Below are 136200 nucleotides of genomic sequence, written 5' to 3'. Positions count from 1 at the left end.
GCATCACCTTCACGGGCAAGTGGAGCCAGGCGTCCTTCCCCAAGCAGTACCCGCTGTTCCGCCCGCCCGCACAGTGGTCGTCCCTGCTGGGTGAGTGCAGCCCCGGCCCTGTGTCCGGGGCGCCCCGTGGGGACCGAAGGGCTGGGTGCTCAGCAGAGGTCCACACTGCACAGTTTGGGCGGCACCCTCACCGCTCACTTCAGTGCAAGAGACGTTTGCTAAGGTCTTCCATGCGCCAGCAGCTGCGCCCAGCCTTCAGGGACGTGGGGGGGCAGGATCACATAGCAAGGCGCCAGGGTGGAGGGCTGGATGGCGTCCCTGGGCTGGTGCTCACTCACTCGGGCAGGTGGTGCCCCCCGGGGTGCAGGGTTTAGGGTCCAGATAGCGTCCCTGGGGTGCTGCTCACTGGTGTGGGCGAGAGGCGCCCCCAGGAGCCAGGGTGGGGGGAGACGGTGTCCATGAGATGCTCCTCACTCGGGCAGGTGGTGCTCCCCCCAACCTCCCACACCCGCCCGGGTGCTGGGTTGAGGGTCCAGGAGGCATCCCTGGGGTGGCGCTCACTTAGGCTGGCGGGTGGCACCCCCCGGGATGCTGGGGTGAGGGGCTGGACGGCGCCCCTGGGGTGGTGCTCACTCACTTGGGCAGGTGGTGCCCCCCGGGGTGCAGGGTTGAGGGTCCAGGCAGCGTCCCCGGCGTGGCGCTCACCCAGGCTGGCGGTAACCCCCCCAGGGGCCGCGCACAGCTCGGACTACAGCCTGTGGCGGAAGGACCAGTACGTGAGCAACGGGCTGCGGGAGTTTGCGGAGAGGGGTGAGGCCTGGGCGCTGATGCGGGAGATGGAGGCAGCGGGGGAGCGGCTGCAGAGTGTGCACGGCGTGTTCTCCGCCCCGGCTGTGCCCAGCGGCACCGGGCAGACGTCCTCGGAGCTCGAGGCCCACTCCAGGCACTCGCTGGTGAGGGGGCGGTGTGGCGGGCGGGGGCCTTGGGGACCCCTGCTGAGCACTTGCTGGTGAGGGGCCCCTGCTGAGCGCTCGGCCCCCAGGTGTCCTTCGTGGTCCGCATCGTGCCCAGCCCCGACTGGTTCGTGGGCGTCGACAGCCTGGACCTGTGTGACAGCGGCAGGTGGCGGGAGCAGGTGGCCGTGGACCTGTACCCCTACGATGCCGGGACCGATAGTGGCTTCACTTTCTCATCCCCCAATTTCGCCACCGTCCCGCAGGACACGGTGACAGAGGTGAGGGCCGGCAGCTCTCTGGGACCGAGGAGGCTCCCCGAGAGGCCTGCGGAAGCCCGCAGCGGGGGGCCGGCCCCTCGGCATGCCCCAGGTTCCGACTCGCCCCCTCCCCTGCAGATCACGGCCTCCTCTCCCAGCCACCCTGCCAACTCTTTCTACTACCCGAGGCTGAAGGCCCTGCCCCCCATCGCCAAAGTGACTCTGGTGCGGCTCCGGCAGAGCTCCAGGGCCTTCGTCCCACCAGCCCTGGGCCTGGGGGTGGGGGGCAACGAGATCGTGGACAGCCTTCCAGGTGAGTGTGGTTCCCACCCCACCCTTCACACGCGTGATCCCGCTGCCAGGCACTGGCGCTCCGAGCAGACAGGAGCAGCTCTCGGGTGTGGGCATCATTCGAGCGGATGCTGGGACACCACCTGGTCCTGGGCCTCCAACTCTCACCTCTCACCCTTAGAGACCCTTGAAAGTAAGAGTCTGCCCCGCAGACTGACCCCAGGGGGAATGCCTGTGACGTGACAGCTGCCACGGTCACCGAGGTGCCCCGGCCTGCACGTGGGCACCCCAGGGGCACCCCCCCCTCCCCAGGGCCCGCCTGGCTCAGCCCCACTGCCAGACTTGAGTACCGATCACCAGGCCACAAGCCTGGAGAGGCGATCCGTCCATTCTGAGTCAGGCTCCTTGGGGGCCACGTGGGGCGGGAGGACAGGTCACACCAGGAGAGGTTGCTCGACGCTCAGATGCCCAGGGCCTAGGGGTACCTGACTTCAGAGGGGGTTTGGAGGGGAGCGCTAGGAGCGGGACAGGGTTCTGAAAGGTTTGGGAGCTGGTGCCCTCAGCTCCAAGCTGGGGAGCAGACCTGCGCAACGTTTCCTGCGGAAAGCCCTTCAGGCTTCCACTGCCCAGAAGTGAGTGGTGAGAGGTCGCAGTGCCCGCCCTGTGACCCTGCTGACCGGGAGGACGCGCCCAGGAGGCCCTTCTAGGTCTTCTGGGCCGGATGCTGGGGGCGGCACCGCCCGCGGAGAAGGGGCGACTGTGGGGCCGCCACGCACCCGGCGGGTCAGCTTCCCCAAGGGTGGGCGCCGGAACAGCAGAGCCGGCGGTGGAGAGCCCGCGGGTCTGTGATCGTCAGCGCGCGGCTCCCCGCCCCTCTTCCTGCCCCCAGCGCGGATGGGGGGTCTCAGGACAGAAACCCCCGGGGCCGCATGCAGGCAGCGCCCTGGGGCTCGCTTCCCAGTGCGCTGAGGAAAGCACCTGTGTCCTCAGCCCGTCTGGAGGCGGGTCTGGGGTGGGGACCCCTCCCGCTGGCGGCCCCACCCCGCTCACCGCCCCCCTGTCCCCCCAGACCCAGAGACGCCGCTGGACTGCGAGGTCTCGCTGTGGTCGTCCTGGGGGCTGTGCGCAGGCCCCTGCGGGCGGCCGGGGGCAAAGAGCAGGACGCGCTACGTCCGCGTGCGGCCGGCCAACCACGGGGCGCCCTGCCCGCCCCTCGAGGAGGAGGCCCCGTGCGAGCCCGACAACTGCGTCTGACACCGGCGCCCGCGCCACCGCGCAGGGACTGGCCCCCGGCCCGGCTGCGAAATACCTCAGACCCGGGGACCCGGGCCACCGGCCTCGTCAGGGTCCCGTCCCAGCTGCAGAATAAAGACCAGTGTCTCCCACGTCACAGTCGTGCTCTCGTGTGTCCCCGGCAGAGCGGGGCGGGCGGGCAGGGCGCATGGACTTTCCCCAGGAGCAGGAGTCACACTGCAGGGATGAGCCGGGGACCACCGTGCACAGGCGCACACACACAGCACACACGCTGCACACACACCACACACAGGGCACACACATCGCACATACACGCAGGGTACACACACATACATGGCACACATGACATGCACACAGGACACACGCTGCACACACACCACACACAGGGCACACACACAGCACAAATACGGCACACACATATAGGACACACACGGCACATACAGGTTACATACACATACACGCAACACATGGCACACACACAGACGACACACACAGGACACTTGAAGGACCAGCAGCATGAGACCTGCTGCACCCCCAGCCCTCCAACCACTGAGGCCCCTGAATTCGCAGTGGGGGCGGCGTGGGCTGTGGCCCTGAGGCCTTACCATTGACCTTTCCCAGCTCTTGTCTGAGGTCAGGGCCCGCCCTGACACCCTCTGACCTGTGACCCCAGGCCCCACCCTCACACCCTCTGACCTGTGACCCCCAGGCCCCGCCCTCACACCCTCTGACCCGTCTCCTCTGGTGGCAGCGCCTCTCCTCTCCGACACCTCTTCCCATGAGCTTGACCTCGGGCCCCCTCGCCATCCTCTCTGCAACAGATTTCTGTCCCCAACAGTCACCCCTGATCTCAGGGACGGAGTTAAAGCAGCCGTCTGTGACCCGTTCCTCCCGGCCCACCCCGGTTGGGGACAGAAGCCCTTGCGAGCTAGCGCCTGGACGGCCTGCCGACAGGCCGCGGGTTCCAGGAGGAGACTCGCGCGCCCAGGGCAGAGGTGCTCCCTGGAGGGGGTGCGCCCACACCCCCAGGGGCTCAGGAAGAACCCCGCCAGGCGCCGGCCGCCCCACGGGCCTGCCTCCCTGCACACTGCACCGTGCCCGCCGGGCCAGGCTCCTCGGGAGGCAGGAGCACAGACGTTCCTCCCACGGGCAGCAGGCTCCCGGCCAGCGGCTCTGAGGCACAGGGCAGGCGCAGGGTCACCTTGGAGTGGACAGGGAGCTTGACTTGCCTCCTCTGTTTTGTCCTGACACGGAGCTGCTGGCTGGGCCCAGTGGGTGGCAGGACCCAGGGCCAGCCTGCTGAGGAAGAGGCAGGAGCGGCCAGAATGTCCGCTGCTGCGGAAGGTGGGGGTCCTGAGACAGCAAGCAGGTGGTGCGGGTGGAGTGGGCAGTTGGGGGACTGGGGGTGGACACTGAGAAGTGACGGGAGGGGCCTTCCTTCTGAGCCGATGGGCTGAGCACATCCAACTCTACTCCCAGCGAAACTCCACTGAAACCACAGAAAGGGATGTTTAGACGGCAAAACCCAGACGCCGGCCTTGGGCCCCAGGTCTGCCCCTCAGCCTGAGGATTTTTTCGTCCATTCCCACTGTACACCCAGACCCCTAACTGGAGGGACACCCCACCGAGGCACTCCTTTTTCATAAAGGCGGGCGTACTCTCACCTCCTTCCCTACTTCCAAAAATAAGCACACAAGAAAGGGACCTGGGCCTGGAGCAGAGAGGGCTGTGGTTAGGCCGGATGGAGTCCCACGGGGCTCGTGAGTCCCCATGAGTCCCATGGGCTGCGGCTGAGCTCCAGTCAGCAACAGGGTGGGGAAGACCCTCCTGCACTGAGCTGAACGCTCAAGGTCAGCAGTGGCCCTTGAGTAAGGGAAGAGGAGAAACTAATCTCTCTGTAGAAAGCTTTCCTAATCAAAACCACGCTGTGAGTGCAACACAAAAACTACCAATTAAACAAGAAAACAAGTCATTAAAATGGAAAGTCAGCAGGAAAAAAAAAAAAAACCAAGATCACAGATAATGAAATTGTCAGAAATAAAACACAGAACAACAATAAAAAAATGACCAGTCAACAAGGGATAATTAGAAACAAACAGATAAATCTGGAAAAGAAAAATCGTGTGGAATGACAGTCCTCAGCAGGTTGAACAGCTGAGCTGGGCACAGCTGGAGAAAGAATTAGTGAACTGAAGATAGACCACCCAGAACGCAGCACAAAAACACAAAGAGATGGAAATACTCAAAAAGATAGGGGATGTAAATGACAAGTGATAAAATGTTTTAAATCAAACTCTGAAAGATATAATGGGGATAATGGGGAAGAAGTGATACGTAGAGAAAAAAGTGTGAAGTTATAGAACTGGCTGAAATGAAAAGGCGTCTTCAGAGACAGAAAGCACAATGTGTCTCAAAGAGGACGAATGCATGAAAGCAACCCATGTCCAATTGGGGTAAAAAGCAAAAAATGAAGGGATGGGGAGGCTGCTGCCCTTTTAAATCCCTGGGAGTCACTTCAGCTGGAGTGGGAGGCTGTCCCAACAATGAGGGAGGCGCAGCAACCATGGCCACCCACCTGTTCGTCTGCTCCTGTTATTAGAAGCAGTGGTGATGAGAGCACAGTCCCCAGTATCTGCTCAGTTCAGTTCAGTTGCTCAGTCGTGTCTGACTCTTTGCGACCCCATGGACTGCAGCATGCCAGGCCTCCCTGTCCAACACCAACTCCTGGAGTTTACTCAAACTCACGTCTATCGAGTCGGTGATACCATCCAACCATCTCATCCTCTGTCGTCCCCCTTTCCTCCCGCCTTCAAACTTTCCCAACGTTAGGGTCTTTTCAAATGAGTCAGTTCTTCACATCAGGTGGCCAAAGTATTAGAGCTTCAGCTTCAGCATCAGTTCTTCCAGTGAGTATTCAGGATTGATTTCTTTTAGGATGGACTGGTTTGATCTCCTTGCAGTCCAAGGGACTCTCAAGAGTCTTCTCCAGCACCACAGTTAGAAGCAGCGATTCTTCGGCGCTCAGCCTTCTTAATGCTGCAGCTCTCCATCCATATCTGACCACTGGAAAAACCACAGCTTTGACTAGACAGACCTTTGTCGGCAAAGTAACATCTCTGCTTTTTAATATGCTGACTAGGTGGGTCATAGCTTTTCTTCCAAGGAGCAAGCATATTTTAATTTCATGGCTGCAGTCATCATCTGAAGTGATTTTGGAGCCCAAGAAATGAAAGTCTGTCACTGTTTCCACTGTTTCCCCATCTATTTGCCATGAAGTGATGGGACCAGGTGCCATGATCCTGGTTTTTTGAATGTTGAGCTTTAAACCAGCTTTTAAACTCTCCTGTTTCACTTTCATCAAGAGGCTCTTTAGTTGTTCTTCGCTTTCTGCTATAAGGGTGATGTCATCTGCATATCTAAGGTTATTGAGATTTCTCCCGGCAATCTTGATTCCAGTTTGTGCTTCATCCAGCCCAGTATTTTGCTTGATGTACCCTGCATATAAGTTATTAAGCAGGGTGACAGTATACAGCCTTGACATACTCCTTTCCCAATTTGAAACCAGTCTATCATTCCATGTCCAGTTTTAACTGTTGCTTCTTGACCTGCATACAGATTTCACAGGAAGCAGGTCAGGTGGTCTGGTATTCCCATCTCTTGAATTTTCCACAGTTGGTTGTGATCCACACAGTCAAAGGCTTTGGCATAGTCAATGAAAAAGTAGATGTTCTCTGGAACTCTCTTGCGTTTTCAATGATCCAGCAGATATTGGCAATTTGATTTCTGGTTCCTCTGCCTTTTCTAAATCCAGCTTGAACATCTGGAAGTTCTCAGTTCAGATACTGTTGAAGCCTGGCTTGGAGAATTTTGAGCATTACTTTGCTAGTGTGTGAGATGAGTGCAATTGTGCGGTAGCTTGAACATTCTTTGGCATTGCCTTTCTTTGGGATTGGAATGAAAACTGACCTTTTCCAGTCCTGCGGCCACTGCAGGGTTTTCCAAATTTGCTGGCATATTGAGTGCAGCACTTTCATAGCATCGTCTTTTAGCATTTGAAATAGCTCAGCTGGAATTCCATCACCTCCAGTAGTTTTGCTCATAGTGATGCTTCCTAAGGCCCACTTGACTTCACGCTCCAGGATGTCTGGCTCCAATATCTGTACAGGGTCTTTTGTACCCACCCCGGTTCCTGTAAGCTGTGTGTAGGGTGCTCAAGTAGTAGGTGTGTGGCACCCCATCTAGTGACTCAGGGTTGAGGGGTGGGTAGCCGCTACCCACTGAGAGTACAGATTGACCAAAATTAGCTACACTTTGCCATGCAAGGCTTCCCCTGGAAGCTGCAAGCCTCCAGAAGACTCCAGAGTTTCCAGAGTGTCACATCGGGGGATTCTGCCCCTGCAGTTGTCCGGGTGGGAGACAAGTTCTCACCTGCCAAGTGTTTCGTGCTGCGCCATCTTCCCCTGTCTTTCAACTCCCGTGTCTGTTGGGCAGAATAGTGTTAGTTCCTTCACAGGAAAGCTGGTGTAAAAAGTGTTTTCTGCTGGGCTGCCATTGCCTTTCAGCGTTTGCAGCGGACAGGCTAGGAGGCACTTGTGCTGAAGCACATCTTTTAAAGTCCCTTGGTGTTACAGTCTCTCAGTTGTTGTTGGTCTGAAAATGTATCTAAGCCTCATTCTTGAAAGACGGTATTGAGGTCATGACTCTGGGTTGCCAGCTCGTTGCTCTCAGTATGTTAGAAGCTCTGTTGGGTTGCCTTCTGACTCCCTTGCTTACTGTTGAGAAATTGCTGTCTTTCCCACAAACACTCCTGTATAGGCGATCTCTCCTCCTCTGGGTCCTTGGAAAGTCTTTGCTCATCAAAATGACAGAAGTCCCTTCCTATCAGCCATTACTTTATGTGGAAATGGATTAAATGTTCTAATCCAAAGACAGACACTGGCATAATGGATAAAAACATATGACCCAACTATATTTTGTCTGAAAGAGACTCACTTTAAATCCAAAGACTCAGAGAAATTGAAACTGAAAGGGCAGAAAAAGACACTCCTGCAAATGGGAACCAAGAGAGCAAGGCTGGCTACACAAGTGTGAGCAAAATAGGCCTTAAATCAAAATAGTTACAAGAGCCTTAAGGACACTAAATATTAATAAAGCTTTCAATACAGCAACAAAATATAAGTTATAAATATTTACACGCCTAATGATAAAACATCAAAAATATATGAAGCAAGAACAGACAAAATTGAAGGAAGAAATAGCTTGATAATAATAGATGGAGACTTCAGTACCCCACTCACAGTAATGGACAGAACAACCAGTCAGAAAGTAAGTAAGGAAACAGAGGACTTAACCAACACAGCAAGCTAAGTAGATCTAACAGAGGTGTACAGAACACTCGACCAACGACACACACACACTCTTCTCAGGTACACAGAAGACACTTTACAGACTCGACTGTACATCAGGCCACGCGTGTGTGTATTAGTCACTCAGTCATGTGCAACTCGTTGCGATCTTATGGACTGCAGCCTGCCAGGCTCCTCTGTCCATGGGATTCTCCAGGCAAGAATACTGTAGTGGGGTGCCATTCCCTTCTCCAGGGGACCTTCCTGACCCAGGGATTGAACCCAGATCTCCTGCATTGCAGGCAGATTCTTTACAGAGCCACCAGGGAAGCCCAGGCCACATATCAAGTCTTAATCGATTTTAAATGATTCAGTTCAGTTCAGTTGCTCAGTCGTGTCCCACTCTTTGCGACCCCATGGACTGCAGCACGCCAGGCCTCCCTGTCCATCACCAACTCCCTGAGTTTACTCAAACTTATGTCCATCAAGTCGGTGATGCCATCCAGCCATCTCATCCTCTGTCATCCCCTTCTCCTTCTGCCCCCAATCCCTCACAGCATCAGAGTCTTTTCCATGGAAATGAGTCAACTCTTCACATGAGGTGGCCAAAGTATTGGAGTTTCAGCTTCAGCATCATTCCTTCCAAAGAAATCCCAGGGCTGCTCTCCTTCAGAATGGACAGGTTGGATCTCCTTGCAGTCCAAGGGACTCTCAAGAGTCTTCTCCAACACCACAGTTCAAAAGCATCAATTCTTCGGCACTCAGCCTTCTTCACAGTGATATCATCCAAAGTATCTTCTGCAACCACCACAGGATGAAGTTAGAAATCAACAACAACAGAGGTGAAACTAGAACACTCACAACTTTGTGGAAATTAAACAACACACTCTTAAACCAGTGGATTAAAGAAGGAAGCACAAGGAAATTAGAAAATGTAGAAGTGCTACAGGGGGTGTGCGCAGCCTGAACACAGGCCTGTGAACAGCGCTACAGGGGGTGTTCACAGCCTGAACACGGGCCCGTGAACAGTGATACAGGGGGTGTCCACAGCCTGAACACGGGCCCGTGAACAGTGATACAGGGGGTGTCCACAGCCTGAACACGGGCCCGTGAACAGTGATACAGGGGGTGTTCACAGCCTGAACACGGGCCCGTGAACAGTGATACAGGGGGTGTCCACAGCCTGAACACGGGCCCGTGAACAGTGATACAGGGGGTGTCCACAGCCTGAACACGGGCCCGTGAACAGTGATACAACAGGAGCAAATGAAAATTCATGCATGCATGCCGCCAGGCTCCTCTGTCCATGGGATTCTCTAGGCAAGAATATTGGAGGGGATTGTTATGCCCTCCTCCAGGGGATCTTCCTGACCCAGGGATCGAACCCACATCTCCTGCGTGGCAGGCGGATTCTTTACCATGGAGCCACCAGGGAAGTTGAAAATGACGATACAGCACACCAAAACACAGGGAATGCAGCGAAACTAGTGCTAACGGGGGAAATTGCAGCTGTGAACAGGCTTCCCGAGTGGTGCAAGGGGTAAAGACTCTGCCTGCCAATGCCAGAGATGCAAGAGGTGTGGGTTCAGTCCCTGCATTGGGAAGATCCCCTGGAGAAGGAAATGGAAACGCACTCCAGTATTTCTTATCTGGAGAATTCCATGAACAGAGGAGCCTGGTGGGCTACAGCCACGGGGTCACAAAAGAGTCAGACATGACTGAGTGCACACACACGCACAGATATAAACACATGAAAAATAGGAAAGATGTCAAGTCAGCAACATATCTTTAAAATCTAAGGAACCAGAAGAAGAAGAAGAAAGAACTACACGCAAAGCTAGCAGAAGGAAGGAAATAATAAAGATTAGAGCAGAGATAAACAAAACTGAGAAGAGAAAAACAGTAAAGAAAGCCAATGAAACCAAAAGCTTGCTTTTTGAAAACATCAGCAAAACTGACAAACCTTCACCCAAATGGACTAAGGAAGAAAGAGAGAAGACTGAACTTACCAGAGTCGGGAATGGAAGCAGGAACATTAAAATCCATAGAATAAAAGGGATCTCAAGAGTACTGTGAGCAACTGTACACAAATTAGATAATTTAGTTGAAATGGACAAATTCCTGGAAATACAAAACCCACCAGGTACTGGATCATGCAGGAATAGAAATATAACTAGTAAGGAAATTGAATCAGTAATAACAGCAATAACAAATCTCTCAACAAAGAAACTGGACCTAATAGCCTCACCAGTGAATTCCATGAAACATTGAATGAGGAACTAATATCAACCCTTCTCAAACTTTTCATAAAAACTTAAGAGGCAGGGACACTTCCTAACTCATTATTTGAGGCATTACCCTGAACCAAAACCAAACAAAGACACTACAGGAAAACTACAGACAAATATCTTTTATGAGCACGGATGCAAAAATCATCAACAAAACATTTGCCAACTGAATTCAACAGCATATGAAAAGGCTGTACACCATGACCACAGCAGGACCACTGGTATCTTGGCCTGTGTTGCTAGGCAACAGGATGCCCATGCCTGTTCCTCCCAATGCGGTTCTCAGCTCAAATCAGGTGGAGCATCTAGAGGGAGTCAATCCTTGCCCTCAGAGCTGGTCCACGGGGCAGCAGCATCCCATTGGTCCAAGATGCACATTGAAAACTGATGAGGGAAAACAACCTCTGATCTAGAATTTGCTTTAAAATACTCCAGGAAAAGTGTGAGTGCGCATGTGTTGGTTAAATGAAATAAGATTGGGGTTCATTGCACAATCCCCTGGTTTTATGTGCTTGAAATTCCATAATGAAAGTTCAGTGGAAGTGCGTGGAGTTGGAGTAGAGATGCCTCGCCAGGACCAGTCTTCCAGGGGTCAGGCTGTGACACAGTAACGGTAGACTTTCTGGAGGTTCCCCGTGAGCCAGGGCTCCTACTCTAAGCACGTCACACGTGCATCACATGGGCTTTACAAAGCCCCATGAGGCAAAATCTATTCTCACCCCAGTCCTGCGGGTGAGGAGACTGAGCCGCCTCAGTCTCAGAGGAGGCACGTGTGGACAGAGCAGCCCAGACCGGCCCATGTTCAGGCTAACACCCCCTGTATCACTGTTCACGGGCCCGTGTTCAGGCTGTGGACACCCCCTGTAGCGCTCTTCACGGGCCCGTGTTTCAGCCTGTGGACACCCCCTGTAGCGCTCTTCACGGGCCCGTGTTTCAGCCTGTGGACACCCCCTGTATCACTGTTCACGGGCCCGTGTTCAGGCTGTGGACACCCCGTAGTGCTGTTCACAGGCCCGTGTTTCAGCCTGTGGACACCCCCTGTATCACTGTTCACGGCCCGTGTTCAGGCTGTGGACACCCCGTAGTGCTGTTCACAGGCCCGTGTTCAGGCTGTGGACACCCCCTGTATCACTGTTCACAGGCCCATGTTCAGGCTGTGGACACCCCCTGTATCACTGTTCACGGGCCCGTGCTCAGCCTGTGGACACCCCCGTATCACTGTTCACGGGCCCGTGTTCAGGCTGTGGACACCCCGTAGTGCTGTTCACAGGCCCGTGTTCAGCCTGTGGACACCCCCTGTATCACTGTTCACGGGCCCGTGTTCAGGCTGTGGACACCCCCTGTATCACTGTTCACGGGCCCGTGTTCAGGCTGTGGACACCCCCTGTATCACTGTTCACGGGCCCGTGTTCAGCCTGTGGACACCCCCTGTATCACTGTTCACAGGCCCATGTTCAGGCTGTGGACACCCCCTGTATCACTGTTCACAGGCCCGTGTTCAGGCTGTGGACACACCGTAGTGCTGTTCACAGGCCCGTGTTCAGGCTGTGGACACCCCCTGTATCACTGTTCACAGGCCCATGTTCAGGCTGTGGACACCCCCTGTATCACTGTTCACAGGCCCATGTTCAGGCTGTGGACACCCCCTGTATCACTGTTCACAGGCCCATGTTCAGGCTGTGGACACCCCCTGTATCACTGTTCACAGGCCCATGTTCAGGCTGTGGACGCCCCCTGTATCACTGTTCACAGGCCCGTGTTCAGGCTGTGGACACCCCCTGTATCACTGTTCACAGGCCCATGTTCAGGCTGTGGACGCCCCCTGTATCACTGTTCACAGGCCCGTGTTCAGGCTGTGGACGCCCCCTGTATCACTGTTCACAGGCCCGTGTTCAGCCTGTGGACACCCCCTGTATCACTGTTCACAGGCCCATGTTCAGGCTGTGGACACCCCCTGTATCACTGTTCACAGGCCCATGTTCAGGCTGTGGACACCCCCTGTATCACTGTTCACAGGCCCATGTTCAGGCTGTGGACGCCCCCTGTATCACTGTTCACAGGCCCGTGTTCAGGCTGTGGACGCCCCCTGTATCACTGTTCACAGGCCCGTGTTCAGCCTGTGGACAACCCCTGTATCACTGTTCACAGGCCCATGTTCAGGCTGTGGACACCCCCTGTATCACTGTTCACAGGCCCGTGTTCAGCCTGTGGACACCCCCTGTATCACTGTTCACAGGCCCGTGTTCAGCCTGTGGACACCCCTGTATCACTGTTCACAGGCCCGTGTTCAGGCTGTGGACACCCCCTCTGGCGCTGTTCACGGGCCTGTGTTCAGGCTGTGGACACCCCCTGTTGCGCTGTTCACGGGCCCGTGTTCAGCCTGTGGACACCCCCTGTATCACTGTTCACGGGCCGGTGTTCAGGCTGTGGACACCCCCTGTTGCGCTGTTCACGGGCCCGTGTTCAGCCTGTGGACACCCCCTGTATCACTGTTCACGGGCCCGTGTTCAGGCTGTGGACACCCCCTGTATCACTGTTCACACGCCGGTGTTCAGGCTGTGAACACCCCCTGTATCACTGTTCACACGCCGGTGTTCAGGCTGTGGACACCCCCTGTATCACTGTTCACACGCCGGTGTTCAGGCTGTGAACACCCCCTGTATCACTGTTCACGGGCCCGTGTTCAGGCTGTGGACACCCCCTGTATCACTGTTCACGGGCCCGTGTTCAGGCTGTGGACACCCCCTGTATCACTGTTCACGGGCCCCTGTTCAGCCTGTGGACACCCCCTGTATCACTGTTCACGGGCCCCTGTTCAGGCTGTGGACGCCCCCTGTATCACTGTTCACAGGCCCGTGTTCAGGCTGTGGACACCCCCTGTATCACTGTTCACGGGCCCGTGTTCAGGCTGTGGACACCCCCTGTATCACTGTTCACGGGCCCCTGTTCAGCCTGTGGACACCCCCTGTATCACTGTTCACGGGCCCCTGTTCAGGCTGTGGACGCCCCCTGTATCACTGTTCACAGGCCCGTGTTCAGGCTGTGGACACCCCCTGTATCACTGTTCACGGGCCCGTGTTCAGGCTGTGGACACCCCCTGTATCACTGTTCACGGGCCCCTGTTCAGCCTGTGGACACCCCCTGTATCACTGTTCACAGGCCCGTGTTCAGGCTGTGGACACCCCTGTAGCACTGTTCACGGGCCCGTGTTCAGGCTGTGGACACCCCTGTAGCACTGTTCACAGGCCCGTGTTCAGGCTGTGGACACCCCTGTATCACTGTTCACAGGCCCGTGTTCAGCCTGTGGACACCCCCTGTATCACTGTTCACGGGCCCCTGTTCAGGCTGTGGACACCCCCTGTATCACTGTTCACGGGCCCCTGTTCAGGCTGTGGACACCCCCTGTATCACTGTTCACGGGCCCGTGTTCAGGCAGTGGACACCCCTGTATCACTCTCAGAGGGACAGCCTGGAGGCTGCTACGGTCTGAATCTGTATGCTGGAATCCCAACGCCCCGCCGTGTCAAGACGGGGCCCTGGGAGGTGACAGCTGGGACCACTGCCTTCACAGGACGCCCCTCAGAGCTCCCTCACCCCTCGTCCTGTGTGAGGACCCAGTGCGAGGGCGGCCATCCGTGGACGGAAGCAGGCCCTCACCAGACACCGCCGGCCTCCAAGACCGTGAGAAAGCAACGTCTGTGGTGTTCGGCTGTAACGGCCCAAACAGACAGAGACAAAGGCCCGGGAGGGGCTGGGGTGCCGCGGGGGCCAGCAGGGAGGACCCAGCACAGTTCCTGAGCACAGGCGTGGACGGGCCCCAGGGCCGGGAGGCCCGGGGCGGGTCATGGTGGAGACGCCGCCGAGGACCTATGCTCAGTGGCCGCGGCCCACACCAGGCCCCATGCATCCCCGCCCAGCCGCACGCACCTCGTCCTGGAGGCCCCTGCATGCCTGGCGCGGAGCCAGGGCCTCACCTGCGCCCCGCACTGCGTGCTGCGGAGACAGCCGCGCCCCCAGCCCGACAGAAGGGGGCCTGCGGCCAGCCAGCATTCTCATGGCTCAAAGGCTGGTCGGTGAAGCAACCCCGTCACAGGACCCGTCTCTTAATCCAAAAGCAATGCTGCATTTCCTCCCCTTTTTGTGCTTGTTTCAAGTGCTCATAAGTACTTGATGTATTCTTTTGATGATATACTTGCATTTTTAAAAAAAACAATGCATATATGCAGAAGCGGGTGAGATCCACGGTAAGTCCATGGTCATAGTTCAGCGCACTCCGCCAAGGCCAGAGTCCCATCCCCTCGGGGGCGGTGCCATCCCCTGGTTGTGGAAGAGGTCACTGCTGGGGGCTCGGGGGATGGGACTGTTTCTGCAACTTCTCGTGTCTATAAACCTTCAAAACCAAAGACATAAAGAGAGAACACTGGGCGGGGTCTGGGGAAGGGCAGCAGGCGCACTAGTCAGCCGCGAAGGTGGCCAGAAGCAGCCCCTGAAGCAGCCCAAGAAGCAAGCCAGGGAGACGGACAGAAGGCGAGGAAGAAGAAGGAAGCGCCGGAGAGGCTCAGGAGCCGACAGCGCGGGTGGCGTGAAAGGCCCCCGGCCCCAGCTGGAATTCAGAAATCTGGCAAAGAGTGAGCTGCCCTTTGTGCCTCATGACCCTTGGTTCCATGCCCCTTTAAACATCTGGATTCCCTGCCGTAACATCTGTTGCCACCTATAGCTACAATGAAGTGTCGTCTTGGAACTTAGTGTACTTTTAAGAATGTGTTGTGCTAAGTTGCTGAGTTATGTCCAACTCTTTGCAATCCCATCGACTGTGGCCTGCGAGGCGCCTCTGTCCATGGGATTCTCCAGGCAAGAATACTGGAGTGGGTTCCCATTTCCTCCTCCAGGGGCTCTCTGCAGCTCAGGGATGGACCCACAGCGCCCGCACCTCTTCTCTGGCGTTGGCAGGTGGGTTCCCATTTCCTCGTCCAGGGGCTCTCTGCAGCTCAGGGATGGACCCACACCGCCCGCACTTCTTCTCTGGCGTTGGCAGGTGGGTTCCCATTTCCTCCTCCAGGGGCTCTCTGCAGCTCAGGGATGGAGCCACACCGCCCGCACCTCTTCTCTGGCAGGTGGGTTCTTTAGCACTAGAGCCAGCGGGGAACAAACATTTGTAAAAAAACAGAAAAGGAAAAACATTGGCTGCCAGAGCTGAAGTGTAGTAAATCACCCCGGGTGACTGTAACTGTTTTTAACGAGGAAACGGATCCTTGGAAGTGAGGAGTGGGGTCACAGTCAGGCTCTCGTCTGGCCCCGTCCCAGGCCGGAAGCTCTCCCTTCAGCACCTGCATCTTCCTCCACCCTGCGTCCTCGCCACCCTCCCTCCCCGACCTCCTGCCAAGCGGCCATCGCTGGGTGTGGCGCTCTGGGGAGTCCTCCTCGGCTTGTCCCTGTCTTTCATTCCCTCGGAGCACTTCAAAGTCCTTAAAAGTAACAGGTCCCAAGGAATGCTGTGTCGCACTGAGCGCAGCCCTGGGGCTCCCTGGGACTTGCAATCACCTGCCCAGGTGCAGCCACCACGTGTCACTTCTCACAAAAATCAATTTACAAACAACGAACCAGTGAAATACAAATACTCCGCAGGCAGTATTGCCTGCAGTTGATCCGTTTCCAAAGAGGCAGTACAGGGGTGGCTAAAGCAACAGAAATGCACAAGTTAACGTTTCTTTTGAGTTTTTGTTTTTCGCTTTCAACTGCTTTTTACTTCCACGCTGGAGAACGAGAGGAGAAATGCATAATAGAAGACATTCCGAGCGACACCCTGATAACAGGTGAGTTAAATGAGTTGCTGAACATTGAACTCAGGGTGCTGTCTTATGGCTATTAAGGTTATTACGCTAACTTCTTGATGTATAAGTTATTTGTCAGAGAGAATCACCCTGTACAGTTTTCTCTTGAGACGTTTTTTGCATATCAAATTATGCAAAACTGACTTGAAAATAGGCTTAAGAGTGAATTGCGTAATTCATAAAACAGGAAAGCCAGACACAAGAGCACAGAACCCAGGCTTGATTTGTTTTTCCGGTTGTCAGGTCTCCTTCAGTTAAACAATCTCTGATGCCATGAATCACGCTGATTGTGGTTGAATTCTTGCAAGATGACCAAGGTCTCTAGACTGGTTCAGTAACGCAAGACAAAGCAGCAGAGGTCAGGGTTGTCTTCTGAACTTCAGCCTCGTAACAGGAGGCTGATTTTATGACATAAAAAGAGAAGCAGGAGCTCAATCTAGCAGCATTTTCCACAAGTTCTGATCACGTATTTTTACACACAACTCAGCCTTACATTGAACGTTGTTGAATTCTCTTCTCAATTTATCTTGGCCATCACATCTGAGTGTTCTGTTGCAAAGTATCATAACTCATCCTGCAAAAACCCCAGGAGATGCAGCAAGCGTGGATGCAAAGAGAGAGAGACTGTAGAGTGGGAGCCTGGGGTGAGGGATGGGGAGACGGCAGGTGAAGACCTCTCCTGCGTCTGCGGCCGCAGTGGGCAGAAGCTGTGTCTGTGGCCGCGGGGAGTTAATAAAACCGCCCGGATCTAACCCCAGAGCTGCCGGGAATCGCCATCTGCCCTGGGCAAGCTCCTAGCCTCTCTGCTGCCTTTGCAAAGTGGGATAAAAAATAACAACACCGATTCCTTTCTGTTGTGATGAGGACGGGACTGATACTTGCAAGGCTCCTGGAAGCCAGCAGGCACACAGAAGGCACTGTGTTCGCTGCTTTTCCCCGGCCCGGACCCTCTCACCCCCAGGACGCGCCGAGCCCCTGGCTCTCCGGCAGGTGGCTGTTCTCCTGGTAACCTGGGGGGTTTCCAACCTGCACTCACAGGGGCAGAGGAGGAGGAGAGGGACAGGAGCGGCCTGCCCACCAGCCTGCTGGCGGTCCGCCGGCTGTGCAGACTTGGCCTGGACGTGCCCACGACACAAGCCCAAGAAACAGCCGGCCCAGGTGACGGTTCTGAGGCAGGAAGGCAGGTGCGGCAGGATGGCGTCTGGCAGCTGTGCGGGAACAGGCCCCGAGTCAGGGACTCCCGAGAGCCTGGGACACGGCTCCACACAGCCCTCCTTGTCCTGCCCTGCTCCCCCCAACCCGCCCGCCTCCGTCTCTGTCCCCTGCCCCGAGGTCCCCTCAGCCACCACCCCCAGCAGCCACACAGAGTTAGAGTCAGCTACTTGGCGTCTACTGCAACTACAGGGAAAATGTGAAACATGTCAGGACATATGTTTCAATTTTTCTCTAGAAGAGAATATGGTCCTGGAGCCCTAATATGCTAAAGGAGAAAAATGGAAAAAATGCTCAGTTGTTTTTAAAAGGCAAAAAAGAAGGGGAAGAGGAACAAGGAACAAATAGGACAAATGAAAAGCAAACAGCGACTCGGTGGCTTAAACCCAACTACGTTTCACAGTAAAGACGGCTCAGCTGGCGAAGAACCTGCCTGCAGTGCAGGAAACCCCGGGTGGATCCCTGGGTTGGGACGACCCCCTGGAGAAGGGAAAGGCAGGCCACCCACTGCAATATTCTGGCCTGGAGAATTCCATGACTGTATAGTCCACGGGGTCACAGAGCGTCAGACACGACTGAGCGACGGGCACGTTCACTTTCAAGTGTAACTGGGCAAAATTCTCCAATGAAAAGACAAAGATTGTCACGCTAAACTTAAAAAAAAAACACGTGGGACTTCCCTCGTGGCGCAGGGAGTACAAATCCGCCTGCCAATGCAGGGGACATGGGTTTGATCCCTGGTCTGGGAAGATCCCACATGCCACGGAGCAACTGAAGCTCTAGGGCTGCAGCCATTGAGCCTCAGCCTGAGAGCTGTGCTCTGCAACCAGAGAAAGCCCCTGGGCAGTAACAAAGGCCCGGCACGACCAAAAATAAACAAGGCAACCAATTTTCCTTTAAAAAAAGCACAACTATATGCTGTTTCTAAACAAACCACTTTAAATATATGGAAAGGTTGAAAGTAAGCGAATAGGAAAAGACATACCTTGTAAATATAAACCAAACCAAAGTTGGTGTAATCAAAGGAGATTTTAAGAAAATAAATATTACCAGAGTTAAAGAGACAAAAATCACTGAGGCCAGGTTTAGTAATAGATGCTTCGGAGGTGTTTCCTAGTTTTATGAACTTCTTTTAAAAGAATTTTGAACATGATGGACCATCACTTAAGTCTCTATTCTTGTCATTATTTTTCCTTTAATTATGATCAGCTCTTTAATCATCAGCCCACTTTGATGTGCTAAATAGTATAACAGCATACCCCCAAATACAATTCTTGAAGCATTTCCCTTAAACATCCTTTTATAACGGACTTTGCTGTGCTTTTACTGTGCTTCTGTTCACCGGGTGTTGCAAGCCCCTTCGTCTACACCTCAACCATCTGCGGGCAGCGTGCATTCATTCCCAACCACAACGGGTTCTGCGTGGTGAGGCTGCCTGCTCCACAGGCAACTGTGTCCACTCCCTGCCTCACTGAACTAGCGCTAAACCTTTGCTGCCTGTCACATCCCGACTTCCGCTCAGCGACACTGGGTCATAAGAGCACGGGTCAGGTCCTACTTGGTTAAGAAGTGCCAATCAAGAACACGCTATAATAAATGCTTAGATCACCAAAGTGGGAAAACAGATGTTAAAACTTTCTGGGGATCTGTGGGGACCTGAGAACACGTCAAGACACCCCGTGTCCAGGAAGAGCCTGCGGCAGCTCTGCCTTCTCTCCTGCCCACTTGGAGTTCCAACGGGGTCCAGGGAAACACACCTTCCAGATGCTGAAGGGAGGTGACCTCAGGGCCATTTGGTCAAATCTAGACCTGAAAGTGTGTTTTTGCTCCTGGGGGCTAAAAATAGGCCACAGGGCATCTGAGCAGTCAGCAGCCAGGTGCCCAGGGGAGGCCGCTAAGGGCACCGCAGGCGGCAGGTGCCCAGGGGAGGCCGCTAAGGGCACCGCAGGCGGCAGGTGCCCAGGGGAGGCCGCTAAGGGCACCGCAGGCGGCAGGTGCCCAGGGGAGGCCGCTAAGGGCACCGCAGGCGGCAGGTGCCCAGGGGAGGCCGCTAAGGGCACCGCAGGCGGCAGGTGCCCAGGGGAGGCCGCTAAGGGCACCGCAGGCGGCAGGTGCCCAGGGGAGGCCGCTGAGGGCACCGCAGGCGGGCAGCATGTGCAGGCGGTGCCTCCGTAGCCAACGTTTGTTGACTCTGAGCCCCGTCTCCTCACCTGTGAGCTGGAGCAGCTGGTGGGCCCCTGACAGCCACAGGTGTGCGTGCGGACTTCCTCCCACCCTCCTGGACTCCGTCTCCAACCTGGCCAGCTTGGCCTCCCAGGGTCTGTCTGAAGTTTCCTGGGAAGCAGGGCAGCCTCGACTCTGGCTCCAACCCTTCCCTGAAAGGGAGGAAATTTCTGAGAAGAGCCTGGAATTCCTGTGTTGAAGGTTAAAAGGGGAAGGGCTCAGACCACCCCGGTGTGGGGGTGCAGGGTCTGAGAGCCCCTGTGTCCTCTCCGTGGTGGGGGCTCTGGCTCAGGTTCTGAGCTCCGAGCCAGGCCTCACCTGTAGGCTCCCCTCACCTGGCCTCTCTCCCTCCCTCTCCTGGGCGGGCGCCCCTGTAATGAACCACTTGTGCTTGAATCCTTGGCTGGGGCGAGGGCGAAGCTTCGAAGGCTCCCAGGCCTCACGCTTCCCTGCGGTGAGGCCTCACGCTCCTCCTCCTCCTTGACTTCCTCCTCCTCCACACCTCCTGGTCTCCGGGAAGCTTTGCACTTGAAGGAAAGAAAGGACAGAGCCCCAGGAGCTGGCCCAGCGCCACCGTCACGCCCAAGGACATTTCAGAAGGGAGCGGCCGGAGCGAAACTTCACTGCCTCTGAATTCTAATTCTTTTCTTTTCTTGGCCGGGCCACGGGGCATGCAGGGTCTTTGTTCCTCGACCACGGGCTGCCCCCGGCAGTGGAAGTGCAGGCCCAAAGGCTGGACCTCCAGGGAGTTCCCTCCTTGCTTTCCTTTTAATGAACAGTCTGCGCTGCATGGCACCTCTCCCCTCGCTTGGCGCCTGCCTTTGTAGAAACTCACAGCCCGGTTTAATGTGTCCGCAGGGACTAGCAAGCAGGTGGCTGCAGGGCCCGTCAGGCGGTCACTGAGCTGATGCTCCCTGGAGTCCCTCGTCCCTCTCCTCTCTCTCCCCCGAGAGACCTTGCTGCCCGAGTTCATCAAAAAACCCGGAGCTTGTTTCTAAAGAGCGTCACTAAGAAGAACTAAGAGAAGCAGAATAAAGGGACACGACAGATTTGACTGAAGTTTCCAAACAAGTCTCTGGGGCACAGGTTTCGTGCCGTGTTGGCTGTAGTGCCCACCTGCCTCAGGCCCCTCCAGATGCCAGGGATCCGAGGACCCAGGTCCCAGAGAAGCGTCTGCTCTCCCGGCGTCTCCTGGCAACACCATGGTTCTGACAGCAGAGCGAGTGTGCGAGGAAGATCACGCGTCTGCACACCGCGGGACGGAGGACTGCCCCGTGGTCAGGGGAGGAGGCCCGGCCGGGCAGCAGCTGCCGCCCACAGGAGAGGAGACGCGGGAATGGCCAGGGGTGGGCAGAAAGGCTCTGACTCCACGGCCGGCGGCGACTCAAGGCCCAGCCCTAGACGCGGCTGCACACCCACGGGTCAGAAAACAGGAAGCAGCTGGGGTGCCGGCAGGTGTAGGCCCCCGGCTCCGGGCCTAGCCCTCACCCCGACACACGTGGCGCCCCCAGAAGATGAACACGCGCCCAGCCTGGATCCGGGTACACGCAGGACTTGCCGAACAGAAACGCACACAAGCTCAGGAGACCCTTAAGAGCAGCGCGACCTGAAAGGGCCCACACCGGGACCCTGGAGTGCCCAGGCCGGCGAGGAGGAGAGTTGGTCATCCGTTCACGGGACGGGACACTGCACGGCAGCGATGGGGGGCGATGGGCACCTGGTCCGCACGGGAGGCCCCTGCACGCAGGCTGAGCGCATTCACAGGAGGACACACACTGGACGGAGTATAGGCACAACGCGCTGCGTCTTCACAGGTTGGAGGGCCGGAGGGCTGGGCGTGGCACTGAGGGGCACCGGGCATCTGGAGGCTGGCTGTGATCTGGCCGCAGACTTGGTGGTGACTGCTGGTTGGCAGGGCCCGACAGGGCGCGGGCGCCTCCACTCAGTGTCAGCAGCCCGGGGCTCCCTCCCTCCCTCTGCACAGAAAGAACCTCAGCCAGCTTCACAGGCTGGAAGGAAGGCAAGGTGCCCAGGAGCCTGGGGCACCTGGAAGGGGCCGCTCTGTGTCCACGGTGACCTCGAAAGCACCTGCCTTCGTGCCAGGCTGCTCCTGGGTCGCCTGCACAGCTGGTCTGAGCGACCCCCCAGTGGCTGTCCTGGCTCCTGCCCTGGATCCCCTGACACGGCGGGGCCAGTTCGTGTCTGCAGAGCTCCGGGCTCAGTGCTGGACATGACGTGGTTCTCTCTTCAGCTCTCTGAACAGACCTCAGTCAAGTTACAGAAGAGCATTTAAGGACATACAAGGATAGCTGCAAAAAGCTGGTGGAAAAATCAAATCAGAGCTGTGCAGTATGACCTCATTTTTTTAATAAAATATACTGTGTGTCCCCGTGGGGAAAGCTAGAAGGGTAACACCAAGCACCAGAAGCCTGTGGTGGGGGCTTTTACTTTCTGAAATTCCCACCACGGCTGAGTCTCACTTGTCCAGTTTCAGCTCAAATGGCCCTGGGCACCAGCCTTCAGGACTTAAGTCTGGAGCAGAAGACACAGCTGCCTCGGGGCAGGGAGGGGGAGCTGAGAGCTGAGAGTCTGAATGGCCGCACTGTGGGGGTGGGGTGGGGGGTGGGGGGAGAGCTGAGAGCCTCAACAGGCGTACCCTGGACGGGGGTGTTCGGTGGGGGAGGCAGGCAGCCTGGCTCCCCGCCAGGGCCGCTGAGTAGAGCCCCAGGAGGAGGGGCGTCTGGAGGGCAAGGTCAGCGCAGAAGGTCTGCAGGCGGGGTTAGCCTGAGAGAATCAGCCTGTGCGGGTTTCCCTCATTTTCACCCCATGTCAATCTTGCTTTAGGGCTTCCCTGGGGGCCCAGTGGTAAAGAACCTGTGTGCCAATACAGGAGAGTCAAGTTTGATCCTTGGGTCAGGAATATCCCCTGGAGAAGGGCATTGCAACCCATTCCAGAATTCTTGCCTGGGAAATCCCATGGATGGAGCAGCCTGGTGGGCTACACTCCGCGGAGTCACAGAGTCGGGCACGACGCAGTACTAGAGCGCACACGCTCCTGTTGCGGTCTGGAGGGCGTTGATAAGTCAGTAAGCTCTCCAGCTCACGCTCTCCTCAGCTGTAAACGTGGGTATTACTATACCGACTTTGCAGGGTTGTAGGACCTAATGGGAGTTGACAGGAAACACCGCATGTGAAAAGCCCAATAACAACTAAGGAATAGTTCATCGAGTGCTTGCATCGGGCTCACCATGGGTTACGCTCTGCATTAAGCCGTGTACCAATGGTCACTGGGTCGTCACACCGCAGGGGATATGCGTCAGCATCGAGGCAGGCAGCGCCGGCTCTGCGCGCCCCCCGCGCGGGGACCGTCCTGTCCACGCCCACTCGCCCGCTGGCAGTGCCGCTCTCCTGCCACCTGGTGGCGGCCGTGGGGCATGACGCCCCCCGGGGCCAGGAACCCCGGGCCGCGGGCGCACGGCCGTTGAAAGTCCTTCACTGAACACGTACCAGCTGCTACTGCTGCTAAGTCGCTTCAGTCGTGTCCGACTCTGTGTGACCCCATAGACGGCAGCCCACCAGGCTCCCCCATCCCTGGGATTTTCCAGGCAAGAGTACTGGAGTGGGGTGCCATTGCCTTCTCTGAACACGTACCAGGGACATGTCCAGTTCAGTTCCATTCAGTCGCTCAGTCGTGTCTGACTTTTTGCGACCTCAAGGACTGCAGCACGCCAGGCCTCCCTGTCCATCACCAACTCCCAGAGCTTGTTCAAACTCATGTCCACTGAGTCGGTGATGCCATCCAACCATCTCATCCTCTGTCATCCCCTTCTCCTCCTGCCTTCAATCTTTCCCAACATCAGGGTCTTTTCAAATGAGTCAGCTTTTCACATTAGGTGGCCAAAGTACTGGAGTTTCAGCTTCAGCATCAGTCCTTTCAATGAACATTCAGGACTGATTTCCAGTCACCCCACAGATCTCATCAAGCTTCAACCTCCCTCTGAGCCAGGCAGGGGGCCCGCGGAAGAGGACACGGCGTGTCTCCAGGCCCGGGGTGGGGGCAGCTTGAGGACAGGACGAGCGTGGGTGGCGGGTGTGGGGATGGTGACCACAGCAGGGCCCTGGGGCGGGAGGGTGGCTGCTGACGGGCCCGGGGCAGGCGGGGGCGGCCAGGGGCCAGGGTGCTCGTGGTGAAAGCGGGGGACACTGAGCAGGTTTGCGTGGGCAAGGTGGGAGGCACGGAAGGAGGCCCCAGGAGACCCGGGTGCCCTGGTCCTCTCAGAGGACAGGAACCACAAGCCGGATGTTTCCAGGTGCCCACAGGCCAAGAAAGCCACCTGCCTGGCCGTGTGCTCCTGCAGGAACACTCAGCAGCTTCAGCAAAGGCGCCGGGGCAGGCCTGGGGCTTTGTTGCCCAACTTGGTGAGATGTCCATGCACACCTGAAGAGCAATGTGTACCCTGCTGTCCGGGGAGACATGTGGGAATGCCAAGCAGGCATGGGGACAGTGCGAGTCAGCTCCTCCACGGCCAGCAGCCCCACCACGCGAGGAGTGTGGGGAGCCCTCAGGGTGCGGTGGACTTGTCCACGTCTCTTCACCAGGTCTACTTCACGTTGTTTTGATGTATTTAGGATGGTTGTCTTCGTACTGAACTGACCCCTTTGTCATCACGTAAGGCCCTTCTGTGTCCCTGGCCACTCCCTTTGCTGTGGAGTCTTATCTGGTATTTATGGAGCCACACGAGCTTTCTTTAGATTGTTGCAATGATACATCTTTTTTATACTTTTACTTTTAACCTACCTCCCTTCAACTGTCAAACAACTTTTTTTTTTTTAATGGAAGAGAAAATTCTACTGTGGTTTCCCTTCCCTGGGGCTGACCTTCCCATTTTTCCTCCTTCATTGCTGCTATTCCAAATTCTCTTACCATTTTCTCTGTTTTAAGAAGTTACTTTGGCAATCTTTTTACAGCAGGTGTCCTAGTGAAAAGTCTTCCTAGTTTTGCTTGACCTTAGGAATACTCTGCCTTCATTCTGAAGGGTACCTTTGGTGGGAATAGAATCGTTTGACAATTTCTTCTCCTTTCAGCACTTGGAAACGTGCCCCTTCTTCTGGCTTCCATGTTCTGATGGGAGGCCCGCTGTTACTCAGGTCATTTTCCCTCCTCAGCAATGAAGTCTCTCTCTGGATATTTTCCATAGGTCTCTTTTTTTTCCCCTTTGGTCTTAAGTTTAATCATGCTATGTCTGGTGGTGAATCTGGGAAGTCTGGCCTTGTGGGGTCTGCTCAGCCTCTTGAGTCTGTGGGCGTCTCTCTCTCACCCAGTTTGGGGAGTCGCTCGTCCTGACTTCTCATGTGTTCACTCAGCCCCTCGCTCTCTCCTCTCCTCCAGACTCACAAATCCTGGACCTTCGGTTAGTGCCCCATGGGTTCATGGGGTTGTTAGAGGTTCTTCTCTGTCCCCATCTCTTTTCTACCCATTGACCAGACTCGATTATTTCATTGATCTAGTTTCAAGTTCGCCAAGTCTTTCCTCTCATCTCACTTTTTTATTGGGTCCATTCAATTTCAGATGCTGTATTTTTTCTGTTCTAATGTGTCCTTTTTTCCCTTTATGTCTCTACTCTTTTTCTGAGACTTCCTACTTTTCCATTTAAGGATGTTCAAAGTCACTGATGTATTTTTATGGTGACTTTAAAATTCTTGTCAGATAATTTCAACTCTATGTCATTTTGATGCTGGGGTCTATTAGCTGTATTTTCTCATGCAAGTTGAAGTTCTCTGTTCTTTGTATGGTATGTAGTTTTGTAATGTATCCTAGACATTTCGAGTATTATGTTATGACATTGGTCCCTATTTAAACACTCTGTTTTAGCAAGTATTCAAGCCGGTTACGGCCCCAGGGGGCACTAGCGGTACAGAACCTGGCTCCCAGTGAAGGAGCTGAAGGGACAGGGGTTCAGTCCCTGGGTGGGAAGATCCCCTGGAGAAGGAAATGGCAGCCCACTCCACTATTCTTGCCTGGAGAAGCCCACGGACAGAGGAGCCTGGAGGGCTACAGTCCATGGAGTCACAGAGAGTCGGACGCGACCGAGTGACTAAACACGCACAATCCATCTAGATCCAGACGACACACCCTAACGTCGTTCTCCTGAGGCTCTGTGCCACTCTCCTGGCCTACCCTGCTCGTGTGCTACCCAGAGGCCAATCTGAAACCTGGCTGTTTTCCACACCATGGTTGGGTTTGCAAAGGTTTTGCTGTGTTTGTTCTGGCTTGTGGCAAGCACAGGCTGCTCAGAGGAGGTGCCCAGAACACCCCGTGCACAGATTTAAAGATTGCTTCCTCCTGCTCCTGACTGTCTGTAACCCTCCCCTTAAAAGAGGACACAGCGCGTCCCCGGACTCCAGCCCTTTACAGAACAGGTGGGGCGCTGGCCCTCCAAGCAGTTAGAAAGCGACATGTAACTTGCGGGGCCCTCCACGTCTGCAGGTCCACAGCCCCGGGTTCAGGCAGCCGAGAGTCGTGTGGTTTACTACCCTGCAGAAATCCCACAGAGAACACAAGCCGACCTGCACGGCTCAACCTGCGCTGCTGGGGGGCCAGCTGTCCTTCAGAGCCAGCGGGCCATCCGACAGGCGCGTGACGAGCAGCTCCCTGCAAGAGGGTGACAGCAGCCGGATGAGCTGAGGGTGGGCGAGCAACACGGACAGTGTCCTCCTCCTCACAGAGAACAGACGACAGGAAACAAGGTGTCAAAGACGCTAAATACGCTGTAAGAGGAAGCCGGTGACAGGGCAGGGGTGTGGGCGACGCGCACGATTCTGTGGGGAAGTCAGGCAAGTCTCCTCCCACACTGCGCCAGCACCAGGTAGGCGGAGCTACAGGAGGAGGGCAGAGGCAGCAGGCCCGTGGGCAAGGCACGGCCCCGCCACAGGACATGTACCCTTCAGGGGCAAAGCTTCTGTGGGCTCATTATTCTCAGCAGACCTCGGACAGATGCAATGGAGTGGCAAAGTGACTGGTGAACAACGAGAACCGCACCCAAAACTCTACATGCCAGAATCTTCTGACGCCACTACAGGAGCTGATCCCTAAGATAAATCGCTGTTCAGTCGCTCAGTTGTGTCCGACTCTTTGTGACCCCATGGACTTCAGCATGCCAGGCTTCCCTGTCCTTCACTATCTTCTGGAGCTTGCTCAAACGCATGTACTGAGTCAGTGATGCCATCCAACCATCAACCTCTGCCATCCCCTTCTATCCCCACCTTCAATCTTTCCCAGCATCAGGGTCTTTTCCAATGAGTCAGCTCTTTGCATCAGGTGGCAAAAGTACTGGAGCTTCAGCTTCAGCCTCAGTCCTTCCAATGAATATTCAGAACTGATCTCCTTTAGAATGGACTGGTTTGATCTCCTTGCACCCCAAGGGACTCTCAAGAGTCTTCTGCAGCACCACAGTTCAAAAGCATCAATTCTTTGGCACTCAGCCTTCTTTATGGTCCAACTCTCACACCTATACATGACTAAGCCGTTCAAAATAGCAGCTTTTTTCTGATTTGGATAATTTGAAAACTTCATTTCTCAGTAATCATGTTCAGTTCAGTTCAGTCACTCAGTCGTGTCCGACTCTTTGTGACCCCATGAATTGCAGCACGCCAGGCCTCCCTGTCCATCACCATCTCCCAGAGTTCACTCAGACTCACGTCCATCCAGTCAGTGATGCCAACTAGCCATCTCATCCTCTGTCATCCCCTTCTCCTCCTGCCCCCAATCCCTCCCAGCATCAGAGTCTTTTCCAATGAGTCAACTCTTCACATGAGGTGGCCAAAGTATTGGAGTTTCAGCTTTAGCATCATTCCTTCCAAAGAATACCCAGGGCTGATCTCCTTCAGGATGGACTGGTTGGATCTCCTTGTAGTCCAAGGGACTCTCAAGAGTCTTCTCCAACACCACAGTTCAAAAGCATCAATTCTTCGGCGCTCAGCTTTCTTCACAGTCCAACTCTCACATCCGTACATGACCACTGGAAAAACCATAGCCTTGACTAGACGGACCTTTGTTGGCAAAGTAATGTTTCTGCTTTTGAACATGCTGTCTAGGTTGGTCATAACTTTCCTTCCAAGGAGTAAGCGTCTTTTAATTTCATGGCTGCAGTCACCATCTCCAGTGATTTTGGAGCCCCCCAAAAATAAAGTCTGACACCTGTTTCCACTGTTTCCCCATCTATTTCCCATGAAGTGATGGGACCAGATGCCATGGTCTTCGTTTTCTGAATGTTGAGCTTTAAGCCAACTTTTTCACTTTCCACTTTCACTTTCATCAAGAGGCTTTTGAGTTCCTCTTCGCTTTCTGCATAAGGGTGGTGTCATCTGCATATCTGAGGTTATTGATATTTCTCCTAGCAATCTTGATTCCAGCTTGTGCTTCATCCAGCCCAACGTTTCTCATGATGTACTCTGCATAGAAGTTAAATAAGTAGGGTGACAATATACAGCCTTGATGTACTCCTTTTCCTATGTGGAACCAGTCTGTTGTTCCATGTCCAGTTCTAACTGTTGCTTCCTGACCTGCATATAGGTTTCTCAAGAGGCAGGTCAGGTGGTCTGGTATTCCCATCTCTTTCAGAATTTTCCAGGTTATTGTGATCCACACAGTCAAAGGCTTTGGCATCATCAATAAAGCAGAAATAGATGTTTTTCTGGAACTCTCTTGCTTTTTCCATGATCCAGCAGATGTTGGCAATTTGATCTCTGGCTCCTCTGCCTTTTCTAAAGCCAGCTTGAACATTTGGAAGGTCACAGTTCACGTACTGCTGAAGCCTGGCTTGGAGAATTTTGAGCATCACTTTACTAGCGTGTGAGATGAGTGCAATTGTGCGGTAGTTTGAGTATTCTTTGGCATTGCCTTTCTTTGGGATTGGAATGAAAAATGACCTTTTACAGTCCTGTGGCCACTGCTGAGTTTTCCAAATTTGCTGGCATATTGAGTGCAGCACTTTCACAGCATCATCTTTCAGGATATGAAATAGCTCAACTGGAACTCTGTGTATAACTATTAATTTATTTTATAATAAATGTCATGTCTTTGAAACAGGGAGTTTCAAGATACAACAATGGGACTTAGGCAGACACGACTTCCTTGAATCTGCTCCTGGTCTGGGAATGTTTGTGACCATTACAACTTACAGCGATGAGGTAAAACACACTTTTTGTCTTGTTACTGAAATTATTTTCTAAAAAGTCATGTGTCATGTATGCCCACAGACTTTTTAAATCTCTACACAAGTGCTCACCACCCAGCATTTCATTTTTAATGAGTGTGATCCTGACAAAGGACCACACCAAAATGTGCGAAGTGCCTACAGTCCAGCTGAGCAGCAGGGACTACTCAAACTGAAAGCTCAAAGCAGTACAGAGGGCAGGCCCCACACTCATTGCCCCGAGGTCCTGCTACTCTTGCCAGGCAGAAGGAACCCACAGGCCAACGTGCGCCTCTGGTCTTGCAGGAGCTGCGCCTTACCCAGACACAAGGGCCACTCAGGCCACCCTTCCCTCCTCCCATCCGGTGGGGTCTCTGTAGGGACGTGGCAGCCTCTGCGTCTGTCTGGCCTCCTAAGGCCCTTCCTTGCTGGGAGCTGGCAGGGGAGAAAAGGCACCAAGGTCAAAAGGGAGGAATGTGGACCTTGGAGTCAGGGCCAAGTGTCACTGTAGACGGCCATCGACAGGCTGACTCTTGAGTAGCTGCCTGACTGCTTTAAGCCTGTTTTCTCCTGGTCTGACGTCGTAGCCGATGTTGTTCCTCACCAGGCTGGCTCAAGGTGCAGTACTGTGGCCTGCCCTTCCAATAATTCCAACAGGGTTGTGGGAGCCGCTTCCCCTTGGACTTGTCCTGGGAATGCGCTCACGGGGTGGCAGGTTAGTGGTGGAGCAGAGCCCTGCAGCACAGACGGGCAAGGAGAGGAGGGTGCTTGACACGGATGGGCCTGCCTTCCACTCCTCAGGAGAGCTGTGCTCAAGCCAGACCTGTGATGCCCCCACGCACGTGGAGACCAGGAGATTCAGTCCAGCTGGACCGCTTGACCCCTGACTCCTGCTGGCTATAGCAGCCTTCTCCTGGTGCCCTGGGCACCCTGTGACAAGAGTTCCCCTGGGTCCATTCTCCCAGTTCTAGCACGGCTGCCTTTTCCACCTGATACCCTCCTCCTTCACTTCCTGCCCAGTTAAACCAAAACACAAATCTCTGCTGTCCTATTCTGTCATTTTTCATGCTGCTCAGATGCTCAGTCATATCCAACTCTTTGCAACCACACAGACTGTAGCTCGCCAGGTTCCTCTGCCCATGGGGTTTTCCTGGCAAGAATACTGGAGTGGGTTGCCATTCCCTTCACCAGAGGATTTTCCCAACCCAGGGATCGAACCCGAGTCCCCTGCCTGTCCTGCAATGGCAGGCGGGTTCTTTACCACTAGCGCCACCAATGTCTCCACATTTGGCATGGCCTAGGAGAGAAAACCCTCACTGCAAAGCCTTGGTGGTCAGGAAGGCTCTCTCCATTGGGCAGTATGAGGACAAGACACAGCTCTGGCTTTAGTATTTCTCACATGCTAGCACTCCTTGGAAGGGAAGTTATGACCAACCTAGATAGCCTATTCAAAAGCAGAGACATTACTGTGCCAACAAAGGTCTGTTTAGTCAAGGCTATGGTTTTTCCAGTGGTCATGTATGGATGTGAGAATTGGACTGTGAAGAAAGCTGAGCGCCAAAGAATTGATGCTTTTGAACTGTGGTGTTGGGGAAGACTCTCGAGAGTCCCTTGGACTGCAAGGAGATCCAATCAGTCCATTCTAAAGGAGATCAGATCAGTCCTGGGTGTTCTTTGGAAGGAATGATGCTAAAGCTGAAACTCCAATACTTTGGCCACCTCATGTGAAGAGTTGACTCATTGGAAAAGACTCTGATGCTGGGAGGGATTGGGGGCAGGAGGAGAAGGGGACGACAGAGGATGAGATGGCTGGATGGCATCACCAACTTGATGGACGTGAGTTTGAGTGAACTCCAGGAGTTGGTGATGGACAGGGAGGCCTGGTGTGCTGCGATTCATGGGGTCGCAAAGAGCCGGACACAACTGAGCGACTGAACTGAACTGAGCACCCCCTAAAAGATGATGCTGTGAAAGTGCTACACTCAATATGCCAGCAAATATGGACAACTCAGCAGTGGCCACAGGACTAGAAAAGGTCAGTTTTCATTCCAATTCCAAAAAAAGGCAATGCCAAAGAATGCTCAAACTACTGCACAATTGCACTCATCTCACATGCTAGCAAAGTAATGCTCAAAATTCTCCAAGGCAGGCTTCAGCAATAAGTGAACTGTGAACTTCCAGGTGTTCAAGCTGGATTTAGAAAAGGCAGAGGAACCAGAGATCAAATTGCCAACATCTGTTGGATCATAGAAAGAGAAAGAGTTTCAGAAAAACATCTATTTCTGCTTTATTGACTATGCCAAAGCCTTTGACTGTGTGGGTTGCAACAAACTGGAAAATTCTTCAAGAGATGGGAATACTAGACCACCTTATCTGCCTCCTGAGAAATCTGTATGCAGGTCAAGAAACAACAGTTAGAACAGGACATGGAACAACACACCGGTTCCAAATCGGGAAAGGAATACGTCAAGGCTATATATTGTCACCCTGCTTATTTAACTTCTATGCAGAGTACATCATGTGAAATACTGGGCTGAATGAAGCAAAAGCTGGAATCAAGATTGCTGGGAGAAATACCAATAACCTCAGATACACAGATGACACCACCCTTACGGCAGAAAGCGAAGAACAACTAAAGAGCCTCTTGATGAAAGTGAAAGAGGAGAGCAAAAATGTTGGCTTAAAATTCAACATTCAGAAAACTAAGATTATGGCATCCGGTCCCATCACTTCCTGGCAAATAGATGGGGAAACAATGGAAACAGTGACGGACTTTCTTTTCTTGGGCTCCAAAATCACTGCAGGTGGTGACTGCAGCCATGAAATTAAGACGCTTGCTCCTTGGAAGAAAAGCTATGACCAACCTAGACAGCATATTAAAAAGCAGAGACATTACTTGGATGACAAAGGTCCATTTAGTCAAAGCTTTGGTTTTTCCAGTAGTCATGTATGGATCTAAGAGTTGGACCATAAAAAAAGCTGAGTGCCGAAGAACTGATGCTTTTGAACTGTGTTGGAGAAAACTCTTGAGAGTCCCTTGGACAGCAAGGAAATCAAACCAGTCAATCCTAAAGAAAATCAGTCCTGAATATTCATTGGAAGGACTGATGCTGAAGCTGAAACTCCAATACTTTGGCCACCTGATGCGACGAACTAACTCATTGGAAAAGCCCAATGAGTTAGTTGATGCTGGGAAAGACTGAAGGCAGGAGGAGAAGAGGGTGACAGAGGATGACATGGTTGGATGGCATCACTGTCTCAATGGACATGAGTTTGAGCAACCTCCGTGAGATGGTGATGGACAGGGAAGCCTGGCGTGCTGAAGTCCATGGGGTTGCAAAGAGTCGGACATGTCTGAGTGACTGAACTGAACTGAGCACCCCCTTAGAAGACCTCGATTGGCACCCCACAAGGATTCTGGTTGTTCCTACTTGGGAGGGTGTGCCGGGCACATGGTGCTCTCGGGTGCTCACGTGAACGTGTGTCCATGCCTATGGCACCGTGATTTTTGGGCTGGTGAGGTTGTTGGGGCAGACGATGACAAGATACATGCCTCACTCACACTGTGCATTTTATATTCCGTTTCCCATTATTCTGTGTCCAGTATTTCTATTTCATTCTGTAGACGGGAAACCTGAGGTCCTGAGAGGTGAAACGACCTATACCAGATCACGTCATCAGCAAGTGGAAAAACTGAGGTTTAAACTCAAGCGCGTCTTTTCTCAACATGCCAAACTAACAGGGACTCAAAATATGTTTGCTGACTTGAATGTTCACTGGAAGCAGAACCCTGACGTGACACAGGCTCAGAAATTGAAGTTAACAGGTGATGAATCATCCATGAATATTTTTTCAGGAAAGAGTGCTGTTTTTCATAAAAAATTAGAAATCAATTGGAAAATCTGACTTTTGAGTGCAGTTTTATGTAACAAAATTTCCTATCAACAATCTGTTAAGTGAAATTAAGCACATGGCAAGACGCTTTAATTTTCTTCAAATCAAAATGGAAAGACTTAAAAAAGGAGAATCTTGGCTGCATTTTTCTATGTGCAACATATACCTGTTCTTGAAGTGATTTAACAGTCTTCTCAAGCAGCTTTAGGTTCACAGCAGAATTCTGCAGAAAGCACAGCATTCCCACGTTCCCTCCTCTCCCAGCAGGAGCACCGCATGCTGCAGTGGTGTAACTGACGAGCTGCACGGAGGCATCCTCTTCACCAAAGCCCAGAGTTCATGTTAGGTTTCATCCTTGGGGTCGTACATCTACGGGTGTGACGAACGTGTCCATCATCGCCGTATCAACAAGGAGCAGTTTCACTCCCACGGAAAGCCTCTGGAACTGTTTCTTCATTCCCCCCCCTCCCTGCCCCCAACCTTTGGCGACCACTAATCTTTTCATTGTCTCCATAGTTTTGCCTTTCCCAGAGTGTCATATAGCTGGAGCCATACAGTAGGCAGACTTCCCAAGTTGGCGTCCTTCACTTGGGATACGCACTTAAGCCGCCTCCATGTCTTTTCATGACTTGAGAGCTTGTTTCTTTTTGGCGCTGAATAATATTCCATTGTCAAGATGCAAACCATGGCTGCCTGGTGCATTCACATGCAGCAGGACATCTTGATAGCTCCCTAATTTTGGCTTTTATAAATAAAGCTGCCACAAACATTTTTGTGTGCAGGTTTTCATGTGGACATAAGTTTCCATCTTATTTTGGTAAATAAAGAGCACAATGGCAGGTTTGTATGGTAAATGTGTGTCTACTTTTCTAAGAAACCACCAGACTACGCCATTTTGCATTCCCACTAGAAATGATGAGAGTTGCTGTTGCTCTACATTCTTGCCAGCATTTAGTGTTGTGGGTTGTTTTGTTTTTTTTTTGCCATTCCCATAGGTGTGAAGCATCTCATTGTTGTTTTTAATCGGCAAGTCCCTAATGACATATGATGCTTGTTTGATGGCAAATATGGCTTATTTGCCATCTGTATGTCTTCTTTGGTGTGTTGTCTATTCAGATCTTTTGCCCATTTTTCAGCTGATTTGTTCATTTTCTTGCTGTTTTCAGAATTCTTTGTAGATTCTAGATAGCAGTACATTATCAGATATGTCTTTTACAAATAGTTTCTCCCAGTCTGTGGCTCATCTCTTCACTCTCTTGACAAACGGCGCTTTCTTTTGCAAAGCAGAACTCTTCAATTTTAATGAAATTCAGTGTTTAAACATTAATGCTAAATGTTTAATGAAGTTTAATTTAATTAAGTCCAGCTTCTCAATTCTTTCATGTATCGTGCCTTTGGTGTTGTACCTAAAAAGTCATAACCAAACCCAAGGTCATCTAGACTTGCTCCTATGTTACCTTCTAAATAGTTTGGTTTTGCATTTTGCGTTTAGATATGTGCTCCCTTTTGAGTTACTTTTTGTAAAAGGTGTAAGGTCCGCATCTGCATTCGTTTCTTTGCCTGTGGACGTCCAATTGTTTCAGCACCATCTGTTGGAAAGACTGTCTTTCCCACTGAAGTGCCTTTGCTCCTTGTCAAAGGTCAGCCACCGCTTTTGTGTTGCTATGTTTCTGGGCTCCCTGTTCTGGTACACTGGTCTTTCTGTTTTTCACCAACAACATCCCACTTGGTTATTGTAGCTTTACAGTAAGTCTTGAAATCAAGAATGTCAAGACCCTGACTTTATTCTTCTCCTTCAATACCGTGATGGCTATTTTGGATCTTTGGCCTTTCCATAGAAACTTTAGAATCAGCTTGTAGATATTCACAAAATTACTTGCTGACATTTAAACTGGGATTGTTGAATCTATGGATTAAGTTGGGAACAACTGAGATTTCCACAGCGTTACATTTTCTTGGCATGAACACATATCTCTCCATGTATTTTGCCTTCTTTGATATCTTTCATCAGTTTTTAAAATTTTCCTCATATATCTTTCACATATTTTGTTTATATCCAAGTACTTCATTTGGGTGGATGCTAAAGTAAATGGTCCAACCAATCCATTCTGAAGGAGATCAGCCCTGGGATTTCTTTGGAGGGAATGATGCTGAAGCTGAAACTCCAGTACTTCCACCTCATGCGAAGAGCTGACTCATTGGAAAAGACTCTGATGATGGGAGGGATTGGGGGCAGGAGGAGAAGGGGACGACAGAGGATGAGATGGCTGGATGGCATCACTGACTCGATGGACATGAGTCTGAGTGAACTCCAGGAGTTGGTGATGGACAGGGAGGCCTCGTGTGCTGCGGTTCATGGGGTGTTAAAGAGTCAGACACGACTGAGTGACTGAACTGAACTGAACTGAAAGTAAATGGTATTGTTTTTCATTTCACATTCTATTTGTTCATTTCAGACACATAGAAACTGATTCACTTAACATATTAATGTTGTATCCTATAACCTTGCTATAATCATTTATTAGTTCTGATAAGTTTTTTATTATTTTGAATTTTCTACATAGACAATCCTGTCGTCTGTGAAAAAACACATCTTCATTTCTTCCTTCCCAACTTATATACCATTTTTTCTTTTCTTCTCTTACTGAATTAGCTAGGAATTGAACTGTGATGTTGAAAAGGAATAGCGAGTGGGGAAATGCTAGTCTTCTTTCTGATCTTAGTGGGAAAACCTCTAGTTGTTCACTATTAAGTATGTTAGTTGTAAGGTTTTTGTAGATTTTTAAATCAAATTGACAAAGTTCCCCTATTCTTAGTTTGCTGAGTTTTTACCATGATGGATGTTGGATTTTGTCAAATGCCATTTCTGCACCTATTGATATGATCACATCATGTTCTTTAAGCTGCTGATGTGATGAATTACATTAATTGATTTAAAAATATCAAACTAGCCTTGCATATCTGGAATAAATCTGACTTGGCCATGGTGTATAATTCTTTTTATACATTTCTGGGTTCAGTTGGCTGATATTTTGTTGAGTATATTTGTATCTATGTCCATGAGAGATAATGGTCCATAATTTTCTTGTGTCTTTCTCAGGCTTTGGTATTAGGGTAGTGTTGGCATCAGAAAATGGTGTAAAAAGTATTCTGTCTACCTCTGTCTTCTGGAACATTGCAGAGAATATGTCGGATTTCTTACTTAAATCTTTGGTTTAATTCACCAGTGAACCCATCCTGGCTTGGGGCTTCCTGCTTGGAAGTTATTATCTATTCAATTTCGGTACTAGGTATAGGTTGTCTATTTCTGTGTGACTGGTGACAAATTGCACCTTTCAAGGAACTGGTCTATTTCATCTAGATTACCAAGTCTGTGGGCACAGCATGGTTCATAGTATTCCTCTATGACCTCATTCCCTAGTATTCCTCAACGACCTTATTGATACCCATGAGACCTGTAGTAACACTCTTCTTTCATTTCTGATATTATTAATTTGGGTCTCTTTTTTTCTTCATTAGCTGAGCTAGAGGTTTATTGATTGTACTGATACTTTCAAAGAACTAGCTTTGTTTTATTGGTTTTCTCTACTTTATTTCCTGTTTTCATTGATTTCTGCATTAGCTTCTATTAGCATGGATCTTATTTCTCCTCTTATGCTTATTTTGGATTTAGTTTGCTCTTCTTTTTTCTGGTTTCCTAGGCTTAGATGATAATACATTTTAGAACTTTCTTGTTAATACATGCATTCAATATTATAAATTCCCCTTTGAATACTTCTATCACTGTGACTCCCAAATTTTGATTATGTTGTATTTTCATTTTAGTTCAAATATTTTTTGAGATTTTAAAAATACATAAAATTCACCTTAATAATTACTTAGTACATGGTTCAGTGATATTAAATATATTCATGTTGTATAATCATCACCCTCATAACTCTTCAGTCTTTGAAGTGAAACTCTACACCCCTTAAACAACAACTCCATTATTTTAACCACTCTAAGTATCTCATAAAGTTGACCCACATAGTGTTTGTCTTCTTATGATTGGTTTATTTCATTTATCATAATGCACTCAAGATTCATCCATGTTGTAGCACATGTAGGAATTTCCTTCCTTTTTAAGGCTGAATAATATTTCATTGTATGCATATACCACATATACCATATACTTTGCTTATTCATTCATCTGTCAATGGACATTTGAGTTGCTTCCACATTTTAGCTCTTGTGAATAATGCTGCTGTGAACATGAGTGTACAGATATCTCTTTGAGACCCTGCTTTGAATTCTTTTGGGTATATATCCAGAAGCGGAGTTACTGGATCAAACAGAAATTCTGCTTTCATATTTTTGAAGAGCCACCATACTATTTTCCACAGTGGCTGCACCATTTTGCATTCCCACCAACGATGCACTTTCTCCACATTCTTGCCGGTACTTATTGTCTTTTATAGCAGCCATTCTAATGTATGCGAGGTAAGCTCACTGCAGTTTTGATTTGCATTCCCTTAAGGACCAGTGAAGTTGAGCTTTTTTTCTCATGTTCTTATTGGCTTTTTCTGTTTTTTTTTTTTTTTTTAAAGCACTTTGAATGTATCTGCCCACTGCCTCTGTTCTCCAAAGTTCTGATGAGAAATCTGCTGGTAATTTTATTGAGAATCCTTTCTACATAATAACCTCAAAAGTCCCTGATGTTTGGAGGACAGGGTCTGTTATGCCTACCCTGGCTTCTAAAGGCTGTGTGCAGGCTGCCCCAGGAAAACCTGCACAGCTGCCGGCCATGAGGCTGGGGCAGGGGTGGGGGGAGGGGGAGTGGCTGCTACTGTCTGAGAACTGAAATCGACCAAAATCAACCACAGTTTACCGTCCAAGTCTTCCCCCTGGAAGTGGCAAGACTTCAACAGACTCCAGAGTTCCAACATAGTTCCATCAGACAGATCCTCCCAGGATAACTGTTGTCTCAACAGATTCCTGTTGCCTCCTTGACCACCACCTTCCCAGAATCTTCGTGTTGATAATTCAAAATACTTTTTCTCTTGAGACGTCTTCCTTGACTCATGAGCTGTTTAGAAGTGTGCTGTTTAATCTCTAAATATCTGGGGACTTTCTGGCTATCTTTATCAATTTCTACTTTAATTCCATTATGGTCTAAGAGCACACACTGTGTGGTTTCTATGATTTTGAATGTGTTAAGGTGTGTTTTGTGGCCCAGGATGTGGTCTGTCTTGGTGAGTGTTCCATGTGAGCTTGAAAAGAATGTGTATTCTGCTTTGTTGGATGAAGTAGCCTATGGATACTGATTATCCAGTTGGTTGACCATGCTGTTGAGCTCAACTGTGTCCTTATTCATCTTCTGCTGGACCTGTCCACCTCTGATGGGGGGGATCAATGTCTCTGACTATAACACCGAGCTCCTCCATTTATCCTTGCAGTTCTATCAGTTTTTGCTTCATATATTTTGACACTCTGTTATTAGATGCATACACATTAAGGTTTGTCTTCTTAGAGAGCTGACCTCTTTATTATTACACAATGCTCTGTTATGTAATCATTCCTGGTAATTTCCCTTGTTTTGAAGTCTACTCTGTGTGAAGTTAACATAATGACTCCAGCTGTCTTTCGATTAAGGTTGGCTAAAAGTTAACATACACATTTTTCTCTGTCCCTTAACTTTTAATCTATATGTGTCTTTACATTTAAAGTGGGGGTTCTTATAGACAATACGTAGATGGTTGTTCTTGTTTTTTTTAATCCACTCTGACAATCTGTTTTAAATGGTGCATTTAGACCACTGACTTTCAAAGTGACTATTGATATTGCTGGGTTAATATCATCACATTTATTACTGTTTTCTGGTTGCTACCCTTGTTATTTGTTCCTATTTTTGTTTTCCACTCTTTTTCTGTCTCTTGTGGTTTTAATTATTTTATGACTCATTTTATCTTTTCTTGGTTATCAACTACACTTCTTTCAACTTTCTGTCAGTGCTTGCAATTTACCTTTAAAACCAATCCAAGTCCACTTCTGAATAACAACGTTTCATTTCACAGATAACCCAAGTGCCTTATAATAACAAAACAGTCCTAATCCCTATCTCCCATCCCTTGCATCTTTGCTGTTACTAATTTTATTTATACATAAACTGTAAACATCAAATACATTGCTATGATTTTGAAAGAAGTATCTATTAACTCAGTTAACAATAAGAAAAATAAAAGTTTTAATTTTACCTTCACTTATTCCTTCTCTAATGCATTTACAACTTTCACATAGATCCAAGTTTCTGACCAATATCATTATACTTATGTCAAGAGCCTTTAACATTCCTTGTGAGACAGGTCTATTGGTGACAAGTTCCCTCATCTTTTGTTTGAGAAAAGCTTTCTCTATTACTTTTGAAGGAGAGTTTTGCAGGATACAGAATTTCTAGATTGATGGGTTTTTTTTTTTTTTTTTTCCCCTCTCAACACCTTAAATGTTTATTCTCCTGCTTGCATGGTTTCTGAGGACTTGTGCCTGACTCTCATCTCCCCTATACAAAAGGGCCTTTTCTGGCCCCTTCCCAGGCTTCGCCTCTGGCGTCTGTGGCCTCCGTGACTCTCCGCAGTGCGGCTCTATCGGCGCTCCTCCTGCTTGGTGTTCTCTGCGCTTCCCAGCTCTGCCGCTCGGTGTCTGATGCTGACTCGAAATTCTGCTATTATTATTTGTTCTGTTACTTTCTTTCTTCACCTTCTGGTACTCCCAATGCATGTATGTTACATCTTTAACTGTCATCCTGTGGTCCCTGGATATTGTTTCTTTTTACTTCCAATCTTTTTCTGCTTTGCAGCTTTAAACATTTCTGTGGACATATCCTCAAGCTCAAGAGTCTTTCCTCAGCCCTGTCCAGTCCACCGAGCCCATCAAAGGCATTCTTCATTTCTGTTAGTATTTTTCATTTCTGGCACTTCTTTTTTATTCTTTCATAGAATTTCAATCTTTCTCCTCACATTTGTTCTTGCATGTTGTCTACTTTTTCCATTAGAGGCCATAGAATATTAATCACAGATTTTCTAAATTCCTGACATGATCATTCCAATATCCCTGCCATATCTGAATCTAGTTTTAAGACTTGTTCTGTCTCTTTAAACTATGTTTTTCACCTTTTTCATATGCCTTGCTATTTTTCTGTTGTTGTTGGAAGCTAGACATGACATGCTGGGTAAAGGAACCCAGTACTGGTCCCCACAAGCTTTTGCTCTGGTACATTGTGACTGTCTGCATTTGTCTATGTCTCCAATTCTGAGGGAAGTAGCCTGCCCTGGGACCTCAATTCTCTGACAGATCTAAGAACTGACTTTCTTTTCATGCAGCTTTTTACTTGTTAGGACAGACTAACAACTTCCAAGCTCCTCATGTACCAGACTGGAAGTCCTATGCTGTTTTTAAAATATCAAACATTACAGAAATGTACTAAGCAGAAAAGTCAATGTCCCCAACAAACACCTGCCTAATAGCTTGGAATCTTTAGAATATTTGGAAACTTTAGAATCTTCTTCTAAGCACATGTACTTTTATAAATAATAGGTTTCACAAAAATAGGACCCTATACGGCCTACCCCTAATATGGTGGACACCTTTAGTACAGATATAGGTGTTGTAACAGTCTCTCTTACTAGCAATTTTTCATTTGTCTTCACCTAAACTTAATCAGGATTTGAAATAGCTCAACTGGAATTCCATCACCTCCACTAGCTTTGTTCGTAGTGATGCTTTCTAAGGCCCACTTGACTTCACATTCCAGGTTGTCTGGCTCTAGGTCAGTGATCACACCATCATGATTATCTGGGTCGTGAAGATCTTTTTTGTACAGTTCTTCTGTGTATTCTTGCCACCTCTTCTTAATATCTTCTGCTTCTGTTAGGTCCATACCATTTCTGTCCTTTATCGAGCCCATCTTTGCATGAAATGTTCCCTTGGTATCTCTAATTTTCTTGAAGAGATCTCTAGTCTTTCCCATTCTGTTGTTTTCCTCTATTTCTTTGCATTGATTGCTGAGGAAGGCTTTCTTATCTCTTCTTGCTATTCTTTGGAACTCTGCATTCAGATGCTTATATCTTTCCTTTTCTCCTTTGCTTTTCGCTTCTCTTCTTTTCACAGCTATTTGTAAGGCCTCCTCAGACAGCCATTTTGCTTTTTTGCATTTTTTTTTCCACGGGGATGGTCTTGATCCCTGTCTCCTGTACAATGTCACGAACCTCCGTCCATAGTTCATCAGGCACTGTATCTATCAGATCTAGTCCCTTAAATCTACTTCTCACTTCCACTGTATAATCATAAGGGATTTAATTTAGGTCATACCTGAATGGTCTAGTGGTTTTCCCTACTTTCTTCAATTTAAGTCTGAATTTGGTAATAAGGAGTTCATGATCTGAGCCACAGTCAGCTCCCGGTCTTGTTTTTGCTGACTGTATAGAGCTTCTCCATCTTTGGCCGCAAAGAATATAATCAATCTGATTTCGGTGTTGACTATCTGGTGATGCCCATGTATAGAGTCTTCTCTTGTGTTGTTGGAAGAGGGTGTTTGCTATGGCCAGTGCATTTTCTTGGCAAAACTCTATTAGTCTTTGCCCTGCTTCATTCTGTATTCCAAGGCCAAATTTGCCTGTTACTCCAGGTGTTTCTTGACTTCCTACTTTTGCATTCCAGTCCCCTATAATGAAAAGGACATCTTTTTTGGGTGTTAGTTCTAAAAGGTCTTGTAGGTCTTCATAGAACGGTTCAACTTCAGCTTCTTCAGCATTACTGGTTGGGGCACAGACTTGGATTACTATGATATTGAATGGTTTACCTTGGAAATGAACAGAGAGCATTCTGTCATTTTTGAGATTGCATCCAAGTACTACATTTTGGACTCTTTTGTTGACCATGATGGCTACTCCATTTCTTCTAAGGGATTCCTGCCTGCAGTAGTAGAAACCTATATGCAGGTCAGGTAGCAACAGTTAGAACTGGACATGGAACAACAGACTGGTTCCACATAGGAAAAAGTACATCAAGGCTGTATATTGTCACCCTGCTTATTTAACTTCTATGCAGAGTACATCATGAGAAACGCTGGGCTGGAAGAAGCACAAGCTGGAATCAAGATTGCTAGGAGAAATACCAATAACCTCAGATATGCAGATGACACCACCCTTATGGCAGAAAGTGAAGAGGAACTCAAAAGCCTCTTGATGAAAGTGAAAGTGGAGAGTGAAAAAGTTGGTAAAGCTCAACATTCAGAAAACGAAGATCATGGCATCCGGTCCCATCACTTTGAAAGGTTGTTGTTGAATCACGCGAATACACCGGGATTCTTGGCCCCCGGAGGAGAAGAATTCAATCCGGGCCAGAGACGAGGCTTGATCGCTCAGAGCTTTTGTGTAATAAAGTTTTATTAAAGTATAAAGGAGATAGAGAAAGCTTCTGACATAGGCATCAGAAGGGGGTAGAAAGAGTACCCCCCTGTTAGTCTTCAGCTGGATGTTATATAGTCACTAGCAGTCTGTTAATGAAAGAAAGGAATGTCTTATAATTCAGAATAGCACCAGGCCCCTCGCCCATAAGATGCATTTTGGGATAATTTTGGCACCAAATGGTTTATCTTGGGCCATAAAATAATTAACTTGAATCTTAAAGAAGGGCAGACCACCATACAAATAGTTTCATTTACATAGATTAGGGGAACAATATCTGAGTATAACATACTGGTTTGTCAAGTAGGTTTTGGGCCAAGAGGCGGAACCGACTTGGAGACAGAGTTTGGGGTAAAGGCGTAGTACATTAGCATAGCTTAAGACAAACATTTCCATAAGAAAAAGGCATTGGTTATCTCTAGGCTCAAGAATAGCTAACTTCAGGAGAAACCAGGTGTCATTATGGCAACACAGTATTTTAAGAGAAACCTCTCTTTAAATTTGTATAGAGAAGGAAAAAAATATCGCTAGTTTGTTTCCTCCTGCGGCCTAAGAGAGATAAAAATGTCTGACACTTGCAGGCTATGTCCTCCATTTGGAGACCCCTGGCCTTCCTGCCTGTTACCCTCTCAACTTCATGGGAAATAGATGGGGAAACAGTGGAATCAGTGTCAGACTTTATTTTTGGGGGCTCCAAAATCACTGCAGATGGTGATTGCGGCCATGAAATTAAAAGACGCTTACTCCTTGGAAGAAAAGTTATGACCAACCTAGATAATATATTGAAAAGCAGAGACATTACTTCGCCAACAAAGGTCCGTCTAGTCAAGGCTATGTTTTTTCCAGTGGTCATGTATGGATGTGAGAATTGGACTGTGAAGAAAGCTGAGTGCCGAAGAATGGATGCTTTTGAACTGTGGTGTTGGAGAAGACTCTTGAGAGTCCCTTGGACTGCAAGGAGATCCAACCAGTCCATTTTAAAGGAGATCAGCCCTGGGATTTCTTTGGAGGGAATGCTGAAGCTGAAACTCCAGTACTTTGGCCACCTCATGCAAAGAGTTGACTCATTGGAAAAGACTCTGATGCTGGGAGGGATTGGGGGCAGGAGGAGAAGGGGATGCCAGAGGATGAGATGGCTGGATGGCATCACTGACTCGATGGACATGAGTCTGAGTGAACTCCAGAAGTTGGTGATGGAGAGGGAGGCCTGGCGTGCTGCAATTCATGGGGTCGCAAAGAGTCGGACACGACTGAGCAACTGAACTGATCTGAAACTTAATGAGTCCCTACTGAAATCCATTAGTTATTTCAGAAATGCAAACTAAAATAAATACCATAACACTGAATAGCTTTTACATATAACTTTGTCTACTTGAGCATTTCCATAGGATAAACTTCTTTAGGTAGCTCTGCTGGGTCAATGGTTAGATACACTTTAACTTTTCATATGTACTACCAAACCATTCTCTGAAATGGCTGTGCAACGTACATTCTCAAAACAGTGTTCAGAGGTAGCATTTCTCAATACTATCCCCACCCCAGGTGCTTTTAAGTCTTTGCCAATCTGATAACAAGGAATATCTAACTGTGGTTTGTACTTTATTGATTGGCAGCAAGACTGAATATTTTTCATGTTATCGGTAATTTGATTTCTTCTTTAAGAATGGCACAAATTTCACTAGATTACAAAGGGATGGTTTATTTTTTTAATGGAGTATAGAGAATAATGAACTTAAACTATGGAAATCCTTAATCCTAGGTATTATTGTCAAAGTTATATGGCCCACAAGGAACATTCTATTTCACTTCACATTCACCTGGTGAACACATCATTTGCTTACAATCTAATTCTACAAGGCTTGTGTCATTTGGAGGGAGTAAGCTGGTAAGTAAATGCCCCCGTGTCCTTGCAAATGAACAGCGTCAGCATTACTCGGGCGTGACAATGATATGCAGAACCATTATGTCCAGGCCATATTAAAGTCCTGCACCCAGATCTCAGCACAGCAACTAAAGAGGGAGCTGGAGAGCTTGGAAGGGGTTCAAAGCACAGCCACGAAGTTGATTAAAGGGCTTGAAAAATGAGAACTGGGAGGGAAGGTTGAGAGAACTGTGATTATTCAGGCTTGAAAACAATTGAAGGCTGAAGGGTGAATTAATAATGGAATTCCAATAAATGGAACTCTTACACGGTAGATGGTGATTGGATATTTTCTAAAGGTTCTGAGGCATCAGAAATTTAGTTATATGCAGAGCACCTTTTCCTGAGAGTAATCAAACTGTCTCAGGGCCAAAGGCATGTGCCCGGAAATCTAGAGGACGTAGCTCAGGAAGCTGCAGTTGCTCTTTCAGGGCAGCAGGTGCCATTTAATGCATTCTTGTGACAAAGAAAGACTCCCGAGTATAACCTGGAATGGAGCAGCGGCAAGGCAATAAGAGAATGGAGGAGTGTTTACTCTCAGAAAGGTGGCGGGGGTTGGGGGGTGGAGAAAAAGGAAGGACTGGTAGGACACAATGAGGGAAAAGTAAGGAAAACAAGCGGCCACAGGAAAACATGTTTCTTCCCTTTTACTGTTTGTACAGCGGATCCACTTAGATATTCGAGTCGGAGAACATGACCTTGATGCAGCCATTACTCAAGCAAAGGACAAAGTTAATGAAGTTAGCTTCAAGCTTGAACATCTAATCGAGCAAATTGAGCAAATAGTCAAAGAACAGAACTATCAAAGGGTCAGTCTGCCTAATCAGCTTACAATCCCTCTTCCTGCCAGGAACATAATTCTTGACTAGGCCGAACCAGGGAAAGAGTAAACTGCCTGTTTCCTGGGTTTCTCCAGGACTGTGTGGATGTGCAAGGTTGGTGGGCGTGCTCTTCGGCCGTCTGCTGGCCTGTGAGCTCCTCTAGGAAAGGGACTGCAGCTCGCTTGCCTCAGGGCTGTGAGCTCACAGATGAATAAATAAGGGCTTCCAACACACCCCGGAGAAGGCGATGGCACCCCACTCCAGTACTCTTGCCTGGAAAATCCCATGGATGGAGAAGCCTGGTAGGCTGCAGTCCATGGGGTCGCTAAGAGTCGGACACAACTGAGCAACTTCCCTTTCACTTTTCACTGTCCTGCACTGGAGAAGGAAATGGCAACTTACTCCAGTGTTCTTGCCTGGAGAATCCCAGGGACAGGGGAGCCTGGTGGGCTGCCGTCTATGGTATCGCAGAGAGTCGGACACGACTAAAGCGACGTAGCAGTCCAACACACCCTGTGCATCTGCAGTCGAGGGTGCCCACTTTCTACAGCATTATTTTGCTCCTGTGACATTATGTGTTTCCCAGGTCACTGTGTTCAGTGGACCCTGGTTGGATGTGGGCCTGAATCTGCCCCCACTCACTAACCTTCTGTTGTCTCTAAGCTTCAGCTTCCTTATCTGGAAAATAAAATGAGCCCAGTGCCCAGCTTAAAGTAAAGTAAGAACTGGAATGATAAAAAAAAAAAAAGTATCAATTAGGTAACATACACTTTGATGCTAACAAATAAAACATATGAAGTAACAGATCAAATACTTGATATTTTACACCAAAATATGACGCCTCCTCCTTATCTTTGGCTAAAAACACACCTTAACTTAGAAAAATCAGACACTGCTCTTTGGCATAAGATATTACCTGAGTGACATTAAGTACCTTGAATGTATACAGCACCTTCCCCTCAAATTCATGCATGAAGCACCTTAAGAAACCTAACCTGCATATTTCTCTTCTATATAGGACCGTGAAGAAAAATTTCGAATGACCAGTGAAGATACAAACAGCAACGTCTTATGGTGGGCATTTACACAAACATTAATCTTTATCTCAGTTGGAATTTTCCAAATGAAGTCCCTTAAAGACTTCTTCATAGCTAAGAAACTTGTATAAAAATAAAAAAAAATAAAAGCAAATAATTACCTTCTACCTTGCATAATGTTTGAGTTAATAAAATATATTCATAAGTGTCATTATTTTCTGATTTCAAAGACATCTAAGGTTGGAACTGATGTTATAGCATTGTAACACTGATAAAATGTCCAACAGTCACGTATGAATGTGAGAGCTGGACTACAAAGAAGGCTGAGCGCCGAAGAATTGATGCTTTCGAACTGTGGTGTTGGAGAAGATTCTTGAGAGTCCCTTGGACAGCAAGGAGATCAAACCAGTCTAATCCTAAAGGAAATCAACCCTGAATATTCAGTGGAAAGACTTATGCTGAAGCTCCACTACTTTGGCCACCTGAAGCGAAGAGCCGACTCATTGGAAGCCTCTGATGCTGGAAAAGATTGAAGGCAGGAGAAGGAGACAACAGTGGATGAGATGGTTGGATGGCATCACTGACTCAATGGACATGAGTTTGAGCAAGCTCTGGGTGTTGGTGAAGGTCAGGGAAGCCTGGTGTGCTGCAGTCCATGGGGTCACAGAGTCCAGACATGACCGACAGACTGAACAACAACACTGATAAAATGTCATTTTAACAATACAGCTTCTGAGTTTGACAGAGTAAACACATGACCCTGTTCTTAAATTTGGACTAGATCAGCCCTGTCCAATAGAAATAAAATGTGAACCATATACGTAAATTTAAAGTTTTCTGGTTGCCACATTAAACAAGGTTTTTTAAAGACTAAAATTAACCCTAGTGACATATACTTACCCAATACATCAAATACATTACCATTTTAACATGTAATCAATACAAAATGACGAATGAGATAGTTTACTTTTCTTTCTTGATAAGAAGTCTTGGAAACTCAGGTGTATTTTGCAATCAAAGCACATCTGAACTTGGACCCAGTCCCATTTCAAGGTCCAATGGCCACAGGACGCTCTCAGCTGCAGCCTGGGACAGAGGGGTACATATTTTCCCTAAACCACTCCAGTCAGAGTCGTCCTGAATCTCTGAGTCTTCCTGTTTCCCTGAAAGAAGGCCACTTTTCTCCTTTTGCACAGAGACTTCCTCTGAACTAAGTTTGTTCCGCAGGTCCCACCTGATCCCCCTCTACCTGGATCAGGGCAATGGAAACGGCTCTTCCATGGAGAGCATGGGGCATTCCATGAGGCGTGAAATAATATGAAGGTAGCTTCCCTTCATTTTCTCTAATTTTCTTTTTCCTTTGGACTGCACAGCATGTAGAATCTTGGTTCCCCAACTGGGCATGGAACCCACATCACCTGCACTGGAAGCCCAGAGTCTCAACCACTAGATGCTCAGGGAAGTCTTTCTCTAAATTCTAAACTAATTACAAGTTCCTTGCTAAGTCACTTCAGTCGTGTCCGACTCTGTGCGACCCCATAGACGGCAGCCCATCAGGCTCCCCTGTCCCTGGGATTCTCCAGGCAAGAACACTGGAGCAGTTTGCCATTTCCTTCTCTAATGCATGAAAGTGAAAAGTGAAAGTGAAGTTGCTCAGTCATGTCTGACACTTAGCAACCCCATGGACTGCAGCCTACCAGGCTCCTCCGTCCCTGGGATTTTCCAGGCAAGAGTGGGGTGCCACTGCCTTCTCCTACAAGTTCCTTAGAAGCTACAAAAAATAGAACAGTCCTTTCCACCAGCTCTCCTATCTCTTTGTAAATGGGAAACAATCTTCTCTAGGTCAAGACTTTTCATATGCCCATGCCAGAGGCAAGCAAGGCCCTGGCCCCGCCTGGCGCACCTTCACCATGTGACCAGGTCAGCTGGTTCTGGGCCCCAGTGACACCCTACCCTGATCCACCAAGCCCTCCTGTCACCCTGTCCTGGCCCACCGATATTTTAGAACCCCACCCCAGGGTTTCCTGGCCCCCCACCTCCTGTTCCTCCGACCCCACTGGTCCCTCATGGCCCAGGGCCTCTCCTCTCCCACCTCCAGTCTGCAGCCCTCAAGGCCCCTCACCCTTCCCCACCACCACCAGCACAGAACAAGGGCCTCGTGACCGGTCAGCTCAGCGCAGCGCGCTCAAGGCCGGCACACGTCCAGTCTCCCTGTGGCCACCTCCACCCTTCGCCCGGGCACTGCCTCCTGTGGGGCCGCGGCCCCGGGAGGGTCCCTGAGACTCGGCAGCCTCGGCGCACCCACCTCGGCGCCGCCCGGGGGTCCACACGGGTCCGGGAGTACCACGCGCTGCAGCGCTGGAGTGAGTGCGGCCGGAACGCCTAAACGTTCCTCCTCCCTGACATCTGGCTGAGACAACCCGCAGGCGGCAAAGCGTAACCCTCACCCCGTCCCTTCCTGCTTCGGTACCTTACGGGCGCCTGTTGGCGGGAGCGGCAGACTCTGGCGCGCAGGCGCGGAGTCACGGCCTCGGGCCGGGCTCAGATCCCGCGCGCTGGTCTCGCGTGGTTCTCGCGCAGGTCTCGCGTGGCTCTCGCGGAGGTCTCGCGCGGCTCTCGCGCGACGGCGGCGGCTCGGCCCTGGTGCAGACATGGCCAGCTGGGTGTTCTGTAACCGCTGCTTCCAGCCGCCCCAGGCGACGTCGTGCTTCAGCCTGACCAACTGCGGCCACGTGTACTGTGACGCCTGCCTGCGCAAAGGTCAGGGCGGGGCGGGCGCGCTGGCGGCCCCCGGGCCCCTGGGCGGCGGCGCCCTGAGGAGGCGCCCCGAGGCGAGCTTCTTGGGGGAGGGCTGGGGCACGAGGGCCGGGGCTCCGGCCGAGAGGCCCGGGGTCGCGGCTCGGACGACCCTGGGCTGCGGCAGCGGGGCCGCCGGCACAGTGGGCAGCGCGGGGCCCGCACCTCAGCGCCACCCGCCGCTCGCAGCCCGACGGGCGCGGGGCGGGAAGCGGGGAGGCGGGTGCAGAGCGGTCTCCAGAGGACACGGTGGGTGTGAGGCCCGAAGCAAGCGGAGGGGCACCCCGGGCGGGCCGCGAGCTCATCTGCCCCCACCCCAGGACCTGCGAGCCCAGCACCCGCGCCTGTGGCGCCACCTTGACAGACGTTTTCTGTTTCGGAAGTGTGTTTATTGACCTGGAGAGCTCAGGCAGGAAAAAAGGCCTAAATGGCAACGCAGGGAGTTCTCAGAGTGACTGACCGGTGACACCAGCTCACAGATCAAGAATCAGAACGTCACCCCCCTCGCCCCCAGACCCTCTGGAGGAGATGGCGCCCAGCAGCTTGGGCAGCCGTGAGCGGGGGTCCAGCCGGTGCCAGGCTCACCCCACAGTCCTCCCCGCGCGGGCCCTGTCTGGACCTCTCCCTTCAGGACGCTCGGTGCACGCCTGCCCCTCGCGCCCCTTCCCCAGCCCGCCTGCTCCGGCCTGGCGCGTTTCCCAGCTCGCCGCCGACCCTCGGGCTCCTCCAGGCTCCGTCTCGACGCCGTGGTGGTGCCACAGGCGCGCGGGTGCTGGGCTCGCAGGTTCCGGGGTTGGGGCGGCAGAGGCGCATGCCCAGGTGGGCTGGCCGAGTCTGGATCCTGGCAGCCGGAGGACGCAGGACGGGGGGCAGGCAGCGCTCCGGGAGGAAGCAGAGCCCAGCACAGGGAGCCGTGTCCGAGCAGAACAGCCACCAGGGCTGGACAGAAGCAGGGCTCACGTTGGGCAGACTTGAGTCTGGGCAGCAGCTGGCCGGATTGGGGCTGCGGCTCCCCTGGCCATCCAGAGTGCCAGCAGGTTGGAGCTGAGGCTCAGGACCTCACGTGTGGAACAGAGGTGCCGGGGACAGCCGTGCAGGGAGACTCCAAAGGATTGTGAGCACACAAGGGTCTGGTGGTCCAGACAGTGGAGTGCTGTGGGGGGCGGGGCGGGAGGCAGGAGACACACAAGCCTGTTCTCACCTTGGCAAGAGCATTTCCTAAAGAAGCTGGGTGAGGCCAGGAGGAGGCTGGGGTGGGGAGAGACCGCCAAAATGTCAAACCAGGCCTCCCAGGGCAGTCAGGGCACCGGCCTTAGTGTGAGGATTACCTGCCTAAGTGCCCTGCGGAGAGGAAAGAGGGGTTGGCTGGGTGCTGGGAGGAGAGAGGGAGGGCTGGGGTGGAGCTAAGGGGGTCTGTGGGAGGGCAGGAGTCCTCTCGGAGGCAGTGGGTGGGAGAGGAGGGGAGCCCTCCTTTGGAAGACTAGGCCTGGGGTGGGGAAGGGGAAGCATCCCCCCAGGACACAGGAAGGGGGCCGAGCCCATCAGCCCTGGTGTGGGCAGGGGGAGAGAGGCACGCCTAATGGGGCCTCTTTCTCAGGCGATGACTGTGGAGGGGAAGCCCTGGGATTTGGCCATTGATGCTGCCTAGGAGGACCTGGGCCAGTCAGGTGTGGACACCTGGCCTCCGAGGTGCCTGGTGGAGAAACCGAGATCAGAGGCTGTGAGGACTGGGCAGGGCCACAGAGGAGCTGGCAGCGAGGGGGCTGAGGAGGGACCGCTTTGGGGTCCAGGGCCAGGCGGTGGAGGAGGGGCAGGGGGGAGTGGGTGGGAGGAGGCTGAGCATGGGCGGGGAGGCAGGGTGGCCAGGGGTTGAACCGCCTGGGCTCTCAGCTCCCAGTGGGGCCTGGCCCTCGCAGGAGCCCTGCTGCCAAGGCCGAGGGGCAGAGCAAAACCCTGGAACTGTCAGGTGGGGGGGGAGCTTTCATTTTGTAGTGCTTAAAATTTTCAGCTAAGTTATCCCCATTTTATTCCTATAAAATATGCTTGTGGGAAATAATATGGGCTGATCTAAGTTTAAGTGTTGTAGATCTGTATGGCCACTGTTTTGGAGCATATTTAGAAAATAAGAAAAAACAAATTGTCACTGTGTAATTCTTTTCAACTATGTGTATGCCCCAGGCTTGTCCACGGTAAGTCCTATAATCCTGTATACTTTTAAAAGAAGTACTATAATTTAAGGTCTGCATTTATATGTGTTTAAAGGCACTATTCACCATAATAAAGTTTGCTTTCTTTTGTAGGTAAAAGGGATGAATGCTTGATTTGTAAAGTTGCTTGTCGTACAGTTCTACTTTCAAAACATGTAAGTTGAAGTCTATAGTATGTTAATATTAACCAGTGATTCTTTTTAAGTATGACGTTCAATTTTTACTCAGTTGTGGTATCTACAACTTTTGTTGATTTGCTTGGTGTGCTGGGAGATCGTGCAGATCCACTAGTGGTTCTGAATACCTCACACAGCTGTCTCCTCACCAGAGCCTGAGCGCTGCTGGGGACGGTCGCGGGGTGCCGGCTCCTGCAGCTCCTCATGGTGGTGGGGTTGGTCTCCCTGGGGTCCATTCTAGTTAAGAGGGTCGAGGGAGTAAAGTTGATCCCTTCAAGTTTAGGTTCCAAGATGTGTATTTGATCTAATGTTTAATCTGGAAAAGTTCTTTTTCTGATTACAAACATAAAATTACTTCAAACCTCAAACATAACAGAAAACCATAACAGAATGTGAAAGTCTCCAACTCCTGCTTCCCAAGGACAACAGCCAGGAGTGTGGGTCCTGCTCTGGGTGTCGGTGGGATTCTAACAAAGTGGTGTTTCCCAGTTGATGTTCTAAAGTGTATACACCCACATTCTCTGAAAATGACTTCCTGGCGTGATAGGAAAAAACCTTTCGTTTTTTTCAGTTTTTTACTATTTCAGTCTTAAAATGAACATTTTTTCTTTTTTTACCATAGTTCTGCATACTTGTAAGAATATTTCTGGAGCATAAATTCCTAGAAGTGGGGGAAAGTGAGGCCTGATGGGGTGGGAGGGTGTCTCCCTAACCATCACAAACAAAAAAAAGAGAGAGACACAGGGGCATTGAGAACCCAAGTCTGACTGATTCCAAAGCCAGCCAGGGCTCTTAGCCACCACACTGCCTTCAAAATAGAGGGCATCACTTCGTTAAACCTCCTCCACTGAGTGCTTCCTAAATGCGTTTGCAACAGAACCCTTTTTCAAGGAACACATATTAATATCCCACGGTCCACACTTGGAGGAACTGTTCTCCTGTATAAACTTCTAGGGAGTGACCAGCGTGTCTTAGCTTGAGCCCAGCTCTGGAGTCTAGCAGACCCAGAGCAGATTCTTGTCCTAGCTGTGGGCTCCTGGAAGTCTCTTTCCCATCTACTCTGGGGCCCTCATTGCATTGTTGAAAAGATTAAATGAAATGACACTCAGACTTTTTCTGTTAATATTTCCTCCTCCGTGCGTGGGGCGTGCAGTCGCCCCTTCTGTGCCACTGGGGGTCCCCATCCCTGTTCCCCTCAAGGAAGCCCTGGGCCGTGGCAGGTCAGCACTGACGCCCTTGCCTGCCCCAGGGCCTGGGAAGGTCTCCTTGTGGGGCCTGGTCCTCTGTGGGCGTCAGTCTGGTCTCCATCACTGGGGTCCCTGCCTGCCGTGTAGAGCTCACCGGGGCCCTTGGAGGTGGGGGCAGCCTTCTGTCTTGTTTCCTTCGAAGTACGGGGCTCGGGGTGTTGGGTGCTGTCCAGGGTCTCGGGTGGAAGTCCGAGTCGGGGGCTCGCGTGTACTCGAGTGCCTGCAGCAGGTCCCCTGCCCTGCCGGCGCCCTTCCCAGCCCCTGCTCTGAGCGGAGTCTGGGGCCGCTTCCCCTGTAGCTGCCCCCACCCGCAAATCAGCTGCCCCCCTCTCCAATGAAGCGGCCACCCCCTCCCCGCCACAAGGTCCTCCAGCAGCTCCTGGGGCCCTGGCCCTTCGGGTGTTTCCTGGCTTCTGCGGGCCTCTCTCCCCGAGTGCAGCATGACTGTCACTCCAGCGGGGATGGGCCCGTGTGTGTCCTTGTCCACACCCCTGTGTCTCTGGTGCTGGCACGGGGGAGAGGAGAGGCAGGCGTGCCTGCAGGAGGTGTGCCAGTGGGCAGGTGCCAGTTCATGCACCCTCTTTTGTCACATTTACGCCAAAGTAGCTCAACACATACTTGTGAGAGTTAGAGATTGTGCTGGTTGCTCTTCCTGCTTCTGATTCCACCGTTTCCTTTGCGCCCGGCTGCCCCAACCCCAGCCGCCCGAAACTCCTCAGCACCACCCTTGGTCAGCAGCCCTTGGTCCCCTAGGAGGTGGCGCTGCCCCTTGCCCGCACCATGGCGTCCTCGGGGCCCCGGAAGCCGCTGTGATGGTGTCCTGGCCGGTCTCGGCCCTGAAGCACATGGCCCTCTGGACCCTGGAGGCAGTGTCGGCAGAAGCAGCCTTTTCTCTTTCAGACGGACCCCAACATCCAGGCGCTCTTCATGGGCGTAGATAGCCTGTGCATGAAGTACGCCAAGGAGACCTCCCAGGTAAGTCCCCAGGCCCTGGAGGTGGGGTGGGAGCCCAGTCTGCGCCCGCCCCCACTGTGGGAAGGCTGGGCACTGCTCCCGTGTCTGAGGGCATGAGACACAGCGGCTGCTTGGTCAGGACGCCCATGCTGCCTAGGAGATGGAGGGCTGGGCCGCAGCTCTGGGTCTGGAAAGTGGGCTGGGGGCGTCCAGACACTGGGCAGGGGGCTGCCTTTTCACGCTGTGTCTCCTGACACCCTCCCTGACCCCTCCTCGTGCCCGCACGTCCTCTCCTGACCCCTCCTCGTGCCCGCACGTCCTCTCCTGACCCCTCCTCGTGCCCGCGCGTCCTCTCCTGACCCCTCCTCGTGCCCGTGCATCCTCTCCTGACCCCTCCTCGTGCCTGCGCGTCCTCTCCTGACCCCTCCTCGTGCCCGCGCGTCCTCTCCTGACCCCTCCTCGTGCCCGCGCGTCCTCTCCTGACCCCTCCTCGTGCCCGCACGTCCTCTCCTGACCTCTCATGCCTGTGCGTCCTCTCCTGATCTCTCGTGCCTGTGCACCCTCTCGTGACCCCTCCTCATGCCTGCACGCCCTCTCCTGACCCCTCGTGCCTGCGCATCCTGTCCTGACCCCTCGTGCCTGCGCGTCCCCTCCTCACCCCTCAGCACAGACACCCTCAGCCTGTGCTGCTCCCAGACCATAACCTGGCCTGAGGACACACGTCCTCCCACCGTCCCAGGCTCCAGGGCGGCATGGCCATGGTCAGCTCCTCCGCGGCTCCTTCGAGTCCCAGGCTGGGCTGCTGTTGGGCGCGGCCTGCAGACTTTGGGCGAGTGTCATCGAGTCTCCCTCCTGTCTCACTCCAGCTGGAGGCTGAAGCCCTTTTTTGTTATGTTTGTCGGTCAGGCCAACACTGAGTCCCAGAGGCTGGCCCCCACCCAGGGCAGGTGGTGCGTGGCTGCACCCGAGCACACCCTAAGCCCTTGCCCGCAGTGGGGTGCTGCCACCTGATGGTCAGGGACCACCCCCTGCCCAGCCTCTTGCCCACGGTCAGCTTTGCCCATGGCCCTGTTCCTGCTGTGGCCTCACCTGTCCTGATGCGTCTGAATCATGGAGCCCTGCATGCTTGTCCTCACCAAGGTCCCCCTTGGAAGTGGCCTGCCCATGGGCCTTGCTGGGCCCAGTGCCTCGGGTGGGGTTCCCCGTGACTGGCTCCCAGACGCTGCTGAGCAGGAGCCCGGGGCCACACCCAGAAGCGGTGCTGCTCCTCAATTTGGGCCCTGCTCCAAGGCACGCGTTCAGAGGTCAGCTTCGGACATCGATCTCTCTTGCCCTGAGCTTGGGACCCTCGGGAGAAGTGAGCTGAGAGAGGTGACTGTCACCTTGTCTTGCTTCGGTGACAGGAAGGCAGCTTTAGACCTGTTCAGATCCCTCCCAGGGGCATGGCCCTCACCTCCGGTCCCACCCGGGAGAGGTAGAGGGAGAGGCAGGAACAGTCCCGGGCTGACGAGTGAGGACTGGGTGCCTGCCTGCGAGGGCCCTGGCGGGGGCAGCGGAAGTAAGGACCATCGGTGTGATCCGGAGCCTTCCTGGGACGGGGCCTCGGGGGCTGTGAGGACCCCTGCAGTGGCAGCCCTGGGCGCGCTCGCAGCAGCCTCTCCACGGGCGGCACTCCAGGCAGAGCCTGTGTCCACTGCCCCTCCTGTGGGTGGGGACGCACATCCCTTGTCCCATGGGCTGGGTCCCCGACGGCAAGGGCTCTGAACCCCTCTGATGAGGCAGCAGCCAGAACGGCAGGGGCTCCGGCAGGGTGTTTGCCCTCCACCTGCGGCTTCCCCCGCTCCAAGGTGGTCAGCCTGTTTGCACAGAAGGACGTCGTCCCTCCATCTGGACCAGACTAGTGAGCCCTGGGAGCATGCCCTGCCATGTGCACGCCTGGGGGCAGAGCCCTGGCGGCAGGGAGTGACTGGGGGGCGTTTTACATGATGTTTCCTCAACCAGCTTGCTCAGTACTGTCTCCGCTGTCTCTCAGCTGTGCAGAGATGACAACAAGGATTAGGCCCAAACAGTTCAGTTCAGTGTTTCAGGAGGGTGCGTGTCATGTGAAAACCCCAAGGTTGCAGAATATCTCTCTCTGGGGCCTTCCCTGGTGGTCCAGGGGCTAAGACTCTGCGATCCCAGTGCAGGGGCCCGGCTTCGATCCCTGCTCAGGGAACTAGACCCCGCATGCTGTCACTGTGGATTTTGCATCCTATAAGGATGGAAGAACCCTGCATGCCACAACCAAGACTCGGCACATCCAGATAAATACATGAACGAACAGCTCTCCCCTCCCACAAGTGTGTCAGTCATTCTCTCCTAACATCTGTCGGCGCCTCCAGGAACAGTCCAGGCTCTGCTCCATAGACATGGAGGTTGGGGCTCAGAATAGGTGACCAAGGGTGGTGCTGGTTTCAGGCACCGTTGGCCTTGACCGGCTGGCTAGTAAAGGTCACTGGGCTCTCAGAGCAGTGTGGCCCTGCCAGCCGGCCTGGTGGCATCCCTGCCCAGCAAAGTCCCGGTCGGGGGGCTACTGTGATCCAGTGGCTGCTACCTGACGGACGGCACGTGGTGACTGGCCTATGTGGGTTGTGTCCTGTCCTAAGTCCTGAGCACCACTGAAGCCACGTGGAAGGGAGGCAGAGCAGCCATCACGCCCACGTGGTCTTCATATGAAACCTGTGGCACTCACCACTTCTGGGTGGAGCTCGCCCGGCCACGGCTGCCCACTGAGCCTGGGGTCTGCTGGCTTCTGCTCTGGCTGCTGGGCAGTAGGGGGGCAGTGTCTGGGGAGGAGCCGGGGCTTTGGGAAGCCCCTGGCCTCAGCCTCTGCAGCAGCTGATACAGGTTGTCTTCTCAGATCTCAGAATTTCAAGAAAAGCACAGAAGGAGACTGTTAGCCTTCTATGGAGAAAAGGTAACTCCAGTCAGCAGGCCACAGGGAGCGAGGTGGCTGTGTTACCCCGTCCTGGCATGGGCCACTGGGTGGTGTCTGCCTGCAAACGCTCAGCCCGCTGCACAGTTCCTCTCTGAGATCAGCCATGCAGCCACCTGGGGACCCAACCGTGGTTTCACCTCCACCTTGGGCATCAGTACGGACCCATGGTCACCCCACGGTTTCTGTGGTGCTTTTTCATAAATGTGAGCATAAAGTTGTTCTGGCCGATCTTCACAAAAGGAGGTTTAGTGCCCATTTGCTTATCCCCAAAGCATCCTCCTCACTTGGTTTTGAAACTCTAAAGAAGGAAAGTAAAGCTTTAGTGAAAACAGATGTGGAGCTTCAGCTGTGACTTGGGTTGAAGCCTCCTATTGGGCTGTGTGGGTGGAGAGGAGCAGGGGGTGGGCATCGGGAGGCGCTCTGCCTGACGGGCGCTCTGCGGTTTGGTTTGGAGCGGTGCTGGGCTGGGCTTTGCACTTCCTGGAGAGATTCCTAGAGCTGGTTTCCGACACACCTGGTGACCTGCTGCTGCTGCTGAGTCGCTTCAGTCATACGTGACCCTGTGTGACCTCAGAGACGGCAGCCCACCAGGCTCCCCCGTCCCTGGGATTTTCCAGGCAAGAACGTTGGAGTGGGCTGCCATTTCCTTCTCCAGTGCATGAAAGTGAAAAGTAAAAGTGAAATGGATTTGGTACAAATTCTTAGAAAAAGTGCAAGGGCCACGGCCATGTCACTTGCATTCTGATTCCTGGTTTAAGAACTTGAGAATTCTCTTGTTCCCTCCAAACTGTCACCTGGCCTGTGTGGTAACGGGAAGTCACTCGATTGTGTTCAGATTTCTCAGTTGGAGGAGTCCCTCAGGAAGTCGACGCTGCGGGTGGAGCAGCTGCAGAGGTGAGTCCTGGGGGCGCGTGGCGGGGAGGGGCGCGCGGCGGGTGGGAAGGCCTGGTGTCTCCAGATTCAAGTCTGCCTGTTTGCCTCGGTCTCCAGGTGGGGTGTTTCTGGCATGGTGGGTTCTGGGCCAGGCCCCCCTGCTGACCACTTCACTCCGCTTGCACTGGTGTGGCTTGCGTCTCCCTCCAGGAGGGACCTGTGCCCCCCGCCTCCACAGCTGGCACCCTCACCCCAGACCACGCTTGCCCAGGTCTTCCCACCTGCCCCAGTGGTGTGTCTGCTTCTGGCTCTGTCTCGGGGACCGTGGACGCTTGTCCACCCCACACACCAGCACCCAACTTGTTTCACGGGGTCACCTGGAAGCAGGCACGAGTGTCCTTTTGGAGCTGGGCCCAGCAGCCGGTCCTGCTCAGCAGACTTCTAGGGAGCGCCCACTGTGTTCTTGTGGAGAAGGCGATGGCACCCCACTCCAGTACTCTTGCCTGGAAAATCCCATGGACGGAGGAGCCTGGTGGGCTGCCGTCTGTGGGGTCGCACAGAGTCAGACATGACTGAAGCGACTTAGCAGGCAAGCAAGCAAACACTGTGTTCTCGGCGCTGCCTGCTGTGGGTTCTGGGGACTCAGGGGAACCCCTCTGGGGTGGACCAGGCCCATGCAGGTTCCCGAGGTGAGGAGGGGCCAGGGCGTATCAGGGAGAAATGCATCATTTCTGTTTTCCTTACTTCAGGTTGGAAGGAATTAGCTGGATGTAAACGTTTGCGACTCAATAATGCCTTTTCTCCATCTGTTTAGGGTGAGGTCGTCACAGCAAACAGCTTTCAGCACAGGAAACACTACAGCTTCAAGTAAGTGGAGTGAGGCCTGGAAGGGGGAGGTGGCGGAGGGGCCGGTGCGCCTGTGGCTCCAGCACTGGGCCTCTCGTCGCAGCGCCCTCAGCAAAGCCGAGCGGACCTCCTGTGTTCCAGCCCCGCGGCTCGTCAGCCTCTGAGAGGTCTGCACCCTCAGCCCCCGCCCCCAGCGCAGGCACTGGGCACAGGTGCCCCCTCGCCGCTCACTCCCATCCCCAAGCAGAGGGGTGGGCGGGGTGGCCACGCGACCGGGCTGGGCCCTTCCCGGACTGGGATGGGAGGGCTGGGTGGGCTGGGCCGGTGGCAGCCTCTGGGACCTAGAGCCCCCGGTGGAGTGTTTTTCTTGGAAGTTTGCACTTGGGCCCGTGGGCAGCAAGGCTGATGGGGTGCCCTGGCCATGCCCGGCAGGCCACACCCCCGTCCCCGGCTCTTCAGAAAGTAGGGAGCAAGGCCCTCCTCCCAGCTGCCCTGTGCACCTGCGGGAAGGCCTGGCCCTGTCCCCACCAGCCTGGAGCAGCTTAATTAGGGAGTGGGCGTGGCCAAGCACTACACACGTGAAACACGTGGGCCAGGCTATGGGGTGGACAGAGACAGTGGTCCCGCCCCGGACGTCCGGCAGGAGGTGGAGGAGCCCTGGGACGGTGCAGGTGGCGAGGAGGAGCCCAGAGGGGACGACGTTCCCGGGAAGGACAGGGGCTGGAGACAGGAGGCCCATTCCAGCCACACCACGGGTGCCTCTGTGTCCGTGGGCAAGTGTGTCTGCTTTATGGGCTTTGCTGGCCTGGGTGGGGCTGTGATCACCACACTCTGGGAGTGCTGAGCAGCTGTAGGGAGGGGGCCTGCAGGGGCTCGTGTGTGCACATCTGCGCATGTGCGTGCATACGTGTTTCTGTTACTTTAGTGCAGTCAGCCCGTGACTGGCTCGCTGTCTGTGTGACAGGGTAGAGTCCATGGAAGCTGACCTCATGCCCTCTCCGAGGAGAAAGGTGAGTGCACTGACATCACGCGTGTGGTCCCAGGCACTTGGCATGCGTGGCATTTCCCGGCGTAGATAGCTGTCCCACGGCCCCCGTGCAGAGGCGGCCGGTCGCCAGGCGGCTCCAAGGAGAGGCCTGGGGGGAGGCCCCCTCTGTCGCTGGCCTGGTGGCCTCGTGACACCTCAGTTCCTGCTGCTGCTGCGCTCACGCCCCCTCCAGCCTGGGCAGCGGCAGTGCCCACTGGATGCCCTGCGCCTGCAAAGTCTTCCTGTGTACCGTCATGGACCCTCCCGCGAACAGAGGGCCCTGGCCTGTGAGGAGAGACGACGCTCAGATTCTGCCTGACAGGAGCAGTTTTGTCCCCGTGCTGTGACTGACTTCTCAGAGTCTGCCTGTGCCGGACACGGGGCACCAAGTGCAGGACAGGCCAGAGGGCCCCGGAGGGGCCAAATCGGAGGGGCTCTGAGCACAGCGGCCGCGGGAAAGCCGTGAGGAGGGGCCTGGTCACAGCCAGCCACACCACAGCCTCGGTGGTGAGCGAGGGTCATGCGGAGCCAGCCTGGCTGTCCCGCGGATGCAGGGAGCGGTCCTCCTCTCGGGCTCTGCGAGGTGTCAACCTGCGCTGGGTGGGCGGGGGCTGGAGCCCAGAGGCGGGGAGGTGCTCCTGTGGGTGGACACTGGGTTGCTGGGCAGTGCGACCCCACTTGCAGTGTTGGGGGTCCCTCTGAGGCTGTCATCCTGCCAGCAGAGGTGAGGCTGGGGTGGGGGCGTTGGCAGAGGGGGCCCTGGACTGAGGCCGCCAACAGCTGGCGCTCACCGCGTGATGGTGGAGCGAAGGAGCCCTGTGGTGCCAGGCACGGGAGCGGGGCGAGGGTGCAGTGGGGGCACCGGGGGTGGTGGCTGGTGGGCAGCAGCAGTAGTGCCAGGCTCAGGCTCCTGGCCCCCACCAGCTGTGTGCCCCCCACCAGGCCCCACCGCACAGTGGGAGGGCTCGGGGCATCGGGGTGGGGTGGGGCCCCGCCTGGCGGGTGCGCAGTGCAGAGCGGGCCTGCCCTCACCGCCGCCTGCCAGCATCTGTCAGCATCTGGATTTCAAGGTGACAAGACGCTCCCAAAGTGAGGATTACTCAGGATTTTCAAATTCCTAATGTCAGCCAAGAGCTTCGTTTACTTTTCCTCTCGTGAGATCCTTGAAGTCGCCAGTGGAGCCTTCATCCGCTCACCACCTGGGCCCCGGGGCTGCAGGCGCAAAGCCGCCAGCGGCCGTGCTCTCGCACACAGCGTTGACGTGTGTCAGGGAGATGTGACTGAGGATCTGTGTTCTTAGCAAACAGGGACAGTCTCTGCTCCTGAGCCAGTCTGGAGCGTCAGCGGTTGTTTTCTCTTTACGAGGCAGCCTGAGGTCGCCACTGGCCCCCCGAGGATCTCCCTGCTCAGCCCACCTCGGGACGGACGCATGGGTAAGTGGAGACGCCTCGCCTCGCCCAGACCCCAGGCGCTGCAGGGCCTACCCTGCCCCAAAGCAGGCCGCTCCTGCAGGCCCAGCTGAGCGTGCCCGGGCCGCCGGCCCTGCTGTCCTGTCTCCGGGCACAGACGTCCCAGTGCCGCTGCGCCTCCTGGCGGCTGTCAGCGTGGCCGCGGGTGAGCGCTCAGCCCTTCCTGGGGTCAGCGTGAGCACCAGGCTCAGGCTCAGGCTCACGCTCAGTCCCTCTCTGGAAGTTCCCTCAGTGTCGTGGTGGTGGAAACGCACACGCGTGAGCCGAGTGCTGACTCCTCTCCAGCCTCAGCGCCTTGGCGCTCTCGCCACGGCTGTTGCATCTCTGCCCTTGGTTTTCTGTGCTCTCGCTGGGGCTGAGGTCCTGAGCGTCACCCCTGAAGTGTAGGTGTTCTGCACTGCCACCCTGGCACCTGAGCACCTGGCTGGCGCTTGATTTCCTTCTGCCCAGCCTCAGAAGGAAACCGTGCGTGCAGGTCAGGGCTGCGCCTTCCTGTCTCCCTGCCCGCGCTCTCCTGGGATCTCAGGCCGTCAGTCGCTCCTGGGTACTTCCTCGCCTCCTGCCCACTTCCATCCTGTGCAGCTGGCATGTCCACCGGTCAGGGTTCCAGCCGCTTGTTCCGTGGACACAGCACCTCTCAGCCCCTGTGAAGCCTCCTCTCCCCCGTCCTCAAGCACTGCCTGCTTCCTGTTGACCCGTTCCGTTGGTGACTGAGGCAGCCTTCCCTCTGGGCAGTGGGCATTCTGGGCCCCCACCTTGGCATTGCCCTGCAGGGGTCGGTCTCATAACAGTGTCTGCAGGCCCAAGGCACCAAGCCCGCTGCTAGGGGCACCTTCCCCTTGGGAGCCCGGGGTCCAGCGGATGGTGACCGCAGCTCCCCACGCTGTCACAGCCAGACCTTGTGGCCTCTGTTCTGTCCGTGTCTTTCAGAGTCCATAACGGAAAAGAATAGATTAATGTGTAACTGAGACACACATCATACGCTTAGAACTAGACAACATTGCGAGTAAACTGTACTTCAGTTTTTAAAAAACAAGGGAAAGGACCGTTTTAAATCTGGAGGAATGGAAGCATTAAGAAGGCATTTAGAGGGCAACAGAGGCCGACGGGCGGAGAGCACTGAGGTGGAGAGCAGACGGCTGGGCGGCAGCGGGAGCAGGCGCTCGCCGGCCCCTCCCATCCCGCGCTGAGCCGCCGGCCTGCCAGTAAGAGGCGACCCCAACCCCCGAGACGCGCTCCAGCGGCAGCGCAGACGCGGTCAGGGTAAAAGGAGTGAGCCCGCGCGGGATGACGCCGAGAAACCGACCAGCAGCGGGGGAGCCTCCTGGTGACAGGACCGCAGCGCTCACGAAGGTGTGCACACCAGGCCGCGGCGAAGGTGCCCGAAGCAAAGGCTGGCGGGTGCCGGGAAGAGCCGAGCGCATTCCGGGAGCGCGCGCTCCTGCTCAGAGGCAGAGACAAGCAGTGAAGGGGACACGCAGCGTCGGCCTTGGACAGTGTCTGGTGTGAGTGCCCGCCAGGGCAGAGACCTGCGCCTGCTGTACGCTGTCTGCGGGGGACCCGCCTCGTGCCCGCAGGTGCAGACAGGCTGAGACACAACTCAGGTGCCTCTGCGAGCAACATCCTCCCCGCAGCAGGTACCCGTGCACCCAGAGGGCAGGGCCCCTTCTGGACGGTTCAAGTCCGCTTGTCAGACATAGTCGTTAGTGCAGACGCCCGCAAGTGCATCAGGCCAAAACCACAGAGTTTTAAAAGGAATCATCCCTTCAGCCCTTATATGGACGTTCACTGTTGGTGATTGATGGAACTACTAGGCAAGTGACACTAAGGTCAGCAGCACTTACCTGATAAGCACTGTGTCCCCAGCAGTGGCGGGGCGCAGAGGGGCTTCCCAAGGTCAGCTTGGACGTTCTGTGAAGAGGACCTTGCAGTGGGGTGTGAGACAGGCCCTGACACTTGGGAAGGACTGTTTACACGGAGGGTATTTTTGGGGCCAAAGTGGAATTAAGTTGGAAATCAGCAACAGAAAAAAAAAAATCTAAGAATAAAATATTTGAAAACACAATTATAACTACCTTATGGATCAAAGGAAAAACACAAAGCCTTTGACCGTGTGGATCACAATAAACTGTGGAAAATTCTTCAAGAGATGGGAATGCCAGACCACCTTACTTGTCTCGTGAGAAACCTGTATGCAAGTCCAGAAGCAACAGAACTGGACATAAAACAATGGACTGGCTCAAAATTGGGAAAGGAGTACATCAAGGCTGTATATTGTTACCCTGCTTATTTAACTTCTGTGCAGAGTACATTATGTGAAATGCCGGGCTGGATGAAGCAAAAGCTGAAATCAAGATTGCCGGGAGAAATAGCAATAACCTTAGATATGCCACCCTAATGGCAGAACTATACTGACTATACAGTGGAGGTGAGAAACAGATTTAAGGGACTAGATCTGATAGACAGAGTGCCTGATGAACTATGGACTGAGGTCCGTGACATTGTACAGGAGACAGGAATCAAGACCATCCCCAAGAAGAAGAAAAGGAAAAAAAGCAAAATGGCTGTCTGAGGAGGCCTTACAAATAGCTGTGAAAAGAATGGAAGCGAAACGCAAAGGAGAAAAGGAAACCCATTTGAATGCAGAGTTCCAAAGAATAGCAAGGAGAGATAAGGAGATAAAGAGATAAGGAGAGATCACTTCCTCAGTGATCAATGCGAAGAAATAGAGGAAAACAATAGAATGGGAAAGACTAGAGATCTCTTCAAGAAAAGTACTCTTGCTTGGAGAATCCCATGGACGGAGGAGCCTGTTAGGCTGCAGTCCATGGGGTCGCTAAGAGTCAGACACGACTGAGCGACTTCACTTTCACTTTTCACTTTCATGCATTGGAGAAGGAAATGGCAGCCCGCTCCAGTGTTCTTGCCTGGAGAATCCCAGAGACGGGGGATCCTGGTGGGCTGCTGTCTATGGGGTCGCACAGAGCCGGACACGACTGAAGTGACTTGGCATAGCATAGCATAGCAAGGGAACGTTTCATGCAAAGGTGGGCTCAATACAGGACAGAAATGGTAGGGACCTAACAGAAGCAGAAGATGTTAAGAAGAGGTGGCAAGAATACACAGAAGAACTGTACAAAAAAGATCTCCACAACCCAGATAATCACGATGGTGTGATCACTCACCTAGAGCCAGACATCCTGGAATGTGAAGTCAAGTGGGCCTTAGGAAGTATCACTAGAACAAAGCTAGTGGAGGTGATAATTCCAGTTGAGCTATTTCAAATCCTGAAAGATGATGCTGTGAAAATGCTGCACTCAATATGCCAGCAAATTTGGAAAACTCAGCAGTGGCCACAGGACTGGAAAAGGTCAGTTTTCATTCCAATCCCAAAGAAAGACAGTGCCAAAGAATGCTCAAACTACTGCACAATTGCACTCATGTCACATGCTAGTAAAGTAATGCTCAAAATTCTCCCAAGCCAGGCTTCAGCAATACGTGAACCATGAACTTCCAGATGTTCAAGCTGGTTTTAGAAAAGGCAGAGGAAGCAGAGATCAAATTGCCAATATCTGCTGGAACATGGAAAAAGCAAGAGAGTTCCAGAAAAACATCTATTTCTGCCTTATTGACTATGCCAAAGCCTTTGATTGTGTGGATCACAATAAACTGTGGAAAATTCTGAAAGAGATGGGAATACCAGACCACCTGACCTGCCTCTTGAGAAATCTGTATGCAGGTCAGGAAGCAACAGTTAGAACTGGACATGGAACAACAGACTGGTTCCAAATAGGAAAAGGGGTACGTCAAGGCTGTATCTTGTCACCCTGCTTATTTAACTTCTATGCAGAGTACATCATGAGAAACGCTGGGCTGGAAGAAGCACAAGCTGGACTCAAGATTGCTGGGAGAAATATCAATAACCTCAGATATGCAGATGACACCACTCTTATGGAAGAAAGTGAAGAAGAACTAAAGAGCCTCTTGATGAAAGTGAAACAGGAGAGTGAAAAAGCTTAAAGCTCAACATTCAGAAAACTTACAATCATGGCATCTGGCCCCATCACTTCATGGCAGATAGATGGGGAAACAGTGGATGACTTTATTTTTGGGGGCTCCAAAATCACTGCAGATGGTGATTGCAGCCATGAAATTAAAAGACGCTTATTCCTTGGAAGGAAATTTATGACCAACCTAGACAGCATATTGAAAAGCAGAGACATTATTTTGTCAACAAAGGTCCATCTTATCAGGTCTATGGTTTTCCCAGTGGTCATGTATGGATGTGACAGTTGGACTATAAAGAAAGCTGCGTGCCAAAGAATTGGTGCTTTTGAACTGTGCTGTTGGAAAAGACTCTTGAGAGTCCCTTGGACTGCAAGGAGATCCAACCAGTCCATCCTAAAGGAGATCAGTCCTGGGTGTTCATTGGAAGGACTGATGCTGAAGCTGAAACTCCAATACTTTGGCCACCTGATGCGAAGAGCTGACTCATTGGAAAAGACCCTGGTGCTGGGAAAGATTGAAGGCGGGAGGAGAAGGGGAAGACAGAAGATGAGATGGTTGGATGGCATTACCGACTCAACGGACAGGGATTTGGGTGGACTCTGAGAGCTGGTGATGGACAGGGAGGCCTGGCATGCTGCTGTTCATGGGGTTGCAAAGAGTCGGACACAACTGAGCGACTGAACTGAATGGCAGAAAGTGAAAAGAAACTTGATGAGGGTAAACGAGGAGAGTGAAAAACCTGGCTTCACTCAACATTCAAAAAACAAAGATCGTGCCATCTGGTCCCATTATTTCATGGCAGATAGATGGGGAGGCAATGGAAACAATGGCAGATTTTATTTTGTTGGGCTCGAAAATCACTGCAGGTGGTAAGTATAACTGACATTAAAAGATGTTCCTTGGCTGGCGCTCCGGGTGTGAGAGTCAGGTCGGACCGCCCAGCCTGCGAGGCGCTGTGCTGTCCTGGTGCCAGCCTGAGAACCCTGAAACTACCATTCCCCCGCTGGGCAGCGCCATGAACAGAGCGGGTATTCCAGCAGGACTGAATTCGGAGAAGGTAGCGGCTCTGCTTCAGAAACTGAATTCCGACGCTCAGTTCGTACTGGCCCAGAATGTCGGCACCACTCACAACCTGCTGGACATCTGTCTGAAGAGGGCCAGGGTCCAGGGTACTCAGCATGTGTTCCAGCACACCGTGCATCAGAACGGCAAGCCTGTCACTGACCAGAAGAATTGAGGGCGATGCTGGATCTTTTCTTGTCTGAATGTTATGAGACTTCCATTCATGACAAAATTCAATATTGAAGAATTTGAATTTAGTCAGTCTTACCTCTTTTTCTGGGACAAGGTTGAATGCTGTTATTTCTTCTTAAATGCTTTTGTGGACACAGCTCAGAAAAAGGAGCCTGAGGATGGTAGGCTGGTGCAGTATTTGCTTATGAATCCTGCCAATGATGGAGGACAATGGGATATGCTTGTCAGTATTGTTGAAAAATATGGTGTTATCCCTAAGAAGTGCTTCCCTGAAACTTACACCACAGAGGCAACCAGAAGGACGAATGATATTCTGGATCACAAGATGAGAGAATTCTGCATACGACTACGGAACCTGGGACACACTGGTGCAACGAAAGAAGAAATCTCAGCCACACAGGACTCCATGATGGAGGAGATATTCAGAGTGGTATGCATCTGTTTGGGTAATCCACCAGAGACATTCATCTGGAAGTATCGAGACAAAGATAAAAACTATCAAAAGACTGGCCCTATAACATCCTTGAAGTTTTACAGGGAACGTGTCAAGCCGCTGTTCAATATGGAAGATAAGATTTGTTTAGTGAAGGACCCTCGGCCTCAGCACAAGTACAACAAACTTTACACAGTGGACTATTTAAGCAATATGGTCGGAGGGAGAAAACCTCTATAACAACCAGCCCGTTGAGTTTTGAAAAAGATGGTTGCTGCCTCCATCAGTGGCAAACTGGGCCTCGATGACGTGAACGTCTGTGACCGTGAGTTGGTGTTCGGCGTCTCCATTGAGAACGTGAGTAAAGCTGAGAGGCTGACTTTCGGCGAGTCACATGACCCATGCCATGACCTTCACTGCTGTCTCAGCAAAGGATGATCAGGAGGGCACGTTCATAAGATGGAGAGTGGAAAATTCCTGGAGTGAAGACCGTGGCCACAAAGGTTACCTGTGCAGACGGATGAGTGGTTCTCTGAGTTCCTGCGAAGTGGTGGTGGGCAAGAAGCATGTCCCTGAAGAGGTGCCGGCTGCACTAGAGCAGGAGCCCGCTGCCCTGCCAGCCTGGGGCCGTGTGGGCGCTTTGGCCAAGTGATGCTGCCTCCAGCGTTTCCTCTTCCGTGGGACCTGAAGTAGCTGCAAAAGATAGATCCAGGGACTGAAGCCAAAGTGACATAGGTGACTGTGTGTTCCCATGGGACAGACTCTTGGATTTCTACTCCAGGAACCTCTTTGGGAAAGTGTGCTTTATGCTGAAACAAAAATTCTTAAAGAAAAAAAGGGAAAGCTCAGGTCACACTATTTACTCTCCTCATCTCCAACAGCTCCGGATCTCTTAGCATTTTAATCAGATCTAATTGTCTGTCTTAACTCTGTCACACCGGTTTGGTGCTGTGTCTGTGTTAATAGGCTGGAGAGGATGAGCAGTTGAGGTGTGTGGAGAGAAAGCAGACCGACTGCTCCTTGCTCCTGGAGCAGAGTGGGGGGACGGCGCCCCGACATTAGAGCTCAGAACTGCATGCTGCCTGACAGTATCTCTGCTCCTCCAAGGTGGCAGTCACTGAAGTCAGTTTTTGTCAAGGTAATTCTATGGCCTCGAATAGCCCAGGAATGGGAGGTTGATCAGAATTGACATGATGCCTTCCATTTGTTCTGAACTGTGGAGAACACGGCTCTACTTGAGTCTTGGTTAAGTAGAGGGTTAGAGAAAGTGGGTGAGAGAACAACCAAAACCTTATCATGATCTGAATTATAATCATTAGAGGGAGCTCTCGCCAAATGGTTCAACTTTTGCCTCTGGAATTGGGAGTTGGGTGGGCACAAAAAGGGGATATCATTCATTCTTTCTGACAACTAGATGGTGCTGAGAAGCTTTTGAATAAAACACTGTGCTAAAAAAAAAAAAAAAAAAAAGATGTTCCTTGGAAAGAAAGGGAAAGTGAAAGTTGCTCCATTGTGGCCAACTCTTCGCGACCCCATGAATCCATGGAATTCTCCAGGCCAGAATACTGGAGTGGGTAGCCTTTCCCTTCTCCAGGGGATCTTCCCAACCCAGGGATCAAACCCAGGTCTCCCGCATTGCAGGTGGATTCTTGACCAGCTGAGCCACAAGGGAAGCCCAAGAATATTGGAGTGGGTAGCCTATCCCTTCTCCAGGGGATCTTCCCAACACAGGAATTGAACCAGGGCGGATTCTTTACAAACTCTGGGAGATAGTGGAGGACAGGGAAGCCTGGCGTGCTGCAGTTCATGGGGTCACAAAGAGTTGGACACGACTTAGTGACTGAAGAATAAGTGCAGTGCGTTTCCACATGAATCCTAAGATCCACTGATCAGGTTGCACCTGTGGGATTTTGTGGGAGCTCGTGGTTTGGGGGTTGCCCTCTCAATGAGACCTGACAGATCTACCTACTTCCTGGTTCCTAAGTGACCTGAAGAGCTGCCATTTTCAGCGAATGAGTCTTACGCTTTTGTCATAAACTGGAACCTGAGGAATGAGCTATTTGACAGTGGAATTTTCCTTGTTGAATTTTGGATTGGGTACAGCATGCAGGAGGCATCTTTCTGTCCTTTGCTTTCACCCATTTGCGTCTTTGGACCTAAAGTGTGTGTCCCGTGGACACGCGTGGTTGGGTCATGCCCGTGATCTCCGCCTCTGAGTAGAGCGTTCAGTCTGCTGGGTCAGCACAGCTGCTAATGGGTTTGGACTGCCTCTGCTGCGCTCTGTCTGCCGTGTGGGGCTCCGTGTTTATCCGGATCTCCTCAGCTGCCTCCTTAGGCGGTCACCGCTCTTAGTGCGCCGTCTGCTGTGGACTGTGTCCCCTTGAAGCTGTGGCTATGTTTGGAGCTGGGGTTTTCTGGAGGTCAGTGTGGCCCTGAGGGTGGGACCTAATCCCGTTGGATCCGTGTCCTCCCTGGGAGACGCACACGTGGGAAGAGGTCACATGAGGACACAGCCTGAAGGCGCGTCTGCAGGTGGGAACCGGGATCCGCCGGATCACCAGGACTCAGATCTGCCTGTGCCCTGCCTGGGACACCCGCCTCGGGACTCTGGGAAACAGAGATGGTTGTGGCTGAAGCCGAGCCTGCAGGGCAACGTGGAGCCAAGTCAACCAGGGGACACCGTCCTGTGGTTCTCGTGCCTCGGGAGCCATAGCCTCTCTTGCCACCCGACCAAGTTCCGATCAAGTGGTTTCCCCCCCATCTGAGAGGCTCTGATGACGTGGAGCCGCGGGTGACAAGAGCCCGCAGTCCGGCTCTCCTGCTTCCTTTAGAAATGCTCACTGTCTTAGAGGCAAGAGGAGTCAAGCCTGCTCCACAGGCGTCTGCACCCGCCTCCTTCCCCGTGGAGCCGCGTGCCTGTGGTGTCCCTCTTCCGACCCAGGCGCAGTTTCACTGGGGCAGCTTGGCCAGCAGTGAGCTCTCCGAGGTTTTGGCTGCCTGTGAACAACGTTGTCTTGAGGATGCGCTCCCTGGGCAGAGTCTCAGTTGGCGGCATCGGGCAGGGTTGTCCTGCTGTCTGGCCTCGAGTTTCTGACCAGGAGTCGCCATCAACCCTGTGCTCATGTCCCCGTGTCCCCGTTTGTGAGGAAATACTCTCTTTGCTGAGGACTCTCCACCCTTTGCTCATTTTGGAGGGCTTTTCAAAATGGTGCAACTCCTGAGGCCTTGCCCCACTCTCCCGGGATGGCTGTGGCTGGTCTGGGGGTCTGCGTGCTGGCCACGGTGCCGTGCCCTTTCCTCCTGCTCGTGACCCCAGATGCAAAGCCACAGGGTCCCAGCCACCCTCACGGCCCAGGCGAGGGAGCCCCCTCCCCAGCCTGGTGGCAGTGGGTGTCCGAGTGCGAGGCTGTCAGCTGCCTTGGCGGTGTCCTGGAATGGTCCAGTCTCCTCGCGGATTTCAGCTCCGTGGCAGCTGAAATCAGTTCTTGGCAAGCACCCCTGGAAGAATCAAAGCCATGGGACCGTGGCTCGATCCCCTTCCCAGTCCCCCTCCACAAGCCTGTGTGCAAGGCCAGCCATTCGCCTGTCTCAGTCGCCCAGCTGTCAGCGCCCAGGGCCTTGTCCAGAGGACCCCCGTCCTGGTGTCATGGGCACGAGCACCCCACGTGCCTGGCAGTGAGATGTACCCTCTTTAAGTGTCAATATGGTTTCCATCTGAATCTTCCAAAAGGAAATCTTGCTAAACGCCCTCAGTTACGCCCCCTGCGTTCCTGAACCGAAACCTGGCCCTGACCCGGGGACGTCCTCAGCGGGGCGCTAGCCTCCAGGCAGGCTGCAGCTCCGGCTCTGCGACAGCCCCTCGGTGCCGCCCGGCCCTGCCGCCGCCTCGGCCTGCTGAGCACGTGTCGGCACCTCAGGACAGAGACCCCGGGGTCCCTGATTCTCAGGCAAGACCCGAAAGACCACCAACTGTGGGCCTGGCGCCTCTCTTCCTGGGCTCAGACCGCTGCCCACACAGCCCGTGAGTTGTTGAGCTCCTAGGGCCTCGGGGTTCTCGGCGGTGTTAACAATAGTCGTCCCCACAGAGTCCTGTAAAGCACGGGTGAGAAGCTGCTGCCGCTGGCCATCGGGGCTCGAGCGCGTGAGCGCTGAACACAGGGTCCTCCCTGGGAGGCCAGCAGCGGGGGCGCCGCGGGCCGGACGGGCTTGCAGTCCCCTGGAGCAGGAGGCAGGGCTTCTTGGAAGGCATGGCCGCAGGCCTGGGACAGAGCCAGGGCGGGGGCTGGCCCTGGAGGGGCAGCTGGGCACACAGGCTGGCGGGTGGCAAGGCTGCCCCACTTGTCTGGGCTGGGTGTCACCGCAGACAGGAGCCAGCCCTGGCCTGGCTGCTCTCACGTCAGAGGTGCGCACAGGTCATGGGCACAGCGGGCCCACCTCTGAGAGCCAGCCCACCTGGTGGAGAGGGGGGGTGCCGTCCCTCCATTGTCAGCAAGGCCCCAGGTTGTCAGACCCTGTAAAGCCCCCAAAACAGCAGGCGTGATGAACACAGCTGCTGAGATGGCTCATCTTGGCTGTCAGCTGTTCTGGGGGTCTCCCACCTGCAGTGGGCTGTGTCTTCACAGCGCACACTGCCCCCGGCAGAGAGACAAGACCTCCAAGGCCACGTGCTGGGAGAGGCACTCACCCTCTCTGATCCAGGTTGGTCACAGAAGGGGTACGTGAGGGAACACAGAGGAGCCTCAGCTCAACGCTGGTGTCCTCTTTCCTGCTTCCTCCTGTTGCAACTCCAGAACTGAGATGCAGGGGAACTCAGGTATTCGAAAAGAACAGTTTTTTCATACTTGCCCCCTGTGTGCCTGAAGCACACCAGGGACCATTTACATCTTTAACAGAAGCTTCTTACTAGCCGGGAGGGGTCAACGGCAAAAGTCGGAGGGTAAGCCTCTGCGCCTTGGGTGGAGACCGCACAGCGGTCCAAGCGCCTGGCATTGCCTATGGCTACCACCCTCCTCGGAGCCAGAGGGGCCTCCCTGCCAGTGGCCCTCAGGATGGCATGGGTCCAGATGTGGACTGAGAGCCACCGCACACAGGAGCATCCTTCCCAAACGGACCCGCGGGCAGCTGGGTGGGGGGCAGTGGCATCAGACTGCTCGGGTGAGAAGATGGGCGCTCAGGGGGTCCTGGGTGGGGGCGGCGATGGGCACAGCCCCCCTGACCTCTCACTGCAGGCAGCATCGCCCACCGCCCTCAGCACCTTGGCCTGACGCCCCGATGCTCCAGCGAGCCCCAGTCTCCCAGGTAGGTCCTGCCCTTGGCTCCTGGGGGCACCAGGACCCTGCCCATACCATCCCGGGCTCTGAGGGAGGCTGTGCTATGGGCACTGCTTCACGTTCTTGAAGCTGAAAGGCGACATGGGTCACCATCACGAAAACCGTGGAGGAGCCATCCTGGCTGCAGGACCCCGGGGGCGGCAGGGTCTCTTGACAGGCAGGTGGCCACTCTGCGGGTGCTGCCCCTACTGCCCTGAGGGGCTCCAGCTGGAAAGGCCCATGGCGCGCCCAGCCCAGCAGCACCATGTGCAGGGGCAGCCGTGCCAGGCGCAGGCCGCCTTCCCGGGGGCTCTTCAGCCCTGGGAGCCCAGGCAGTCTCTGCAGACAGCAGACCCTTCCTTCCCTCTCATACCTCACCCAGAGCGTGTCTACACTTTGCCATTTAGCACTGTCCAGACCCCTGGCCCCCTGCCCATGACTGTCAAAGCCATCCCCTCGCCTGCCTGAACACAGGCTGCAACCCAAACCTCCGTGAGGCCACCTTCACCCTACTCCATGCCCTCTGACCCCCAGAGAGCCAGCCCTCAGCTCCATGCCCTTTGACCCCCAGGGAGTCGGTCCCCCTACTCCATGCCTTCTGACCCCCAGGGAACCAGCCCCCCGCTGCACTCTCTCTGACCCTCAGACAGCCAGCCCCACTCTGTTCTGTGCCCTCTGACCCCTAGGCAGCTGTCCCCTGCTCCACGTCCCCTGACTGTAACTTGACTTTTTTAGCATCAGCACAGAGGACCCTGGGAGTCCCATGTGGATGCTCTGGGCCCTAGGAGTGAGCAGTGGTTCTTAGGGCCTTGCCAGGGTCACCACAGTCCAGAGTGGGCCTCGCATGAGGCTGCCTGCTGGGCGCTGTGTGGGGGCTGCTCCCGCTGGACCCGTGGCCCCAGGCTGGCTGTGTGCCCTTGGAAACTGAGAAGCAGCCGACCCTCGAATGACTATGGAGTCAAAGGCACTGCTGATTTTATCTATCAAATTTGCTGCTAGGATCCCGGTCCTGCAGATGCCCTGTGAGTGGCCAAGGCAGAGCCTGGTGCCTGCGGCGAGCAGAGGGGCAGCACCCAGGCAGCCCATCAGCATCTCAGGGCTGATGCAGAGGCAGCGTCCAGGTAAGTGGGGCCCAGGGAGCAGCCGGAGTGCAGGCCCCGAGAGCCCCCGCAGCCCCTCGCAGTAACCCTGTCTCTCTCTGCAGGACCTGCAGGCCTCAGGGGGCTTGCACATGAGTGCCAGCAGGCTCACCCTAGTCTGGGTGTCCGTGCCGCCAGCCTGCCTCTTCCTGACAGAGCGACTCGGCCACGAGAGTGAATAAATGGCCTTCGGGCTCTCTGGGGCAGCAGTGTGACGTGTCTGCTCTTTATGCCGTAGAACCTCCTTACAGGCAGCCAGCCCCCGCCTCCCTGCTGGGGACTGCGACAGGCTTCTGGGAGGCGGTGGGCTGGTCCAGGCCGCTTCAGGGATGAGGCTGGCAGTGTGGCCTCATGGGTCGGACCCGCTCCTGAGCCCTGTCATGTGCGGCTCGTCTGTCTCCAGCCGTGGGCTTTGCATGTGACCTCCCGTGGGCCAGGTGCGCCCTCCTTGCCCCAGGTGGCTTGGGACATGGTGGGCTGGAAAGAAAGAACTACAGTCTTCACGTCACAGTTAGCTGAGACCTGCCGCCAGAGCCCTAGATCCTCTCATCTGGGTCAGGCCCGCGGCCAAGCGCAGGCGATCTTCCGCCCTGGGGAGCTGAGCATGGCAGGCAGCACTTTGCTCTGGCCTCCACGCTGCAGGCGTCAAAAGTGCTCCTGAGGGCACAGGTGGCACCGAGCCAGTGTGCCTAGGCGCGCGCCTGCAGGGTGAACACGACACCCCAGATGGGGATGTGGGCGCTGTGCAGGCCAGAAGGTCCCAGGGTGGACGGCTCGGCAGGAGGGGCGAGGGGCGAGGGCGGCAGGACCAGAGGGGACGCGGCGGCCACAGAGGAGCCCTTGTGATGCCGCCTCTAGGCTTCCTGCAGGTGGAGCCCTGGCTCCGTGGGTCTGGGGCCTGGTCGTCCGTCCTCAGCTCTGAATTCCCCTCTTCCATCACCTTGTCTCCCTTTTCAGAGAAAAACCCCGATGCCATGTTTTTAGCGTTGTTTATTCTTTACCTTTGGTGTTTTTCACATTGGAGTTTCAGTCCCATGGGCGTCTAATCAGGCTTGTACCTCCTGCCCTCTCCGCTTGGCTGACCGCTAACACCAGCACATCTACTTTGCTTTTTCAGTTCTCTTCATTGGAAAGGCAAAATTGAATACAAATCTGAACGGTAGTGCACACGCTGCTGTGGACAAAGAACACACAGCCCAGCGCCCGAGGCTCCCGTTCAGACCTCCCGTCCAGGGGTGCGCCGGCACCAGCGTCAGCCCAGGCCGGCAGGCGGGGGCCGCGTGAGGGGCAGGCCACAGCGCCGACGGCCTCGGCCTGCTTTGGGCCCCATGTGTCCTGGCAGCTCAGGCCTGCACCGTCCTGCCTGGTGGCCAGTGGCCTAGAGGTGGCCATGTTCAGGGAGAGCTGGGCCCGCCTGGTGTGGTAGCCACACTCAGCCCAGGTGGGGCCCTCACCCCGCCCTGGATGTGGGTCAGGTGTGACCTTCCCTCTCAGCCCACGTGGGGCCCTCACCCCGCCCTGGACGTGGAGTCAGGTGCGACTCGCCCCATGTGTCACATGAGGACACCTGCAGCCCAGGGACCGTGTGACCACAGCTTACCCCCCAGGCCGTTCCATTCCTGCAGCCTCCATGCAGTCGGGCCTCGGGGAGGGGGGGAGGGTTCTGGCGTGGGGCCCGAGCTTGGCCAACCCAGCAGGGCCTGGTGTGGACAAGACTGTGTCACACAGACCCTCCTTCAAGGGCCAGGGGAGTTAAGCGTGTCTGCTCGTGAGTTTTAAAGGAGATCTACATTTTAAGGGAAAACAAGATGTGAGACTGAAATGAACACGTGGGGGCAGGAGACGCCAGCGCCACGCAGGCCTGTGAGGAGGGGCTCAGACAGGCCGGACAGCGGGTGGAGCCCCAGCCACGAGATGGCTCAGGAAGAGTAAGCCTCCGCTGGTCACTGCCCTTTTCCTTCGAGAAGCTCGCTGTTAATAACACCACTCTTCCCAGCGAGTGGAACTGTCCAGGGTGAGCAGGCCACTCAGACCACATCCTCCTGGGTCACCTCCCGCCATATGGGTCCCGTTTCCAGGAAAGGGGGCCGCCTCCAGGCTGCGGGGAGCCTGCGAGAGCTTCAGGCAAGAAAGCAAGGCAAGCCACAAGATAGGCCGGCGACGTAGCCGTGCCCCAGGCTGGGTCTGCAGAGAAAGGACCACAGAGCAGGCCGGGGGCAAGCCCCTGAGCCAGGGCTGGGGGCCACGCTGGGTCCAAGAGAAGCCCTGGTGCCCGGGGCCCCTGGGGATGCTCGGCCAGCCTCCGACAGTGTGTCTGCTGCGGTGACTGCCTTCTTTCTCATCTTCTGACTCCAAGATAAGGCCTATTCACATGCTCCTTTGCCAACAAAGGGCCGTCTAGTCAAACCTATGGTTTTTCCTGTCAGATCAGATCAGATCAGCCACTCAGTCGTGTCCGACTCTTTGTGACCCCATGAATCGCAGCACGCCAGGGCTCCCTGTCCATCACCAACTCCGGGAGTTCACTCAGACTCACGTCCATCAAGTCAGTGATGCCATCCAGCCATCTCATCCTCTGGCGTCCCCTTCTCCTCCTGCCCCCAATCCCTCCCAGCATCAGAGTCTTTTCCAATGAGTCAGCTCTTCGCATGAGGTGGCCAAAGTACTGGAGTTTCAGCTTTAGCATCATTCCTTCCAAAGAAATCCCAGGGCTGATCTCCTTCAGAATGGACTGGTTGGATCTCCTTGCAAGTCCAAGGGACTCTCAAGAGTCTTCTCCAACACCACAGTTCATAAGCATCAATTCTTCGGCGCTCAGCCTTCTTCACAGTCCAACTCTCACATCCATACATGACCACAGGAAAAACCATAGCCTTGACTAGACGAACCTTCGTTGGCAAAGTAATGTCTCTGATTTTGAATATGCTATCTAGGTTGGTCATAACTTTCCTTCCAAGGAGTAAGCGTCTTTTAATTTCACGGCTGCAGTCACCATCTGCAGTGATTTTGGAGCCCCCAAAATGAAGTCCGTCACTGTTTCCACTGTTTTCCCATCTATTTGCCATGAAGTGATGGGACCAGATGCCATGATCTTCGTTTTCTGAATGTTGAGGTTTAAGCCAACTTTTTCACTCTCCTCTTTCACCTTCATCAAGAGGCTTTTTAGTTCCTCTTCACTTTCTGCCGTAAGGGTGGTGTCATCCACATATCTGAGGTTATTGAGATTTCTCCCGGCAATCTTGATTCCAGCTTGTGTTTCTTCCAGTCCAGCGTTTCTCATGATGTACTCTGCATAGAAGTTAAATAAGCAGGGTGACAAGATACAGCCTTGACGAACTCCTTTTCCTATTTGGAACCAGTCTGTTGTTCCATGTCCAGTTCTAACTGTTGCTTCCTGACCTGCATACACACTTCTCAAGAGGCAGATCAGGTGGTCTGGCATTCCCATCTCTTTCAGAATTTTCCACAGTTTATTGTGATCCACACAGTCAAAGGCTTTGGCATAGTCAATAAAGCAGAAATAGATGTTTTTCTGGAACTCTCTTGCTTTTTCCATGATCCAGCAGATGTTGGCAATTTGATCTCTGGCTCCTCTGCCTTTTCTAAAACTAGCTTGAACATCAGGAAGTTCACGGTTCACATACTGCTGAAGCCTGGCTTGGGGAATTTTAAGCATTACTTTACTAGCGTGTGAGATGAGTGCAATTGTGCGGTAGTTTGAGCATTCTCTGGCATTGCCTTTCTTTGGGATTGGAATGAAAACTGACCTTTTCCAGTCCTGTGGCCACTGCTGAGTTTTCCAAATGTGCTGGCATATTGAGTGCAGCACTTTCACAGCATTATCTTTCAGGATTTGGAATAGCTCAACTGGAATTCCATCACCTGCACTAGCTTTGTTCGTAGTGGTGCTTTCTAAGGCCCACTAAGCCAGGATGTCTGGCTCTAGGTCAGTGATCACACCATCGTTATTATCTGGGTCGTGAAAATCTTTTTTGTACAGTTCTTCTGTGTATTCTTGCCATCTCTTCTTAATATCTTCTGCTTCTGTTAGGTCTATACCATTTCTGTCCTTTATCGAGCCCATCTTTGCATGAAATGTTCCTCTGGTATCTCTGATTTTCTTGAAGAGATCTCTAGTCTTTCCCATTATGTTGTTTTCCGCTATTTCTTTGCATTGATCGCTGAAGAAGGCTTTCTTATCTCTTCTTGCTATTCTTTGGAACTCTGCATTCAGATGTTTATATCTTTCCTGTATGCTATGCTATGCTAAGTCACTTCAGCCATGTCCGACTCTGTGCGACCCCATAGATGGCAGCCCACCAGGCTCCCCTGTCCCTGGGATTCTCCAGGTAAGAACACTGGAGTGGGTTGCCATTTCCTTCTCCAATGCATGAAAGTGAAAAGTGAAAGTGAAGTTGCTCAGTCATGTCTGACTCTTAGCGACCCCATGGACTGCAGCCTACCAGGCTCCTCCATCCATGGGATTTTCCAAGCAAGAGTACTGGAGTGGGGTGCCATTGCCTTCTCCGATCTTTCCTGTAGTCATGTACAGATGTGAGCATTGGACTATAAAGAAAGCTGAGCACCGAAGAATTGATGCTTTTGAACTGTGGTGTTGGAGAAGACTCTTGAGTCCATTGGACTGCAAGGAGATCCAACCAGCCCATCCCAAAGGAAATCAGTCCTGAATGTTCATTGGAAGGACTGATGTTGAAGCTGAAATTCCAATTCTTTGGCCACCTGATGCGAAGAGCTGACTCACTGGAACAAACCCTGATGCTGGGAAAGATTGAAGGCGGGAGGAAAAGGGGACGACAGAGGATGAGATGGATGGATGGCATCACTGACTCAACGGACTTGCGTTTGAGCAAGCTCCAGGAGTTGATGGACAGGGAGGCCTGGTGTTCTGCAGTCCATGGGGTCAGAGTCAGACAAGAGTGAGCGACTAACTGAACTGAACCTGTTCATTGAGCCCAGGATGGCAGGTGGGAGGCGTGTCCTCTCCGGCGGCCCCTCTGGCATCTGGACTGACCTCAGCTCAGGCGCGTTCGGCCGCCTCACCCACGCTGGAAACACAGCATGTTCCCAGTGTCCTTTCCTCAGAAGCCAGCTCAGTGGGTCAGGTCACTGGCTGTGCGTTTAGTGAAAACCTGGGCTCGCCCTGCGGGGCTCCTGGGGCCGGCTGGTGGGGAGCCCGTCCTGTGGCTCCCCTGGGCTGCATCCCCACTCGCTGTGCTGCTCTCATCACGGGGTGTCCACAGCATGGCGGTCGGACCATGGCCACGCAGTCCTCAGTGCCCACAATGGGGCGCCCCCAGGAAGACGCTGGAGAAGGGTGCACAGGCCGGGCGGGTGGGGTGTAGGGCTGAGACCCCCGCAGGTCACAAGGGTCCTCAAGCCCCTGACCCGGGGACGCAGCCAGGGGTGCCCTGCAGGGCCAGCAGACAACCCGGGGGCATGCAGGGTCTGGAGCATCCCAGGACAGCAGGATTCAGGGGTTCTGGTGTGGGTCAGGCTGAGGGGGACGCCGAGAGGGGAAGAGGGCCCACAGGAGGCCTCAGCGGTCAGCAGGGGAGATCAGAGAGTGGGGCCAGGAGAGGCGGTGTGCCCACAGCGGGGACCCCCCCAGGGACGCTGGCCGGGTCGGGATGCCCACGGGGACACCCCTGGGGATGCACTCGTGTCTCCCAGCTCTGTGTGTTCAGGTGTTGCTCTCAGCCCCCTCTGCTCACAGGCGCATCACATACTACATGCCTCTGAGGCCAGACCCTCCCAGGGAGATCTCAGAGGGTGCCCAGCGTCTGCCCCTCCTGCCACCCCCGCAAGCCGCCCCTGGAGGGCGTCCCAGCCCCTCCGACCACATGGCCCCTGGGGTCCGGGATCCGCTGCTGTCAGGCGTCCCGGGCATCACCCGTCTGAGACAAAGCCGAGAACGGCTGGCAGAAGCCTCGCTTTAGCCATAAAATTTCCATGAACAAATAGCGTCGAGTTAGGTATAATTTACAGTCGCTGGATGTGTTTTTCCAAAGTGAAAGAGTGTTCCGAGCAGCACCATTTCCCGGCACAGTGAGTGAACTGCCGCCAGCCCGGGCGCCTGGGCCAGCCCGCAGGGAGCTTTACAGAGCCGTCCAAAGGCCTCGGGGCAGACAGGAAGCTCAGGGGTCTGCGAGCCCTGGAGAGGAGCCTCCAGGCCCCCCGGCCCAACCCGGGCGGCCCCAGGGGAGCAGGCAGGAGGCTGGGCACCCCCAGGGCTGACCCCTGTGCGCATGGCCCCCTCCGAGAGCACAGGGCCGTTCCATGCCCCTCAGAGCCACGAAGGAGGTCTTGAAGGGGTTTTATTTTCAGACTAATAGGAAATTCCTGGAATTCTTCGGTGGTAAATCCAGGCTCCCGCGTGGAGTTCAGGGAGCCGCAGAGCCAGGACACACGTGGCGGGAGGGGGCTGGCATCTTGGGACCCCCGACCCCCAGGGTCTGGCGGTAAAGGCAGGCAGCCGGCCTGTTGGGCCCACCACCCCCTCCGGGTGACCACTGGCTGGAGACACGGGGCCCCCCCGCTGTCTGCATGAGCCAGTGTCCGAAACCCGGAGAGGCCTGAGACGGACAGCCATCCTGGCTTGTGTGCGTCTAGGCACAGCCACCAGCCCCGCAGCACAGAGAGCACGCATCCCCCAGGCTCCCGACACCAGCCGCCTGGACGCAGGCCAGTCACCACCCCAGGTCTACTGAGCCCCACTGTTGAGCTTCAGCTCAGCTTCCAACGTGGACAGGCCCTCACAGAAAAGTTACAGCGTAAGACGGATGTGGAGGACTCGCCACACTGTCCCTGGGTGCTCCGTGTGGACAGGGTCCATCTGCTCCATCACTTCGGCTGTGCGTGCATGTCTGCACATGCACACACGTCTGTGCACGCACATGCATGTCTGCACACACACGTCTGTGCATGCACATGCACACGTTTGCCCAGGCCTGTCTTTCACGCAGAGTGGTTCTCATTCTGGTTTCGTCTGACGTTTTCTTGTGGCCGGTGCAGGTGTCCAGAGAGAGCACCACTCACGTGCTTCCAGGCATCAAGGGTTGGCACACCAGCTGGTGATGCGCTCCACGTGGACACACGAGCTCCACGTGGACACAATCTCCACGAGGACACACAAGCTCCATGTGGACAGAGGAGCTCCGTGTGGACACACAAGTTCCACGTGGACACAAGCTCTGCATGGACACACAAGCTCCATGTGGACACACCTCCATGCTCTGCATGGACACACAAGCTTCATGTGGGCAGAAGAGCTTCACATGGACACACGAGCTCTGCGTGGACACATCTCCATGCTCTACATGGCTCCCTCTGCCTCTTCACCTTCCAGGCATGCCACTGCCTGGCAGTAATACGCTCTCTGCTGGGCATCCTCCTGACACCTGGTGCAGACAGGCACACGGGATGGTGTGGGGCGGACACAGGAAGCAGTGATTCAGAACCGAGAGCGAGCAAAACACTGAGCACGCGTCTTCACCACCGCAACCGTGAAGCTGGTGCGGGTGTCGTGCAGACACACAGGCACACGCTAAGACCCTGCAGGGCCGGGCCGGGGTTGGGCAGCAGAGCCACTGATCGGGCTTACGCCTAGGGTGCGGAAAGCGTCCCAGAACTGGAGACATGATGGAGGCCTCGGGCCTGCACACTTTAAAATGGTTACAACAGTACGTTTTGTGAAACGTAGAGCTTCAGTTCAGTTCGGTTCAGTCCCTCAGTCGTGTCCGACTCCTTGCAACCCCATGGACTGCAGCACACCAGGCCTCCCTGTCCATCACCAACTCCCAGAGCTTGCTCAAACTCATGTCCATTGAGTCGGTGATGCCATCCAGCCATCTCAACCTGTTGTCCCCTTCTCCTCCTGCCCTTAATCTTTCCCAGCATCAGGGTCTTTTCCAATGAGCCAGTTCTTCGCATCAGGTGGCCAAAGGATTGGAGCTGCAGCTTCAGCATCCGTCCTTCCAGGGTAGAGTTTACCATGATAAACTGAAGGCGCGCCGAAATTTACTTCCGGATGCTGACACACAGCGATGTTTTCGGTTGGAAAGGCTCCGTGCACCTTACACCGGCGTGGACGGGGCCCAGGCTGTGCATGCGGAGTCCGGTCACACACCTGCTTCTGGGGACACCTTCATAAGTGGGAGGGAAGGCTGCTGGCCGGGGGAGCAAGGCCTGCACCTGTCTGGAGGGGCCACAGGAGCCCTCGGCGCCTCAGCTGCCCGCAGACTCAGGGCCCCACCCCCGTGGCCCCAGATCCCAGAGGTCCAGGGAGGGGACAACGGGCAGTGGAGCTGGGGAGGTGGGCGGCCAGCCCCCTGAGGAGGGGCCAGGGACCCCCAGGGTGACCATTTGACCACGCCCGGTGCCTGCCCTAGCTGGCTCCGGAGCCAGGGCCCAACCCAGCATCTGGTGGCTGGCAGTGTCCAGGGGCAGGCAGCCATGCTGAGTGACCACGCGCCCCAGTGCAGCCATGCTCAGGACACAGGTGGACCAGCTGGACTCAGGCCAACAACATGTTTGCCCCAGCCCCTCCCAGGGCTTTTCACTCTGTGCCTTTTTAAAACCTCCTTTGTTACCAAATTTATTTCTCTAGACACAGCAACCAGGCGCTCAGCAACTTTCATTCCTGGTGCCCTGCTCCTGCCCTGTGGCGGGTGCCTGTGAGTTCTCACACAGGACACGCTCCTGCTGAGGAAAACGCCCTCCAGCCCAGCGCCGTCCCCGCCCATGGCTTCTGGGCCGGGCTGGCAGCCACAGGCCCAGAGGCTGGGGGACTGTGGCTCCTGTGTCGTCTAGAGCACTGGGTCCCACAAAAGGTGCCCCAGAGATGAGCACGGACCACAGATATGGAAGTCAGGAGGGCAGCTGAGGGCCGAGAGTCCCTAGTGGTCACTGCTGTGCCCGCTGGACTCATGGCCCAGGCCTTCAGCACAGGCAGGCACAGCCGCTCCCAGGAGCTGGGCAGGGCCAGCAGCCGCAAGCCCAGCATGCTCCAGGTGGACACAGGCGACTGGAAGGGGCTGGATGGGGCTAGCAGCCCCCAGAGGCAGCGCATTCCTGCAAGGCTGCGGTGGGACAGGACACAGAGGGCAAAGCCCTTCTCTCTTGCACCATCGTCCTCTCTGTCGGGAAAGCCACTTTCAGAAAAGCCCACCTCACCCGAGGACCCGCAGACGTGCTCAGCAGGGACGCACTGGGCAGCCACACCAGCGCTCACGCCGCGGGACTCAAGTTGGATTTGGCGGCTCAGGCACTGTCTAGAGCAGAGAACAGCTGAGACTCATCAGGGTGGTGGTCTCGGGACCCCTCGGGCCTCAGGGAGGATGGGGACCAGCCCACGGCCCTCTGGCTGCAGGTGGCTGGTGGTATGGCCCCCCAACCCAGGGCCACGTGGCAGCCCAGCCTCATTCCCCTTGAGCGCCTTCCCTGGCAGAGTCAGCACAGCACTGCCCGGGGGCCTGGCAGAGGGCGCCCGTGCGCTTGGGGTCTGGCACCCGCAGCCTGCCCAGTGCCTCCCCTGGCCAGCACTCCCACTGACGCGTGGAAGCACCTGGCCCCCAGAAGAGGATCCAGGTGCAGCCGCGGAAGCACAGCAGGGGCAGGAAGAGTCCCATAACTAGGGTCACAACCCATTTTCAGAAAGATGTGTTTTATCCGGCAGAGGACTCCGGAGCTGTGGCCTTGCCACCAGGGAGTGCAGCACGGCCTGCAGGCCAGGGACGTGGAGAAGCCCCTCCCCACAACCCGGCCCAGGCACAGAAGCCAGGGCTGCCCCACCCACCTCCCTACCCTGCCCTGCCCCTGCGAGGGGCTGGCCGGCCACAGGTGCGCTGAGTCTCCCTGCCACCAGCCAGAGCAGCATGGCTGGGGTGACTGGCGCCCCCATGGGGTGGGCTGACCGGGAGGCGCAGCAGGGCGGGAGCCAGGACAGGACCAGGCGCGGGGTCCGTGGGGGGCGCAGAGCTGCCCTGTGGCCGCAGGGCTGGGCCGGCTCCACCACCTATGCTGGGCGGCACCCTGCCAGTAAGGTGCCCCGCCTGGTGTCCAGAGCCACCTGGGCCAACAGGACGTGGCCCCGGGACATGCTCTGGCCACAGGCACTGCATGTGAGTGACCGGCCTGGGTCACTGTGTCCAGGAACCCAGCTGGCAGCTTTGCTGGCCAATTCTGGCACCTCCAGGACCCTGTCAGGCGAACCCCTCTCCACCCCGGGCACCCACGATGCTGTCCCCAAGCCCCGGGGGCAGCGCCAAGGCTGGGCAGACCGAGGGACACACGGATACGGGGACGGAGGCACAGGTGCGCGTGACACAGGGGGTGTGGGGGGACCCTTGCATGGCCCCGATGGGGCTCCGTACACCGTCCTGGGGATGTGCACCAGGTGGGCAGCTGCTGTTTCTGGCCTCAGGTGACTTGGCTCTGACTCCAGTGTCAGGCCAGCAGGAAGGGAGCCTGGTGGGCGCGGGCAGATGCCCAGGAGAGGCCCCACGCTACGCCCTCCCCGTCCCCCGCTCCATGTCCTCCGCGGCAGTCAGTGCCCAGGCCCTCCGGGACCTTTCTCCCGAGTCGATGCCTCTGAGCGTCTCCTCCTCTATCGCAGCCGGCTTCCGCATCTTTCACATCTTCCACCTCAAGGCTCTTCCCCCACACCACCCCAGGTGGATGCTTTCGAGTGAGCGGGTCTCCACGCGGAAAGCACGTCCTTGCCGAGGAGTCTGTTTTCTTTTTGGTGGAGCTGGAATCTGCAGCTCCTGCGTAAACCCAGAGGTCGTCATGTCCCCGGTGAGGAAGCACAGCTGTGGTTTCCTGGCTTGTGCCCTGGTGCCGGGCCCCCCCAGCCACTCCGCTCGTCCCCACTCCAGGGAGGATCTGGGGTTACCACGGCTCCTAGACGCTCCTGCAGGGTCACGGGGGCATGTGGCTCCCCCGGGCCGAAGGCCAGGCTTGCAATGGGCCTCCCTGGTCCACCTCCATCTCCTGCCCAGAGGAGCCTCCACTAGAGGCTGAGAACTTCCACCCGAGCCGGCTTCCTGTCCACACTGGCCAAGCTGGGAGCACCCTTCGGGCAGTGCGGCCAGCAGGGGAGAGGTCGGACCCGCCAGCCTCCCATCCTGAAGGAGACAGCCCCATTTCCAATTGCGGGAAGCTCGAATCCAGCCCGTGGAAGCGATTCCAGATGTTTTTAGGACCAGGAAGAGCCTCCCGTGAACCCAGGAATGTGGCCGGGGCAGGCAAGGGTCCCCACTGACCCCATGGCACTTCTGGACGGGCGGCCACACGGCACTGAGGATGTTTGCTGCTTTGCGAAGCAAACAGGCCACTGGGCAGGGCCCGCCTCCCCGGCTTGGGGACATCTAGCGTGGAGGATACACAGGGACCAGGGCAGCAGAGAGAGGCAGTCCAGGACCTCTGCACCCTCCCTAAAGACCCGCTCACCCTGTTGTGCCCAAGTCCTGGCGTGACCCGAGTGTGGGGCCAGCTGCGGACATGCCCAGACTCACACCACGCACACACTTACGGGAGTACAGACATGTGTGCGCACACCCAGCCCAGCCCCCTCCACACCGACGATGGCCATGGCAGGCAACAGAGTGCTGAGCCCCGGAACAGCCCCACCGCCCCGCACCCTGAGGCCCCAGGAGCCGGCGGCCCCCCGGGCTCCCGCCCCTCAACCTGGGGTCAGGTGCAGTCGTCAAAGGCCTGAGCAGAGGATGACCCCGCAGGACAGAGGGGCCCTTCCTGACGTTCCTGCGACTCTGGCCATCGCAGCCTCAGCCTCACCGCCTCCCAGGACAGGCCTGCACCCCAGGGCCCCTTGGCCAGGCCGAGGGGGTGTCTCCCCAGAGCTGCAGGTCAGCCCTGCCAACGGGCCCTCCACTGGCCGCTCTGGGCCTCAGCCATCACCAGCTGAGCACACGTCAGGAAACTGGATATATTTGTAATTTTTTAAAAGCTTGGAGCCAGCGTTCAAAACGGGGCTGTTTTTCCACTGGAAATTGTAACGTGAGCCCAGAACCTTCCCGCTCACGCCGTCAGCTTCTGAGGCCGGTGCCCACTCAGGGGCCACCCCAGGCCAGTCCACCGCCCTGCCAAGGGGGTCCTGCTGCCGTGCCTGGCCTCCTGACCGGCCAGGAGCCCAGCTTGGGAGGGAGGCAGGGCTGCCCACCAGGCCAGCGGGCGCGGGGCCAGGAGGGGGCCCTGAAGCCCCGCAGCCGGTCCCCCTGCCCTCCCAGCTCAGACCCCAGGAGGTGTCAGACGGTTCTCAGCCAGACAGCCTGGGAGCGCGAGGCTGACCGCGGGCACCTGACCCCCACAGCCAGGCCCTGGAGCCTGCTGCCCTCAAGTTCCCATGGCCCTCCTGGCACCCCAGGCTGGGCCCACCTGCACCCACCTGTCCTCCTTGGAGGAACGGCTGTCCCCACCTGCGTCGGCTTGAGCCACGGAAATGCAGGATGGTCGTTATGGCCACCCGGCCCGAAGGCAGGTGCTATGGGGCTGCCACGGGGCGGAGCCCCCGACACCCAGGGGAGGTCCTCCCACAGCCTGGGACTCCAGACCTACTGCCCCCCCCCCCCCCCGCCACCATGCTCTCTAGGTACCTGGACCTGAGGAAAGGGGTGGGGGCCACGGACCACCATCACCCCACCCCCCAGGGATGCCTGCTGCCGCCTGCCCTGGGCCCTGAGCCCCAGGCCCCTGACACAGACACGCCCTGGAGGACAGACCCTCACGGGCTGGACACACCCGTGTGCTGCCTGCGGGCCCCTGGTTCCAGAGCAGCTGGCAGGCAGAGGCAGGCCCCTACTGCCCCAACCTCTTCCCAGGAAGAACAACAAACCACCCTCAGCCCCCTGCGGAGGTGGGCACTGGGGGACCGTGGGACCTGCAGGCTCCTTACCTGAACTGAGGTCCCCTCCAAGCCCAGGGGGCTGTGGGGTGGGCTTGGGGGTGGCAGGGGCCTGGGCAGCAGGCCGGCACAGCTGGGCAACCGTCTCGTGGACTCTGTGGAAAGTGGTATCGGCAGTTCCTCCTCTAAAGTGGGGGCCACGCTCCTTAGTCCTGAGTGTGCGGTACCCCTGCATTCCCGGTAGCCAGAGGGGGCATCGCTCTGGGAGGCCCTGGCGGATGGGAGGGGCAGCCCGGGACCCCACGCCGTAGTCGTCTCCCAGTTGAGGCGAGCGGAGGCCACACTGGGGCAGGAAGCTGCCGGAGGCCAGGCCTGCTGGGAACCCGGCTTCACGGGCCCGGCCCCATCTCTGCCCCAGGAGAACCGCATCCTCCGGGCTGGGGGGCAGCAGGGTCCACCGGTGTTTGCTGCAGCCGGGGTCTGGGCTGGGGTTGGGACAGGGCAAAGCTCCCCAGGGCTGCGGGAAGGCACGAGCCTCGGGCCGGGCTCCGCCCACCCCCAGGAAGGGCCCCCAACTCGCGGTCTAGGCGGGTCCGCGCAGCCCCTCGAGAGCACCGGCCGGCTTGCACACGTGTACGTCGCAGGGCGGGGCCAGACGCCCAAGCCTCAGAGCCCCGCCCCCCGGTCCCGAGGACCCCAGTCTGAGCAGGGCTTCCACCGTTGGTCCATCCCTGCTGGGGACCGAGACGGCACCCCGGGAGTGGACGCGGGCCTGGTGTCGGGGGAAAGAGAACCCTCCAGACCCACCCTGGCTGCCGGACTGAGCCTGGGCCTCAGCGATACGGCAACAGCCCCTGCCCCACGGCCCCCTCTCTCTGTGGGGACCCCAAGGGTCCAGCACCCAGACCTAAGCTGAGGCGGGCATGTCACCCCTTGAGCTCTTGCCCGGCACTCCGGTGGGACCCCAGGCCGCCCCCGCCGTGGGGTCGGGCCTGGTGGGATCGCTGCCTGCGAGGACGAAAGTGGGCCCTGCCAGGTGCCTGGCTGGTGGAGTCAGCCCTCCCCAGGGGAGACGCAGATCTCAGAGACAAGGGGGACTTGGGTCCCATTTCAGCCTCAGCACAGGCTAAGGCGGGGCTGAAATGCTCCAGAGTTAGAGACACGGGGCAGCCTGGGGCCTGCTGAGGCAGGCCTGGCTGGAGACCCCAGGGGACCCCACCAGGGAGCCTCACAAACGAGGACTCCAGGAGGCCTCTCAGAAGGGTGTGTGGATGAAGGGAAATGTGAGGGAGCGCCCCCAAGCCCCACACACCCACATGCAGAGTTGCACGTGTGCACACAGAGTACACACAAGTGTGCACACGCTCCCATCAGGGGCCCCAGGCCGCCTGGGACAGGACTCTAAGCCCAAGGCCCGCCCCCCTCAGGAGGAAGGGAGAGCTTGGCTGCTTCAGGGATGGACTGCAGACCCTGTCCCCTCAGTCCTGTCCAGGGGGCTCTGGGAAGCGGTGAGGGGCAGGGTGGGGCGTGGGCCAGCCCCTGGCTAGTCACCCGTACCTCCCACTGTCCACCCTCAGCCAGGAGAGACCCAGCGCCTGTCTGCGGCCCTTGGCGGGGAAGGAGGCCGCCAGCGGGCCAGCCTCAGCCCGGAGCAGGGCCTTTCCAGGACACATGCTCCAGCCATGGCCCTCCACAGGGCGCAGGGCAGGCCTCTCTGGTGGTCGTGCAGGGTGGGGGTGCGGGCTCTCTGTCCATACTGCTCAGCCCTGCCAGCGCCCTCCCCGGGGCCCCTCCCCAGGGCCCCTCCACTCCTCTGCGGGCCCAGCCCGGTGTCCACGGGGCCTGGCCGTGAGGGCTGCTGGCTGGCGCAGCCTCATTTCCTCTTGGCCCGCAGGCTCCGGGCGGCCACGGGAACAAAGGGTGGATTGTGCCTCGTTCTGGGCCTGCTCCCCGCCCGGCCGCTGCCCCCGCGGGGCCCTGGGGGTGATGTTTGTGTTTGTAGCCAAGCGAGAGTCCTCCGGCCAAGCTGCGAGGGCTCAGCGCACGAACGGCCTCAGGTACCAGCCGCAGGCCCAGGAGCCCAGGAGCCGGCAGCCTGTCCTGGACCCAGCTGGCCTGCCACCCTCCCCGCCCTGGCCGCCCGAAGCCCCGAGGCGGCAGCCAGGCAGCTCCGTGCCTGCCCTGCGCCTCGTCCTGTGCAGACACTTGCCATCACCAGCCCACGGCATGCGGCTGTCCAGCCCCAGGCCAGCCCGGCACCCCCTTGCCCTGTGATGCCCATGACTCCCCATCACCCTGCGGCCCATCCAGGCCTCCCTGGCAACTGAGGGTGCCCAACACTCCTAGCTGGCTTCTGGGGGGCAAAAAGGGGGGCCAGGCCTCTCGGTTTCCAAGAGGGCAGAAAGGAGAAGAACCACACCCTGACATTCTGCTGCCAACAGCCCCTCTCTCCACACATTCAGTGAGTGCTGCTGTGTGCCCGTCTGGGCCCCGCAGACCATGGGTGGAGACACTGGCAGAGGACAGACAATCCAAGGCAAACGCCATTCCATCGGTCAGCCAGGCACAGGGTCCTGTGGCCGCAGACCTCCCAGCAGGCTGGCGCCCGCCCTCGGCAGATCCAGGTGGGCACGAAGGCCCCCACAGCCGCCCCAAGAACAGCCAGGGCGCCTCAACCACGGGTGCTGGGTTCAGGGGCCACCATTCTCCCAGCCATGAACAAGGCTGAGCCCGGGGCTGGGGTCCCTGCTGGGTCCCCACCCCCACCCCGCTCCAGCCCTGCCCCCCGAAGACACCCTGAGGCCTCGCCGGGGCCTGCAGCCCCCTCCCCCACTGCTGGTTTAGCTCCCGCCTCTGCCATCAAAGGAGCTTTGTGGCCACGAGTGGAGCCGGAGCCGATGGTCTTGGAGGGGCTCCAGGAATGAACAGCAGAGGACGGCTTTTGGAAGAACGTGGAAAAAAAAAAAAAAAGAGGAAAAAGTGAAGGAAGAAGGAATTTGCTTCTGTGGAGTCCGGTGCCACCCCAGCCCACACCGCCCCGCCCCGGGCCCCGGTCCAGGCGGGTCCACTCCGTGTGCTCTGGTCCCGGGCCTGCGCTAACCTCCTACCCACGCAGTAACAAGGGGCTCCTGCTGGCTGGGGTCTCTCATCCCTGCCACAAAGAAGGAGACTGAGGGTCAGAGTGGCAGGGAGCTGCCTGGGGCCTCAAGATGGGAAGGTCTGCTGCCTGAGAAGAGAGCTCATGTGCGCTGGGTGGGAGGTCAGCCTGGGGTGCTGCCAGGCAGCAGAGAGCAGGGTGAGGGTTAAGGTGGGGCCTGCAGCCCAGGGCTGGAAGGGGATACGGTGGTGACCCTAGACCCCCACCGTCCCAGCCCACATCAGAGGTCAGAGGCAGGCCAGGCCACGGCTGCTGACCACTACATGCTCTTCTTGGCCACACTGCAGTCCTCCTGGAGGCGGCAGACCCCCTGTCCCCGCCACAAGACGGAAGAGGGTGAGGGCAGGAGGCAGGGGTCGGGGACCCAGAGAGCTCCCTGCCCCTGCCCCCCACCGCACCAGCCCCCTTCGCTGGAGGTGTACACCCAGCGACGGGTCCCCAGAGTGGGGCTGAGGGTGGGTCCCAGCAGGGAGTGGGCAGGCCACAGGACTTCATGAAAAGCCCACTGGGACAACCTTGGGGCAGACCTAGGGAGGGGCAGGAGGGATGGGGCAGCATCCCAGCAAGAACCCAGGAACCCAGGGCCCCACAAGAGAGACTGCCAGGTTCCAGGAAGGTCAGGAATCCTGAGCGCGGGGAGGGGACAGTGTCAGCGGGAGGGGTGGGGCGCCTTCACGCTCCCCAGGGCCTCCCCCCGAAACCCACCTTCACTGCCTCCATCAGGGTGACACTGGGGTGTCCTTGCCCCACCCCCGCATGGAGCCCCCCATCACTGGGGCCCACAGAAGCAGATGGTGGCTCCTGGGGGCACAGTCCAAGTACCAGGGCCAAGATACCCCTGCGTGTCCTCTCTGCGAGGGTCTCTAGGGCCCGGGGGTGGCGCTTTGGGGACACAAGGACGGCTCAGCCTTTCCTCCAAACGAACGCTCTCCCCAACCCCTGAGACTCAGGAGAAGGGGCCCCTCCAGCCAGCTGCTGGTAGCTGTCGGCACCTGCAGGCCCGGGGCCAGATGCCCTGTGGATGCAGGGCAAGGGGGACAGGGCACACAGCTCCCGGGTGCCCTTACCTGGGGCTGCTGCAGACCCTTCACTGGTCCCTCCATCCGGCCCTGGGGCCGAGGGTGTGTCTCAGCCCAGCCCCCACGGGGATGGATCCTAACCTGAGCCTGCTCCAAGGCAGGCCCGCATGCACCCTCTCCCCAGGCTTGTCTGTGGAGTTGGTGGGTCCCGCAGAGCTCAGCTTCCACGGAGTCTTGAAGGTGCGGTGGGGGAGGAGGCGGGGATCGGTGAAGCCTCTGGGGGTGCCCTCACCTCTGCGGCCCTAGAGAGGGGAGGGAGCAAGCCTGCCAGCCCTGGGCAAGGCCGGGGTGGGACTGAGCCCAGATCCAGGCAGGAGAGGCCGCACATCTCAGCACTGGCCATGGCGCCGGACAGCAACGCTATGTCTCACCGCCCCCGACAGGCGCCAGAGACAAGACCCCCAAGGAGCCAGCCTGCACCCCTAAACACAGGAGTGCGCTGAAGGCCCCTGGCCCAGGGCCTCCTTCGCCCTGGAGCGGATGCAGAGCTGGTGCTGGCCGAGTGCCCTCACCCAGTTCCCGGGGCGCCAGGGCGGGGGTGTGAGACACCAGGCCCAGTTGGCAGTAGCCACGTGGTGGATGGGCGCAGCCACCCAGGGCTGGTGCGAGCCCCGTGTCAAGGCTTCCATACCTCACGTCAGCGATGCCAGGGGCGCAGGCAGCTGACCAGGGTGCCAGCTGCTGCCCAGCAGAGGTGCCCTGGACAGCGGGCTCTTGTGCCCTCCAGGCACAGCTCCAGGTGACCCCAGGCAGCACAGCCAGAGCAAGGCGTTGGAAGCTGCCGACCCAGGGTTCCACTGGGGGGCCCCCCGGAGGTCTCCACGGGAGAAGCCCCGTGGGAGGCAGAGCCCCCTTCCCAGACACTACATTCCCCAGTCTAGGGACCCCTACCAACTCCCACCTGCCTGCCTGGGCTCACTAATACCTATCGCCTGCTGGGAAGCCCACCCTTCCTTCCACAGACAGCGGCAGTCCAGGAGTCAGGGTGGCTGGGCTAGGGGGATCACTGGCCTGCACAGGCCTCTTGAGCCAAGGCAAGACTGAAGAGGGCTTGTCAAGGTGGGCGTGGGGAGGGCACCTATGTGGGACTGGCAGGGTGGGGGTTGAATCCGGAGAAGGACTGCATGGACCTTTATAGGGCTCCCAGGAGAGCCCCTGGCCCCGGGCTCCCCCGATGCCTGGCCCATCTCCTGAGGGTCCTGAGCCCAGCCAGCCCTGGGTGCTTGAGTAGGATGGGCTCCCACCCCTGGGTGAGGTCAGAGCGGGCGCAGAGGGAGCCTCCTGCCAGGCCCCGCCCCCTGCGCGTGATGAGCAGCCTTGGCCCCGCCCACTGCCCGCAGGAGGGCTGCATGGGGGCTGGTGCCCCAGGCATGCGGTGAGGGCTGCTGCCTGGCCCAGCCCAGCCCCGGGGAAGCTTGACCCTTTGGGATCCCTGCGTCTCTGGCCTATGCCCTGGGTCTGGCCTGTGCACTGGGTCTGGGCTGTGCCCTGGGTCTGGGCGCTCACCTTTCAGCCCCTTGACATCGCAGCCCCTCCACCCCACCCTGGCCCCTGAGCAGGCCCAGGCCCCTGCAAGCCCTATGCGGTGTTGCCCAGGAGGCTGGGCAACCTGGCTGGCACCTGCAGTCTTCGGCCCCACGTCCCGAGCCCTGGGTGAGTCTGTGCTGTGCGGGGTGTCCTCGTCCCATGTCCTGAACCCGTGACCCATGTTCCTGTCCCCTTTCCTGAGTCTTAAATCCTGCATTCCTGTTCCAGGCCCCCTGACCAGGCCCCCAGACGAGGCTCTGCTCTCCTGCCAGGCCCTCCCGACCGAGCCCCACAGGTGTGGCCCTACACTCCCCCATCTTCACCCTCCTGCTGCGCCGCCGGGTCCCTGGACATCGGCCTCAGGGCCCCCTCTCTGGGACAGCTGCAGAAGCCTCTCGGCCGCCCCTTTGAAACCGGGACGGCTGGGAGGCAGGGGTAGGGGGTAGGGAGGGGCCAGTCACACCCACGGGCATCAGAGCTTGAGCCGCCCTTTCGAGTTCGCAGGTTTGAAGAGGACAGCTTGTCACAGCCCAGGCCACAGGGAAGGTGCTGGCCTGGCTACGGGGCTCCACCCTCCTGGGACCCCAACCTACTCAGCACCCAGAACCCCACCATGGACATCAGGAGTTTCGGTCCCGGTGGCCCAGTCTGCCCTGGGAATTATGGAGAACACAGCTGGGTCCCCCTCCTGTTTCTCGAGACTGGAACCCTCCTAGGACAAGGTGCAGGGCCCACTCCCACCCCGTGGGGAACTCACGAAGCTGGGAGTAGGGAAGCTTTTGTGCTCCTGTTTGGGACCCCAGTGGCATCATGGGTGGCTGCTCGCTGGTCTTTCTGCCTGTGACCAAGGGCAGATTTTAGGTCCTGGCCTTGGTATTTATGGAGGGGCAACTGTGGAGGGCCAGCGGGGACCCAGGCGCAGCCCCCAAGCACCCAAGAGGCGAAGCCCTGCTGCGGAGCCTCTCCTGGTGCGACCCCGGGAGCCCCGACCCTACCCCGGGAGCGGGCCTGACTCGGAGACCCTCGGGCCTCCTCGCCCCACGACCCTACCCTCGCGCCTCCCGGCCTCTCCCACTCGCGCTCCCACCGGCCCCGCCCCGTCCCCCGGCGCCCCGCCCACTCGGGGCTCCCAGGTCTCGCAGGGTCCCCAGGGGGCGGGGCCGGCCAGAGGCCCCAGGTAGGCAGGTCAGTCCGGATGAACTCCGCACCCAGTTAGGGCGGCCCTGGGAGCCTTAGTCCCGCAAGGGGCGCGGGGCACCCAAGAGAAGGACGCTGGGCGTCCTGGGGTCACGTGGTGCCCTCCTGCCTCTCCCCCATCCCCCACAGCTGGAAGCGGGAGGAGTGGCTGAGGACTCTGAGCGCCAAGGTGTGGCCGGCCTGTAATCAGGGGCTGGGCTTCTTGGTGGCCACCCAGCCCCATGCGGATGGACCTGTCTAGTCGTCCAGACCCCACCCCCGCCCCCATGCCCTTCCCGGCACCCCAGCAGGTCCACAGAGTGACCAGCCCACCAGCAGCCCTCTCTCCAGGAAGGGCGCTGGGGGATGGACACTGGTCTCCAGAGAACCAGACCTCTCAGGCTGAGACAGGCCCTAAAGTCATTAGTCCCAGGTCATTAGTCCCCCGCCTTCCCTGGGGCAGATGGTGAGGCTGGTCCCCATGAGCCAGGTGGGAAGCACCGGCCTCAGGCCAAGGGCACAGGGCTGGGGTTCCAGAGTCTCCTCTGAGGTTCCGAGGGACCGCACCCTCCAGGGACCTGCCCCTCTGCCCGCACGCTGGAGACGGGGCAGCTCAACTCCTATGACCGAGATGGCCCACTGCCTGAGGTCTCCCCACTGACCAGGGCCTCCTCTCTCCACCCTTCCCCCTCAGACTGAAACCCAACCAGGCATTGGCTGCAGCCAGTCCTGTCTGGGGAACATCTGTTTGGTCACCAGCTGTGGGCCACCGGCAGCCCCCACTGCCGCCCGGCTTCCCACCGCCAGCCAGGCCCTGGGTCTCCCTTGGGGCTGTGGGTGGCCCCCATCATCTGGCCTGAGCTTGGTGAGGGGTCCCTCAGGGCTGGTCCCTGCCTCCTTAGAGACAGGAGTGCAGTCCACCCTGGGAGGCCAGAGGCTGGGGGCACAGCACTGAAGAGGACAGGGGGTCCCATCTTGCCCCGCCTGGGGTCCCAGCAGAGGAGGGAGAGGGGACTGAGGCCTGAGAGACAGCAGCAGAGGCGGGGGTCCAGCTCGGAGCCGGGGAGAGGAAGTGGGCAGCAGCCCAGCAGGGGGGCCTGGAGGAGGCAAGAAGGCCCGGCCTCCAGGTCAGGTGGAGGACACCCAGCCACGCATCAGGCAGGGCCCGTGCTCCTGACCTGAAGTGCTGAGAACCAGAATCAGGCTGGCCTCGCCCCTCCTGCCCGCTGGCCACCGTGGTCCCACTGGGGGCCTTGCGAAAATCACACAAGCTGTTCGTGCTCCTCCTTAAGAGGCTCCAGAACCTGCGGGCCAGGGTGGCCCAAGCTCTGCCTGCTGGCCGGCAGGCAAGTTAGAGCCTGTCTCCCTGTCGAGGGAGGCACTGCTGCCCACCAAGGGTGGACGGGGCCCTGCGGCAGCCCCCAGCCCACCTGCCCACCGAGGGTATGAGGCGAGCCCCAGAATGTGGGGCGGGAGGAGCACGGGCCCTGCGGTGAGGACTGGGGGCGGGGGGCCACACCAGTACAGAAAGTAGACCCCCAGCCAGCCAGACTCGGGCTGGCCAGAGACGCGCGTACAGGCGAGCGTCCAGGACACCGATGGTGGGTTCCGGGGCCCCGAGCCTGCGGCCTGGCCATGGGGCTCCTGGCATATAGGTGCACGCACAGACACAGGAAGGAACACCAGCTTCGAGAAAAAGGATGCACGTTTTCTTGTTTAACAAAATAAATTAAATATACGAAGCTTCAGCTCAAACTCTATATAAAATTACAGAGGTCTGGGGCCACGGGTAACGGGGTGATGGGTGCCCAGGCCAGGGTGGACATCCAGCATGGCCGCAAGGCCAGGTGGGTCCTGGGCCCCGGGAGAGGCCAAGTCTCTGTGGCCCAGGCCTCCTTTCATCATTATTAATATTATTATCTTAATTTCTTAAATATAAATATCAAAGGCCCCTCCTCTCTGGCAGTGGGAGGCCGGGTGGGACAAAAGTCACCCCCCGCTGGCTCCAGCCGCTCAGGACAGGGCCCAGGACTGCCCCGCCCGACGCCCCTCCAGGGTGCTGGTGGACTCCTGGACACCAGGACAGGTGGTGGCAAAAATAGCCAGGGCAGGGACACAGGCAGGCAGGCGCGGGGACGGGGTCGGAGTTTTTGGTTTGCAAAGCCAGGGTGCCTCTCAGATCTCCTGCCAGGCCAGGGTGGGGGGGTGAACATGGCCTCCGTGAAATCCTTCTCACGGGGCCAAGGGATTCCTTCATGAGCTAGCCGGTCGCCACATGCGCACTGCGGTTACAATACAGGCCTTCCCAAAGGCTTCTCAGTCTGCGTGTACGTGTGTGTGTGTCTGTGTGTGCGTGTCCACGTGTGTGTGCGTCTCACGGGGCACGGGGAGATGGAGTCTGAGTGTGAGTGTGTGTGTGTGCACGTGTCCACGTGTGTGTGTGTCTCACGGGGCACGGGGAGATGGAGTCTGTGTGTGTGTGTGTGCACGCGCGTCCACGTGTGTGTGTGTCTCACGGGGCACGGGGACATGGCCCCCAGCCTGCCGCTGGCCGTGCCGCCACGAGCCACCCGAGGCACCCTAGCACTGGTAGTGGATGTGTTGGTGCTGGTGGACTTTGCCCTCCACATGTGAGTGTGTGTGTGAGTGTGTGTGCGTGTGCGTGTCTGTGTAGAGTTTGGGGTAAAGTTTGGGGCCGGTGGCTGAGCCAGGGCCCAGCAGGTGCTGGGGGGCGGCCGGGGGCCCAAGCTCCTCACACAGCCCCACTCCGGGGCCGGAGCCCAGGGTGGCGGGGGCGGGCAGGTCCTTATCCCCGCCGCGGTCGCGGGCTGTGGCGGGCGGGCGATGTGCAGGCGCCGGGGGGGCCGGGGCCGGGGCGCACGGCTTCTTCTTGGCCTGGCAGAGCCACAGGACCACGGTACCCACGATGAAGACCGCGCCGGCCGGGATGCCGATGACCACTGGCCACGGCAGGCTGGTGGTGGAGGACGAGGGGGCCACGGGCGGCCCTGGTGGCTTTGGGTCTGCGGGAGAAACCGAGGAGGGGCAGGGAGGGAACCGTCAGGGCGCGGGCACCCCACAGCCCAGCTGGTGCGCATGGGCGGGGCCCGGCGGGGCGGGGCGGGGCGGGCCCGCTGGGGGCGGGGTGAGGCCCACGCACCGGGCAGCACTGTCAGGAAGGCGCTGCGGAAGCTGTAGCCCATGGTGTTGGCACCCAGGCAGATGTACATGCCCGCGTCATCCTGGCGCGCGCGCGTGATGAGCAGCTTGTTGAGGTAGGAGCCGTCAGGCCGCGACCACACGTCGCCGGTGGGCAGCACTACGAACTTCTGGCCACCCACATCGATGGTGGAGTTGTAGCGGCCTTCGGCGCCGTACTCCACGCGCTTCAGCCACTGGATCACCGGCTTCACGTCGCTGCGCACTTTGCACTGGAAGGATGTCGTGCCCCCGAAGTCCACCGTCGTGTTCACGGGGTGCGTGCCCGTGAGCACAGGCTTGGAGCGCGTCCGCTCTGCGCAGGGACAAGCGTTGGGCGTGGCCCCGGGGCTGCAGCCCGCCCCCAGCCCTCGCCCCGCCCACGCCCCCGCCCACACTCACGGATCACGTCCACCTTGTAGGTGGCGTTGATGGCGCCTGCGCGGTTCGACACGCGGCACGTGTACTTGCCGCTGTCCTCCGGGCGCAGGTTCTTCAGGCTCAGCGTCCACTTCTTCTTCCTGTGCTCGCCAGCCTCCGGGCGGGTCAAGGCCTGGTCATCCTTCATCCACATGATGTCGGGCCGCGGGTGCCCGCTGGCCACGCACTTGAGCCGCACGGAGCTGCCCACGGGCCGCGCAATCACGCGGCGCCTCATCTTGGAGGGCTGCGTGAAGCGGGGCCGCGCTGCAGAGGGAGGGAGGCGTGGAGGTCAGAGGGCCGGGCGGGGTCGGGGGAGCGGTGAGGCCCAGCCCCCAGCCCACCTGACGCCCCTCTGCTCACCCCACTGCTTGCCGGCTGGGTCTTCCTGGCCCCCAGAGGAGCTGTCGTGCCCTGGGCTCTCCCTTCCTGGACTGGTGTCATCTGGGGTGGGGGTTGGGGGGGCGGGCGGGGCACGTGAGAGGGGCCTCAGTAGCCCCCGTGAGACCCCAGCATGGACCCCAGCCCCAGGCCCAGCTTGGAGGCTCCAGCACACCAGCAGGAGGCCGTGGATGCACGCCCGCAGCTCAGAATCCCAGGGACAGCTGGGCGGGAGCCGCCTCCCGGCCCACTCCCTGGGTGCAGGTGACCCCGCCAGGCGTGGGTGGGATGGAGGTCTGGCTCTCCCACCCTGGCTCCCGGGGGTCTGCAGGGCCTGGGGGTGGTGGGGGCCGGGGCCCGCCAGCAGCTGCAGTAACCCTAGCCCACATCAAGGGGCCGAGGGCTCGGTGAACTGACATGGCTCGCATACCGCCTGGTCATCCTCCCCTTTGAAAGGACGTGGTGGGGGACACCCACAGTATTCCCATTCCAGAGTCCAGAGGGGACCTGGGGGGGGGCAGGCAGGGAATGCTGAGGAATGCCCCCTCCCCGGGACAGCCACCGCCTCCAGGGCCTAGGACCAAGGCCGGGCTCTCAGACCCCACCCTGGAACCCAGCGGTGGGGCGTGTGGGTCGGGCTCCTCCTTTGTGCTGCTCCGGCGCCCGTGGGGGAGGGCCGGGCCAGCGCCTGGTACCAGCGAGTAAAGGGCGTGTTGCTGGGGCGCCGCCCAGTCCCCAAGCCCGGGCCCCGGAGGCAGAGGAGAACACAAGGCCCTTGCTTCCCAGCGGCCCCTCTGAACTTGGAAACCTGAGCCTCAAAGTCACGGCCGACGCCAAGGCTACCGGCCGGCCTGGCCCACCAGGCTGCACTTGGGTGCGAGCTGGGGCCCCCCACCCACTCCTGCTGTCTCCCAGCCAGCCCTGGCCCCTCAAGCCGGCAGAACTCTGGGGGAGAAGAGGCCGGGAGGAAAGGCCCCCACCCCGAGGTGCAGCCTGAGGAGGCAGGCCCGGGCTGGGGGGTGTCCCGGACTCAGAAGCAGCCAGCGGGACCCCTGGGTCCTGGGGGCAGTGGTCAAGTTCAGGCAGGACGGGGGGTGGCGGTGGGCCCTCGGGAAGTGCTGCCTCCCGGCCGGCGCCGACAGACCATGCCCCGACACTGACCCATCACTATGAGCGTGTAGTTGACGCTGAGGCTCCCGAAGCCGTTGGTGGCCTTGCACACATAGGCACCAGCGTCCTCCGGCTCCACCTCTTTCACCTTCAGCCCTTGGGGCAGCACGCGGAAGCGGCTCCAGCCGCCGTGGATAGTCCGGCCGTCCTTGGTCCACATGGTTAGTGGCGGCGGGTCCCCCTCCACGGGGCACTGCAGCCGAACCGTGCGGCCCAGCCGGGCCACCTGCCTCGGGACCACCTTGTCCGCCATCCTCGGGGGCCCTGCGGGGGTTAGAGGGCTCTGTCAGGGAGGAGGGGACTGGCAGCGGGTTGGTCAGGGCGAAGGTAGTGTCGGCACTGGGAGCTGGCGGTAGGGCTGTCCCTGCCGGGAGCCCACCCAGGACCCCGTGCAGAGACGCCTGCCTGCCCTCCCAGACCACGGGGGCCCCTGCGCGCTCTCGCACAGGAGCCAGAACACAGTCGGGAGGACCGGCTCACCCAGGACTCACGTGCACAGACCAGTAAGGACAGCCCCTCATGGACAGGGTGTGCACACGTGAGTGTCTCTGCATCTGTGCCCGTGTGTGCCTGGGCTACACTGAACCAGGTCTGTCTGCCCGGACAAGAGCCTCCCTGCTGCCAGCCAGGCCACACCAGGTCACCAAGGCCTTGGGGTCAGAAGGCAAGCAGCTGGGCACCCCAGCTATGGGTGACCACTCTCTCCCGTGGGAGAAGGCAGAGTCCTGAGCTGAGGCCATGGTGCCCTTGACCGTCCCTGATCCCCCCGGCCTGGGTCCAGCTTCAGTTCCTCCAGGGTCAAGTGTGGGCACAATGGGGGTGATCAGGTCTAGACGGCAACAGGAGACGGCTTGGGGGAAGGACACCGCGGACACCACAAGTCTACGGAGCTGCCTCCAAGGGGACCCTCAGCCCCCGCCGTGCCTGTGGCCCAGAGCCGGGGCCCATGTGCAGCTCCAGCACCATGGGAAGACCACGGGGGCTTCGGGCCTCTCTCGTGGGCAGCCACCCCGTGTCCCTCCAGACCAGGAGAGGCAGCCATGGGCACTCAGCTGCCCTTCTCAGGGGCTTGGCCGGGCTGGGCTCCCGGGACTCCAGCCACCAGCCACTGGAAGGTGCCTCCACCCCTCGAGGCCGCCACTCAGGCCAGGAGGGCTGCGTCCGGGTGTTCTGACTGAGCAGAGGTGCCGGCCTGGCGCGGCTGCTCTGAGACGCTATCGTTTGGGGCCCAAGGGCGGCATGTGTTTTCAATAACCAGCTGGTGTTTCTTCAACATGCAACTGCCAGCTGGTTCCACTGCTGCTTTGCAACCAGAGTGCTCCTGTGGGTCCCATAGACACTGCGGCTCCCAGGGCCCCTGCAGGGCGTGGACCCCCATCGCCCCTGCCTGGGGAGCCAAGGGAGGGTGGCGGCTGTGCCCCTGGGGATGGGTGAGCTGACGGCCCCGGGCTCAGCTTCTCTGGGGCCCCAAGTGGGGAGGGGGTCCCGAGGCTCTGCTTCCAGGGGACCGGGGTGTGAGCGACAGAGATCCTATTCAGGGGGCTGCACCCCCACCAGGCAGTTAGTTGCCCCAGCCAGCCAGCCCTCATGCTTCCCCTGACCACCTCTCCCTAATGACTCGGCAGTCTGCAGGGCCCGCCCCCAGGCACCCACTCAGCTCACAGTGCGGGGGGGCGTTGGGGGCCCCAGACAAGTGGACCCCCAGGAGGACCCAACCAGGCTGCCCAGGGTCCAGGCCTCATTCCCAGGCAGACCCTGTCCACCACCTGTCACCGCCTGAAATTCCACCATCCCCAGGGGCCTCCCAGGCTGCAGGACAAAGAGGGTACCCCCAGCCTGCCCCCGGTCCCCCAGGCTGACACCTGGACACAAGGATCACACACGTGGACCCACACATGTCCACACAGACATACGTGTATGCGGAGCCTCCCCGTTGGGGCTCTGCCTGTCCCGACCGCAACCTGCAGGCACCACTGGGCCCTTGCCAACACCCCCAGACCCTGAGCAGCCTGCCTCAGTGTCAGAGAAGGGGCCGGCCCAACCATGTGGGCCCTTCCCATCCCCCAGAAGGACGCCTTCAGAAGGGAGAGTGGGGCAACCACGGGTGGTGCGGACGCTGCCCGGGGTCACTGCAGAGAGGAGGGACGGGGCCCATTGACCGCCAGATGGGCCGGAAGTGTGGCCCCGCGAGCCAGCCTGAGCGGAGGAGGACGAGGCAGTGCCCACGGAGGCCTGTGGAGCCAGCTGCATCCCAAAGCAAACAGCCCCTCCCGCGCGGCCACCCCGCCCCCACCTGCGCTCCGCCTGGCCAGCCCCGCAGCCTCTGCAGAGACCCCTGCAGGCTCACAGGCGGGAGGCCCGGCCCCCCAGGCTCCTGGGGGTTTTGGCCGCCAGCATGGCTGCAGCAGCTCTATATTTAGCGCAGGAAACACAAGCCCCGTTGTCCCACCTGGACGGGGCATCCCGACGCTCTGCCATGGGAAACAGGCTCACATGGGGACCTGGGGGCCCCTGCAGGGCCTGGTGGGGGTGGGGCCCAGGGGAACGCCCCTGCCCCTCAGCTCCCCGCAGGCCCTCCGCCCGGCTGCCGCCCCTCCCTAGAGTGTGGCCTCCAGGAAGCCCCAACCTAGCACCTCCCCAGAGCCATGGTGCTGGGAGGTTTAGGGCACAGACAGGGTGCAAAGTGGGTGTGGAGGCGGTAGGCTGGGCAGGGTCTCACCCAGAACGCGGGCTGAGCACTATGGGCATGGGCAAAGGGGGCAGAGCCCCTCCTCCTCTCCCTCCTCCTCCTCAAGCTCTGCAGCTGCTCGGGCGTTGTTTCAGTTGCTAAGTCGGTAGGACTCTTTGCGACCCCGTGGATTGTAGGCCGCCAGGCTCCCCTGACCATGGGCTTCTCCAGGCAAAGACACTGGAGTCGGGTGTCATGCCTTCCTCCAGGGAATATCCCAACCCAGGGGTCGAACCTGGGTCTCCTGCATTGCAGGCGGACTCTTCACCCCTGAGCCACTGCGGACCCAGAGCTGGGGCCACACGCGGCTGCGATGCTGCCCCCCCGTACACTGTCCCCTAGACGCACACCCCAACAGGGGGTGCGGACCCCCTCCTCTGAGCACCAGAGACGCCCAGGCTTGCAGCCCCCCCACCTGGATGGGGGCTCCATTTCCCCATGTTTGCTATAACAAGACCCCGCTGCGACCCAGGGCAGAGGTGCTGGGCAGATGGAGAAGGGACCCCCAGCTGGAGCCCCCCAAACCCCCCCAAGTCATCATCACAGGGCCTGGGGGCCACCCCGAAGTGCAGCACCCGTGCCTCATGGCCTCTGCCCCCCTGGGGTGGGGTGAGCTGCCCTAGCCATTCCATCTGGACCCACACTCCCTGCTCTGTTCACGTCTGCCAGGGGCCTGGCCGTGGGGAGCATGGGCACCCCAAGGTCAGCCCTCACCCCTCCCAGCCACCCAGGGTGCTCAGTGGGCCCTGGCCTGCGACCCCAAGCTACCTTCAAGGTGGGTGAGCCAGACACCAGCCCTCCCCCAAGCCCCAGGTGCCAGAGGCCTCAGAGCAGGTAAGGAGACGGAGCCTGAGCCCCTAGCCTGCACGTCAGGGCAGCCCTGTCCCCAGCAAGCCCTGCAAAGCCCCGCAGGTTTCCAGCCTGAGGAATGCTCTGGCCGTGGCAAGGTTCGGGTGGGTTGGATCAAGCTGACCACAGTGGGCCTGGCTGCGGGTAGGGGCGGCCGGTCGGGAGCTGCCATCTTTTGTGCAGGACCAGCTAAGCCAGCAGGTGGGGAGGGGGCTGGGCCCCAGAGGCGGGCCCACAGGGCCGGCCTGGACGCTGGTGCGGTAGGCTGTCTAGGGGGTGGGACACACGAGGTGCTTCCCACGGTGAGTGCCAGGCTCTGGGCCCAGCACCCTCCCCAGAGAGGTGAGGCCCCAGGGGAAGGGCAGGAGCACCTGGCGCAGGGGGTGGGCACAGGGGAGGACCACCACGTGGCTGCCAGGAGGCGGGCAGACCCCCGCCCAGCACCGCTGCACAGCCACACAAGCACACAGGCTCCTGCTCGCCAGCTGGCCCGGGGCGGCCCCGGGGGCCGGACCCACGGGATCTGCGGTGGAACTGGTAGGACCCGCAGGACAGGTGGTTGCCTGAGAAACCAGGCCATTCTGGGCGTGGCAAAGGGACGGCCTGACCCGCCGAGCAAGGCGGCAGGAGCGTCCCCGCCACCCGCTGCCCAGCCGCCCGGCAGGGGAGTGGGCACCAGGGGCCCCTTCCACTTCCAGGGGAAGCCCAGCCTCAGGGCTCCTCTACCTCACCCTCACCACCCCCAGGACCCTGGTGGGGGGCCCAGAGCATCACCCTGATGGTGCCACATCCCTAGGGGCACCCATGGGAACTGCCAGTGGGGGATGGTGACTGGAAAACACCCGACCCGCCCAGGGGCACAGCTGAGCACTGGGCAGCCCTCGTGCAATGTCAAGGTCTCACCAGGTCCTCAGGCTCAGTGCTGACCCTCCTGCAAACCTGCCCGTGCCCGCCCCCCGCTGCCCCCTCACAGACACGCTCCCAGCTGTCAGAGGGCGGAGAGGGCCCTTGTCCACTGGGGCCTCCCACGCCTGCCGTGCTGGACGCAGCGAACAGAGTAACGCGCTTCGGGGCCCAGACCACCCAGGGGCAGTCGCCTAGGAGGTGAGAGGACCCTTACCGAGCCTGGAGCCCCCAGGTGTTCAGGGCAAACGCGGGGTCTCTAGGCTACAGCCGCAGACGACCAACCCCCAGCAGCCGGACGGGTCCCACGTCCACTCCACTGAGGCTCGAGCGGCTTCTCCAGGAAAGGCCCGAGGCTCTGAGGCCCGAGCGACCCAGACTGGGCACCCCCAGGCCCCAGAGGCCGTGGGGTGGGCCACCTGACCCTCAGGGTGAGCTCCAGGACCAGCCCCACAGTCTAGCCAGGACCCAGACTGGCTGCCGCGCAGGAGGGGGCGGCCCTGGACTCGAGGGTGCCCGGGGGCAGTGTCACGGGAGCCGGGGCCTCCCTCCTCCCTGCCGGCTCCCCAGGCCCCGTTATCCAGCACACAGCTTGTGAAAATCTCACACAAAATAAACTCCCCGGCAGGAAGAAGAGGAGTTGTGTTTCCTGCCAAGATGGGAAACCCTGGGGTTCGGCAGCTCCGAGGCTGGGGCAACTCCCTGCCCTGGCTCCGGCTCGGGGACAGCTTGGGGACAGCTCCAGAAGCACCCCCACCCTGGGCCAGTCCCCCCCCCACTCCGGGCCAGTCTGTGCTCGGTGTGGACATGCGCCTCCCCACCCCAGCATGCCGCCTCCAGACCCTGCCCCAGCCACTCGGCGGGGCACAGGGTGGGAATGGAGGCCCCAGCACACAAAGCCTCAGTGGACCACCCCCCAGACAACCCCCTCAGCCAACCAGCCCAGCCCTTCCCCATCCAAGGGCCCTACCCTGCTAGGCCAAGGCGCCATGCCCACCCCGGCCCTGGTGAGCTGCCCACCTCTGCCCATGACACTCCCACCGCTGGAGGACTTCCTCGCCTCACCTGACCGAGACCACCTCTCCTTCCAGGCCCATCCCACCTGGCCCTGTTATACCTGAGCCTCTCCAGGGGACCCTGGGCTGTGAAACCCACAGGACGGTGGCCCCTGCTCGCCTTGGGCCCTGAGAGAAGGCAGGCTGTACTTACTGGAGCACCCGTGACCACCGCTAGGAAGAGTGGGGGGCCGCGATGGACAGGGTGTCCATGGGGTGGGCACCCCTTCCTTCTGCGTGCTGACCTGCTCACTGAGGCTGTCCCCCAGACACACCAGGCTGCGGTCACCCGTGGAGGCACAGAATGGGGCAAAGCAAGCCAAGATGGGAGGCCTCCGCCCGCCTCCCCTGCACGTCTGTGGGGCCTGGGCTGCCCAGCCGATCCAGAGGCTAGGGCTGCTGCTGGAGAAAACCAGCAACTGCCTTGTTAGGGCCGCCGCAGAGCCAGGAGGACTCGGGGGCCTGTCGATCCTGGCGCACTGGAGACGGAGCCTGGCAGGCAGCACTTCCAGGCCCAGCCAAGGGCGACTTTCTTCGCTCCCTCCTCCCCGCAGAGGGGGCAGTGGTTTATTTTTCTTTCCGGGAGTGGGGCCGAAGACAAGACATAAGTGGGCCGCTGGCCCAGGTCCACCTCGCAGAGCCTGGGCCGGGCTCCCGTGCGTCCACCTTGCAGGAGCCTGGGGGGCGAGGAGGAGGCCCCTTGCAGCCTGGTCAGACGCTGAGGTCCACCAGCACACATATCACAGCCTTTCTGACAGCCGAACGCCTCCCTGTGGACTCACAGGCCCTGGCAGAGCCTTCCACCACAGCCCCCAGGCAAGTCGGCCTGTAGTCTGCACTATCCCACAGGCGGAAGGTGGCCGGGCACGCTGGCCAGGTCCAGGGGAGGGAGAGGGGCCTTCAGGGCCAGCTGCTCAGAGACTGTCCACTGCACCATCCTCAGAAAAGTCCACACGTGGCACTTCTCAGAAAACCCTGAAATGACTTCTTTCAAAGTAAATTGTAAAAGGCACTTCATTCGGAACCTCTCGAATTCACACTGTGAGAAATAAAGTGGAAACGGAGAAAGCCAAAGTCTTTTTTCAAATTTGAAAAAAAAAAAACAGCTTAAGACTAACCCACCAAGATTGTGAAACTTTGGGAAAAGGGGAACCTTAAAAATATTGAGTCTAGAAATGTACTGATTCCAGAAATTGTGACACCACGGGGAAAGCGGCTTCAAAAAACCACCCAAACTCTCTCTGCGCTGGTTTGCCTGCCTGAAGAAGGTCCACACTCAGCCTGTTCACGCGCCAAGTGGGAAGGGCCTGAGACAGCTCTGCCCTCCAGTCCAGGCCTGGAGGAGAAGCCAACACGATTCAGGAAGAGCACCCCCCCCCCACCAGAAACCACAGAGGCCCTTGCCCTTGGAAAGCGGCTCCCACCTCCCCACGGCCGCCAGGGCCCTCACCATGCAGCCCAAGGCCTCAGCCAAAGGGCACCGAGAGGGGTGTAGCCCCTGGGGGACCACTCGGTGCCAAGGCAGGCCCTGCTGCCCACAGCCGTCCACGGCCCACTGCCACCCGCCCCTCCACTTCAGGCTCCAGCCAGTGGCCAGGTCAGGCCAGTGGCCTCCCGAGCCTCCCTGGCCAAGTGGCCAGAGGACAGGCAGGTTCGGGGATGGGGGAGTCCAAGCAGACGAAAGAGCAATCGGAGGCCGAGCTGCTGGCCCCGGGGGTGGGGAGCCTCGCTGGGCATGACCCGAGTGTCCGCAGCACCCTGGACGCTGCCATCCTGGCCACGCCTGGGCAGCCCCCACCCTCAAGCGAGCCAGCCAGTCCCCGGCAGGGCAGGCGGGGGGGTACCGTGGCATGAGGCCCACCTGGGCCGCCGCCTGCCACCCCACACCCGAATGTGGCCATATAAGGCCAGCTTGGGCTCGGTGCGCCTGTGGGGCAGCGGCGGGGGCGGGGTGCGACGCCTCAGAGGACTGGTGGACAGGGCAAGGACAATCCTGAGTGGTCAACACACCCACAGGGCTGGCCTGGCCACAGGTCCCGCCTCGCTGAAGGAGGCCAGCACAGAACACGGCAGTGGGAGTCCACGGGCACGCATCACCCATCGCCCGTCAGCCAAGGGCGCCACTTGCTGGGGCAGGGGTCCCTCCAGGGGTATCTGAGGCTGCCCTCTTGCACAGAAGGTGTGTGAGCCCGCATCCAGGCCCCACTGTGGCACTGTGTGCCTGAAGTAGGTGGTCTCAGCGTCTGCCTTAAGACAGGCCCCTACTCCCACCCTGTGTGCTGGGTCCTCAGTCCCCTGGCCCCAACCCTGCACCTTCTTGGAGACGGGCAGGCCTAGCGCACTGGTCTGGGTCGTTAGTCCCACATACCAAGAAGGTCCCCACTGTCCCCACACCCGACACTGGCCACCAGGGGGTTTCTGTAGGTTTTCAGGGGCCTGACTGGGTGCACTGTGGCCAAACTGCCCAATGCCCAGGGAGCCTGCACCAGTGGCTGCCCTCAACTGCAGCAGCGGGGGGTGTGTGTGTTCTGAGGGGAACCGGGGCCAGAGCCCAACCTGCCAGCCAGTGTGGGACCCCGTGCCAGAGCTAGGGGAGCCCACACAGTGAGATCACCCTGTGGGTGATCTGGGGGACCTCATGATGAGAGGGGAGGCCCCGCAGATAGCTGAGGAGCCCCTTGGGTGTGGGGCCGACGCGTGAGCTCCACTGGCCCGTGGGTGAGCTGGGGGCCCAGTGGGTGAGGGGCCGGGCTGCGCGCGGCCAGCAGGGGCGGGGCGCAGGCACGCGCGCCAGGCGGGCACTGTGGCAGAGTTCAGGGCCTGAGGGAAAGGGGCGGCGCTGGCGGAGGCCGGGGCGCCGGGCTGGGCGCCAGCACTCACCTCGGGCGGCGGCGGCCGGCGGGAGGGCCCCCAGCAGCAGCAGCAGCGGCAGCACCAACGCGGGGCTCGGCGTCATCTCGGCCAGTGCGGACCTGGAGGGTATTCAAAGGCTGGTCACTTACGTGCGGGTGGGGGGACGGGTTTTCCGCCCCGCTCCCCCTCCCCCGGGCCGAGGGCCCCGGAGCCGCCAGCACCCCGGCCCTGGACCGAGGGGAACTGAGGTGCGGGCCGCCCCGCCTTCCCTGGCGCGCTCCGGGCGGAGGAAGCGGCGGCAGGGTAACCGTGGGTATCAAAGGCAGACAAAGGGTTTACACTAATTACCGACCTCCCCCGCCCCCCCTCCAAACACCGTCTGGATTCCTGGCGCTTGTAACTCGGGCCCTGCCCGCGGGACACACAACACCGGCGGCCCCGCAGATAATCGCCTGCGCCATTAGCGGACAAATTTGCGTTGGGGGGGCCCACGTGGGGTGCAGGGGCGGGGGCGGGGCGCGGGCAGGACCTCGGGCCGGGCGGGAGTCGCGGCGGCGCGTGCCGGTGCCTGCGGCCCCTCGCCGCGGAGCGGGGACCCGGACGCCCGGCCCCCGCCCCCGCCCGCGGCCCCGGCCCCCGGCCCTTCGGAATCGGCCCTCCCAGTCCGCCCCAGGAATCAGAGGCGCGCGGAGGGGCTCACCTCGGCGGGGCTCGCGGGCGGCGGGGCTCAGGGCCGGGCCCGCGGGGCGCGCTGCGCGGTCATTGCCGCCCCGGGCGCCGCACCCCGCCGCCCCGCGCCCCCGGGCCCGGCCTCGGGACGGGGCGGCGCTACCTGCGCGCGGGCGGCTCGGGCTGGGGCCGGGGCGGGGATCGGGGGCCGGGGCCGGGGCGAGGGGCGAGGAGGGCGGCGAGGGCGGTCCGCGGGCCGGGGCCGCGATCCCGGGGCGGCGGGGCAAGGGGCCCGGGGCGCCACGCCGCGAGGCGTCCTTCCCTGCGGGGCTTTGTCAACTCTCCCGGAGCGAGCGCCGAGCCCGCCGCGCGCCCCGCCCCGACACAACTTCCCGCCAATCGGCGCGCCGTGGCCCCCTAGCCCCGCCCCCCCCGACCCGCCCCCGCGCCCCGCCTTGCGCCCCGCCCCGCGCTCGAACTTCCCGCCAATCGGCTCGCCCTGGCCGCCGCGCCCCGCCCCCCGCTCCCCGCCCCGAGCCCCGCCCCGCGCCCGAACTTTCCGCCAATCGGCGAGCGCGCCCGCCCCGCCACCGCCTGGCTCGCGGCCTTAACCCTAGCAGTACGGGACGCCCGCGAGCGGGGCGGCTCCCCGGGGCGCGGCCACGCCCCCGCCCGTCCGCCTCGCCCCCGCAGGCCCCTGGCTCCGCCCCCAGCTTGTTTCCACCAGCTGGCGGCCGGGGCAGCACACCGCGCCCCCACCCAGCCCCGGCCCAGCCCCGCCTCGCGCACCTCCTGGTCCCGCACCGTCCACCTCGCACCTGCACCCGTTGGCGCCTGCATCCGAGCCCCCAACTTCAGGCCAACAGCCCCCCGCGCGCCTCTAGAGTCGTCCCTGATCGAGCTCCAGCTGGGCAGTCCGAGTCCCGATATCTGAGCCCCCCGGTGGTCGTCGGGAACGGAGGGGAGATCCAAGACCCCGCTCTGACCCCAGGCGACTCCAGGGAGGGCCAAGTCGGGCATGACGTGGGGTACAGAGATCCCGCCCTGGCGCCTGGGCTCATAGATCCGCTTGACTGAGAGCATATGTGTTCCCACCGCCCACCTGGCTGTTTGCGGCCTCCTATCCGCTAGCGATGGTGTGCGTGTGCGCTCAGTTGTGTCCGAGTCTGGATTGTAGCCCGCCAGACTTTTCTGTCCATGGGATTTCCCAGGCAAGAGGACAGGAGTGGGTTGCCCTTCATACTCCAGGGGATCTTCCCCACCTAGGGATCAAACCTGCCTCTCTTGGGTCTCCTGCGTTGGCAGGTGGATTCTTTACCGCTAGCACCAGGTGGGAAGCCCAGTGAGGGTAACACAAGGATATTAATAACTCAGCAGCACCTTTAATCCTCATAATCAGTCAGACGTCTTGCTGTCACCGTGCAGATGAAGACATGCAGGCACGGAGAAAGCAAATAGTTTACCCAAGATTCCCCGGCACTTGGGATGCCCTGGACTGGACCACACACTGCAGAGTGCCAGGCGCTCGAGATGCCCGGGACTGGGACCACGCACTGCAGCATGCCCCTGCCCTGTGGGCACTGCCCTGTGGCTCTTCTCCACTTTGCCCCACTGCCCTTCCCTTTCCTATTCAGCAAGTGACATACACTGGCCCCCATGACTGCCCCCCTTCCGTCCATCACCTGACCACACCCAGGCTCACTGGCCTGAGTCACTGGGCCAGTCTCACCTGACCACACCCAGGCTCACTGGCCTGAATCACTGGGCCAGTCTCCCCTGGCTTCCCCTTCACTGTCCCGTCACTGACATTGAGGATCATCATTTTTAAAAAAACATATTTTAAATTTATTAATTTCCTTTTTGGCTGTGCTGGGTCTTCGTTGCTGTGCGAGGGCTTTCTCTAGCTGTGGCTGGTGGGGGCTACTCTTCTGGGGGTGTGCAGACTTACTGTGGCGGCTTCTCTCGTTGGGAGCACAGGCTCTAGGTGTGCGGGCTTCGGTAATCGCGGCACATGGGCTCAGTACTTGGGGCACGTGGGCTTAGTTGCTCCACAGCATGTGGGATCTTCCCAGATCAGTGATCGAATCCACGCACCCTACATTGGCAGGCAGATTCTCAGCCACTGGACTCCAGGGACGTCCCAGACTCATCACTTAAAAACACAATCCTGACGCATCTCTGGCTCCCCAGTGCCCTCAACACAAACCCTACCACCCCTGAGGCCCTGGATGCCTGGGTCCTGCCCAGTTCCCACCCCCACTCCCCTATAGCACTCCCCGCAGCCCCTCTGGACCTCTGCTCCTGCTATTCCTCTGAGAACCCTTTCTGGAACAAGCTCTCTCCTCTTAGGGTTCCCTCTTCCAGGAAGCCTTCCAGGGAAAACTGGAACTGGAGAGGTCTTGCAGGTCAGCATCCCCAGGGCAGAGGAGAGCTGGATGAGGGGGTATGAGCCATCAGGGTTTTAGCCCGTGGAGACCCAGGCTGCCCACTCCTTCCAAGCCAGAGATAGGCGGTTCCTCAATCCTGTTTCTGGGCCTGTAGGGCACCCACCTCGTGGCGGTGGAGGGGTGGGTGGTGAGCTGGGTGCTCACCATCCTGCCTGCATGCTGAATGGAGGCCCAGATGCAGACCCAAGTAGCCCTCCTGCAAAGACCCATCTAGTCAAAGCTATGGTTTTTCCAGTAGTCATATATGGATGTGAGAGCTGGACTGTAAAGAAAGCTGAGCACCAAATAATTGATGCTTTTGAACTGTGGTGTTGGAGAAGACTCTCGAGAGTCCTTTGGACTGCAAGGAGATCCAACCAGTCCATCCTAAAGGAAATCAGTCCTGAGTATTCATTGGAAGGGCTGATGCTGAAGCTGAAACTCCAATACTTTGGCCACCTGATGTGAAGAACTGACTCATTGGAAAAGACCCTGATGCTGGGAAAGATTGAAGGTGGGAGGAGAGGGGGACGACAGAGGATGAGATGGTTGGATGGCATAACCGACTCAATGGATATGAGTTTGGGTAAACTCCGGGAGTTGGTGATGGACAGGGAGGCCTGGCGTGCTGCAGTCCATGGAGTCCATGGTGTCACAGAGCTTTGGACACGACCAAGCGACTGAACTGAGCTGAACTGGAAGTCAGGCTCCGCAGCAGTGGGCAGGAAGCCAGGAGCGGGCGTTCAGCGCCTATCTGAGGATGGTGCGGCAGCGCGGTGGGTCACAGACAGGAGCCCTGGGACAAAGGGGGCAGGTGGGCTCTGGGGGCGCCCCGCAGGGCCGCGCGGGGAGGTTGGTGGGGAGACGTCACAGGGTGTGCAGAGCTGACACAGCGGGGAGGCTGCCTGCAGCAGGTGTGGGGAGGTGGGTGTCGGAAGCAGGAAGTGGCCGAGGCGGCCTGTGCGGGGAGGGGATGAGGTGGGCGGAGGGAAGGGGTCTCGCCGGGGGAGCGGCCGCAGGTGCGGGCGAGGGTCCCTGCAGGGTAGGGCTTCTGCGCGGGGAGGCGCTGCCCCCTGGCGGAGGCTCGGGGCGCGGTGGGCCGCGAGGTCGCCCGAGTCCCCTCCCCACCCCGGACCTTAGCCTCCCTCTCCGCCTGGGAGGCGGCGCTCCCCACGCGGCGCCAGACCAGCCTGCGCGCGCTGCCCGAGCTGCCGCCTCCACCGAGGCCTCCCACCAGCGGCCCCCGCTCCCCCTCCATGAGACTGGCCCCGGAATATGAACACTTTTAAAACTGAGATCTGGGCAATTAGCTAAGCTCCTGGTCTCAGTCGTCTCATCTGCAATCCGACCTCGTCGAATGATCTTGGGGACTGCAAGTTTCCATATCCCACCTGCTGGACACAGCGAGCCCCAGGAGGTATTAATCTGCTGCTCTTCTTACCATCCTCTTTCCACCAGGACAAGCTGAGCCCTGGCTGTGTGCCAGAGGCTGGGACAGGTGAGGGTGGGCAGACAGGGCAGGTCCACAGCTTGGAGAAATGGCATCTCAGGAGTAGGTGTAGGGGCCGAGAATCACCTCTGAGGATGGGAAGTGCTCACCAGGGAGCTGAGGGCCCTGACACGAGCTTCTGCTCCCCATGAAGCAACAGGGACCAGAGTTACATGCTCTCTGCACGTTAAAAAATATTTAAACTTTAAAAATTCAGAATACTCCCCTGGTGGCGCCGTGGATGAGAACCCACCTGCCAATGCAGGGGACACGGGTTCAATCCCTGGTCCCGGAAGATTCCACGGGCTGGAGCAGCTAGGCCCAGGCACCGCAACCACTGAGCCCTCTGGGGCCTGCGAGCTGCAGCTGCTGACGCCCGGAGCCTGTGCTCCACAGCAGGAGAGCCACCACGGGGAGAAGCCCGCTTGCCACAGCTAGAGAAGGCCCGTGGGACTCAACAAAGACCCAGTGCTGCCAAAAAGAAATAATTTTTAAAAATTCAGATATATATATGTGTGAGAGAGAAAGAGAGAGCGAGCCTGGATCTCTCTTGGCTGGGGACGGCAGCAAAGACAGGAGCAGACAACAGGAGACGGCCATCCTCTAGAGCTGGGTCACGGGTCAGCGCTCCCTCCCTCCCTGCGGTTTCCAGAGCAGGCCAGGGGGCCCAGGCAGAGCCCAGAGGGAGGGCGGTTCCAGAGAACGTGATGGCTGGCGTTCAAGGGCCAGAGTCCTGGAGAGGAGAGAGCCGTGCAGACAGTGCCCCAGGGGCCCACAGAGGGTCGCCTGGAGGCTGCAGCTGAGGACCGATCAGCCCAGGAGTGGACAGGAAGCATCGGAGGCTGGGGAAGAGCCGCCCTGAAGGCTGGGAGCCCGCAGGCAGGAACAGCGCCTGCATCCAGCAGCCAGAGCGGAGACCCCCGCTCACTCTAGGAGAAATAGAAAATCTGAATATATTTATTAAATAATTTGAATTTTTAGTTGGAACCCTTCCCACAAGGAAAACACCAGGCCCACATGGCTTCACCAAAAAATTCTACAAAACATTTAAAAAGGAAATAACACCCATTCTATGCAAACACTCCCAAAAGGGGAGACGAGGGGCTACCTCCCAACTCAGTGCATGATGCTAAATCCAGAAATCCACAGAACACCATCAGGCATGAACACAGATGCAAAACATCTTAAATGTTGGTTAATCAAATCCAACAATATATATAAAAAAAGGATAATATATGATGATCAGGTGGGATTTATCCAAGGATGCAAAGTTGGTTTAACATTTGAAAATCAGTCACTGTAACATACAATATCAACAGAAAGAAAAAACATGATTATCTCAATAGATGCAGAAAAAGCTCTGGACAGAATCCAGCACCTGGTCCTGATGTCATTTAAAAAAAAAACCTCTCAGCAAACTGGCAAAGACAAGGCCTTCCTCCACCTGACAAAAGGCATCTGTGGAAACATTCCAGCTACCATCACACTTGACTGTTAAAGAGTGATGTTCCCCGCTTACGTCAGAGCCAGACCTGGGGTTTTCTCTCTCCCTGGCACTCAGCATCATGCTAGAGGGTCAAGTCAGTTCAGACTGGGAAGGAAGAAGTAAAGTCTTGATCTGTAAATGACACAATCCCCTATGGGAACAAGTCTATGGAATCGACAAGAAAAAGTCACCAAAATGAACAGTATTGGTGAACATAGCAAGGTGGTGAGACATCCCAGCACTCAACGCCATCGGCCTTGGAGCAGTGAGCTGCACACACACAGCTGGATCAGCAAGAGCCGAGCACACATCTAATCAGTCGTATGGCCCGCTTCCCAGTTCAGTTCAGTTGCTCAGTCGTGTCCTACTCTCTGCGACCCCACGGACTGCAGCACGCCAGGCCTCCCTGTCCATCATCAACTCCTGGAGTTTACCCAAAATCATGTCCATTAAGTCGGTGATGCCATCCAACCATTTCATCCTCTGTCGTCCCCTTCTCTTCCTGCCCTCAATCTTTCCCAGCATCAGGGTCTTTTCAGATGAGTCAGTTCTTCTCATCAGGTGGCCAAAGTATCAGTGTTTCAGCTTCAGCATCCGTCCTTCTGATGAACACTCAGGACTGATCTCCTTTAGGATGGACTCTTTTTTTTTTTTTTTTTTTTTTTAGGATGGACTCTTTTTTTTTTTTTTTTTTTTTTTTTTTTAGGATGGACTCTTAAACTTTAGGTTGGATCTCCTTGCAGTCCAAGGGACCTTCAAGAGTCTCCTCCAACACCACAGTTCAAAAGCATCAACTCTTTGGCACGCAGCTTTCTTTACAGTCCAACTCTCACATCCATACATGACCACTGGAAAAACCATAGCCTTGACTACACAGACCTTTGTCGGCAAAATAATGTCTCTGCTTTTTAATATGCTGTCTAGGTTGGTCATAACTTCCTTTCCAAGGAATAAGTGTCTTTTAATTTCATGGCTGCAGTTACCATCTGCAGTGATTTTGGAGCCCCAAAAAATAAAGTTAGCCACTGTTTCCCCATCTATTTCCCATGAAGTGATGGGACCGGTTGCCATGATCTTAGTTTTCTGAATGTTGAGCCTGAAGCCAACTTTTTCACTCTCCTCTTTCACTTTCATCAAGACGCTTTTTAGTTCCTCTTCACCTTCTGCCATAAGGGTGGTGTCATCTGCATATCTGAGGTTATTGATATTTCTCCTGGCAAACTTGATTCCAGCTTGTGCTTTATCCAGCCCAGAGTTTCTCATGATGTACTCTGCATAGAAGTTAAATAAGCAGGGTGACAATATACAGCCTTGACGTACTCCTTTCCTGATTTGGAACCAGTCTGTTATTCCATGTCCAGTTCTAATTGCTGCTTCCTGACCTGCATACAGATTTCTCAAGAGGCAGGTCAGGTGGTCTGGTATTCCCATCTTTCTCAGAGTTTTCCACAGATTATTGTGATCCACATAGTCAAAGGCTTTGGCATAGTCAATAAAGCAGAAATATGTTTTTCTGGAATTCTCTCATTTTTTTGATGATCCAGCGGATGTTGGCAATTTGATCTCCAGTTCCTCTGCCTTTTCTAAAACCAGCTTGAACACCTGGAAGTTCATGGTTCACGTATTGCTGAAGCCTGGCTTGGAGAATTTTGAGCATTACTTTGCTAGCATGTGAGATGAGTGCAATTGTGCAGTAGTTTGAGCATTCTCTGGCATTGCCTTTCTTTGGGATTGGAATGAAAACTGACCTTTTCCAGTCCTGTGGTCACTGCTGAGCTTTCCAAATTTGCTGGCATATTGAGTGCAGCACTTTCACAGCATCATCTTTTAGGATTTGAAATAGCTCAGCTGGAATTCCATCTCCTCCACTAGCTTTGTTCATAGTGATGCTTCTTAAGGCCCACTTGACTTCACATTCCAGGATGTCTGGCTCGAGATGAGTGATCACACCATCGTGGTTATCTGAGTCATGAAGATCTTTTTTGTATGGTTCTTCTGTGTATTCTTGCCACCTCTTCTTAACATCTTCTGCTTCTGTTAGGTCCCTACCATTTCTGTCCTTTATTGAGCCCATCTTTGCATGAAATGTTCCCTTGGTATCTCTAATTTTCTTGAAGAGATCTCTAGTCTTTCCCATTCTATTATTTTCCTCTATTTATTTGCACAGATCACTTAGGAAGGCTTTCTTATCTCTCCTTGCTATTCTTTGGAATTCTGCATTCAAATGGGTATATCTTCCTTTTCTCCTTTGCTTTTCGCTTCTCTTCTTTTCACAGCTATCTGTAGGGCCTCCTCAGGCAGCCATTTTGCTTTTTTGCATTTCTTTTTACTCCAGGTCCAAGGTAAGAGAAACCCCACTAAGATGGTAGGCGTTGAGAGAGGGCATCAGAGGGCAGACTGAAACCGCAATCACAGAAAACTAACCAATCGAATCACATGGACCACAGCCTTGTCTAACTCAATGAAACTAAGCCATGCGTGTAGGGCCACCCAAGACTGGTCATGGAGAGTTCTGACAAAACATGATCCACTGGAGAAGGGAATGGCAAACCACTTCAGCATTCTTGCCTTGAGAACCCCATGAACAATATGAAAAGGCAAAAAGATAGGACACTGAGAGATGACCTCCCCAGGTCGGTAGGTGCCCAATATGCTACTGGAGATCAGTGGAGAAGTAACTCCAGAAAGAATGAAGGGACAGAGCAAAAGTGAAAACAACACCCAGTTGTGGATGAGACTGGTGATAGAAGTAAGGTCTGATGCTGTAAAGAGCAATATTGCACAGGAACCTGGAATGTTAGGTCCATGAATCAAGGCAAATTGGAAGTGGTCAAACAGGAGATGGCAAGAGTGAACATCGACATTCTAGGAATCAGCGAACTAAGATGGACTGGAATGGGTGAATTTAACTCAGATGACCATTATATCTACTACTGCGGGCAGGAATCCCTCAGAAGAAATGGAGTGGCCACCATGGTCAACAAAAGAGTCCGAAATGCAGTACTTGGATGCAATCTCAAAAATGACAGAATGATCTCTGTTCGGTTCCAAGGCAAACCATTCAATATCACAGGAATCCAAGTCTATGCCCCGACCAGTAATGCTGAAGAAGCTGAAGTTGAACGGTTCTATGAAGACCTACAAGACCTTTTAGAACTAACACCCCCAAAAGATGTCCTTTTCATTATAGGGGACTGGAATGCAAAAGTAGGAAGTCAAGAAACACCTGGAGTAACAGGCAAATTTGGCCTTGGAGTACAGAATGAAGCAGGGCAAATGCTAACAGAGTGTTGCCAAGAGAACGCACTGGTCATAACAAACACCCTCTTCCAACAACACAAGAGAAGACTCTACACATGGACATCACCAGATGGCCAACACCTAAATCAGATTGATTATATCCTTTGCAGCCAAAGATGGAGAAGCTCTATACAGTCAGCAAAAACAAGACCGGGAGCTGACTGTGGCTCTGATCATGAACTCCTTATTGCCAAATTCAGACTGAAATTGAAGAAAGTGGGGAAAACCACTAGACCATTCAGGCATGACCTAAATCAAATCCCTTATGATTATACAGTGGAAGTGAGAAATAGATTTAAGGAGCTAGATCTGCTAGACAGAATGCCTGATGAACTATAGACAGGCCTGCTTCCCACTCATAGGTATTTACCCAACAGGAAAGGACGTATTAATACGTGTCCACTCAAATATTTGCATGCAAATGTTCACAGCAGCTTTATTGGTAATACCCCCAAACTGGGAACCACCCTAATGTCCATCAACAGGCCACAGGGCCAACCATTCTAGGTCCACACGAGGAGAGACATAGTCAGCAATAAAAACATGAACCATCTGTCGACACAACAATGCAGGTGAGGCTCAAGGCAGTCATGCTGGTGGAAAAGGTGTGGGTACCACGTAGTGGCGTCTATACCACGTTCTATAAAGAGGCAGGGGTCCACAGTGATCGAGGCAGATGTTGGGGCTGCCCGTGTGGGTGCTGGGAGGGGGCCTGAGATGACCCCTGGGGGTGAGGGAAACATCCAGTGTCCAGACTGTGGTCATAGTGTCAAGGACATAGGTCAAAAGTTATCAAATCATATGCTTTAAATAGTATCAACTTTACCATAATAAAGGTATTAAAAAAAAAAAAAAAAAAAACCAGGTTGACCTGCTAGACAGACTAGAGCCCTCCATGGAGGGCCCTGGGGGGTGGCCGAGGCCATAGGAGTCAACACGCGTGGCCCCTCTGACTGCAGCTGCGGAGTGAGCATCACACCCAAATGGGGTTTCATCAGCTAGACTTTGAAAGGCTCCAAAGACCTCTTTTTGGCTTCGCCTTCTCTACTGAGACCCTCACTGGAGCCCCCATGCACGGGGCTGGCTGCTCCTGTCCCTGCACTGGGACCCTCGTGGGAGGGACCCTCCATTCTGAGGGACACCGGTGTGTTGCTGGTGACTCAGACAGACACTGTAGGGGTGGGCGAGCTTGGAGGGGTGGCCTCTGGTTGAAGCTTTGACCTAAGGTCCGCCCAGAGGGTGAGCTGCCCCACAGGAGCTCACGGGGTGTGGACATGACCCGGGCCTGCTTCACAGCGGGCGGTTATAGGACGGGACTGGAGTTGCTGGATGTGGCCGCCGGGCAGGACTGCAGGCCAAGCGAGTCCTGCCAGCCGGGCTGACCAGCGCCCCTGCCAAGATTGGGCCCCACTCCTGCAGATGGGCACCTCCAAACCCCCAAAGTCAGAGCAGGACACTGGTCATGCCAACCCGCCCTGCCAGCGCTGTTGGGTGGAGCAGCCTCCCTGGTGGGGAAGCCTGGCCGGCTACCATCACTAGCCTGCCATGTGGTGGTCTGGGGGCGAGGGCTGGGTGAGTGCTGGCATCCATGGCCTCTTCTTGCAGCAGGGGTGCCCACCACTCGCTTTGCCTTGGGCAAGGAGGGGCTGCTCCCAGCATCCGGTGCCGACCCAGGTGGGGCCCCTTGACCAGGAGGCTGCAGGGGGATTCTGCCCTGGTGCCCAGAAGACAGCTGGTCTCCTGCACGGTAATGTGTAGGCGGGGGTAGGCACATGAACCCCAGCCACTGCGCTCAGGACTCTCATCCTGGGGAGGTCCCATCACAGCAAGGGGCTGGACCTCATCCATGCACCCCGCTGCCCACACAGCCCGGGGCCCTCTCAGGGTCATGGGCGAGGGCACCAGGCTGCCTCCCCTACAGCCCCTCATCCCCCAGAGGCCCCAAGAAGGCCCCAACCCCTGCTCCCAGGGGGCCCACTGCCCCCCTTCCTGTGCTGGGCCCAGGTTACCCCTGGGTGTCTGGTGGCACACCTGGAAGGTGCCTAAGGCTGGGGTCCGAGGTCACAGGTCCGTGGGCAGCCCATTCTTCCTCTTTCCTGCCTGGGGGGGTAGTGCCCACCTCTGCAGGGGACCCTCTGGGGACTCCTGCTCCCCAGGACCAAGAGCACCCAGGGTGGTTGGAAATGCAGTCTGGGACCCCATCCCAGACAGATCAGAGTCAGACCACCTTTGCCAAGCCCCCAGGTGACTCACACATGTGAGCGTGTGGGGCCGAGGGCTCCTGGGGCCCTTGGCAAAGGTGAGAAGGCCGATTAATGCAGAGCCCTGAGCAAAGCGACACACGGGCACCTTCTGAGGTGCTGTTTGAGGCACAGGCAGCAGGAGGCTGTAGGTCTGTGGGCAGGGCTCTGAAACCGCCTGTCACGTGAGGCTGGGCCCGCATCCGGGACCCAGAGCCTCTATGGAGGGAAGGCTGGGTGCCCGTGCAGTCAGGAGCCTGCGCCCCCAGCTGTGGGAGGGGCACCCGAGGCACCCAGTGACTGTCCGACGGAGGGGAACCCTCGGACATCCTGGGGGCTCCTGGACGATGGCTCTGACCTGAGGCAAAGCCACACTCCTGAAAACCGCCAGTGCCGGTCAGACAGGGCTCTGGCCTGAATCTCTGAGCCCACGGGGTGCAGCCCCTCCCTTGGGCGTCCCCGTCTCCCCAGAACATAGGCTGGGGTGTCCATACTCAGCCAGCGGCAGTGCCCCCATGGCCCCCTGGCTGGAGGAGGGGGTGTACCGTGGGAGCCCCCAGGCCTGCCAGCCACGTTGGGAACCGCGATTAGGTCCCACGTTAGAAACCGAGGGAATGTGACTGAGGGACTCCTCTGGTCTCTGTGTCACTTGCCAGACAGGTGTGGGTGACCAATAATCACAGTGTAACCCGTGGCAACACCCATCAGCTGACACCTGGATGTGGCACCTTTACTGGACTAAATCACAGCCCGTGGCACTGATATGCAGCTGACTGGCAAGTGCTTGCTTCTCAACCCTCGTGGACGAGACCAGCAAAGCCCTCAGGTGGCCAGCATGGTAACTCACCATCAGAGCTTACCTGCTGGCACCACCTCTCCCAATGTCTTCCTTTATTCACTCCAGGGATCTCGATGACATTATGCCAATCAGGGCGGCAGAGCGATAATACGCACCCTGGAGGCCTGTCCTCCCGCGGGAGGTGGAGCTAAGTAAGCCCCGTGAGAGTCCGGGTGACTCCAGGGGAGTTTGCAGTCCGAGGGCTGGCCGTGCCGGGGTGTCCTTGAAGGTGGGGTACTGGCAGTGTTGGGGTGTCCTTGAAGGTGGGGTACTGGAAGTGTTGGGGTGTCCTGAAGGTGGGGTACTGGCAGTGTTGGGGTGTCCTTGAAGGTGGGGTACAGGCAGTGTTGGGTGTCCCTGAAGGTGGGGTACTGGCAGTGTTGGGGTGTCCTTGAAGGTGGAGTACTGGCAGTGTTGGGGTGTCCTTGAAGGTGGGGGTACTGGCAGTGTTGGGTGTCCCTGAAGGTGGGGTACAGGCAGTGTTGGGTGTCCTTGAAGGTGGGGTACTGGCAGTGTTGGGGTGTCCTTGAAGGTGGGGTACTGGCAGTGTTGGGGTGTCCCTGAATGTGGGGTACTGGCCGTGCCGGGGTGTCCTGTGTAAGTGGGGGTGCTCTCCTGCTCTAGGATCACTTCTGGGAGCCCAGCACTTGCTGGGGCTCGGGGTGGGGTGCAGCAGATACTGCACGTACACATGCAGTTCTGACCCGTCCCCTGGGCCACAAGCGTGCTGGCCAGGGATGACACAGGTCCCACCTGTGGGTGGATGGCCCGCAAGGGCCCTGCCGGCAGGAGCATGTGAGGCTGACCCCCCGCAAGTGCTCTCGTCCAGGACCCAGCATCCTGGAACACAGCCGCCTCCTCATCGGTCAGGACCGACTCTGCTCTCGAGAAGCCGCTCTGGGGCAGTTCCAGCCACATTTACAGAGGAGCATGACCCCAAGGCCAGTGAGAAGCCAGTGCCCGCAGCATGCGCCCAGAGCCTGGGCCCCGTGTGTCTGGAAGCAGGAAGTGTGACCCGGAGGCTCCCCCGCCACGTGGGCCCGCTCTGGGAGCCTCCAGAGGCCCTGGAGGGTGGTCCGAGGGCACGCCCACCAGTGCCTCCGCACGCACAGGACCGAGGCGCACATCTGGCTCCAGCAGGCCACACCCAGCGGGCCAGACTCAGGATGACGAAGACGAGACACCTGGGGACAAACGCCTGGGGAGGGGGGCAGAGAAGGCTCTTCGTCCTGCAGGAAGGCTGCACGGGTCCAGGGAGGGACCCCTGAGGCCGGACAGGGAAGCCTCTTGCCGTCCCGAGGCCGTTCCACGGCACACATGTGCAACGGCCATGGCAGCAAGGATGATGAAGGCTGGGCGGGGGCCGAGGATGTGGCCTTCCGGAACTCTCAGCCCGGCTCCCAGCCCAACTCCGAACCAGCAAGGACCAAAACACGGTCAGAGGGCAAGGACGTGCCCGCAGCTTGGGGGCTGTCTGATGGCACACCAGCCACGGTCCGAGTGGAGACGGTGACTTGCCCCTGGAAACAGCCGGGGCTTGACCGTCCCAGTGAGACCCAGGGGCCAGGGCCGAGTCCCCACTGATGGCTGTGGGGCCACAGCTGTCTCCGAAGGAGGTGCCCTCTTCCCGGCAGCCAGGCGGCAGTGGGCTCCTGCCGGGAGACTGAGGAGGAGCCTGGGCCATTGCTCTGGGCCTAGAAGGACGGGCAGGGGGTGATCTCTGCTCCCTGAAGGCTAGGTGGGGCGCATGGTGTCTGAGGAAGGAACCCGAGAGCCCGGTACCCCTCCCAGCATGCTGAGGGCTGAGATGGCCCCTGACCGTTGGGGTGCTCAGGCCACCGAGCCAGCAAGTGGAGAAGAGGCTGCTTTAATGCTGGGGTGAGGTGTTCCCACCACAGAGAACAGGGTCAGGGCTTGCTGCAGGTAAACGGCCTCCCCCAGTTCAAACACTGACGTCCTTACCCCCGGGACCTTGGAATGTGAGTGCTGTTTGGAGTGGGGGCCTTTAAAAAGGCGACTGGTAACAGTGGGGCCCTGGGCACCAAGCCCTGAGGCAGGGGGATGGGCGCTGATCTTGGGGTTCACATGGAGAATGGCCAAACTAACACTCCTGCCCAGGATAAGGCAACTGGTGGGCCCGGATACCCGTGTGCTCCATGTGGACGGGGCAGCGGGTTCAGGGTGGGTCGGGGGACGACCAGGCCTTGCCTTCCATCTGCTCAGCCAGGCCTGCACTGCCCCCCGCCCCCCGAGCGGAGGTGGCTCTGGGACAGCAGCGGACGGCGGGGGCAGGGGCCGGGCCCACTTCTGCTGGGGGTGCTCCTCTCCTCACCGGGGGCCTCTCCACACCTTGCTGTGCGGGCTCCATCTGTCCTGGGATGCAGGTGAGGTGGGGAGGAGCCCCAGGCTTCCGCACCACCCCTGTGGCTTCCCTGCCTTCTGCCCTCACGTCCGTCCACAGCCCCTAGGGTGTCCTCATCTGGACATGCCATCTGTTTCCTCTTGGGGCCAGATAAGCAGCCCAGATGGCCATGGAGTGGACGCTGTCAGCCTCTCTCTCCGCTGGACAGTCTGGCCCAGGCAGCCTGGAAACCCCCGCCCGGGGGGTGCAGGGGGCAGTCTGGCTGGGCCTCAGGAAGAGGGACTCCTCTGGGCTCTGTCTTGCCCCAGGCCACCCTCTCTGGGCAGAGCCTCAGGTCCCGCCCTCCAGGGGACACGGTGGGCCCACTACAGCCAGTGGTGACACCGGAGATCCCAGACAGGCAGGGCGGGCACTCCAACTCAACACTTGCCCGCATCCCAGCCGAGCGGAATCCCGGCTCCCACGGGCAGGCAGAGGCCTTGGGTGAGCCAGCGGGGATGGCCGTGCTCCAGCCAGGCCGCGCGTCCCCAGTGCCCACCGTGAAGGCTGTCCCCGAGACTGTGAGTCATAAGGCACTTTAAGGGGTGAGTGAGGGGCGGGAGGAGACCAACAGAAGGGAGGACTGGCTGGCAGGCTGTTGGCAGTTGGGCCCAGCCTGGCTCCTGGCCGCCCAGGCTCACGGTCAGCACAGGCCCAGTCTCTGGGCAGCAGAGGCCGTCAAGAGGCAGAGGCCTCCAGGTACCGCACGGGGCTGGAGAAGGGGCCTGGCCGGGCCCAGTAGTCCACAGCACAAACCCGATAGGAGCCGGAGACCACAGCTGTGTCTGCGGATACAGAGGTACATGCTTGTCTGTAGCCTGAACCCCTTGTTCCCCCAAACTCCAGGTGTCGAAAGGCCCTGGACCACCCCCACTCCCCCCAGGGACTGTGCTGAGGTGGTGGGCACACCTGGGCTGAACACGAACAGGTTAAAAGTCGAAGGCTTCCTGCTGATGGGAGCGAACACCCCACCCTCCGGGCAGAACTGGATCTCATAGGTCCACAGGCACCTGGGGAGGTCAGACCAGGGCTGGGGTCCAGGCGGGCTGCAGAAAGGGCAGGCCCAGAGCCCTTCCCTCCCCCTCCCAGGCTCTGAACACTCTCCCTGCAGTGACGAGGGCCACCCTGGCTGGGAGGAGAGGGCTGGACCACAAGCGTCACGGGCAGAGGTCCCCTGAAGGCGCCCCACCCTACTACATCAGACAGGTGCACAGCCATGGGCATTGGTGCCAACAGCGGAGGCAGGTGAGTGTGGGGGACGGGGACATATCCTGCCGGGGGCGGTCCGAGGGGCACTGGGGCCCTGCAGCGGGGAGGACTTGGGGGCTGAGGCGGGGTGGACTGCAGGGGTAGGGGCGGTGACCGCACTCACGCACTTGGAGCCCACACGCTCATCCGACCAGACCAAAAGCAACTGCCCGCGGGTCAGGGGCAGAGCACGGAGCCGAGTCACCTGGGGGAGCGAAGCACAGGGTTGGCGGAGCGGGGCGCCCCGGGCGGGCGGCGGGGTCGGATGGAGGGGAGCGGCCGCTTGCCTGGCCCGGCGGCTCCTCGGGGCGCGCGCACACGTGCACCAGCAGCAGCGAGGGCAGAGCGAGCGGAGGGCGCAGCGTCAGGCGGCCGCTGCTGGGGAAGGAGCGCGGTTTCACGGCCGCAGGGTCCTAGGGACAGAGTCGGGCGCTCAGGACCCTGGGACCTCAGGAGGCGCCCCGGCCCCGCCCCGCCCCTCCCCGCCCCCGCCCCGCGGACCTCGGCCGCGCGCATGCGCCGGAACTGCGCTGCAGAGGGGAAGACCGGCATGCCCAGGCGCCGCCACTCTCCGTAGGGGTTGCAGAGCCAGTTGTCCACGTAAAGCTCGACAAAGACGACCTCTGCGGAGCCAGATGCTGGGGCCGCGCCTCGCCTCCTCCAGGCCCCGCCCGGCCCAGGGCCGGGGTCTCCTCCCCGCGACCCCTACTCACCGGGGCCCGGGGGCACCCCGTGCAGGCTGAGAATCAAGGGGACCGTGCGGTTGGCGTGGGCGCGGGTGTCATCGCTTCCGTAGACCAGCACCGTGGCGCGCCAGGCGTCGGCCGGGCCAGTGGGGCGGTGAGCGCTGGCCAGGACGCCCACCGTGTGGTTGCTGTCCAGCACCGTGCCGCCCCGCGACACCTCGGCCCAGAGCTGCTCGCCGTCTGCAGGCACGCGGGGGCGGTCAACACGGGGGTCTTGGCCGCTCTGCCCTCCCTGGCCGGGCTTCCCACCATTCGCCCTCCGCGGGAGGTCCCCGGCCACGCCACAACCCCCTTGGTCCCGTGAGCTAGGAACAGGGCGGGGAGGGGCGAGAGAAGAGCTCCCCGCTCCGTGGCAGGGTCCGCCGGCCCTCGGGCCTTTGCACAGGCTACTCCTGGCCTAGAGAGAGCGGCCTGCCGCTCACCCAGCAGGGCCAGCAGCGCCATGGCGGTGAGCACCGGCTTGCGCAGCAGCTGCACGTGCGGCGGCCTTGTGTCGTTGACCTGGAAGCGCGCGGTGAGCGTGCGCTGGGAGAACTGGTGCGGGTGGTAGCTCAGGAAGGCGTTGTCGTTGCTCAGGAGCGCGTAGCGGACGGCCGAGCTGGCATTCGCCAGCAGCAGGTTCTGGTGCTGTGCGACGACCTGCGGACGTCGGGGCGGCTGGGACCGCGCCGGTGGGGCACCCGCCCCTCCCGCCCGGGGCTCCCGGGGGCGGGCCCACCTTCACGACCATGGCCGCGTAGGTCACGTCGGCCCTCCAGGGCTGCGGCAGGGACCAGCCCACCAGCGGGTCGGCCTCGTCGTTGTAAATGGGGGTGTCAGCGAACTTGGGGAAGAGCCGCTGTATCTGCTGTACGACTGCCGCCTCCTGCTCTAGGATGGAGATGGAGCTGCCCGCGCCCTGCGAGCGGCCGCTTGAGCACCTCGGGAGGGCCGCCGAGGGGCCGCCGGCGGGGCGCGGGTGGAGGGGGGGCGGAAGGGCGGGGTCCCCAGCCTACCTTCTTGTGCAGGGCGATGTAGTCCAGCCGCACGCCCACCTCCCCGGTGAAGAAGTTGCTGCCGTTGTTACAGTGCCCCAGGAGGCCCCAGCAGAGCGGCGAGCGGGGCAGCGCGTGGAAGGCGTCTCCAGGGCCACCCAGGCGCAGAGCCGGGCTGGCTGCTCTCAGACCCTCGGAGCAGGCGTCGTAGTAGTTCAAGAAGCCTGGTTGGGAAGGACACAGAGTCCATACCGCGGGGCCCGAGGGGCCCGCTGCCAACCCCTCGCAGATCCGCAGGACCCCAAAAGGCCGGCTCACCCACCTTGCAAGGTCATGGACACGTTGTCAAAGTCGTGGTGGTCTGGCTCGTTCCACGTCTCGAAATTCCACTTGGAAACATGCTCGAGGCCATACCTACCTGCAGAGGGTCCTCACTGTGGCAAGAGGGCCCCTCCTCTGGGGCGGTGTCACCAGCTCATGGAGCCCTCCAGGGAGGGGCAACCATGGCTGGGAGGTTTGGATGTGATGGGATGGTCTGGGTTCCCGGGAGCTGGACCCCCCTGCCCTGTCCCTCGCCCATCAGGAGGCCCTGTCTTGGTGACTTCATGAGAAAACCAGGTGGGGGGTGGGACGGAGGGCAGCCTGCCCAGGAGTGCCCGCCCAGTCCCCACAGGGCATGCGCCCCGCCCACCGATGTATCTCCTGGCGAGGAGAGAGACCAGGTTCCTCCACTCGAACACCTGCTGCTTGTCCTCGAAGTCAGTGAAGCGTCCAGAGGGGCTGCCCATCAGCTCGAAGCCTGCAGAAACGAGGGTGGTGTCCCACCGCTCACCTGCCTGGTGCAGCCAGGCGGGCACAGAGGCAGCCCCAAGTGGGCAGCCAGGAGGACCCAGAAGAACCCAGCCAAGGAGAGATGGGGAGGCCAGCGGCACCAGGGCGACATGGCAGCTTACCTGGGACGAGCTGGTTCTCCCTGAGAAGGTCCAGGTACCGATCCAGGTGGGTGAAGTTGTAGCGCAGGCCCTGCTGGACCAGCCCCCTGTGGAATGACGCTCAGTGTCAGGGTGGGGAGGTGGGCCAGGGGCTGAGACCGCAGCCACACTCAAGCAGCTCGGGAATCAGCAGGGTGCCCTGCAGGACTAGGCTCCAGACACAGCTGGCCTTTCTCCTCTGAGAAGGTAACCGTGTGAGCCTAGGGGTCACTCACAGCCTAGTACGCACATGTGTGTCTGTACCGGAAGCCCACCCTCAAGCCTTCAGGAACTCAGAACAGCCTGGGGCTCAGAGTAGGAGGGAGCAGGCATGTCTTTTGGAAAAGGTACCACAGGATGGAGGCGGGGAGAGCAAGACAGCTCCCAGCAAAGGGGGAGGCTGTGTGGTGGGCCTGGCAGGACACTGCACTGCCAGATCCTGCACCTCCTGGGGCCAGGGGCCTGGATCTGGCTCCACAGGACCCCTGCACCCCCCTACTGTGGGATACTGTGGACACAGCACCCCCCCCACTGTGAGAGGTACTGTGGACACAGTACCCCACCCCTCCCACTGTGAGAGGTACTGTGGACACAGCACCCCACCCCTCCCACTGTGAGAAGTACTGTGGACACAGAACCCCACCCCTCCCACTGTGAGAGGTACTGTGGACACAGTACACCCCCCCATTGTGAGAGGTACTGTGGACAAAGCACCCCTGCGCCCTCCCACTGTGAGAGGTACTGTGGATAAAGCACCCCTGCGCCCTCCCACTGTGAGAGGTACTGTGGACACAGTACCCCCCTCCCACTGTGAGAGGTACTGTGGAGACAGTACCCCATGCCCTCCCACTCTGAGAGGTACCATGGACAGGTCCCCTGCCTGCTTCTACTTGGAGAGGTACTGTGTACACAGCACCCCTGCCCTTTCCCCATTCTGAGAGACAACCTGGCCACAGCACCCCAGCCCCATCCCCCTCTGCCAGGCACTGTGGACAGTATACCTGCCCCCGCCCCACTCTTCCAGGCACCATGGACAGTACCCCTGCACCCTCCCCTCTCTGAGAGGCACCGTGGACAGCACCCCTGCCTCTTCCCACTCTGAGAAGCAATGTGAGCCCTTTTTTTTCCTTCATATGTTTTTGAGGCTTAATTTTTTTTAGCGCACTTTGGATTCACAGCAAAATGAGAGGGAAGTAGAGACTTTCCCATTTACCCTTGCCACCCTACAGGCACAGCCCCCGCCCCCATAATCAACTCCCAGAGTGGGACATTCGTTACCATTTTTGAACCCACACTGACGTAATCACCCCAAAACCACAGTTCTGGGTAGTGGTGTGGAGGTAACACGAGGGAGCCGAGCGGATGGATTTAGGAGGAGGAGGGGCAGCACGCGCTGACTGAGGGCGAGCTAGGAGGGGAGTCCAGCCACCGGGGTTTTGCTTGAGGACCTGGGTGGGGGGCGGCTGCAGCAGGCAGGGGCAGGAAGGGGGAAGCTGAGTAAAATGGGCCTTGGCCGTGCTGGTGTGGCGCGGCGGTGAGCATCCGAGGGGAACCCGGCTCGGGGGCTGGCAAAGGGAGTCAGTGCCCGGTGGTCACGCCGAGGCGTGCAGGGCCGGCGGAGCAGAGAGGGTCTGAGGCCCGCAGGTCCAGATCTGAGCGGGAGGTGCAGCTTCGCCCCCAGCGGCTCCCTCCTGCGCGCGGCGGCGGCGGCGGCGGCGGCGGCGGAGGGCCGAGGGTGAAGTCCGGAGGAATCCTGCCCTGACCTGCTCTGTTCTGTCTCACACCGGTCTGGGCTGACCAGCGCTGAGCCCCGGACGGAGAGCGAACGCTTGGGCAAGTCAGCACCTCCCTCCCGGGCCTCCGGCCCCCCACTCTTCTCTACACAAAGTCAAGGCCAAGCCACCACGCACTCAGGTGCCTCTGGCTCCCGTCAGGTTCGGTCTTCCCGCCTCTGGGGGGCCAGACCCACAGCACGTGCGCTGCGGTGATCCGCCCCCTCCACCCCTCCAAAGGTCATAATCAGCAGCAAACGGAAAAAACCTTAAGCGATAGGGTAAAAATTAAATGCGCGGCAGGGGGCAGGTTCCAAAGTCCCGCAGGTGGGGGTGGGTGACTCTGAGGAGCGGGTGCCAGGCTCTCTCCGCGGATCCCGCGAGCGAGGCAGGCCTCGGGTAAATGCTGTTCCCGCGCTCTGATCCTGGGCTAGCAGGGTGCCGCTAGGACAGCCCCAGCTGCAGGGCCGATGCCAGCCCGTCACTCGGAGCGGACCTGAGAGTCCGCTGACCCGTCCGGCGTCGGCCCCCGGAAATGCCCTGGGGGTTGGGACGCTTGCTCCTCGGGGACCATAAGACCCAACACTGGGGGGATCCCGGGCCCAGAATCCCGGAGGGGCGGCCCTTGGGCCCCTGTTGGTGCCCAGGTCTCCATCCGTCTCAGCCCCCACTGGGGAAGGAATGGGAGCGATCAAAGCCAGCGAGAGGGCTGAGCCAGCGCTGCAGTGAGCGGCCCAGCGACCCCCTGCAGGGGCCGGGGTCACCGACGCAGTCGCCCCAGCTCCTCTCCACCCTGCCGCCCCACAGGGGCCAATCCTGGGTGGGAGGCACAGGCGGGGTCGCCTTCCGCTCCTGCAAGGGGGCCGGGCCGCGGCGGGCGCACAGCGGCGGCTGCACAACGGCTTCATTCATCGCGCAGGCAGCCAGCGGGACGGCCCCGAGCCCACCCCCGCCCCTCTGCCCGAGCGCGTGCGCCGCGAGGACCCGGCGGGCGGCGCGCAGGTGAGTGCTCGCATCCGCCGGGCGGGGCCCAGGCCCCGCTTGTGGAAGAGTGGGGAGACGCCGGGTGGGGGTGCCCCCCGGCTGGCGCGGGAAGGGATGCGCGGGCAGGCGGGGGCGCAGGGTGGGGCCGGGGGTTGCTCGGCTTGGGGGGCGGTGCGGAGTGGGGGGCGCACTCGTGAGGGGGGCGACGGGCAGACCATGTGTGGAAATGCACGCGGCGGGAGCCCGGGTTGCCCCTGCTTGATGCAGGTGGGACGCGCGGGGCCGGCGTGGGCGAGTGCGCGGGGCGGGGCCGAGAGCGCCCAGCACGCAGGCCGGGAAGCACCGTCCGGTCGGGGCGCGCCCTCCGGCCTGGCCTGCGTGCGACTGGGCAGTGGGAGAGGAACCGCGAGCTGCGCCCTGGAGATGAGGATGGGCTGGCTCTTCTCACGTGCCGTGAGGATACAAATCTCCTTTCCAAATACGTGAACTCAGCTATGGAGACGGTGATTTAAGGACCAGTATTAAACAACTGTGTGCACAGGATTGGAGGAGGCAAACGAAGGGCCGTCCCCCCACCCCCACCCCCCACCCCCGGCCATCCCCCCACCCCCTCCGTGCCCTCTGTGGTCCAGCCACGCGCCAGGGCCCTGCTGTCTCCTGCCCACGCAGAAAAGTCTGCAGTTGGCTTCAGCCAGCAAGGCCCCGGGCCCCAAGGCGGTGCCTGTATTCCTGCTTAGACGACAGTGAAGAACACGGGCCTCCAAGCACAGGGGGCAGACGGACTTGGCTCAGGCCCGGGGGGTCCTGCTGGTCTCGCCAAGGACAGGAGTGAAGCCTCAGCTGTATCTCCTCACTTGCTTAGATGCAGGGGCTGGGGGAGTAGAAGGCCCAACCCCACCACCACGACAGCCAGGCCAGCCCGGAGGACAGCCCTCCCGGAGTGTCTCCACCCACCCAGCCCCCAGCACGGTGCTCCCACGTGGTCGGTCCCCAGAATGCCCTCCCGCCTCCAGGGTGCCCTCCCCTCCCTGCACCAGCTCCCTGGCCCATCACATCCCACCACCGCCACTCCACGCACTCAGGAACCCCCGTGTGCACAGCCTGGGCCTTACCCCCACCCAAGGAGACTCCCAGGGTGGGTAGAGCACCCATTCCCCAGGCTGAGGCCACCAGCTCCACCTCTGCCCACGTGGCAGTTCCCACACTGCTGGTAGCAGGGTTGGAAGATAAGCGCTGTGACCCGGTGGCTGCACTCTCTCCAGCCCAGAGAGGACTCTTATCTGCCCCTGGGCAGCTGTGACTCATCCTGCCTGCTTGTTGGCCAGTGGCTGCTGTAAATAAACCACATCCTTGGGCAAACAGCTCCCTGCTAGGGCCAAGTGGGCCCTGGGCAGGACTCTGGGCAGTGTGTGTGTGGGGGGCATGCTGAGGTGGGAGAGGGCACACTGAGGGGTGGGGGGGGGGCGCGCTGGGGTGGCCCAGGCTCTGGCGGAGTCCTCAAGGGCAAGAATTCTGTCGAGCTGAGCAGTGGGGCCTGGGCGCTGACCACACTGCCCACTTCTGCAGGTGTGGGGAGACCTCCTACTCTCGGGCGTTCCCCCGCCCATCCTGGGGTTCCACCCCCATCTTTGCCCCCAAATGGGGCCCCGGGCTTCCCCAGCCAGGCTGTGGACGTGACAACAGGGCACACCTTTCAGGGGGCTCTGGGGAAAGGTCCCAGAGTGAGGCCGAGTGTGTTAGGAACCTGGAGAGATCTCTGCCCGTCCTCCACTACCTGGGCCTCGGGGGACAGCAGGCCCAGGCCAGCTCTGCCTTGCAGCCCCATCACAGCGACCCTGGCCCGGCGCCCAGGGTGGAGGACACTCACGGCCCAGGAGATGGGCTCCTCTCCCCATGTTGCCCCTCAGACACCCACCTGTTCCTTTTCAAGGTGGGAGAACTGGGGAGGTTCTGAGTAACCTTTAGAGCAGCAGCACCCGCAGTTCACTGTGTGTGGGACGTGAGGGTCGTTCTCTAAAGTGACCGTTTACCTTCCCACTGGCCTCGAGAGGCAGGTCCCACCACCCTGGAGGAGCGGACAGAAGTGTGGTGAGGCCAGGCACCCGCCCTCAGGGTCAGCACCTGGCTGAGAGCCAGCGGGTTGGGCTCCAGAGGGCAGACCCAAGGCCCCTGCCCCCCCCCCCCCCCAGCAGGAAGGACATGCTCGGCTGGTTATCAGATCTCGATTCCGGCAACCCTGGAGTCCGCGGGCCTGCGCTCCACACAGACCCAGAGCAGAAGCCGGGCCGTGTCTGCCTGGGGCCCAGCCAGCTCCGGCACAGACCAGACCCACCTCCTGAAGACAGGACGTCCTGGGATGGTGCTGGGGGACGCGTCCTCCCTGCAGACCCCCACCCTTGCCCACGCCCCGAGCTGAGGGCTCACCCGCTGGCTGCCCCCCGCCCCCACCCCAGCCACCCTGTCCGCACCTGGAGCCCCGCTCCTGGGAGGCTGGAAGCTTAGGAAAGGCCCACACAATTGTCACTCTCTGAGCCTCTGATTACAGAACAACTCCCCGGATTAGCCGCTCAGGTAACGCTCATCTTGGGGAAACCTGTGACTCAGCAGTCTCTGGAGTAAATGATTTAACTGCAAGCCCAGCAAGCTGGGCAGTCAGATGCTGAGCACAGACCACTCCCGCTGGCCAGCGCGGGCCAGCTCAGCCTGAGCCCACCGCCGCACGCCCCACCTGCAGACTGAGCCAGAGGGTCCCCGGGACAGACGCGCCAGGCCTGAACTACCCGCCGAGCCTGGGAGGGGGTCCCTCAGGTAAGAGTCCCCTGGGGCCCACTGCAGGACAGTGCGGTTCTGGACCACCTGGCCACAGCAGAGGTCAGCGCCCCCGTCTGCAGTGGCAAGGCCCGACCCCAAGGTTTCTTCTGTGGACTCCCAGGCGTTCAAACAGTCCTCAACCGACGCCCCTGGGCCCCGAAATTCTGGCTGAGCTCGGGGGACCCCGTGTGGTGTGCTCACCCAACAGAGCCCCCAGGGGCTGCGCCCGCCTCATGCAGGGCAGGACCTGAACCCATCCTCCTCATGCAGGGCCACCCCAGGCCCCAGGGCCCAGCCCCATGCACACCTGCTGGGGTGACCAGGCTCTGAGCGGGCAGAGACCGTCACGAGGCGGACATCAAGAGCGGAAGGCCGGAGGGCCCTCAGGACAGCTGGGAACGGTGCCCCGGTGCCCGCTGAGCAGGTGGCAGGTTGGGCTGGGCCCGCACAGCAGGCTGTCCCCTGGACCACGAGGACAGTTGGCACGCGCTTCCCATGGTGCCCGTGGGGTCTGAGCCAGAACCCAGCTGCGTTAACTCGCGCTGGGAAAGGGGGCTTGCCATCCAGGACCCCCTGGAAGGCGACAGGCGTGTAGCCTCACTCCCCCCCAGCTGCATCGCACACGCAGGAAGTCTGCCCGAGCAGCGGCCACGGCTGCACCACACACGCTGGTCTGCCTGAGCAGCGGCCACGGCAGGCACTTCTGCAGCGTGGACTCAGGGCTCCGGCCTCTGCAGGGCCCCTCCTCTTGGCCCCGGGCCAGGTGTCCGCATGTCGGGTGGAGCGGCCTCTGCTGTGGGCACGGGCCGCTGGGGCTGTGTGTGCACGGGAGCCCAGTCCGGCCGTGCGTCTGGCTCCCACGAGGCCCCCTGACCCTGACAGCCTGGCCACCCCGACAGTGACACCCACCTCTGCCCGCTTTGCAGGTTCTCCCAGGGGGCCCGCTGCCCCACAATGGAAGCGTCCCCCGAGTACACGGAGCAGGGTGGGCAGCCGGTGCTGGTCCGACGGCGCCCCCCGCCGCCCCCAGGCCTGGGTGAGGCCCTGAAGGCTGGGCTGCGGCGGAGCTGTGCCTGCAGCCTGCAGGGCGCCTGGGCGCAGCTGCAGGCCCTGTTCCCTGCAGTCCACTGGCTCCGCCAGTACCGGCCCCGGGAAGCACTGGTGGGCGACGTCATGTCCGGGCTGGTCATCGGCATCATCCTGGTGCCGCAGGCCATTGCCTACTCGCTGCTGGCCGGTCTGCAGCCCATCTACAGCCTCTACACGTCCTTCTTCGCAAACCTCATCTACTTCCTCATGGGCACCTCACGCCACGTCTCTGTGGGCATCTTCAGCCTGCTCTGCCTCATGGTGGGCCAGGTGGTGGACCGCGAACTCCTGCTGGCTGGCTTCGACCCCGCCCAGGATGGCCTGGGGCCCGGGGCCAACCACAGCAGCCTCAACGGCTCAGCCGCCGCGCTGGCGCTTGGGCTGCAGGACTGCGCGCGGGACTGCTACGCCATCCGCGTGGCCACCGCCCTCACGCTGGTGGCCGGGCTTTACCAGGTGAGGGGCTGTGCCTGCGCCCACATGGGAAGCCTGTCCGGGCAGCCGTGGGCTGTGGCCCCGGGCCCAGGCATGCCCCACTGCCCCACCTGGCCCCGAGTCCCCCCTGGCTTCCTGTCCCAAGTGGGACCCTGGGGCCCACCTGCCTTCCCGAGGCCTCCCCGGACCAGGGCACCTACCTCTTCCCAAAGGCCACCCCAGTCCCTGCCCTCAGCTCTCCTGGGAGGGGAGTGGCGTGATTTCCAATGCCTGGAGTCCCTGTGCGTGAGGCCATGCTGCGCCCCGCAGCCACGGCGTGTGCTCCAGCATCTGCTGGGCCTGTGTGCGCGCACATGTGCACAGGCCACCTCGCGTGGGCCCCAGGGAGACAGGCAGTGTGAGGGTGGGGTGGGGCTGTCCACCTGCAGCCGCGGCTCGTCCACAGGTTCTCATGGGCATCCTCGGGCTGGGCTTCGTGTCCGCCTACCTCTCGCAGCCGCTGCTGGATGGCTTCGCCATGGGGGCCTCGGTGACCATCCTGACCTCCCAGCTCCGGCACCTGCTGGGCGTGCGGGTCCCGCGGCACCAGGGGCCAGGCCTGGTGGTCAGTACGTGGCTGAGCCTGCTGCGCAGCGCCGGGCAGGCCAACCTGTGTGACGTGCTCACCAGCGCTGTGTGCCTGGCCGTGCTGCTGGCCGCCAAGGAGCTCTCGGACCGCTTCCGGCACCGCCTGAGGGTGCCGCTGCCCGCCGAGCTGCTGGTCATCATGGTGGCCACAATCGTGTCCCACCTCGGGCAGTTCCACGAGCGCTTTGGCTCTAGCGTGGCGGGCGACATCCCCACTGGCTTCATGGCCCCGCGGGTGCCAGACGCAGGGCTGATGTGGCGGGTGGCGCTGGACGCCGCCTCCCTGGCCCTCGTGGGCTCCGCTTTTTCCATCTCGCTGGCGGAGATGTTCGCCCGCAGCCATGGCTACGCCGTGCGCGCCAACCAGGAGCTCCTGGCCGTGGGCTGCTGCAACGTGCTGCCCGCCTTCTTCCACTGCTTCGCCACGAGCGCCGCCCTGGCCAAGAGCCTGGTGAAGACGGCCACGGGCTGCCGCACGCAGCTGTCCAGCGTGGTCAGCGCCGCTGTGGTGCTGATGGTGCTCCTGGTGCTGGCGCCGCTGTTCCGGGACCTGCAGCGGAGCGTGCTGGCCTGTGTCATCGTGGTTAGTCTGCGTGGGGCCCTGCGCAAGGTGCGGGACGTCCCACGCCTGTGGCGGCTCAGCTCCGCTGACGCGCTGGTCTGGGTGGCCACGGCGGCCACCTGCGTGCTGGTCAGCACCGAGGCCGGGCTCCTGGCTGGCGTCCTGTTCTCACTGCTCAGCCTGGCCGGCCGCACCCGCCGCCCGCGCACTGCCCTGCTCGCCCGCGCTGGGGGCTCCAGCTTCTACGGGGACCCGGCAGAGTTCGAAGGCCTGGCCCCTGAGCCCGGCGTGCAGGTGTTCCGCTTCACGGGGCCGCTCTACTACGCCAACAAGGACTTCTTCCTGCAGTCACTGTGCAGCCTCACGGGGCTGGACGTGGGCCACGCGGTCGCCAGGAGGAAAGAGAGGGGCCCCGGGGAGGGGGCCGGCGAGGGAGACCCTGTGGGGGGCAGGGACCCGGGCTCCGGGAGCGGTGCGGCCTCACTGGTACCAGCAGTGGCCCGCTTCCATGCGGTGGTCATCGACTGCGCCCCGCTGCTGTTCCTGGACGCAGCCGGCCTGGCCACGCTGCAGGAGCTGCATCGAGACTATGGGGCCTTGGGCATCAGCCTGCTCCTGGCCTGCTGCAACCCCTCAGTGACAGACATGCTGAGAAGAGGCGGCTTCCTCGGGGAGGACCAGGGGGACGCGGCCGAGGACGGGCAGCTGTTCCCCAGCGTGCACTGTGCCGTGCAGGCGGCCCACGCCCGCCACCAGGAGCTGGCGGCCGCCAACTCCATCCTCTAGCGGAGCCAGCGCCCGCGGCCAGCCCCCACGCCCGCGCCCGTCACGGCCCCCCCTCCGTCGCCTGGTTCCTCCGACCCAGAGAAGCCGGGGAACCCCAAACGGGACGGAGGGCTGCACTGGGCACACACAAGGACGCACCCTGCACCCCGAGACAGACGCTGCCCCAGTGCCACGCTGGGCACGGTGCTGTGTGCCCACGGTCCACAGAGCCACTCTGACCCTGGCGTCCTGTCTTACTTGGAGGGCCCTGAGGCGGTACCTGGCGTCCAAGGTGCCAAAAGGACATCCGTCCCTTGAGCCGCCAGCCCCCACCCCCCGGTGAGCGCCTGCGGCTCTGGCCAGGACGTGAGGGTCTCTGTGTCTAGGAAACCCCACACCGCATACACCCAAGTGTCTCTCACACCGTGTACCTCAGCCCTGCTGGGCCTCGCAGGGCCAAAGGCAGATGGGACCAACATGACTGCAGCCTAGGCCTGATGGGGCAACCCCGCACAGCCCGAGCAGAGCAAGTGTGCCCACTCGCCGCTGCGGGGTCCAGCTGTGCCTCCAGGGTGGCCTTCAGCAGGAAGCCCGCTGTGCCTGAGGCAGGGGCCGCCCGGAGGAGGCCCTGCACTGTCCCGCCCCACAGGGTCTTTGCCGAGAAGCAGAGGGCAGTGGCTCCGGGGTGCAGGACTCCCCCTCCCTGTGCCCCCACCAGGGCCCGTGCTGCACTGTCCTCCAGCCCAGACGCCACCTCCTGTCAGTCTCGTCCGGACTCCACTCAGCGGCCCAGCCCCTCCGTCACCCACCTGGCCGTGATGAGGTCCAGCAGCCAGTGGGTCCGAACCTGCTCAATGCCTCCGTGAGGGACCGCGCCCACGTAGGCCAGGTTGAGCTGCTGATCCCAGCTGAGGTCATAGCGGTCGGCCTGGCCGTGCGGCAGTGGGGGACTGGGCACAAAACATGGGGGAGTGGGGCCATCAGTCCCCAGGGGAGGGGCTCGGGGAACAGCCTCCGCACACCCCCCACCTACAAACCCAGGGAGGAGATGGGGTGTGCCTTTCTGCCCGTGAATTTTACTGCCCCTCACATAATAAATCGGTCCCTAATGCCAGGACTGGGTGAAGCCTCAGGTTTTTGGGGTCAAGGGCTCCCGGGGAGACCATATCCCCACCGTCAGCGCCAAGCCTGACAGAGGCCACCAGGGGCACCAGGCACGGGAACGGGTCCCACTGTGGAGTCGTGGGACATGCTGAGGTTACCCCCTTGAGACGGTCCTAGGCCACAGCCCCTCCTGCAGCCTGGGGTGTCCCAGGCGGCCACCAGGCTCTTCAGACTCCTGAGGGTGACCAGGCATCCCTGGGACCCGCCCCCAGGCCCTGACCACAGGGGCAGCTGCTCAGCTGGCAAACTGCTGCGGCAGCAGTGGAAGCCTGGCACAGGGCCAGCAGACAGAAAGGAGCGCCCCACCCTGAGGGCCTGCCGAAAGGAAGGAGGGAGCCGCGGCCCCCCTCACTCGGGGCGCCGGCTCCAGCTGCGACAAGGGGCCCCGGAGGCCCAGGGCGGGGCGCGAGGCCGCGGGCCATTTAGGAGGAGAGCGCGGCGGGCAGGCGCTGGCTGGCTGGGCCGCCGCGACCTCGGCGTCCCCGCGCGGAGCTCACCAGAAGCCGGTGCTCCTCCAGAAGGGCCGCAAGGGCCGCAGCGCGCGGGCCGCGTCCACGCGCACCAGGTGCGGGGCCTCGGCGGCCACGAGCGCCGCCGCCCAAAGCGCGCCCAGGACGGCGAGCAGCGCGACGGAAGGGCGCGGGGGCCGCATGGCGGGGGCGCGGGCGCACCCCAATCTCTGCAGGCGCCCCCTGCGCTCTGCGCTCCGAGAGCCGAGGTCCACGCCCCGCCGTCCGGTTCCGCCTCCGGGTCGCGCGCCACGTGACCGCCGGCGCGGGGAGGGAGCTCGGCAGGACCCCGGCAGGCGGGGTCAGCTGGGGGGCTGGCGTGGTGGCCGGGGCGGGGCCGGAGCGCGGCCGGGAGGGGCGGGTGGGGACGGTCCCAGTCCCGGTCCGGGCAGTGGGCGTGGGCCTGCGGGCCGGGCCTCCTGGCGCCCGCAGTCGGAAGCTAGAGCGCGTCTCTAGACCGAGGGCTGTGCCCTGCTCCCCCGTCTGGAGCCCCTCCCGGCCGTGTGCGCCCCTCCTTCCCCTCCGGCGGCAGCGGAACCGAGCCCCTGCGTCCCCTCCCGTGCGGTGGGCACAGGCGGCTCTTGGAAAGTGCTTGGGGGTCGTGTCAAGGCTTCGGAAGGTCGTCCCGCTGGCCGGGAA

The 136200-nt window shown here is 58.1% G+C and overlaps 6 protein-coding genes and 1 pseudogene across 20 annotated transcripts in view; 5 read left to right on the top strand and 2 right to left on the bottom strand.

The window, feature by feature from the left end:
- The window catches only part of SPON2 (spondin 2), a 3665-nt gene extending 776 nt beyond the window's left edge, over nt 1–2889 (top strand). The window contains exons 2-6 of one of the 2 annotated variants that reach the window (XM_006067385.4): nt 1–90; nt 730–953; nt 1220–1234; nt 1352–1526; nt 2574–2889. The exon at nt 1–90 is cut by the window's left edge and continues 136 nt beyond it. In XM_006067385.4, coding sequence (XP_006067447.3) covers nt 1–90; nt 730–953; nt 1220–1234; nt 1352–1526; nt 2574–2758 — 689 coding nt within the window. In that variant the 3' untranslated portion in view covers nt 2759–2889. Of the gene's footprint in view, nt 91–729; nt 954–1042; nt 1235–1351; nt 1527–2573 lie in introns of both variants that reach the window. The other variant, XM_006067384.4, reaches the window with a different exon arrangement.
- A 45573-nt stretch (nt 2890–48462) lies between these two features.
- On the top strand, nt 48463–72885 carry RNF212 (ring finger protein 212). 6 transcript variants are annotated; one of them, XM_025290488.3, is made up of 13 exons: nt 50587–50726; nt 50939–50949; nt 51061–51122; nt 53291–53365; nt 56244–56300; nt 57139–57215; nt 58009–58061; nt 58144–58207; nt 59005–59050; nt 60437–60500; nt 71460–71529; nt 72540–72661; nt 72745–72885. In XM_025290488.3, the coding sequence occupies exons 1-13, from the start codon at nt 50602–50604 to the stop codon at nt 72855–72857; spliced, it is 939 nt and encodes a 312-aa protein (XP_025146273.3). In that variant the 5' UTR covers nt 50587–50601; the 3' UTR covers nt 72858–72885. The 6 variants fall into 6 exon arrangements, with proteins under 6 accessions (XP_025146275.3, XP_025146271.3, XP_025146269.3 ...); XM_025290487.3 differs by having other exon boundaries at nt 58144–58252; XM_025290490.3 differs by lacking the exons at nt 50587–50726; nt 50939–50949 and adding an exon at nt 48463–48724 and having other exon boundaries at nt 57157–57215; nt 58144–58252.
- Nucleotides 65316–67727, top strand: LOC102407470 (annotated as a pseudogene).
- Nucleotides 72886–85173: 12288 nt separating the features above from the next.
- LOC123334524 (basic salivary proline-rich protein 1-like) lies at nt 85174–87833 on the top strand. Its single transcript, XM_045166334.1, has 5 exons — nt 85174–85196; nt 85308–85458; nt 85804–86403; nt 87256–87388; nt 87454–87833. The coding sequence occupies exons 1-5, from the start codon at nt 85174–85176 to the stop codon at nt 87831–87833; spliced, it is 1287 nt and encodes a 428-aa protein (XP_045022269.1).
- Nucleotides 87834–94185: 6352 nt separating this feature from the next.
- FGFRL1 (fibroblast growth factor receptor like 1) lies at nt 94186–106818 on the bottom strand. Of its 3 annotated transcripts, none has more exons than XM_025290482.2 (7): nt 106756–106817; nt 106083–106174; nt 97659–97931; nt 96480–96560; nt 96099–96383; nt 95659–96012; nt 94186–95521 (listed from the first exon to the last, which is right to left on the bottom strand). In XM_025290482.2, exons 2-7 carry the CDS (start codon nt 106156–106158, stop codon nt 95079–95081), a joined length of 1512 nt encoding a protein of 503 aa, XP_025146267.1. In that variant the 5' UTR covers nt 106159–106174; nt 106756–106817; the 3' UTR covers nt 94186–95078. The 3 variants fall into 3 exon arrangements, with proteins under 3 accessions (XP_025146267.1, XP_025146268.1, XP_044802220.1); XM_025290483.2 differs by lacking the exon at nt 106756–106817 and adding an exon at nt 106408–106426; XM_044946285.1 differs by lacking the exon at nt 96480–96560 and having other exon boundaries at nt 106756–106818.
- Nucleotides 106819–120354: 13536 nt separating this feature from the next.
- IDUA (alpha-L-iduronidase) lies at nt 120355–135806 on the bottom strand. Of its 5 annotated transcripts, none has more exons than XM_025290478.3 (14): nt 135550–135806; nt 134698–134838; nt 124826–124911; nt 124564–124671; nt 124195–124290; nt 123894–124096; nt 123617–123763; nt 123321–123537; nt 122866–123078; nt 122654–122775; nt 122440–122565; nt 122281–122357; nt 121814–121914; nt 120355–121689 (listed from the first exon to the last, which is right to left on the bottom strand). In XM_025290478.3, the coding sequence occupies exons 1-14, from the start codon at nt 135702–135704 to the stop codon at nt 121583–121585; spliced, it is 1899 nt and encodes a 632-aa protein (XP_025146263.1). In that variant the 5' UTR covers nt 135705–135806; the 3' UTR covers nt 120355–121582. The 5 variants fall into 5 exon arrangements, 4 of the variants coding, with proteins under 4 accessions (XP_025146263.1, XP_025146262.1, XP_044802217.1 ...); XM_025290477.3 differs by having other exon boundaries at nt 123617–123796; nt 135550–135805; XM_044946282.2 differs by lacking the exons at nt 134698–134838; nt 135550–135806 and adding exons at nt 129515–129664; nt 130068–130204 and having other exon boundaries at nt 123617–123796.
- On the top strand, nt 126583–133909 carry SLC26A1 (solute carrier family 26 member 1). Of its 3 annotated transcripts, none has more exons than XM_025290475.3 (4): nt 126583–127014; nt 127423–127617; nt 131337–131955; nt 132380–133909. In XM_025290475.3, exons 1-4 carry the CDS (start codon nt 126908–126910, stop codon nt 133907–133909), a joined length of 2451 nt encoding a protein of 816 aa, XP_025146260.3. In that variant the 5' UTR covers nt 126583–126907. The 3 variants fall into 3 exon arrangements, with proteins under 3 accessions (XP_025146260.3, XP_006067444.4, XP_006067443.4); XM_006067382.4 differs by having other exon boundaries at nt 126903–127014; nt 127535–127617; XM_006067381.4 differs by lacking the exons at nt 126583–127014; nt 127423–127617 and adding an exon at nt 130271–130407.
- Nucleotides 135807–136200: the final 394 nt, after the last annotated feature.

Source organism: Bubalus bubalis, chromosome 7 (genome assembly GCF_019923935.1).
Source record: "Bubalus bubalis isolate 160015118507 breed Murrah chromosome 7, NDDB_SH_1, whole genome shotgun sequence".
In the NCBI taxonomy this organism is placed as follows: Eukaryota; Metazoa; Chordata; class Mammalia; order Artiodactyla; family Bovidae; genus Bubalus; species Bubalus bubalis.
This window is presented reverse-complemented; position numbering and strand designations above follow the sequence as displayed.

What these genes read in the sequence shown, in the direction of transcription:
- IDUA (XM_025290477.3), bottom strand. Translation starts at nt 135,704, where the DNA reads ATGCGGCCCCCGCGCCCTTCCGTCGCGCTGCTCGCCGTCCTGGGCGCG. An exon ending in TGGAGGAGCACCGGCTTCTG is followed by an intron (nt 134,839 to 135,549) that starts GTGAGCTCCGCG and finishes TTTTGTGCCCAG; the next exon opens with TCCCCCACTGCCGCACGGCC. An exon ending in GATGAGCGTGTGGGCTCCAA is followed by an intron (nt 121,915 to 122,280) that starts GTGCGTGAGTGC and finishes TGACCTCCCCAG; the next exon opens with GTGCCTGTGGACCTATGAGA.
- SLC26A1 (XM_025290475.3), top strand. Translation starts at nt 126,908, where the DNA reads ATGCGCGGCAGGGGGCAGGTTCCAAAGTCCCGCAGGTGGGGGTGGGTG. An exon ending in ACCCGGCGGGCGGCGCGCAG is followed by an intron (nt 127,618 to 131,336) that starts GTGAGTGCTCGC and finishes CCCGCTTTGCAG; the next exon opens with GTTCTCCCAGGGGGCCCGCT. An exon ending in TGGTGGCCGGGCTTTACCAG is followed by an intron (nt 131,956 to 132,379) that starts GTGAGGGGCTGT and finishes GCTCGTCCACAG; the next exon opens with GTTCTCATGGGCATCCTCGG.
- RNF212 (XM_025290484.3), top strand. Translation starts at nt 48,616, where the DNA reads ATGGCCAGCTGGGTGTTCTGTAACCGCTGCTTCCAGCCGCCCCAGGCG. An exon ending in TAGCCTTCTATGGAGAAAAG is followed by an intron (nt 56,301 to 57,138) that starts GTAACTCCAGTC and finishes GGTAACGGGAAG; the next exon opens with TCACTCGATTGTGTTCAGAT. An exon ending in AGCGCAGGCACTGGGCACAG is followed by an intron (nt 58,253 to 59,004) that starts GTGCCCCCTCGC and finishes TCTGTGTGACAG; the next exon opens with GGTAGAGTCCATGGAAGCTG.
- FGFRL1 (XM_025290482.2), bottom strand. Translation starts at nt 106,158, where the DNA reads ATGACGCCGAGCCCCGCGTTGGTGCTGCCGCTGCTGCTGCTGCTGGGG. An exon ending in GCCGGCCGCCGCCGCCCGAG is followed by an intron (nt 97,932 to 106,082) that starts GTGAGTGCTGGC and finishes TAACCCCCGCAG; the next exon opens with GGCCCCCGAGGATGGCGGAC. An exon ending in CTACACGCTCATAGTGATGG is followed by an intron (nt 96,561 to 97,658) that starts GTCAGTGTCGGG and finishes CCCCCACCCCAG; the next exon opens with ATGACACCAGTCCAGGAAGG.
- LOC123334524 (XM_045166334.1), top strand. Translation starts at nt 85,174, where the DNA reads ATGGCCACCCGGCCCGAAGGCAG. An exon ending in CTCACGGGCTGGACACACCC is followed by an intron (nt 85,459 to 85,803) that starts GTGTGCTGCCTG and finishes CATTCCCGGTAG; the next exon opens with CCAGAGGGGGCATCGCTCTG. An exon ending in GCCTGGGCCTCAGCGATACG is followed by an intron (nt 86,404 to 87,255) that starts GCAACAGCCCCT and finishes GGCCCTCCACAG; the next exon opens with GGCGCAGGGCAGGCCTCTCT.